Below are 144,179 nucleotides of genomic sequence, written 5' to 3'. Positions count from 1 at the left end.
ACTGCACCTGTGTTAGAGCAGTGAGAGAGCCCATATACGTGTACCTATGTTAAAGAGGTGAGAAAGCCCAGACAGTATACCTGTGTAAGAGCAGTGTGAGAGCACAGATATCTGTACCTGTGTTAGAGCAGTGAAAGAGCATAGATACCTGTACCTGTGATAGACCAGTGAGAGAGCCCAGATAACGGTACCTGTGTGAGAGCAGTGAGAGAGCCCAGATACCTGTACCTGTGTTAGAGCAGTGAAAGAGCACAGATACCTGTACCTGTGATAGACCAGTGAGAGAACCCAGATACCTGTACCTGTGTTGGACCAGTGAGAGTGCCCAGACAGAAAACCTGTTTTAGAGCAGTGAGAGAGCCCAGATACCTGTACCTGTGTTAGAGCAGGGAGGGAGCCCAGATACCTGCATCTGTGTCAGAGCAGTAAAAGAGCCCAGATACCTGAAACTGTGTGAGAGCAGTAAGTGAGCACAGATATCTGTAGATGTGTTAGAGCAGTGAGAGAGCCCAGATTACTGCACCTGTGTTAGAGCAGTGAGAGAGCCCAGATACGTGTACCTATGTTCGAGCAATGAGGGAGCCCAGACTGTGTACCTGTGTTCAGGCAAAGAGAATGTCCAGATTACTGTACCTGTGTTAGAACAGTGAGAGAGCCCAGATAACTGGACCTGTGTTAGAGCATTGAGAGAGCACAGACAGTGCACCTGCATTAGTGCAGTGAGAGAGCCCAGACAGTGCACCTGTGTTGGAGCAGTAAAAGGGCCCAGATACCTGTACCTGTGTGAAAGCAGTGAGAGAGCCCAGATACCTGTACCTGTGCTGGAGAATAGAGAGCGCCCAGATACCTGTACCCGTGTTAGAGCAGTGAGAGAGCCAAGATACCTGCAGCTCTGTTAGAGCAGTGAGAGAACCCAGATACCTGTACCTGTGTGAGAGCAGTGGGAGAGCCTAGCTACCTGTACCTGTGTTGGAACAGTGAGAGAGTCCAGACAGAAAACCTGTTTTAGAGCAGTGAGAGAGCCCTGATACCTGTAACTGTGTTGGAGTAGTGAGAGACCCCAGATAAGTGTACCTGTGTTAGAGCAGTGAGAGAGCCCAGATACCTGTGCCTGTGTTGGAGTAGTGAGAGACCCCAGATACCTGTATCTGTGTTAAAGCAGTGAGAGAGCCCAGATATCTGTACCTGTGTTAGAGCAGGGAGAGAGCCCAGATACTGTACCTGTGTTAGAGCAATGAGAGAGTCCAGATATCTGTGCCTGTGTTAGAACACTGAGAGATCCCAGATACCTGTACCTGTGTTAGAGCAGTGAGAGAGCCCAGATGCCTGTAGCTGTGTTCGAGCAGTGAGAGAGCCCAGATACCTGTACCTGTGTTGGAGCAGTGAGAGAGCCCAGACAGTGTACCTGTGTTAGAACAGTGAGAGAGCCCAGATACCTGGACCTGAGTTGGAGCAGTGAGAAAGCCCAGACAGTGGACCTGTGTTAGAGCAGTGAGAAAGCCCAGATACTTGTACCTGTGTTTGAGCATTGAGAGAACCTAGATACCTGTCAATGTGTTAGAGCAGTGAGAGAGCGCAGATACCTGTACCTGCATTGGAGCAGTGAGAGAGCCCACAGACCTGTACCTGTGTTCGAACAGTGAGAGAGCCCAGATACCTGGACCTGTGTTCGAGCAGTGAGAGAGCCCAGACAGTGGATCTGCATTCCTGCAGTGAGAGAGCCCAGACAGTGCACCTGTGTTGGAGCAGTGACAGGGCCCAGATATCTGTACCTGCGTTGGAGCAGTGTGAGAGCCCAGATACCTGTAGCTGTGTTAGAGCATAGAGAGCCCAGATAACTGTACCTGTGTTAGCGCAATGAGAGAGCCCAGATACCTGTACCTGTGTTAGAGCAGTGTGAGAGCCATAATACCTGTACTTGTGTGATAGCAGTAAGTGAGCACAGATATCTGTAGATGTGTTAGAGCAGTGAGAGAGTGCAGATACCTGTACCTGTGTTCGAGCAGTAAGAGAGCCCAGATACCTGCACCTGTGTTAGAGCAGTGAGAGAGCCCAGATACCTGTACCTATGTTAAAGAGGTGAGAGAGCCCAGACAGTATACCTGTGTAAGAGCAGTGTGAGAGCACAGATATCTGTACCTGTGTTAGAGCACTGAGAGAGACCAAATACCTGTACCTGTGTGAGAGTAGTGAGAAAGCCCAGATAACTGTAGCTGTGTTAGAGCACAGAGAGCCCAGATAACGGTACCTGTGTTAGAGCAATGAGAGAGCCCAGATACCTGTACCTGTATGAGAGTAGTGAGAAAGCCCAGATAACTGTAGCTGTGTTAGAGCACAGAGAGCCCAGTTAACGGTACCTGTGTTAGAGCAATGAGAGAGCCCAGATACCTGTACCTGTGTTAGAGCAGTGGGAGAGCCCAGATACCTGTACCTGTGTCAGAGCAGTGAGAGAGCACAGATACGTGGACCTATGTTAGAGCAGTGAGAGAGCCCAGACAGTGTACCTGCATTAGTGCAGTGAGAGAGCCCAGACAGTGCACCTGTGTTAGAGCAGTGACAGGGCCAAGATACCTGTACCTGTGTTGGAGCAGTAAGATGGCCTAGGCACCTGTACCTGTGTTAAAGCAGTGAGAGAGCCCAGATACCTGTACCTGTGCTGGAGAATAGAGAGAGCCCAGATACCTGTACACGTGTTGGAGCAGTGAGAGAGCTCAGATACCTGTACTTGTGTTTGAGCGGTGAAAGAGCACAGACAGTGTACCTGTGTTAGAGCAGTGAGAGAGCCCAGATACCTGTACCTGAGTTGGAGCAGTGAGAGAGTCCAGATACCTGTACCTGTGTTAGAGCAGTGGGAGAGCCCAGATACCTGTACCTGTGTTGGAGCAGTGAGAGAGCCCAGACAGTAGACCTGTGTTAGAGCAGTGAGAAAGCCCAGATACGTGTACCTGCGTTAGAACAGTGAGAAAGCCCAGATACTTGTACCTGTGTTTGAGCAGTGAGAGAGCCCAGATACCTGTACCTGTGTTGGAGCAGAAAGAGGGCCCGGATATCTGTACCTGTGTTAAAGCGGTGAGAGAGCTCAGATACTTGTACCTGTGTTATAGCACTGAGAGAGACCAGACACCTGTACCTGTGTGAGAGTAGTGAGAGAGCCCAGATAACTGTAGCTGTGTTAGAGCAGAGAGAGCCCAGATAAGGGCACCTGTGTTAGAGCAATGAGAGAGCCTAGATAACGGTACCTGTGTTAGAGCAATGAGAGAGCCCAGATACCTGTACCTGTGTTGGAGCAGTGAAAGAGCACAGATACCTGTACCTGTGTTACAGCAGTGGGAGAGCCCAGATACCTGTACCTGTGATAGACCAGTGAGAGAGCCCAGATACCTGTAACTGTGTGAGAGCATTAAGTGAGCCCAGATACCTGTTCCTGTGTTGGACCAGTGAGAGAGCCCAGACACCTGAACGTGTGTTGGAGAAGGGAAGGAGTCCAGATATCTGTACTTGTGTTAGAGCAGTAAGAGAGCCAAGATATCTGTACCTGTGTTATAGCAATGAGAGAGCCCAGATACCTGTACCTGTGTTAGAGCAGTGTGAGAGCCATGAAACCTGTACCTGTGTTATAGCAGTGAGAGAGCCCAGATACCTGTACCTATGTTAAAGAGGTGAGAGAGCCCAGACAGTATACCTGTGTCAGAGCAGTGTGAGAGCACAGATATCTGTACCTGTGTTAGAGCACTGAGAGTGCCCAGACAGTGTACCTGTTTTAGAGCAGTGAGAGAGCCCAGATACCTGTACCTGTGTTAGAGCAGTGAGGGAGCCCAGATACCTGTACCTGTGTTAGAGCAGTGAGAGAGCCCAGATGCCTGTAGCTGTGTTCGAGCAGTGAGAGAGCCCAGATACCTGTACCTGTGTTGGAGCAGTGAGAGAGCCCAGACAGTGTACCTGTGTTAGAACAGTGAGAGAGCCCAGATACCTGTAACTGAGTTGGAGCAGTGAGAAAGCCCAGACAGTGGACCTGTGTTAGAGCAGTGTGAAAGCCCAGATACGTGTACCTGTGTTACAACAGTGAGAAAGCCCAGATACTTGTACCTGTGTTTGAGCATTGAGAGAGCCTAGATACCTGTCAATGTGTTAGAGCAGTGAGAGAGCGCAGATACCTGTACCTGCATTGAAGCAGTGAGAGAGCCCACATAACTGGACCTGTGTTCGAGCAGTGAGAGAGCCCAGACAGTGTATCTGCATTCGTGCAGTGAGAGAGCCCAGACAGTGCACCTGTGTTGGAGCAGTGACAGGGCCCAGATATCTGTACCTGCGTTGGAGCAGTGTGAGAGCCCAGATACCTGTAGCTGTGTTAGAGCATAGAGAGCCCAGATAACTGTACCTGTGTTAGCGCAATGAGAGAGCCCAAATACCTGTACCTGTGTTAGAGCAGTGTGAGAGCCATGATACCTGAACCTGTGTGATAGCAGTAAGTGAGCACAGATATCTGTAGATGTGTTAGAGCAGTGAGAGAGTGCAGATACCTGTACCTGTGTTCGAGCAGTAAGAGAGCCCAGATACCTGCACCTGTGTTAGAGCAGTGAGAGAGCCCAGATACCTGTACCTATGTTAAAGAGGTGAGAGAGCCCAGACAGTATACCTGTGTCAGAGCAGTGTGAGAGCACAGATATCTGTACCTGTGTTAAAGCACTGAGAGTGCCCAGACAGTGTATCTGTTTTAGAGCAGTGAGAGAGCCCAGATACCTGTACCTGTGTTAGAGCAGTAAGAGAGCCCAGATGCCTGTACCTGTGTTAGAGCAGTGAGAGAGCCCAGATACCTGTACCTATGTTAAAGAGGTGAGAGAGCCCAGACAGTATACCTGTGTCAGAGCAGTGTGAGAGCACAGATAACTGTACCTGTGTTAGAGCACTGAGAGTGCCCAGATACGTGTACCTGTGTTCGAGCAATGAGTGAGCCCAGACTGTGTACCTGTGTTCAGGCAAAGAGAATGTCCAGATTACTGTACCTGTGTTAGAACAGTGAGAGAGCCCAGATAACTGGACCTGTGTTGGAGCATTGAGAGAGCACAGACAGTGTACCTGCATTAGTGCAGTGAGAGAGCCCAGACAGTGCACCTGTGTTAGAGCAGAAAGATGGCCCAGATACCTGTACCTGTGTGAAAGCAGTGAGAGAGCCCAGATACCTGTACCTGTGCTGGAGAATAGAGAGCGCCCAGATACCTGTACCCATGTTAGAGCAGTGAGAGAGCCAAGATACCTGTAGCTCTGTTAGAGCAGTGAGAGAACCCAGATACCTGTACCTGTGTGAGAGCAGTGGGAGAGCCCAGATACCGGTACCTGTGTTGGAACAGTGAGAGAGCCCAGACAGAAAACCTGTTTTAGAGCAGTGAGAGAGCCCAGATACCTGTAACTGTGTTGGAGTAGTGAGAGACCCCAGATAAGTGTACCTGTGTTAGAGCAATGAGAGAGCCCAGATACCTGTACCTGTGTTGGAGTAGTGAGAGACCCCAGATACCTGTATCTGTGTTAAAGCAGTGAGAGAGCCCAGATATCTGTACCTGTGTTAGAGCAGTGAGAGAGCCCAGATACTGTACCTGTGTTAGAGCAATGAGAGAGTCCAGATATCTGTGCCTGTGTTAGAACACTGAGAGATCCCAGATACCTGTACCTGTGTTAGAGCAGTGAGAGAGCCCAGATGCCTGTAGCTGTGTTCGAGCAGTGAGAGAGCCCAGATACCTGTACCTGTGTTGGAGCAGTGAGAGAGCCCAGACAGTGTACCTGTGTTAGAACAGTGAGAGAGCCCAGATACCTGTACCTGAGTTGGAGCAGTGAGAAAGCCCAGACAGTGGACCTGTGTTAGAGCAGTGAGAAAGCCCAGATACGTGTACCTGTGTTACAACAGTGAGAAAGCCCAGATACTTGTACCTGTGTTTGAGCATTGAGAGAGCCTAGATACCTGTCAATGTGTTAGAGCAATGAGAGAGCCCAGATACCTGTACCTGCATTGAAGCAGTGAGAGAGCCCACATACCTGGACCTGTGTTCAAGCAGTGAGAGAGCCCAGACAGTGTATCTGCATGAGTGCAGTGAGAGAGCCCAGACAGTGCACCTGTGTTGGAGCAGTGACAGGGCCCAGATATCTGTACCTGCGTTGGAGCAGTGTGAGAGCCCAGATACCTGTAGCTGTGTTAGAGCATAGAGAGCCCAGATAACTGTACCTGTGTTAGAGCAGTGTGAGAGCCATGATACCTGTACCTGTGTGATAGCAGTAAGTGAGCACAGATATCTGTAGATGTGTTAGAGCAGTGAGAGAGTGCAGATACCTGTACCTGTGTTCGAGCAGTAAGAGAGCCCAGATACCTGCACCTGTGTTGGAGCAGTGAGAGAGCCCAGATACCTGTACCTATGTTAAAGAGGTGAGAGAGCCCAGACAGTATACCTGTGTCAGAGCAGTGTGAGAGCACAGATATCTGTACCTGTGTTAAAGCACTGAGAGTGCCCAGACAGTGTATCTGTTTTAGAGCAGTGAGAGAGCCCAGATACCTGTACCTGTGTTAGAGCAGTGAGGGAGCCCAGATACCTGAACCTGTGTGAGAGCAGTAAGTGAGCACAGATATCTGTAGATGTGTTACAGCAGTGAGAGAGTCCAGATTACTGTACCTGTGTTAGCGCAATGAGAGAGCCCAGATACCTGTACCTGTGTTAGAGCAGTGGGAGAGCCCAGATACCTGTACCTGTGTCAGAGCAGTGAGAGAGCACAGATACGTGGACCTATGTTAGAGCAGTGAGAGAGCCCAGACAGTGTACCTGCATTAGTGCAGTGAGAGAGCCCAGACAGTTCACCTGTGTTAGAGCAGTGACAGGGCCCAGATACCTGTACCTGTGTTGGAGCAGTAAGACGGCCCAGGCACCTGTACCTGTGTTAAAGCAGTGAGAGAGCCCAGATACCTGTACCTGTGCTGGAGAATAGAGAGAGCCCAGATACCTGTACACGTGTTGGAGCAGTGAGAGAGCTCAGATACCTGTACCTGTGTTTGAGCGGTGAAAGAGCACAGACAGTGTACCTGTGTTAGAGCAGTGAGAGAGCCCAGATACCTGTACCTGAGTTGGAGCAGTGAGAGAGCCCAGATACCTGTACCTGTGTTAGAGCAGTGGGAGAGCCCAGATACCTGTACCTGTGTTGGAGCAGTGAGAGAGCCCAGACAGTGGACCTGTGTTAGAGCAGTGAGAAAGCCCAGATACGTGTACCTGTGTTACAACAGTGAGAAAGCCCAGATACTTGTACCTGTGTTTGAGCAGTGAGAGAGCGCAGATACCTGTACCTGCATTGGAGCAGTGAGAGAGCCCATATACCTGTACCTGTGTTCGAACAGTGAGAGAGCCCAGATACCTGGACCTGTGTTGGAGCAGCGAGAGAGTCCAGACAGTGTATCTGCATTAGTGCAGTGAGAGAGCCCAGACAGTGCACCTGTGTTGGAGCAGTGACAGGGCCCAGATATCTGTACCTGTGTTGGAGCAGAAAGAGGGCCCAGATACCTGTACCTGTGTTAAAGCGGTGAGAGAGCTCAGATACTTGTACCTGTGTTATAGCACTGAGAGAGACCAGACACCTGTACCTGTGTGAGAGTAGTGAGAGAGCCCAGATAACTGTAGCTGTGTGAGAGCAGAGAGAGCCCAGATAACGGTACCTGTGTTAGAGCAATGAGAGAGCCTAGATAACGGTACCTGTGTTAGAGCAGTGAGCGAGCCCAGATACCTGTACATGTGTTAGAGCCGTGGGAGAGCCCAGATACCTGTACCTGTGCTGGAGAATAGAGAGCGCCCAGATAGCTGTACCCGTGTTAGAGCAGTGAGAGAGCCCAGATACCTGTAGCTCTGTTAGAGCAGTGAGAGAACCCAGATACCTGTACCTGTGTGAGAGCAGTGAGAGAGCGCAGATACCTGTACCTGTGTTAGAGCAGTGAGAGAGCGCAGATACCTGCACCTGTGTTAGAGCAGTAAGAGAGCCCAGATACCTGCACCTGTGTTAGAACAGTGAGAGAGCCCAGATACCTGTACCTATGTTAAAGAGGTGAGAGAGCCCAGACAGTATTCCTGTGTAAGAGCAGTGTGAGAGCACAGATATCTATACCTGTGTTAGAGCACTGAGAGAGACAAGATACCTGTACCTGTGTGAGAGTAGTGAGAGAGCCCAGATAACTGTAGCTGTGTCAGAGCATAGAGAGCCCAGATAACGGTACCTGTGTTAGAGCAATGAGAGAGCCCAGATACCTGTTCCTGTGTTTGAGCAGTGAAAGAGCACAGATATCTGTACCTGTGATAGACCAGTGAGAGAGCCCAGATACCTGTAACTGTCTGAGAGCAGTAAGTGAGCCCAGATATCTGTTCCTGTGTTGGACCAGTGAGAGAGCCCAGACACCTGAACCTGTGTTGGAGCAGTGAAGGAGTCCAGATATCTGTACTTGTGTTAGAGCAGTAAGAGAGCCAAGATATCTGTACCTGTGTTATAGCAATGAGAGAGCCCAGATACCTGTACCTGTGTTAGAGCAGTGTGAGAGCCATGATACCTGTACCTGTGTTATAGCAGTGAGAGAGCCCAGATACCTCTACCTGTGTTAGAGCAGTGAGAGAGTGCAGATACCTGTACCTGTGTTAGAGCAGTAAGAGGGCCCAGATACCTGCACCTCTGTTAGAGCAGTGAGAGACCCCAGACTGTGTACCTGCATTAGTGCAGTGAGAGAGCTCAGATACCTGTACCTGTGTTTGAGCGGTGAAAGATCACAGACAGTGTACCTGTGTTAGAGCAGTGAAAGAGCCCAGATACCTGTACCTGATTGGAGCAGTGAGAGAGCCCAGATACCTGTACCAGTGTTAGAGCAGTGGGAGAGCCCAGATACCTGTACCTGTGTTGGAGCAGTGAGAGAGCCCAGACAGTGGACCTGTGTAGAGCAGTGAGAAAGCCCAGATACGTGTACCTGTGTTGGAGCAGTGAGAGAGCCCAGACAGTGGACCTGTGTAGAGCAGTGAGAAAGCCCAGATACGTGTACCTGTGTTACAACAGTGAGAGAGCCCAGATATCTGTACCTGTGTTTGAGCATTGAGAGAGCCTAGATATCTGTCAATGTGTTAGAGCAGTGAGAGAGCGCAGATACCTGTACCTGCATTGAGGCAGTGGGAGAGCCCACATACCTGTACCAGTGTTCGAACAGTGAGAGAGCTCAGATACCTGGACCTGTGTTCGAGCAGTGAGAGAGCCCAGACAGTGTATCTGCATTCGTGCAGTGAGAGAGCCCAGACAGCGCACCTGTGTTGGAGCAGTGACAGGGCCCAGATATCTGTACCTGCGTTGGAGCAGTGTGAGAGCCCAGATACCTGTAGCTGTGTTAGAGCAGAGAGAGCCCAGATAACTGTACCTGTGTTAGCGCAATGAGAGAGCCCAGATACCTGTACCTGTGTTAGAGCAGTGAGAGAGCGCAGATACCTGTACCTGTCTTAGAACAGTGAGAGAGCCCAGATAACTTGACCTGTGTTAGAGAATTGAGATAGCACAGACAGTGTACCTGCATTAGTGCAGTGAGAGAGCCCAGACAGTGCACCTGTGTTCGCGCAGTGACAGGGGCCAGATACCTGTACCTGTGTTGGAGCAGTAAGAGGGCCCAGATACCTGTACCTGTGTTGGAGTAGTGAGAGACCCCAGATAAGTGTTCCTGTGTGAGAGCAGTAAGTGAGACCAGATATCTGTACCTGTGTGACAGCAGTGAGAGAGCCCAGATATCTTTACCTGTGTTAGAGCAGTGAGAGAGCCCAGATACCTGTATCTGTGTTAGAGCAGTGAGACAGCACAGATATCTGTAGATGTGTTAGAGCAGCGAGAGAGCCCAGATTACTGTACCTGTGTTAGAGCAGTGAGAGAGCCCAGATACCTGTACCTGTGTTAGAGCAATGAGGGAGCCCAGACATTGTACCTGTGTTCGGGCAGAGAGAAAGTCCAGATTACTGTACCTGTGTTAGAACAGTGAGAGAGCCCAGATACCTGGACCTGTGATAGGGCATTGAGAGAGCACAGACAGTGTACCTGCATTAGTGCAGTGAGAGAGCCCAGACAGTGCACCTGTGTTAGAGCAGTGACAGGGGCCAGATACCTGTACCTGTGTTGGAGCAGTGAGAGAGCCCAGATACCTGTAGCTCTGTTAGAGCAGTGAGAGAACCCAGATACCTGTACCTGTGTTAGAGCAGTGAGTGAGACCAGATACCTGTCCCTGTGTTAGAGCAGTGAGAAAGCCCAGATCCCTGTACCTGTGTTGGAGCAGTGAGAGAGCCCAGATAACTGTATCTGTGTTAGAGCAGTGAGTGAGACCAGATACCTGTCCCTGTGTTAGAGCAGTGAGAGAGCCCAGACAGTGTACCTGCATTAGAGCAGTGAGTGAGCCCATATACCTGTACCTGTGTTGGAGTAGTGAGAGACCCTAGATAAGTGTACCTGTGTTCGAGCAGTGAGTGAGCCGAGATACCTGTACCTGTGTGAGAGCAGTAATTGAGCCCAGATATCTGTACCTGTGTGAGAGCAGTGAGAGAGCTCAGAGAAGTGGACCTGTGTTGGAGCAGTGAGAGTTCCCAGATACCTGTACCTGTGTTGGAGAAGTCAGAGACCCCAGATAAGTGTACCTGTGTGAGAGCAGTAAGTGAGCCCAGATACCTGTACCTGTGTTAGAGCAGTGAGAGAGCGCAGATATCTGTACCTGTGTTAGAGCAGGGAGAGAGCCCAGATACCTGTACCTGTGTTATAGCTGAGATAAAGCCCAGATACCTGTACCTATGTTCGAACACTGAGAGAGCCCAGATACCTGCACCTGTGTTAGAGCAGTGAGAGAGCCCAGATCCCTGTACCTGTGTTCGAGCAGTGAGAGAGCCCAGACAGTGTACCTGCATTAGTGCAGTGAGAGAGACCAGACAGAGTACCTGTGTTAGAGCAGTGATAGGGCCCAGATACCTGTACCTGTGTTGGAGCAGTGAGAGAGCCCAGATACCTGCACCTGTGTTGGAGAGGTCAGAGACCCCAGATAAGTGTACCTGTGTGAGAGCAGTAAGTGAGCCCAGATACCTGTACCTGTGTTAGAGCAGTGAGAGAGCCCAGATATCTGTACCTGTGTTCGAGCAGTGAGAGAGCCCAAATACCTGTACCTGTGTTATAGCTGAGATAAAGCCAAGATACCTGTACCTATGTTAGAACACTGAGAGAGCCCAGATACCTGCACCTGTGTTAGAGCAGTGAGAGAGCCCAGATCCCTGTACCTGTGTTCGAGCAGTGAGAGAGCCCAGACAGTGTACCTGCATTAGTGCAGTGAGAGAGACCAGACAGAGTACCTGTCTTAGAGCAGTGAAAGGGCCCAGATACCTGTACCTGTGTTAGAGCAGTGAGAGAGCTCAGATACCTGTAACTGTGTTTGAGCTGTGAAAGATCCCAGATACCTGTACCTGTGCTGCAGAATAGAGAGAGCCCAGATACCTGTACCCGTGTTAGAGCAGTGAGAGAGCTTAGATACCTGTAACTGTGTTTGAGCGGTGAAAGAGCACAGACAGTGTACCTGCGTGAGAGCAGTGAGAGAGCCCAGATACCTGTACCTGAGTTGGAGTAGTGAGTGATTCCAGATACCTGTTCTGTGTTAGAGCAGTGGGAGAGCCCAGATACCTGTACCTGTGTTAGGACTGTGAGAGAGCCAAGATACCTGCAGCTCTGTTCGAGCAGTGTGAGAACCCAGATACCTGTTCTTCTGTTAGAACAGTGAGAGAGCCCAGATACCTGTACCTGTGTTAGAGCAGTGAAAGAGCACAGATACCTGTACCTGTGATAGACCAGTGAGAGAGCCCAGATACCTGTCACTGTGTGAGAGCAGTAAGTGAGCCAAGATACCTGTACCTGTGTTGGACCAGTGAGAGTGCCCAGAGATTATACCTGTTTTAGAGCAGTGAGAGAGCCCAGATACCTGTACCTGTGTTAGAGCAGTGAGGGAGCCCAGATACCTGCATCTGTGTCAGAGCAGTGAGAGAGCTCAGATACCTGTACCTGTGTGAGAGCAGTAATTGAGCCCAGATATCTGTAGATGTGCTAGAGCAGTGAGAGAGCCCAGATTACTGTACCTGTGTCAGAGAAGTGAGAGAGCCCAGATACCTGTACCTGTGTTAGAGCAATGAGGGAGCCCAGACAGTGTAACTGTGTTCGGGCAGAGAGAAAGTCCAGATTACTGTACCTGTGTTAGAACAGTGAGAGAGCCCAGATATCTGGACCTGTGATAGAGCATTGAGAGAGCACAAACAGTGTACCTGCATTAGTGCAGTGAGAGAGCCCAGACAGTGCACCTGTGTTAGAGCAGTGACAGGGGCCAGATACCTGTACCTGTGTTGGAGCAGTAAGAGGGCCCAGATACCTGTATCTGTGTGAAAGCAGTGAGAGAGCCTAGATACCTGTACCTGTGCTGGAGAATAGAGAGCGCCCAGAAACCTGTACCCGTGTTAGAGCAGTGAGAGAGCCAAGATACCTGTAGCTCTGTTAGAGCAGTGAGAGAGCCCAGATACCTGTACCTGTGTTGGAGCAGTGAGAGAGCCCGGATACCTATACCTGTGTTAGAGCCGTGAGTGAGCCCAGACAGTGTACCTGCATTAGAGCAGTGAGTTAGCTCAGATACCTGTACCTGTGTTGGAGTAGTGAGAGACCCCAGATAAGTGTACCTGTGTGAGAGCAGTAAGTGAGCCCAGATATCTGTCCCTGTGTTAGAGCAGTGAGAGAGCCCAGATATCTGTACCTGTGTTAGAGCAGTGAGAGAGCCCAGATACCTGTACCTGTGTTATAGCTGAGATAAAGCCCAGATACCTGTAGCTGTGTTAGAACACTGAGAGAGCCCAGATACCTGTTCCTGTCTTAGAGCAGTGAGAGAGCCAAGATATCTGTACCTGTGTTATAGCTGAGATAAAGCCCAGATCCCTGTACCTGTGCTAGAGCAGTGAGAGAGCCCAGACAGTGTACCTGTGTTAGAGCAGTGATAGGGCTCAGATACCTGTACCTGTTTTGGAGCAGTAAGAGAGCCCCGATACCTGTACCTGTGCTGCAGAATAGAGAGAGCCCAGATACCTGTACGCGTGTTAGAGCAGTGAGACAGCTCAGATACCTGTACCTGTGTTTGAGCAGTGAAAGAGCACAGACAGTGTACCTGCGTTAGAGCAGTGAGAGAGCCTAGATAACTGTACCTGTGTTAGAGCATTGGGAGAGCCCAGATACCTGTGCCTGCCTTAGGGCTGTGAGAGAGCCAAGATACCTGTGCTCTGTGTTAGAGCAGTGAGAGAGTCCAGACAGTGTACCTGTGTTAGAGCAGTGAGAAAGCCCAGATACCTGTACCTGTGTTTGAGCAGTGAGAGAGCCCAGATATCTGTACCTGTGTTAGAGCAGTGAGAGAGCCCAGACAGTGTACCTGCATTTGTGCAGTGAGAGAGCCCAGACAGTGCACCTGTGTTAGAGCAGTGACAGGGCCCAGATACCTGTACCTGTGTTGGAGCAGTAAGAGGGTGCAGACACCTGTACCTGTGTTAAAGCAGTGAGAGAGCCCAGATAAGTGGACCTGTGTTAGTGCAGTGAGAGAGCTCAGATACCTGTACCTGTGTTAGAGCAGTGAGAGAGCCCAGATACCTGTACCTGTGTTGGAGTAGTGAGACACCCCAGATAAGTGTATCTATGTTGGAGTAGTGAGAGAGCCGAGATACCTGTACCTGTGTGAGAGCAGTAAGTGAGCCCAGATAACTGTACCTCTGTTAGAGCAGTGAGAGAGCCGAGATACCTGTACCTGTGTTGGAGTAGTGAGAGATCCCAGATAAGTGTACCTGTGTTAGAGCAGTGAGAGAACCCAGATACCTGTTCCTGTGTTAGTGCAGTGAAAGAGTCCAGATAAGTTTACCTGTGTTAGAGCAGCGAGACAGCCCAGATACCTGTAACTGTGTTAGAACAGTGAGAAAGCCCGGATACCTGTACCTGTGTTACAGCAGGGAGAAAGCCCAGATACCAGTAACTGTGTTAGAACAGTGAGAAAGCCCAGATACCTGTACCTGTGTTAGAGCAGTGAGAGAGCGCAGATACCTGTACATGCGTTGGAGCAGTGAGAGAGCCCACATACCTCTACCTGTGTGAGAACAGTGAGAGAGCACAGATACCTGGACCTATGTTAGATCAGTGAGAGAGCCCAGACAGTGCACTTGCATTTGTGCAGTGAGAGAGCCCAGACAGTGCACCTGTGTTAGAGCAGTGACAGGGCCCAGATACCTGTCCCTGTGTTAAAGCGTGAGAGAGCCCAGATACCTGTACCTGTGCTGGAGAATAGAGACAGCCCAGATACCTGTACCCGTGTTAGAGCAGTGAGAGAGCTCAGATACCTGTACCTGTGTTTGAGCGGTGAAAGAGCACAGACAGTGTACCTGTGTTAGAGCGGGGAGAAAGCCCAGATACATCTCCTGTGTTAGAGCAGTGAGAGAGCCCAGACAATGTACCTGTGTTTGAGCAGTGAGAGAGCCCAGATATGTCTACCTGTGTTAGAGCAGTGAGAAAGCGCACAAACCTGTACCTGTGTTAGAGCAGTGAGAGAGCCCAGACAGTGTACCTGTGTTGGAGCAGTGACAGCGCCCAGATATCTGTACCTGTGTTGGAGCAGTAAGAGGGCCCAGATACCTGTACCTGTGTTTGAGCGGTGAAAGGGCACAGAAAACTGTCCCTGTCTTAAGGCAGTGAGAGAGCCCAGACAGTGCAACTGCGTTAGGGCTGTGAGAGAGCCAAGATACCTGAAGCTCTGTTAGAGCAGTGAAAGAACCCAGATACCTGTACCTGTGTTAGAGCAGTGAGAGAGCCAAGATACCTGTACCTGTGTTAGATCAGTGAGAGAGCCCAGATACCTGCACCTGTGTTAGAGCAGTGAGAGAGCCCAGATATCTGTACCTGTGTTGGAGCAGTGTGAGAGCGCAGATACCTGTACCTGTGTTAGAGCAGTAAGAGAGCCCAGATACCTGAACCTGTGTTAGAGAAGTAAGAGAGCCCAGATACCTGTACCTGTGTTGGAGCAGTGAGAGATCCCAGATACCTGTATCTGTGATAGAGCAGAGAGAGAGCTCAGATACCTGTAACTGTTTGAGAGCAGTAAGTGAGCCCAGATAACTGTACCTGTGCTAGAGCAGTGGGAGAGCCAAGATACCTGTACCTGTGTTATTGCAGGGAGAAAGCCCAGATATCTGTAACTGTGTTCGAACAGTGAGAAAGCCCAGATACCTGTACCTGTGTTTGAGCAGTGAGAGAGCCCAGATACCTGTACCTTTGTTAGAGCAGTGAGAGAGCCCAGACAGTGCACCTGTGTTGGAGCAGTAAGAGGGCCCAGACACCTGTAACTGTCTTAAAGCAGTGAGAGAGCCCAGATACCTGTACCCGTGTTAGAGCAGTGAGAGAGGTCAGATATCTGTACCTGTGTTTGAGCGGTGAAAGAGCACAGACAGTGTACCTGTGTTAGAGCAGGGAGAAAGCCCAGATATGTGTACCTGTGTTACAACAGTGAGAAAGCCCAGATACCTGTACCTGTGTTGGAGCAGTGAGAGTGCCCAGATACATGTACCCGTGATAGAGCAGTGAGAGAACCCAGATACCTGTACCCGTGATAGAGCAGTGAGAGAGCCCAGACAGTGTGCCTGTGATAAAACAGTGAGAGAGCCCAGATACCTGTACCTGTGTTTGAGCGGTGAAAGGGCACAGAAAACTGTCCCTGTCTTAAGGCAGTGAGAGAGCCCAGACAGTGCAACTGCGTTAGGGCTGTGAGAGAGCCAAGATACCTGAAGCTCTGTTAGAGCAGTGAAAGAACCCAGATACCTGTACCTGTGTTAGAGCAGTGAGAGAGCCAAGATACCTGTACCTGTGTTAGAGCAGTGAGAGAGCCCAGATACCTGCACCTGTGTTAGAGCAGTGAGAGAGCCCAGATATCTGTACCTGTGTTGGAGCAGTGTGAGAGCGCAGATACCTGTACCTGTGTTAGAGCAGTAAGAGAGCCCAGATACCTGTACCTTTGTTAGAGAAGTAAGAGAGCCCAGATACCTGTACCTGTGTTGGAGCAGTGAGAGATCCCAGATACCTGTATCTGTGATAGAGCAGAGAGAGAGCTCAGATACCTGTAACTGTTTGAGAGCAGTAAGTGAGCCCAGATAACTGTACCTGTGCTAGAGCAGTGGGAGAGCCAAGATACCTGTACCTGTGTTATTGCAGGGAGAAAGCCCAGATATCTGTAACTGTGTTCGAACAGTGAGAAAGCCCAGATACCTGTACCTGTGTTTGAGCAGTGAGAGAGCCCAGATACCTGTACCTTTGTTAGAGCAGTGAGAGAGCCCAGACAGTGCACCTGTGTTGGAGCAGTAAGAGGGCCCAGACACCTGTAACTGTCTTAAAGCAGTGAGAGAGCCCAGATACCTGTACCCGTGTTAGAGCAGTGAGAGAGGTCAGATATCTGTACCTGTGTTTGAGCGGTGAAAGAGCACAGACAGTGTACCTGTGTTAGAGCAGGGAGAAAGCCCAGATATGTGTACCTGTGTTACAACAGTGAGAAAGCCCAGATACCTGTACCTGTGTTGGAGCAGTGAGAGTGCCCAGATACATGTACCCGTGATAGAGCAGTGAGAGAACCCAGATACCTGTACCCGTGATAGAGCAGTGAGAGAGCCCAGACAGTGTGCCTGTGATAAAACAGTGAGAGAGCCCAGATACCTGTACCTGTGTTTGAGCAGTGAAAGAGCCCAGGTACCTGCACTTGTAATAGAGCAGTGAGAGAGCCCAGATAGCTGTACCGTTGTTAGAGCAGTGAGAGAGCCCAGATACCTGTACCTGTGTTGGAGCAGTGAGAGAAACCAGATACCTGTACCTGTGTTTGAGCAGTAAGAGAGCCCGATACCTGTACCTGTGTCAGAGCAGTGAGAGAGCCCAGATACCTGTATTGTGTTAAAGCAGTGAGAGAGCCCAGATACCTGTACCTGTTGTCGAGCAGTGAGAGAGCCAAGATACCTGTACCTGTGTTAGAGCAGTGAGAGAGCCCAGACAGTGTACCTGTATTAGACCAGTGAGAGAGCCCAGATACCTGTACCTGTGTTCAAGCAGTGAGAGAGCCCAGATAGCAGTCCTGTGTTAAAGCAGTGAGAGAGCCCAGGTACCTGTGCTTGTATTGCAGCAGTGAGAGAGCCCAGATAGCTGTACCGTTGTTAGAGCAGTGAGAGAGCCCAGATACCTGTACCTGTGTTAGAGCAGTGAGAAAGCCCAGATAACTGTACCTGTGTTGGAGCAGTGAGAGAGCCCAGACAGTATACCTCTGTTAGAGCAGTGAGAGAGCGCAGATACCTGTTCCTCTGTTAGAGCAGTGAGAGAGCCCAGATACCTGTACCTGTGTTCGAGAAGTGAGAGAGCCCAGATACCTGTTCCTCTGTTCGAGCAGTGAGAGAGCCCAGATACCTGTAGCTGTGTTAAAACAGTGAGAGAGAACCCAGACAGTGTACCTGTGTTAGAGCAGAGAGAGCCCAGATACCTGTTCCTGTGTTAAAGCAGTGAGAGAGCCCAGATACCTGTACCTGTGTTAGAGAAGTGAGGGAGCCCAGATACATGTACCTGTGTTAGAGCAGTGAGGGAGCCCAGATACCTGTACCTTCTATTGTGGGAGTCCAGCGAATGTTCACCAGACTGATTCCTTGGATAGCAGGACTGACATATGAGGAGAGACTGGATCGACTGGGTCTGTATTCACTGGAGTTTAGAACGATGAGAGGGGATCTCATATAACATATAAAATTCTGACGTGTCTGGACAAGTTAGATGCAGGAAGAATGTTCCTGATGTTGGGGATGTCCAGAACCAGGGGACATAGTCTTAGGATCAGGGGTAAGCCATTTAGGACTGAGATAAGGAGTAACTTCTTCACTCAGAGAGTTGTTAATCTGTGGAATTCCCCACCACAGAGAGTTGTTGATGCCAGTTCATTGGATATAATCAAGAGGGAGTTAGATATGGCCCTTGCGGCTCAAGGGATCAAGGGGATGGAGAGAAAACAGGAACGGGGTACTGAAGGAATGATCAGCCATGATCTTATTGAATGGTGCTGCAGACTCGAAGGGCCGGATGGCCTACTCCTGCACCTATTTTCTATGTTTCTATGTTTCTTTGTGCTATCATTCATCGTCGTCCTTCAAATGAGCCTGCTGCCTGCGCTGTGTGAGCCTACTCACCCTGCCCCCTCCTCTGCTGCTAACTATTTGTCTGTTCTGTTATATTTTGCAGAACTTGAGGCCAACCCTGACGATACAGAAGAAGATTCAGATGCAGACGAGCCTGAAAAGGAGAACATCGTCCAATCCCACCCTCCAGACCAAGAACATGGGGGTGAAGGGGAGGGTGAGGGAGAGTGGATGGAGATGGATGAAGCCCCCACTGTTTTATTGACTTAGGTGGAAGTGTAGGTGCCGCCCTTTGAGGTGCCAGCCCCTTCTGTGACTAATGATTTGAGTGTTGGTGGGACATTCCATAGTTTCCTAACATCCAAGGCTGTGGGTCCCAGTGGGGTGCAGTGAAGCACACCCAGGGCCCCACTGCCCCAGGCTGCGGGTCCCAGTGGGATGCAGTGAAGCAGACCCAGGGCCCCACTGCCCCAGGCTGTGGGTCCCAGTGGGATGCAGTGAAGCACACCCAGGGCCCATCGTCCCAGGCTGCGGGTCCCAGTGGGATGCAGTGAAGCACACCCAGGGCCCCACCACCCCAGGCTGCAGGTGCTAGTGGTGGGATGCAGCGAGGCACATCCAGGGCCCACCGTCCCAGGCTGCGGGTCCCAGTGGGATGCAGTGAAGCACACCCAGGGCCCCACCGTCCCAGGCTGCAGGTCCCAGTGGGATGCAGTGAGGCACACCCAGGGCCCCTCTGTCCCAGGCTGCGGGTCCCATTGGTGGGGCGCAAGACCACACCCCTGGGGAGGAAGGCAAGGAGAGCTCGATCGCGCTCACCTGAGGTGCAGGATCTAACAGATGTGGTTCAGATGATGGCGATGAGTGGGGAGAGCATTGACCTTATCCGATCACTGGGGTGGGGTGGGTGATGAGGTAGCAGGACTGTCGGGAGAAGTACAGGTGCAGCGCCCCGAATCCGGAACCCTCGGGACCGAGGCTGTTCTAGACTTTGCGTTTTGGTGGACTTTGGTATGTCTTTCTGGCATCACAAATCCAGAAACACCCAAGCCCAGGTTCAGGTATTTCCGGATGTCGAATATAAGAAGCTGGGAGAACCGGGGGGCGGGGGTGCGGGGGGGGGGTGCGGAGGGGTGGGGCAGGAGGGGTGGTTTCCCGCTGGGCGATGAGATCGTCGGGAGTGATGTTCGCCGGGCAATGAGGTCGTCGGGAGTGATGCTCGCCGGGCGATGAGGTTGTCGGGAGTGATGCTCGCCGGGCAATGAGGTCGTCGGGAGTGATGCTCGCCGGGCAATGAGGTTGTCGGCAGTGATGCTCGCCGGGCGATGAGGTTGTCGGGAGTGATGCTCGCCGGGCAATGAGGTTGTCGGGAGTGATGCTCGCCGGGCAATGAGGTTGTCGGGAGTGATGCTCGGCAGGCAATGAGGTTGTCGGGAGTGATGCTCGGCGGGCGATGAGGTCGTCGGGAGTGATGCTCGCCGGGCGATGTGATCGTCAGGAGTGATGCTCGGCGGGCGATGCGGTCGTCGGGAGTGATGCTCGGCGGGCGATGAGGTCGTCGGGAGTGATGCTCGCCGGGCGATGTGATCGTCAGGAGTGATGCTCGGCGGGCGATGCGGTCGTCGGGAGTGATGCTCGCCGGGCAATGAGGTTGTCGGCAGTGATGCTCGGCGGGCGATGAGGTCGTCGGGAGTGATGCTCGCCGGGCGATGAGGTTGTCGGGAGTGATGCTCGGCGGGCGATGAGGTCATCGGGAGTGATGCTCGCCGGGCGATGTGATCGTCAGGAGTGATGCTCGCCGGGCGATGAGGTCGTCGGGAGTGATGCTCGCCGGGCGATGAGGTTGTCGGCAGTGATGCTCGCCGGGCGATGAGGTCGTCGGGAGTGATGCTCGCCGGGCGATGAGGTCGTCGGGAGTGATGCTCGCCGGGCGATGCGGTCGTCGGCAGTGATGCTCGCCGGGCGATGAGGTCGTCGGGAGTGATGCTTGCCGGGCGATGTGATCGTCAGGAGTGATGCTCGCCGGGCGATGAGGTAGTCGGCAGTGATGCTCGCCGGGCGATGAGGTTGTCGGCAGTGATGCTCGCCGGGCGATGCGGTCGTCGGCAGTGATGCTCGCCGGGTGATGAGGTCGTCGGCAGTGATGCTCGCCGGGCGATGCGGTCGTCGGCAGTGATGCTCGCCGGGCGATGAGGTTGTCGGGAGTGATGCTCGCCGGGCGATGCGGTCGTCGGGAGTGATGCTCGCCGGGCGATGAGGTTGTCGGCAGTGATGCTCGCCAGGCGATGAGGTAGTCGGGAGTGATGCTCACCGGGCGATGAGGTCGTCGGGAGTGATACTCGCCGGGCGATGAGGTCGTCGGGAGTGATGCTCGCCGGGCGATGAGGTCGTCGGGAGTGATGCTCGCCGGGCGATGCGGTCGTCGGCAGTGATGCTCGCCGGGCGATGAGGTCGTCGGCAGTGATGCTCGGCGGGCGATGAGGTTGTCGGCAGTGATGCTCGCCGGGCGATGAGGTTGTCGGCAGTGATGCTCGGCGGGCGATGAGGTTGTCGGGAGTGATGCTCGCCGGGCGATGAGGTTGTCGGCAGTGATGCTCGGCGGGCGATGAGGTTGTCGGCAGTGATGCTCGCCGGGCGATGAGGTTGTCGGCAGTGATGCTCGCCGGGCGATGAGGTTGTCGGCAGTGATGCTCGCCGGGCGATGAGGTTGTCGGCAGTGATGCTCGGCGGGCGATGAGGTTGTCGGGAGTGATGCTCGCCGGGCGATGAGGTTGTCGGCAGTGATGCTCGCCGGGCGATGAGGTCGTCGGGAGTGATGCTCGGCGGGCGATGCGGTCGTCGGGAGTGATGCTCGCCGGGCGATGAGGTTGTCGGCAGTGATGCTCGCCGGGCGATGAGGTGGTCGGGAGTGATGCTCGCCGGGCGATGAGGTCGTCGGGAGTGATGCTCGCCGGGCGATGAGGTGGTCGGGAGTGATGCTCGCCGGGCGATGAGGTCGTCGGGAGTGATGCTCGCCGGGCGATGAGGTCGTCGGGAGTGATGCTCGCCGGGCGATGCGGTCGTCGGGAGTGATGCTCGCCGGGCGATGAGGTTGTCGGGAGTGATGCTCGCCGGGCGATGCGGTCGTCGGGAGTGATGCTCGCCGGGCGATGAGGTTGTCGGGAGTGATGCTCGCCGGGCGATGAGGTTGTCGGCAGTGATGCTCGCCGGGCGATGAGGTTGTCGGCAGTGATGCTCGCCGGGCGATGTGATCGTCGGGAGTGATGCTCGCCGGGCGATGAGGTCGTCGGGAGTGATGCTCGCCGGGCGATGCGGTCGTCGGCAGTGATGCTCGCCGGGCGATGAGGTTGTCGGCAGTGATGCTCGCCGGGCGATGAGGTTGTCGGCAGTGATGCTCGGCGGGCGATGAGGTTGTCGGCAGTGATGCTCGGCGGGCAATGAGGTTGTCGGGAGTGATGCTCGCCGGGCGATGAGGTTGTCGGCAGTGATGCTCGCCGGGCGATGTGATCGTCGGGAGTGATGCTCGCCGGGCGATGAGGTCGTCGGGAGTGATGCTCGCCGGGCGATGAGGTTGTCGGCAGTGATGCTCGCCGGGCGATGTGGTTGTCGGCAGTGATGCTCGCCGGGCGATGAGGTTGTCGGCAGTGATGCTCGGCGGGCGATGAGGTTGTCGGGAGTGATGCTCGCCGGGCGATGAGGTCGTCGGGAGTGATGCTCGCCGGGCGATGAGGTCGTCGGGAGTGATGCTCGCCGGGCGATGCGGTCGTCGGCAGTGATGCTCGCCGGGCGATGTGATCGTCGGGAGTGATGCTCGCCGGGCGATGAGTTTGTCGGGAGTGATGCTCGCCGGGCGATGAGGTTGTCGGGAGTGATGCTCGCCGGGCGATGAGTTTGTCGGGAGTGATGCTCGCCGGGCGATGAGGTTGTCGGGAGTGATGCTCGCCGGGCGATGAGTTTGTCGGCAGTGATGCTCGGCGGGCAATGAGGTTGTCGGGAGTGATGCTCGCCGGGCGATGAGTTTGTCGGCAGTGATGCTCGCCGGGCGATGTGATCGTCGGGAGTGATGCTCGCCGGGCGATGAGGTTGTCGGGAGTGATGCTCGCCGGGCGATGAGTTTGTCGGCAGTGATGCTCGCCGGGCGATGTGATCGTCGGGAGTGATGCTCGCCGGGCGATGAGTTTGTCGGGAGTGATGCTCGCCGGGCGATGAGGTTGTCGGGAGTGATGCTCGCCGGGCGATGAGTTTGTCGGGAGTGATGCTCGCCGGGCGATGAGGTTGTCGGCAGTGATGCTCGCCGGGCGATGTGATCGTCGGGAGTGATGCTCGCCGGGCGATGAGTTTGTCGGGAGTGATGCTCGCCGGGCGATGAGGTTGTCGGCAGTGATGCTCGCCGGGCGATGTGATCGTCGGGAGTGATGCTCGCCGGGCGATGTGATCGTCGGGAGTGATGCTCGCCGGGCGATGTGATCGTCGGGAGTGATGCTCGCCCGGCGAGCATCATCGGGAGTGATGCTCGCCGGGCGATGTGATCGTCGGGAGTGATGCTCGCCGGGCGATGAGTTTGTTGGGAGTGATGCTCGCCGGGCGATGAGGTTGTCGGGAGTGATGCTCGCCGGGCGATGTGATCGTCGGGAGTGATGCTCGCCGGGCGATGAGTTTGTTGGGAGTGATGCTCGCCGGGCGATGAGTTTGTCGGGAGTGATGCTCGCCGGGCGATGAGGTTGTCGGGAGTGATGCTCGCCGGGCGATGTGATCGTCGGGAGTGATGCTCGCCGGGCGATGAGTTTGTTGGGAGTGATGCTCGCCGGGCGATGAGTTTGTCGGGAGTGATGCTCGGCGGGCGATGAGGTTGTCGGCAGTGATGCTCGGCGGGCGATGAGGTTGTCGGGAGTGATGCTCGCCGGGCGATGAGGTTGTCGGCAGTGATGCTCGCCGGGCGATGAGGTTGTCGGGAGTGATGCTCGCCGGGCGATGAGGTTGTCGGGAGTGATGCTCGCCGGGCGATGAGGTTGTCGGGAGTGATGCTCGCCGGGCAATGAGGTTGTCGGGAGTGATGCTCGCCGGGCGATGAGGTTGTCGGGAGTGATGCTCGCCGGGCGATGAGGTCGTCGGGAGTGATGCTCGCCTGGCCGATGAGGTTGTCGGCAGTGATGCTCGCCGGGCGATGAGGTTGTCGGCAGTGATGCTCGCCGGGCAATGAGGTTGCCGGCAGTGATGCTCGGCGGGCGATCCGGTCGTCGGGAGTGATGCTCGCCGGGCGATGAGGTTGTCGGCAGTGATGCTCGCCGGGCGATGAGGTTGTCGGGAGTGATGCTCGCCGGGCGATGCGGTTGTCGGCAGTGATGCTCGCCGGGCGATGAGGTTGTCGGGAGTGATGCTCGCCGGGCGATGCGGTCGTCGGGAGTGATGCTCGCCGGGCGATGCGGTTGTCGGCAGTGATGCTCGCCGGGCGATGAGGTTGTCGGGAGTGATGCTCGCCGGGCGATGAGGTTGTCGGGAGTGATGCTCGCCGGGCGATGAGGTTGTCGGGAGTGATGCTCGGCGGGCGATGAGGTTGTCGGTAGTGATGCTCGGCGGGCGATGAGGTTGTCGGGAGTGATGCTCGCCGGGCGATGAGGTCGTCGGGAGTGATGCTCGGCGGGCGATGAGGTTGTCGGGAGTGATGCTCGGCGGGCGATGAGGTCGTCGGGAGTGATGCTCGCCGGGCGATGAGGTTGTCGGCAGTGATGCTCGGCGGGCGATGAGGTTGTCGGCAGTGATGCTCGCCGGGCGATGTGATCGTCAGGAGTGATGCTCGCCGGGCGATGAGGTTGTCGGGAGTGATGCTCGCCGGGCGATGTGATCGTCGGGAGTGATGCTCGCCGGGCGATGTGATCGTCGGGAGTGATGCTCGCCGGGCGATGTGATCGTCGGGAGTGATGCTCGCCGGGCGATGAGGTTGTCGGGAGTGATGCTCGCCGGGCGATGTGATCGTCGGGAGTGATGCTCGCCGGGCGATGTGATCGTCGGGAGTGTTGCTCGCCGGGTGATGTGATCATCGGGCGGGGCCCTGCTGCTGAAGAGGAGCTGGTCGGGTTGGCCCCGTCGCGGAGGAGATGTTCGGACGGGCCGGCGAGGGGAGCCTGAGGTCGGGCAGAGGCGAGGGGTAGCCCGAGGTTTGGCAGCGGCGGCACCTCGAGGTTGGCAGTGTCCGGATTCCGGAACTCCGGATTTTGGACACTGCACCTGTAACAGCAATCTCACAAGAAATGGGAACGATGTCAGTGACGATGAGGGAGGGAATGTCACAGGTAGTTCAGACAGTTTTGCTTAACATGAGGGAGGCAATGTTGCAGGTCGTTGAGACACTGTCAGGGCACATGAGGGAGGGAACATTGGAGTTAGCTGCTGCAATAAGGGAACACGCCCAGACCCCGCGCCCATCGACAGAATTAACTGCCACTCCCACTGCAATCCCAAGACCAGCCTCTGAAGAGCCCCAAGCCGGGCCTTCCACATTACTGTCTGACACCCACCCACCCCCCCACAAATTACCCCCCCCCCAAACAGGTGCGCACTACCTGAGATCTTAGAAAGAATAAGCTTGGTACCAACCCCAGAAACACTGTGCACTGCCTGCGGGCGAGGGTGGAGTTAACAAGGCCAAGCGCAGCGGGTGGTCTTAGAATAAGGTGGAGGAGAGATGGGTGCAGCCTTTCTTTGCTGCTGCTGCTGTTGTTGTTATTATTGTTCATGTTGTCACTGTTGTTCTCAAATTAAAAGATTTTTGTAAGTTATGCAAATTTAAAAGTTTAAAAGTTAGTCAGTGAACTTGAAGTTTTTAAGTGACCTTAGAGTTTGTAAGTGATCATAACTGAAAACTTTAAAGTTTGATACAAGAATAGTTTTATTAAATTAAGTTAAGTACAAAGAACTGTTTGTTAAACTTTTGAATAAAATATATTTTACATTAAATCTGAATCATTTTCATTATTTGTTCGATTATTAACACAGCAGGCAGCAGGTTCTTTGTTCTCTCTTCCCAAGGTCTGGATGAATGGATTTCTTTTCCCCACTTCACCCCCCCAACTCAGTGCAGTCTTGTGCCTAGTGCACCAGGCTTCCGATTGCCCCCTCCCCGGGCTCAGTGTGGATCCCTACCGATCGCCCCCTCCCCGGGCTCAGTGTAGATCCCTAACGATCACCCCCTCCCCGGGCTCAGTGTAGATCCCTTCTGATCACCCCCTCCCTCCCCGGGCTCAGTGTCGATCCCTTCTGATCGCCCCCTCCCTTCCCGGGCTCATTGTAGATCCCTTCTGATCGCCCCCTCCCTCCCCAGGCTCAATGTAGATCCCTTCTGATCTCCCCCCTCCCTCCCCGGGCTCAGTGTAAATCTCTTCCGATCATCCCACTCCCTCCCCAGGCTCAGTGTAGATCCCTTCTGATCGCCCCCTCCCTCCCCGGTCTAAGTGTAGATCCCTTCCGATCACCACCTCCCTCCCCGGGCTCAATGTAGATCCCTTCTGATCACCCCCTCCCTCCCCGGGCTCAGTGTAGATCCCTTCTGATCGCCCCCTCCATCCCCTGTCTAATTGTAGATCCCTTCCAATCACCCCCTCCCCGGGCTCAGTGTAGATCCCTACCGATCGCCCCCTTCCCGGGCTCAGTGTAGATCCCTAATGATCACCCCCTCCCCGGGCTCAGTGTAGATCCCTTCCAATCACCCCCTCCCTCCCCGGGCTCAGTGTAGATCCCTTCTGATCGCCCCCTCCCTCCCCGGGCTCAGTGTATGTCAATTCCTATCGCCCCCTCCCTTCCCGGGCTCAGTGTATGTCAATTCCTATCGCCCCCTCCCTTCCCGGGCTCAGTGTAGATCCCTTCTGATCGCCCCCTCCCTCCCCGGGCTCAGTGTAAATCTCTTCTGATCACCCCCCTCCCTCCCGAGGCTCAGTGTAGATCCCTTCTGATCGCCCCCTCCATCCCCGGTCTAATTGTAGATCCCTTCCGATCACCACCTCCCTCCTTGGGCTCAGTGTAAATCCCTTCCGATCACCCCCTCCCCGGGCTCAGTGTAGATCCCTACCGATCGCCCCCTCCCCGGGCTCAGTGTAGATCCCTAACGATCACCCCCTCCCCGAGCTCAGTGTAGATCCCTTCCGATCACCCCCTCCCCGGGCTCAGTGTAGATCCCTTCCGATCACCTCCTCCCTCCCCGGGCTCAGTGTAGATCCCTTCTGATCGCCCCCTCCCTCCCCGGGCTCAGTGTATGTCAATTCCTATCGCCCCCTCCCTTCCCGGGCTCAGTGTAGATCCCTTCTGATCGCCTCCTCACTCCCTAGGCTCAATGTAGATCCCTTCTGATCTTCCCCCTCCCTCCCCGGGCTCAGTGTAAATCTCTTCTGATCACCCCCCTCCCTCCCCAGGCTCAGTGTAGATCCCTTTTGATCGCCCCCTCCCTCCCCGGTCTAAGTGTAGATCCCTTCCGATCACCACCTCCCTCCCCGGGCTCAATGTTGATTCCTTCTGATCACCCCCCCTCCCTCCCCGGGCTCAGTGTAGATCCCTTCTGATCGCCCCCTCCATCCCCTGTCTAATTGTAGATCCCTTCCAATCACCACCTCCCTCCTCGGGCTAAGTGTAGATCCCTTACGATCACCACCTCCCTCCCCAGGCTCAGTGCAGATCCCTTCCGATCACCCCCTCCCTCCCCAGCCTCAGTGTAGATCCCTTACGATCGCCCCCTCCCTCTCCGGGCTCAGTCTAGATCCCTTCCGATCGCCCCCTCCCTCCTCGGGCTCAGTGTAGATCCCTTCCAATCACCACCCTCCCTCCCCAGGCTCAGTGTAGATCCCTTCTGATCGCCCCCTCCCTCCCCAGGCTCAGTGTAGATACCTTACGATCACCACCTCCCTCTCCGGGCTCAGTGCAGATCCCTTCCGATCAACCCCTCCCTCACCAGGCTCAGTGTAGATCCCTTACGACCGCCCCCTCCCTCCCCGGGCTCAGTGTAGATCCCTTCTGATCGCGCCCACTGAGCTTGTTTTTCCAGCCGAGCCCGTGTGTCCGGGCACGGGGCCGAGGGGCCGATTCTGACGGCCGATGCTACGACCCTCCAGCCCTGCTTGAAGGTGGTGGCGTGTGAGTAAAAAAAAATGAAAACTTCAGAAATTCACAAAACTTCCATGTGCTCCATTGAAAGGTAAAAAAAGTTGAACTTTATTATGGATATTTCAAGTGCTCGAGCATCCCTCCAAAAACTTTGATGAAAAATAATGGTGTCTTTCAGCGCCGATTTCTCAATGTGTGCTGCTTTCTGTTAACTCACCAGAAAGTTTTTCGGGAGTGGCCAGATACGCCGACCTAGGATAAACCATTTGGGGACAAACTGCGAAAAATGCTGAAAACTGGCGCAGACATGACGTCAAAAAAACCTAACCTAGAAAAATTGTAACGAAAGCAGTTACACCGCCGCAGATTCCAGGAGGAAACTTTGAATTAAATAATTACGCCAGAAAAACCGGTGCAAATGACCTGGAAAAATTGGATAAGTCCCCTGGACCTGATAGCCTGCATCCTAGGGTCTGAAAGAAGTGGCTGCAGAGATAGTGGATACATTGGTTATAATCTACCAAAATTCCCTGGATTCTGGGGAGGTCCCAGTGAATTGGAAAACTGCAAATGTAATGCTCCTATTCAAGAAAGGAGGGAGACAGAAAGCAGGAAACTATAGACCAGTTAACTTAACATCCGTCATTGGGAAAATGCTGGAGTCCATTATTAAGGAAGCAGTAGCAGGATATTTAGAAAAGGATTGGCTAACTAACAGGGAACAGAGAGTCGGGATAAATGGGTCATTCTCCAGTTGACAATCAGTAACTAGTGGGGTACCACAGGGATCAGTGCTGGGACCCCAACTATTTACAATCTATATTAACGACTTGGAAGAAGGGACTGAGTGTAATGTAGCCAAGTTTGCTGACGATACAAAGATGGGAGAAAAAGAGGACACAAAAAATCTGCAAAAGGACATAGGCAGGCTAAGTGAGTGGGCAAAAATTTGTCAGATGGAGCTCAGACATGAATGGTGCCCATCATCTTGGTGCTAATTAAAGTTTACGTTGATTGATGTTAAGTTGTATTTAACCCTTTCATGGTAAGGAATCACCAGTGTGTAACGGTCCAGCTATCTGAGACAATGTGCAACAAGGTTATGTTCAATAACAAAAGTTTAATACCAACATTGGTTTGAAATCATAAGTATCATAGCCAATAACACCCATCCCTGCCCACACCCCACTTTTTCCACCATTGACATAAATCACATGTTCCTGTCCAGCAACAGAGAATACAAAGGCAAAGCAGGAGCGTGGTCCCCAGCCCCCATACATTGCAACAAATTGCATGCACCCAGATGGAGATATAACACAGCCATCATGTGCACACATGCACCTCACTTTCCTTCCCCCCTCTCCTTCTTCTCCCCACCTCTACCCCTTACCCTCCTTGCTCCACGGCGCCTGGCCGAGGAGCTCCTGAGTTGGTGCCTCATTGGGGGGGATGAAGGCAGATGCGGTCGTTACACGGGTAGGGGAGTGGGGGGTGCCGAGCAGGATCAGGATCAGAAGCAGGATCTTGGTCCTTGCTCTCATCTGTCATTCGCAGTGGTGGTGTGGAACCTAGAGGTGGAGTGCCACGCTCGGGGACCACTGGGAGCCCTCTGCCATCAGTGTTCCTGGCTACCAGCTCCAGGGCCTCCTCCATCCCTTCCATGATATATCTTATTTATTGGTCAAAAACTCAGTGCAAACTACGTTCTTGGTGCTTAGTAGGCTTTTTGCTATTGATTAATCTCCATCATGCCTCCCACAACAGCCAGACCAGTACACACCACAGCCACACACGTTTTCAGTGCCTCTGAGATCCCTCTCTCTCTGTCTCCTCTTCTTCGCATGTCATGATGACCCTTGATCTCCAGAATCACGGGAATCGAGCATTGCCATGACGTTGTTAAGGACAGCCACACTTTACGGCAGAAAGTCAAAAAATTTAATGCTAATGTCCATTTGATATCGCTCACGGTAACACCCATTTTAAAAAATGTAAACTAGGTATTTTGAGAATGGGCGAGAAGCTGGCGATCTGAAAACCGCTTTTTACCGCCCACGCTGGAAATAATGCACATTTTTGGCGATAAGCACAAAAGTGAAGGTTGTAGCCCTTGGTCTCCTTATTTAAGGAAGGACATAGAAACATAGAAACATAGAAAATAGGTGCAGGAGCAGGCCATTCAGCCCTTCTAGCCTGCACCGCCATTCAACGAGTTCATGGCTGAACATGAAACTTCAGTACCCCATTCCTGCTTTCTCGCCATACCCCTTGATCCCCCGAGTAGTAAGGACTTCATCTAACTCCCTTTTGAATATATTTAGTGAATTGGCCTCAACTACTTCCTGTGGTAGAGAATTCCACAGGTTCACCACTCTCTGGGTGAAGAAGTTTCTCCTTATCTCGGTCCTAAATGGCTTACCCCTTATCCTTAGACTGTGACCCCTGGTTCTGGACTTCCCCAACATTGGGAACATTCTTCCTGCATCTAACCTGTCCAAACCCGTCAGAATTTTAAACGTTTCTATGAGGTCCCCTCTCACTCTTCTGAACTCCAGTGAATACAAGCCCAGTTGATTCAGTCTTTCTTGATAGGTCAGTCCCACCATCCCGGGAATCAGTCTGGTGAATCTTCGCTGCACTCCCTCAACAGCAAGTATGTCCTTCCTCAAGTTAGGAGACCAAAACTGTACACAATACTCCAGGTGTGGCCTCACCAAGGCCCTGTACAACTGTAGCAACACCTCCCTGCCCCTGTACTCAAATCCCCTCGCTATGAAGGCCAACATGCCATTTGCTTTCTTAACCGCCTGCTGTACCTGCATGCCAACTTTCAATGACTGATGTACCATGACACCCAGGTCTCGTTGCACCTTCCCTTTTCCTAATCTGTCACCATTCAGATAATAGTCTGTCTCTCTGTTTTTACCACCAAAGTGGATAACCTCACATTTATCCACATTATACTTCATCTGCCACGCATTTGCCCACTCACCTAACCTATCCAAGTCACTCTGTAGCCTCATAGCATCCTCCTCGCAGCTCACACTGCCACCCAACTTAGTGTCATCCGCAAATTTGGAGATACTACATTTAATCCCTTCGTCTAAATCATTAATGTATAATGTAAACAGCTGGGGCCCCAGCACAGAACCCTGCGGTACCCCACTAGTCACTGCCTGCCATTCCGAAAAGTACCCATTTACTCCTACTCTTTGCTTCCTGTCTGACAACCAGTTCTCAATCCACGTCAGCACACTACCCCCAATCCCATGTGCTTTAACTTTGCACATTAATCTCCTGTGTGGGACCTTGTCGAAAGCCTTCTGAAAGTCCAAATATACCACATCAACTGGTACTCCTTTGTCCACTTTATTGGAAACATCCTCAAAAAATTCCAGAAGATTTGTCAAGCATGATCTCCCTTTTACAAATCCATGCTGACTTGGACCTATCATGTCACCATTTTCCAAATGCGCTGCTATGACATCCTTAATAATTGATTCCATCATTTTACCCACTACTGAGGTCAGGCTGACCGGTCTATAATTCCCTGCTTTCTCTCTCCCTCCTTTTTTAAAAAGTGGGGTTACATTGGCTACCCTCCACTCGATAGGAACTGATCCAGAGTCAATGGAATGTTGGAAAATGACTGTCAATGCATCCGCTATTTCCAAGGCCACCTCCTTAAGTACTCTGGGATGCAGTCCATCAGGCCCTGGGGATTTATCGGCCTTCAATCCCATCAATTTCCCCAACACAATTTCCCGACTAATAAAGATTTCCCTCAGTTCCTCCTCTTTAATAGACCCTCTGACCACTTTTATATCCGGAAGGTTGTTTGTGTCCTCCTTAGTGAATACTGAACCAAAGTACTTGTTCAATTGGTCTGCCATTTCTTTGTTCCCCGTTATGACTTCCCCTGATTCTGACTGCAGGGGACCTACGTTTGTCTTTACTAACCTCTTTCTCTTTACATACCTATAGAAACTTTTGCAATCCGCCTTAATGTTCCCTGCAAGCTTCTTCTCGTACTCCATTTTCCCTGCCCTAATCAAACCCTTTGTCCTCCTCTGCTGAGTTCTAAATTTCTCCCAGTCCTCAGGTTCGCTGCTATTTCTGGCCAATTTGTATGCCACTTCCTTGGCTTTAATACTATCCCTGATTTCCCTAGATAGCCACGGTTGAGCCACCTTCCCTTTTTTATTTTTACGCCAGACAGGAATGTACAATTGTTGTAATTCATCCATGCGTTCTCTAAATGTCTGCCATTGCCCATCCACAGTCAACCCCTTAAGTATCATTAGCCAATCTATCTTAGCCAATTCATGCCTCATACCTTCAAAGTTACCCTTCTTTAAGTTCTGGACCATGGTCTCTGAATTAACTGTTTCATTCTCCATCCTAATGCAGAATTCCACCATATTATGGTCACTCTTCCCCAAGGGGCCTCGCACAATGAGATTGCTAATTAATCCTCTCTCATTACACAACACCCAGTCTAAGATGGCCTCCCCCCTAGTTGGTTCCTCGACATATTGGTCTAGAAAACCATCCCTTATGCATTCCAGGAAATCCTCCTCCACCGTATTGCTTCCAGTTTGGCTAGCCCAATCTATGTGCATATTAAAGTCACCCATTATAACTGCTGCACCTTTATTGCATGCACTCCTAATTTCCTGTTTGATGCCCTCCCCAACATCACTACTACTGTTTGGAGGTCTGTACACAACTCCCACTAACGATTTTTGCCCTTTAGTGTTCTGCAGCTCCACCCATATAGATTCCACATCATCCAAGCTAATGTCTTTCCTAACTATTGCATTAATCTCCTCTTTAACCAGTAATGCTACCCCACCTCCTTTTCCTTTTATTCTATCCTTCCTGAATGTTGAATACCCCTGGATGTTGAGTTCCCAGCCCTGATCATCCTGGAGCCACGTCTCCGTAATCCCAATCACATCATATTTGTTAACATCTATTTGCACAATTAATTCATCCACCTTATTGCGGATACTCCTTGCATTAAGACACAAAGCCTTCAGGCTTGTTTTTTTAACACCCTTTGTCCTTTTAGAATTTTGTTGTACAGTGGCCCTTTTTGTTCTTTGCCTTGGGTTTCTCTGCCCTCCACTTTTCCTCATCTCCTTTCTGTCTTTTGCTTTTGCCTCCTTTTTGTCTCCCTCTGTCTCCCTGTATAGGTTCCCATCCCCCTGCAATATTAGTTTAACTCCTCCCCAACAGCACTAGCAAACACTCCCCCTAGGACATTGGTTCCGGACCTGCCCAGGTGCAGACCGTCCGGTTTGTACTGGTCCCACCTCCCCCAGAACCGGTTCCAATGCCCCAAGAATTTGAATCCCTCCCTGCTGCACCACTGCTCAAGCCATGTATTCATCTGCGCTATCCTGCGATTCCTACTCTGACTAGCACGTGGCACTGGTAGCAATCCCGAGATTACTACTTTTGAGGTCCTACTTTTTAATTTAGCTCCTAGCTCCTTAAATTCTTTTCGTAGGACCTCATCCCTTTTTTTACCTATGTCGTTGGTACCAATGTGCACCACGACAACTGGCTGTTCTCCCTCCCATTTCAGAATGTCCTGCACCCGCTCCGAGACATCCTTGACCCTTGCACCAGGGAGGCAACATACCATCCTGGAGTCTCGGTTGCGTCCGCAGAAACGCCTATCTATTCCCCTCACCATCGAATCCCCTATCACTATCGCGCTCCCACTCTTTTTCCTGCCCTCCTTTGCATCTCGAACTAGGGAGCATAATTTCAGAATACGGCGTTGCCCATTTAAAATGGAGATGCGGGGGAATTTCCTCTCTCAGATGGTCGTGAATCTTTGGAATTCTCGACCCCAGAGAGCTGTTGACATGGGGTCATTGAATATATTTAATGCAGATTTTTGAACAATTGGGAACTCAAGGATTGGCTAACTAACAGAAAACAGAGAGTCAGGATAAATGGTTCATTCTCGGGTTGGCAATCAGTAACTAGTGGGGTGCCACAGGGATCAGTGCTGGGACCCCAACTATTTACAATCGATGGAAGAAGGGACCGAGTGTAATGTAGCCAAGTTTGCTGACGATACAAAGATGGGAGGAAGGACGCAAAAAATCTGCAAAAGGACATCGACAGGCTAAGTGAGTCGTCAAAAATTTGACAGATGGAGTATAATGTTGCAAAGCGTGAGGTCATGCACTTTGGCAGAAAAAAATCAAAGAGCAAGTTATTATTTAAATAGAGCAAGATTGCAAAGTGCTGCAGTACAACGGAACCTGGGATTACTTGTGCATGAAACACAAAAGGTTAGCATGCAGGTACAGCAAGTGATCAGGAAGGCCAATGGAATCTTGGCCTTTATTGCAAAGGAGATGGAATATAAAAGCAGGGAAGTCTTGCTACAGCTATATAAGGTATTGGTGAGGTCACACCTGGAATACTGCGTACAGTTTTGGTTTCCATATTTACAAAAGGATATACTTGCTTTGGAGGCAGTTCAGAGAAGGTTCACTAGGTTGATTCCATGGATGAGGGGGTTGACTTATGAGGAGAGGTTGAGTAGGTTGGGCCTCTACTCATTGGAATTCAGAAGAATGAAAGGTGATCTTATCGAAACGTATAAGATTATGAGGGGGGCTTGACAAGGTGGATGCAGAGAGGATGTTTCCACTGATAGGAGAGACTAGAACTAGAGGGCATGATCTTAGAATAAAGGGCTGCCCATTTAAAACTGAGATGAGGAGAAATTTCTTCTCTCAGAGGGTTGTGGATCTGTGGAATTCGCTGCCTCAGAGAGCTGTGGAAGCTGGGACATTGAATAAATTTAAGACAGAAATAGACAGTTTCTTAAACGATAAGGGGTTATGGGGAGTGGGCGGGGAAGTGGACCTGAGTCATGATCAGATCAGCCATGATCGTATTAAATAGCGGAGCAGGCTCGAGGGGCCGCATGACCTACTCCTGCTCCTATTTCTTATGTTGTTGTAAGGTAGAGTGTACATGAACTGTGAAAGAAGATTAAATGGGTGGGTGGAGTCCATGACAGGAGAGAGTGCATGTGGAATGAAAAGCAGAGTTGAGGTCCTAAACGGCTTCTTGTCATTCGAGCCTTACTTTAGCTCTTAGGTTGCCACAGATGATGGTGCGATTCAGTAATGTTTTTATTAATTGGGAGGGTTTTCACCTGTTGATCTATATATACAACATGAAAGTTCAGAAAAGTTTACTGACATTATGTACAGTCTAGAGGGAAGACAAGCTACAGCACATCACTAAGGACTATCAGTGAAACATTTTAAAACTGTTATGTGTTGTACAAAATTGCAGACAGTAAAACATTCTACAGATATCCTGGTACTTTCGAATGACATTCAGTGTTTTAACTATATACAGCTCAAATCTTTCCTCATAAGCCATTGCGTTATTGTTAAATGGTTAATGTATGTATGACTATGCTCCACTGGCATTCTGCAAGACACATGTACAAGGGATGTTCATGTTCTTTCAGTATTCGTAGTCACCAGAGATGTCATAATTGTCATCTTCATCATAGTCCTCCTCATCCTCCTCAACTTCCTCTTCATCTGTGATGTATTTTCTATCATTGCTGTGCAAACTCATTTTCACTGCTAATGGTGAATCTGTAGATTAAAATAGCATGTGCATTAATCCCATATGTCAGACTATAAACAAATAAATTATATTTATAAAGGTCTCGATATTAACTTAAGGTGTGATCGGTGCGCATGAGGGGCTGGGTCGAGAGACAGACCCGAATGCCAAGGCCCAGTGAGATTTAAACTCCTGGGCTCATCACTGCTTGGCCGACGGACGGAAGCGGGAATTCATGGGGCAGGAGACTGCAATGGTGCATCTGGCAGTCAGATAAGTCTCAGGGAGTCGAATCTCATCGGGTGAGGTTTGGGGACAGAGCAGGCCCAAGGTTTCCTTGTGGGACCCAAAAGAGCACTCCTGTCCCTACTGGACCACAAAGAAACTACTTACAATAAATAAAAACTCACCTTGCTGGGCCTCCTCAGGCCCTCGATGAGGTACCTAGCAGTTTTGAGCTGATGCCGAAGCACGCTCAGGCCTCAGGTTAAAATGGCTGATGATAAATGGCCCCAATTACATCACCGTAGCCTGATTTTCATATTTAAAGAGGACCCGCTGGCTTGGTGTAAGTCAAGGAGTCCTTGGCGCCTGCAATTTGAAATTGCAGTCAGTCAGATTGGGGCTGGAAAGGTTTGGGTAACCCCCCCCCCCCCCCACTCCATTGCAACTGATGGAAATCAGGCGGAGGGAGTTAAAATCGAGGCTAGAATGGTTGATATTCTCCACAGGATGTTTGTAAAGCCCTTTACGAGATACTTCTGGGGGTAGATGTACAACTTGCTGCCCAGGAATAAAACTGCCGATGTTGATCAGACACCCGTTATAGAAATTGCACGATTTCACTTTCCATTTTGGAAATTAAAACGGTGTGGTTTATATAACAGGAAGCTGATTTGCAATGTCAGTCTTACATCCAGGCGGCAAGTTAAAAATCTACCTCCTGCAGTGCAGACACTGCTGTTGTGTGTGTCCAGGATATAATCGATGTATTCACCGAGGCATATGAAAGCATGGGCCTTACGCTTAACAACCGCAAGACAAAGGTCCTCCACCAGCCTGTCCCCGCCACACAGCACTGCCCCCCAGTCATCAAGATTCATGGCGCGGCCCTCAACAACGTGGATCTTTTCCCATATCTCGGGAGCCTCTTATTAACAAAGACATACATTGATCCGGAGATGCAACATCGCCTTCAGTGCGCTAGTGCAGCCTTCGGCTGTCTGAGGAAAAGAGTGTTTGAAGACCAGGCCCTCAAATCTACCACCAAGCTCATGGTCTACAGGGATGTAGTAATAACCGCCCTCCTGTATGGATCAGATGCATGGACGATGCATAGAAGGCACCTCAAGTCGCTGGAGATATATCACCAACAATGTCTCCGCAAGTCCTGCAAATCTCCTGGGAGAACAGGCGCACCAACATCAGTGTCCTCGTCCAGGCTAACATCCCTTGTATTGAAGCACTGACCAAACTCGATCAGCTTCGCTGGGCAGGCCATGTAGTTCGCATGCCAGATATGAGACTCCCTAAGCAAATGCTTTATGCGGAGCTCCTTCATGGAAAACGAGCCAAAGATGAGCAGCGGAAACGTTACAAGGACACCCTCAAAGCCTCCCTGGTAAAGTGCGACATCACCACTGACACCTGGGAGACCCTGGCCGAAGACCAGCCGAGGTGGAGAAATGTCTCAACGCAAAGGGTGTGAAGAGGTCAAGCGCAGGCAGCAGAAGGAGCGCGCGGCAAACCAGCCCCACCGACCCCCCGTTCCCTCGACGAATGTCTGTCCCACCTGTAACAGGGTCTGTGGCTCTCGTATTGGATTGTTCAGCCACGAAAGAACTCACTTTGGGAGTGGAAGCAAGTCTTCCTCGATTCCGAGGGACTGCCTATGAGGTATGTAATGTGGCAACCAAATTGTGCATAGCAAGATTCTCCAAATTGCAAGTGAATGATGGCTTTCACACAGACCTAAACCAGCAGATAGGGACTGAGTTTGACATGTGACAGCACCTCTGACAATATAGCACTCTCTCAGAACTAGCACTGAAGTGCCAGCCTGGGTATGTGCTTAAGTTAATAGTGGGGCTTGAACCCATGACCTTTGGACTCAGAAGCAAGCATGCTACCAGCTGAGCCGAGCTAACACAATGTGCAATGTGCAGCAAAAACCTTCCACACCAAATTGCCTTCAGAGTTTGGCCAGCATGTCTGATAACAAGGTGCCCAAGATAAAAGAGGCACTCTTTCCCATGGAGGGCAGTTCACTTGTAGGAGAGTCCAAAACTAAGGGTCATAAATATAAGATAATCACTGATAAATCCAAAAAGGAATTCAGCAGAAACCTTTACTCAGACAATGGTGAGAATGTGGAACACGCTACTGGAGTTTAGAAGAATGAGAGGGGATCTCATAGAAACATATAAAATTCTGACGGGATTGGACAGGTTAGATGCAGGAAGAATGTTCCCGATGTTGGGGAAGTCCAGAACCAGGGGTCACAGTCTAAGGATAAGGGGTAAGCCATTTAGGACCAAGATGAGGAGAGACTTCTTCACTCAGAGAATTGTGAACCTGTGGAATTCTCTACCACAGAAAGTTGTTGAGGTCAGTTCATTAGATATATTCAAAAGGGAGTTAGATATAGCCCTTACGGCTAAAGGAATCAAGGGGTATGGAAAGAAGCAGGAATGGGGTACCGAAGTTGTATGATCAGCCATGATTATATTGAATGGTGGTGCAGGTTCGAAGGGCCAAATGGCCTAATCCTGCACCTATTTTCTATGTTTCTATGGTTCTATGGAGTAGTTGAGGCAAATAGTATCAATGTATTTAAAAATAAGTACATGGGGGAGAAACGAATAGAAGGTTATGCTGATAGAGTTAGATGCAGTACAGTGGATGGAATTTTGTGTGGAGTGTAAACACAGACATGGAGCTGTTGAGCTGAAAGGCCTGTTTTTGTGTGTAAATTCTATGTTGGGACTAATTGAAAAGGAACGTGAAGAAGTGAGGATCAGTGTGACATCAGACAATTAGGCAGCAGGATTTCACTCACCACATTAGATGTCACTATGAGAGACAATATGCTGAAGGCATAGACAAACCAATTCTGAGCTCACCTGCACATCTACCTCTTGCATATTGGACCAATGAAGCTACATGAGATGTCTTGTGAGGAGGCACCTAGCCTAATGTTATGACCTGATTAAGAAGTGTGTTCAGTTCTGGGCACTGCACCCCAGGAAGATATATTGGCCTTGGAGGAGGTGCAGCTCAGATTCACCAGAATGATACTGGGGCTCGAAGGGTTAAACTATGAGGATAGGTTGCATAGACAAGGTTTATATTCCCTTGAGTATAGAAGATAAAGGAGCAATCTAATTGAGGCGTTTAAGATGATTAAAGGAGTTGATGGATAGGGTACAGAGAGAGAAATTATTTCCTCTGGTGGGGAAGTCCAAAACAAGGCGGCATAACCTTGAAATTAGAGCTAGTCTGTTCAGGGGTGATCAGGACACATGTCCTCACACAAAGGTCAGGGCAAATCTGGAACTCTCACCCCCAAAATGCTGTTGAGGCTGTCAATTGAAAATATTGGCATAGCTTCCTGGCTTAATAAATGTAATGAGTCATATGGGATCCCTTGGCTTTATAAATAGAGGCATAGAGTACAAAAGCCTGGAGGTGATGGTAAGGTTATATAAAACACTAGTTCGGCCCCATCTGGAGTAGTGTGTCCAATTCTGGGCACCACACTTTAGGAAGGATGTGAAGGCTTTGGAGAGGGTACAGGAGAGATTTACTAGCATGGTTCCCGGGATGAGGGATTATAGTTACGTGGATAGACTGGAGAAGCTGAGATTGTTCTCCTTGGAGCAGAGAAGGTTAAGAGGAGATTTTACACAGGTGTTTAAAATCACGAAGGGTTTAGATAGAGTAAATAAAGAGAAACCGTTTCCAATGACTGAAGGGTTGCTAACCAGAGGGCAGAGATTTAAGGTGTTTGGCAAAAGAACCTGAGGCGATATGAAGAAACACCTTTTTATGAAACGTATGGTTTGCATTGCCTGATAGGGTGTGGATACAGATTGAAAAGTAGCCTTCAAAAGGGAATTGGTTAAATACTTGAAGGAGAATAATTGCAGGGATATGGGGAAAGAGCGGGGGAGTGGGTCTAACCGGATTGCCCTTCGAAAGGGCTGGTGCAGACTCGATGGGCCGAATGGTCTCCTTCTGTGCTGTACTATTCTATAATTCTAGGATTCTGTGATATATGAAAGAATACTAGGTTTACTAAAAATTACTAATCAAAGGGCAGAGATCAATGCTCGTGCTAAAGTTTTCAATAGGGTAGCAGTGATGTAGAGAGAAACCTTGGCATCAGATTGAGCGCAGACAATATTTTGTCAAGGATGTTTAAAATTTTAGTGACTGGATAAAAAACAATTTTGTTGGACTGAATTGGGTTCCATTCCTTCGTCTTACCAGGATCGTAGACACTTAAACTGGCTGATGCGAATGCTTCTCCGTACTTGTTCCTTGTGTAACAGGTATAGATTCCCTCATCAGACTTCTTCAGCCCCTGGATCTGCAACCACCCTGTGATACCATGGCGCTCTGGCCCACCCCGAGCCTGGAGAAAGAAATGAAAGATCGAACGTAGCACATGTTGACCTGTGTGTGGTGACGCCTCCTTCTCCTGCACCCACCGCTAAACTACCTCTTCCCTTTGCCATGGTTCCTTCTTCACTCTCGTTTAACCAGTCCGGATACAAACTTTGCTGCTCTTGATCCGGATATTGCTCTGCGATCTTCCTATAGGGAGTGCATTCTACATGGCAGTATGTACTGCTACAGAATATTCAAGATATTATTATTTATATTATAACATTGAGAGTAACACAAGGTCAGCACACCTGAGTTATACTCACTCACTCGCGAGGGAAAACAGAGCTCGTGACCATCTGAGTGCATGTTACAACCCCCAAGAACTCTGCTCTCTTGCGCCTCTCCCATTCCCTTCACCCCACCATCGGCGGCCGTGCATTTACCTGTCAAAGGCCCAAAGCTCTGGAATTCCTTCCCTAAACCTCTCTGCCTCTCTCTCCTCCTTTAAGACACTTCTTAAAACCTATCTCTGTGACCAAGCTTTTGGATATTTCCTTCTTTGGCTCAGTGACAATTTCTGTCTGACTATGCTCCTGTGCAGTACCTGGGGACATTTTACTATGTTAAAGGAGCTATATAAATACAAATTGTTGCTGCTGTTCCAATTTATTATGGTGTCAGCCTTTGCTCAGTGCTAGCCCTCATCTTTAAGTCAGTAGGTCATGAGTTCAAATCCCATTCTAGAGACTTGAACACATAATCCAGGCCGACACTCCCAAGTGCAGCACTGAGGGAGTGCTGCACTGTTGAAGATGCCAGGTTTCAGATGAGATGTTAAACCAAGGCCTTATCTTCCCTCTTAGATAAAAGATCCAATAGCACTATTTGAAGAAGAGCAGGGGTGTTTTCCTCGTCTCCCGGCCAGCATTTATCCCTCAACTCATCATCATAGGCAGTCCCTCGGAATCGAGGAAGACTTGCTTCCACTCTTAATATGAGTCCTTAGGTGGCTGTACAGTCCAATACGAGAACCACAGTCTCTGTCATAGGTGGGACAGATAGTCATTGAGGGAAGGGGTGGGTGGGACTGGTTTGCCGCACGCTCTTTCTGCTGCCTGCTCTGGATTTCTGCATGATGTAGGCGACGAGACTTGAGGTGCTCAGTGCCCTCCCAGATGCACTTCCTCTACTTAGGGCAGTCTTTGGCCAAGGACTCGCAAGTGTCAGTGGGGATATTGCACTTTATCAGAGACTTTGTAACGTTTCCTCTGTCCATCTTTGGCTCGTTTGCCGTGAAGGAGTTCCGAGTAGAGTGCTTGCTTTGGGAGTCTCGTGTCTGGCATGCAAACTATGTGGCCTGCCCAGTGGAGCTGATGAAATGTGGTCAGTGCTTCAATGCTGGGGATGTTGGCCTGGTCGAGAACGCGAATGTTGGTGCGTCTGTCCTCCCAGGGGATTTGTAGGATCTTGCGGAGACATCATTGGTGGTATTTCTCCAGCGTCTTGAGGTGTCCACTGTCCATGGTCCATGACTCTGAGCCATACAGGTGGGCGGGTATTACTACAGCCCTGAGCTGTAGACCATGAGCTTGGTGGCAGTTTTGAGGGCCTAGTCTTCAAACACTCTGTTCCTTTGGTGATCGAAGGCTGCACTGGCGCATTGGAGGCGGTGTTGAATCTCGTCGTCAATCAACTAAGATCACTGGAACAGATTATCTGGCCATTCATCTCATTGCTGTTTGTGGGATCTTGCCCTGTGCAAATCAGAGTTTGCTACATGCAGTGCACAGAGGAACTCCCTCCACAATTTGTTAATTTTCCTTTCCCCTTAAGACTCCTACTATTAATCTATCACCCAATCCAACTCTGGCAGTTAGCTTGAGCACCAAACCTCATGAAAGATCTCTTGGCAACATATAAAATTCTGACGGGACTGGACAGGTTAGATACAGGAAAAATGTTCCCGATATTGGGGAAGTCCAGAACCAGGGGTCGTCTAAGGATAAGGGGTAAGCCATTTAGGACCAAGATGAGGAGAAACTTCTTCACCCAGAGAGTGGTGAACCTGTGGAATTCTCTACCACAGAAAGTTGTTGAGTCCAGTTCATTAGATATATTCAAAAGGTAGTTAGATATGGCCCTTAAGGCTAAAGGGATCAAGGGGTATGGAGGGAAGTCACGGGTGGGGTACTGAAGTTGCATGATCAGCCATGATCATATTGAATGGTGATGCAGGCTCGAAGGGCCAAATGACTGCTCCTGCACCTATTTTCTATATTTCTACATTTCTATTCAAGAGGGTAGAGTGTAGATTTACCAGAATAATACCGGGGCTTAAAGGCTTCAATTATCTGGACTGGTTCCATAAACATGGCTTGTATTCCCTTGAGTTTAGAGGGTTCAAGGTGATCTGATTGAGGTCCTTAAAAATGTTGAAGAGAAACTGTTTCCTCTGGTGGGGGAATCCAGAACAAGAGAGCATAATGTTAAAATTAGAGCTTGGCTATTCAGACGTGATGTCAGGAAGCACCTTTTCACCCGAAGGATGATGCAAATCTGGAACATCTCTTCCCAAAAGGCTGTGGATGCTGGGTCAATTGAAAATTTCAAAAAACAAAAAGGCAAAAACAAAAAGGGCCACTGACTATAAAGGGGCTGCAAGAGGGGTCAAAACTAAAAATTATGGTTTAAAAACGAGTATTAAAACACTCTACCTAAATGCACGCAGCATTCGAAATAAAGTAAATGAGTTGACGGCACAAATCATTACAAATGGGTATGATTTGGTGGCCATTACAGAAACGTGGTTGCAGGGTGGCCAAGACTGGGAATTAAACATACAGGGGTATCTGACGATTTGGAAAGATAGACAAGAAGGGAAAGGAGGTGGGGTAGCTCTGTTAATAACGGATGATATCAGGGCAGTTGTGAGAGATGATATTGGCTCGAATGAACAAAATGTTGAATCATTGTGGGTGGAGATTAGAGATAGTAAGGGGAAAAAGTCACTGGTGGGTGTAGTTTATAGGCCCCCAAATAATAACTTCACGGTGGGGCGGGCAATAATCAAGGGAATGATGGTGGCATGTGAAAAAGGAACGGCAGTAATCATGGGGGATTTTAACCTACATATCGATTGGTGAAATCAAATCGCACGGGGTAGCCTGGAGGAGGAATTCATAGAATGCATACGGGATTGTTTCTTAGAACAGTATGTTACAGAACCTACAAGTTAGCAAGCTATCTTAGATCTGGTCCTGTGTAATGAGACAGGAATAATAAACGATCTCCTAGTAAAAGATCCTCTCGAAATGAGTGATCACAGTATGGTTGAATTTGTAATACAGATTGAGGGTGAGGAAGTAGTGTCTCGAACGAGCGTACTATGCTTAAACAGAGGGCAGTTATGAGAGAGGGATGAGGGCAGAGTTGGCTAAAGTAGACTGGAAACACAGACTAAACGGTGGCACAATTGAGGAACAGTGGAGGACTTTTAAGGAGCTCTTTCATAGTGCTCAACAAAAATATATTCCAGTGAAAAAGAAGGGCAGTAAGAGAAGGGATAACCAGCCATGGATAACCAAGGAAATAAAGGAGAGTATCAAATTAAAATTCCAATGCGTATAAGGTGGCCAAGGTTAGTGGGAAAATAGAAGATTGGGAAAATGTTAAACGACAGCAAAGAATGACTAAGAAAGCAATAAAGAAAGGAAAGATAGATTACAAAGGTAAACTTGCGCAAAACATAAAAACGGATAGTAAAAGCTTTTACCGATATATAAAATGTAAAAAGTGAATAAAGTAAATGTTGGTCCCTTAGAAGATGAGAAGGGGGATTTAATAATGGGAAATGTGGAAATGGCTGAGACCTTAAACAATTATTTTGCTTCAGTCTTCACAGTGGGAGACACAAAAACCATGCCAAAAATTGCTGGTCACAGGAATGTGGGAAGGGAGGACCTTGAGACAATCACTATCACTAGGGGGGTAGTGCTGGACAGGCTAATGGGATTCAAGGTAGACAAGTCCCCTGGTCCTGATGAAATGCATCCTCGGGTATTAAAAGAGATGGCGGAAATTATAGCAGCTGCATTCGTTATAATCTACCAAAATTCTCTGGACTCTGGGAGGTACCAGCGGATTGGAAAGCAGTTAATGTAACGCCTCTGTTTAAGAAAGGGGGCAGACCAAAGGCAGGTAACTATAGGCCGGTTAGTTTAACATCTGTAGTGGGGAAAATGCTTGAAACTATCATTAAGGAAGAAATAGCGGGACATCTAGATAGGAATAGTGCAATCAAGCAGACGCAGCATGGATTTATGAAGGGGAAATCATGTTTAACTAATTTTCTGGAATTCTTTGAGGATATAATGAGCATGGTGGATAGAGGTGTACTGATGGATGTGGTGTATTTAGATTTTCAAAAGGCATTCGATAAGGCGCCACACAAAAGGTTACTGCAGAAGATGAAGGTACGCGGAGTCAGAGAAAATGTATTAGCATGGATAGAGAATTGGCTGGCTAACAGAAAGCAGAGAGTCGGGATAAATGGGTCCTTTTCAGGTTGGAAATCGGTGGTTAGTGGTGTGCCACAGAGATCGGTGCTGGGACCACAACTGTTTACAATATACATAGATGACCTGGAAGAGGGGACCGAGTGTAGTGTAACAAAATTTGTAGATGACACAAAGATTAGTGGGAAAGCAGGTTGTGTGGAGGACACAGAAAGGCTGCAAAGAGATTTAGATAGGTTAAGCGAATGGGCTAAGGTTTGGCAGATGGAATACAATGTCGGAAAGTGTGAGGTCATCCATCTTGGGAAAAAAAACAGTAAAAGGGAATATTATTTGAATGGGGAGAAATTACAACATGCTGCGTTGCAGAGGGACCTGGGGGTCCTTGTGCATGACTCCCAAAAAGTTAGTTTGCAGGTGCAGCAGGTAATCAGGAAGGCAAATGGAATGTTGGCCTTCATTGCGAGAGGGATGGAGTACAAAAGTAGGGAGGTCCTGCTGCAACTGTATAGGGTATTGGTGAGGCCGCACCTGGAGTACTGCATGCAGTTTTGGTCACCTTACTTAAGGAAGGATATTCTAGCTTTGGAGGGGGTACAGAGACGATTCACTAGGCTGATTCCGGAGATGAGGGGGTTACCTTATGATGATAGATTAAGTAGACTGGATCTTTACTCGTTGGAGTTCAGAAGGATGAGGGGTGATCTTATAGAAACATTTAAAATAGTGAAAGGGATAGACAAGATAGAGGCAGAGAGGTTGTTTCCACTGGTCGGGGAGACTAGAACTAGGGGGCACAGCCTCAAAATACGGGGGAGCCAATTTAAAACCGAGTTGAGAAGGAATTTCTTCTCCCAGAGGGTTGTGAATCTGTGGAATTCTCTGCCCAAGGAAGCAGTTGAGGCTAGCTCATTGAATGTATTCAAATCACAGATAGATAGATTTTTAACCAATAAGGGAATTAAGGGTTACGGGGAGCGGGCGGGTAAGTGGAGCTGAGTCCACGGCCAGATCAGCCATGGTCTTGTTGAATGGCGGAGCAGGCTCGAGGGGCTAGATGGCCTACTCCTGTTTCTAATTCTTATGTTCTTATGTTCTTATGATATTGATAGATTTTTATTGGGTAAGAGTATCGAGGGATATGGAGCAAAGGCAGGTAAATGAAGTTGAGGTACAGATCGAGGGGCTGAATAACTTACTCCTGTTCCTCTGTTCCTGTGTTTCACAATTTGATCTGCTTTTAAATAAATTTTGCTATCGAGTTAGATAACTGTAGATTAAGAAATTGCTCCAAGTTTATTCATTTTTATTCCCACAAAAACATGTGCTGAAAATTCCCAAGCCACTTTATAGCAGCAGAGTGGTTACCTGGATAGAGATATGTGCATCATCCCCTGGCAGGAAATTATCGTTCCCTTTCTTCCTCCATTCCAGCAGCGCCATGGGATATGCCGAAACCTCACAGCCAAAGATGATATCGTTGCCTGTAACATTGTGCACGTCACGAGGTGGGGTGGCGATCCATGGAGCTGTGTGAACGTGAATCAATGTTACTAACACTACAATACGTACAGGGTATTCAACACGCGTTACATTCTCTGAAATAAATGTCCTTCATGCAGTTGTCAGCCTTAGCTCAGCTGGTAGGGCTCTTGTCTCTAAGTCAGCTCTGCTCCAGATCGCATAATCTCGTCTGCCGCTTTCAGTGCTGCACTGTCGGAGGTGCCACCTTTCGGATGAGACGTTAAACTGAGGCCCTGTCCGCCCCCTCAGATGGATGCAAACGATCCAATGGCACTATTCGAAGAAGAGTAGGGGAGTTCTCCCCAGTGTCGTGGCCAACATTTATCGTGCAAGGAATACCTAAAACAGAGTATCTCATTGCTGTTTGTGGGACCTTGCTGTGTGTAAATTGGCTGCCACGTCTGCCTACATAATAAAGGCGACTACACTTCAAAACAAATTAATTGGCTGTGAAGCACTTTGGGATGCAATAGGTGCTATATAAATGCAAATTCATTCTATCTTTGTCAACAGAGATCCATTGTAACCCAGTCATTCCTCACGCATTCCCTTGGAGAATGATGTGAAGTAGTGGAAACATTCACATGTTGATTAACAGTCTGATAGGCTGTGACGTGAGCACCCTTTCCATGTCCGTAACCATCTTCATATCGGCCGATAGGGTGGTTAGACTTATATGGAGGGTAGGTTTTTTGGGCAAGCACAAATCATGCAATGGTTGGTGGGTGGGGGGGGCACCCACCCAAACCCACCAGACGCGAGTATCCCGCTCAATGTCAACTCAGAATTCAGAGCCGGAACTCTGGTCTCCATTCCCCAGGACTGATTAGAGTGGGGTTACCTACAAATACATCGAATTTATACAGGCCATTTGGCCCAATGGGTCTATGTTGGTGTTTATGCTCCACACGAGCCTACCTTATCTGACCCTATCTGCCTATCCTGCTATTCCTTTCTCCCTCTAGTTATCTAACTTCCCTTAAAAGCATCTCGGCTATGCTCCTCAACCACTCCGTGTGGTAGCAAACTCCATATTCTAACCGTTCTGGGTAAAGAGCTTTCTCTTGAATACTTTATTGGATTTATCAGTGACTATCTTATATTTATGTCCTCCCATTTTGGACTCTCCCACAAGTGGAAACATCTTCTTTATCACCACCCTATCAAGCCCCTTCATAATTTTAAAGACCTGTATCAGGTCACCTCTCAGCCTTCTCTTTTCTGGAGAAAGTGCCCCTACCTGTTCAGTCTTTCCTGAAAGTTCTCACCTCGCAGTTCTGGTGTCATCCTTGTAACTCCTTTTTGCACATTGTGGAAGAAAGAATCTATGAACACCTGGCTTAATTTAGAGGGAAGGGTTAAATTCTGTTTTTTGCTATGCTTAAAGAAATAATAAGACTCGAAAAATAGCCACGCTTTTTAGCCTTGAAACTTAGAGATGCAATTAGGTGACCATCTGGTATTAAAAGGGAGTCTCCTTTTGACTTTGCTTATCAGACTGTGAACAGAGAGAAACTATGCAAGGACAGATAGAGAGTGTACCTCCCGAGACGACCTTTGTACTCGCGGGACAAATGAATAAGATTCTTTTTCTATTTCTGTATTCAATTTCTGTATAAAGATAAGTGCAATTTGCTTGTACGACAGAGTTTTGCCTTGATACGGTCCAAGCAGGCTCTCCGAGATATATCTTGCTTTTTAAAAAAAAATCATCTCGAAGTGCACTTCTGAAAGTCTCCGCCTGAGTTAATTTAAGCTAAATATTTCCTCGACACACATTCTCCAGTGCCTCTATATATATTATTTATAATATTGAGACAAGAATTGTGTGCAGTCCAAGTGTGATCGATCCAAGGTTCTATACAAGTTTAGCATAACTTCCCTGCTTTTCAATTCTATTCCTCCAGAATTGAACCCCAAGTGCTTGGTTTGTATTTTTTTTATTGCTTTGTTAACTTCCGTTGCTACTATTAATGATTTGTGAATGTGTACCCCTAGATTCCTTTACTCTTCTACACCATTTTAGACTCTTTGGGGCCGATTTTCACCAAGGCCTTCGCCCGCCCGACTGCCGCCCAAAGTGCCGCGGATGGCCGGTGAGGCACCGGATGGTACTTTGGGCGGGATATTCATAGCCGAGGTCCCTCGAAGGTCAGCAAAAGCACGACGTATGCCGTCAACCTGGGCGGCAGCGGGTGGGAGGTCTCATTCTCAGTGGCACAGGCACTTGCCGCCCAAGTGCCACTGAGGATGGAGTTGGCCCAAGGAGGGTCGAAGACCTGAAAAAAAATCAACACGAAAAAAATAAAAAAACTTTCTGAAGACCTTCAGCGGACCCTATCCAGGTAAGTCGTGCTGAAAATTAAAAAAAAAATGTTCCCTTTTTTTCAGGTTCTTCCTACTTACTGTCAGGGACAGACCAGCCTCCTCGTAGCGGTCCACCCCCGTTCTGCCGCCGAGTCCTACCGACTCCCCCTTCAGGAATCTGGGAGCTCAGTGGGCGAGAGCTCAGTTGCGCCACTCGGCCGTAAGCTGACATCAGCGCGGTTCCCGGTGGTTCTCCTCTCCCTCCCGCTCCAGGCCACCTCCAAAGTGGCACTGGGCGGAGCTTCAGGAGGAATGTCGGCACCAGTAGGCAGCAGTCGGCGGCAGCGGGTGGTGAGGTGATGAATTTCGGCCCCTTTGTACTTCCGATTCCTGACTCCAAATTGTAATAGATCGTCATCCATTGTAATAGATCATCATCGATTGCAATAGATCGTCATCCATTGTAATAGATCGTCATCCATTGTAATAGATCGTCATCGATTGTGATAGATCGTCATTGATTGTAATAGATCATCATCCATTGTAATAGATCATCATCGATTGTAATAGATCGACATCGATTGTACTAGATCGTCATTGATTTTAATAGATCATAAGAGCATCGATTGTAATACATCGTAGGGTCATCCATTGTAATAGATCATAGGATCATCGATTGTAATGGATCATCATCGATTGTAATAGATCATCATCGATTGTAATAGATCGACATTGATTGTAATAGATCATCATAAATTGTAATAGATCGTCATCCATTATAATAGATCATCGATCGTAATAGATCGACATCGATTGTAATAGATCGCCATTGATTGTAATAGATCATCATCGATTGTAATGGATCATCATTCATTGGAATAGATCATCATTAATTGTAATCCATTGTCATCGATTGTAATGGATCATCATCCATTGCAATAGATCATCATCGATTGTAATAGATCATCGATTATAATTGATCGTCATCCACTATAATAGATCGGCATCGATTGTAATAGATTGTCATCGTTTATAATAGATCATCATCAATTGTAATAGATCATCATCCATTGTAATAGATTATCATCCATTGTAATAGATTATCATCCATTGTAATAGATCGTCATTGGTTGTATTAGATCACCATTGATTGTAATAGATTGTCATAGATTGTAATAGATTGCCATCCATTGTAATAGATCATCATCGATTGTAATAGATCGTCATCCATTGTAATACGTCGTCACCGATTGTAATAGATCGACATCGATTGTAATAGATCATCATCGATTGTAATGGATTGGCATCCATTTTAATAGATCATCTTCCATTGTTATGTCTCAAATAAAGCAATGTGACTGAGTACTGTAGACTTGCGAAAGTGTGACCTTAGTCTCTTTATTCTGACTCCAGAGTCCTGGCACAGCATGGGAGGCCTGCTTATATGCAGTGCTCCCAAGGGATGCTGGGATCCCTTGGGACTCCAACAGATGCGCCCTCTGGTGATGGTAGAATGCTGGTTACAAGTGTTGCATACACAACATCACTCTCCCCCCCCGCAAAGTCAATAGTATACTTATTTAGAGGGTGAGACGATCTGGGCTTTCTGCTCTCTAGTCGATCGTCTTGGTACAAACACAGATGCAGGTGAGTTGGTTGGGCCTTTGCTGGGCTGCTGCGCAGTTGGCCTTGTTGGGCTGCTGGGGATGATGAGTTCAGCTTCATGGTCAACCGTGATGTGGGTTGCCAATTGTGTATATCGGAGGGTCGAAGTTGGTGGTGTCCTCTTCAGGTTGCTCGAGCCTGTCTGTGAATCGCAGTTTGGTTTGGTCCAAATGCTTTCTGCAAGTTAATCCATTTGCAAGTTTGACCTCAAACACCCTACTCCCTTCTTTGGCTACAACAGTGCCAGCACGTCACTGGGACCATGCCCATAGTTGAGTACAAATACAGAGCCATTGACTTCAATATCGCGTGACAAATTTGCGCAATCATGGTACATGCTTTGTTGATGCCACCTGCCCTCGACATGATGATGGAGATCAGGGTGGACTAGAGAGAGCCTTGTTTTGAGTGCTCTTTTCATGAGAAGTTCGACAGGGGAAACCCCGGTGAGCGAGTGGAGTTTTGTGCGGTAGCTGAGCAGGACTTGGGGCAGGTGGGTCTGCAGGGAGCTTTCAGACATGCGTTTCAAGCTTTGCTTGATGCTTTGGACTGCCCATTCTGCCTGGCCATTAGATGTGGCTTGAACGGGGCAGATGTGAAGTGCTTGATCCCATTGCGGATCATGAATTCCTTGAATTCAGCGCTGGTAAAGCACGGCCCATTGTCGCTGACAAGGACATCAGGCAGGCCGTGCGTGGCAAACATGGTTCGTAGGCTTTCAATGGTGGCAGTGGACATGCTTACAGACATTATTACACACTCAATCCATTTTGAATAAGCATGCACAACAACCAAAAACATGTAGAGAACATAAGAGAACATAAGAATTAGGAACAGGAGTAGGCTATCTAGCCCCTCGAGCCTGCTCCGCCATTCAAAAAGATCATGGCTGATCTGGCCGTGGATTCAGCTCCACTTACCCGCCCGCTCCCCGTAACCCTTAATTCCCTGATTGGTTAAAAATCTATCTATCTGTAACTTGAATACATTCAATGAGCTAGCCTCAACTGCTTCCTTGGGCAGAGAATTCCACAGATTCACAACCCTCTGGGAGAAGAAATTCCTTCTCAACTCGGTTTTAAATTGGCTCCCCCGTATTTTGAGGCTGTGCCCCCTAGTTCTAGTCTCCCCGACCAGTGGAAACAACCTCTCTGCCTCTATCTTGTCTATCCCTTTCATTATTTTAAATGTTTCTATAAGATCACCCCTCATCCTTCTGAACTCCAACGAGTAAAGACCCATCCTACTCAATCTATCATCATAAGGTAACCCCCTCATCTCCGGAATCAGCCTAGTGAATTGTCTCTGTACCCTCTCCAAAGCTAGTATATCCTTCCTTAAGTAAGGTGACCAAAACTGCACGCAGTACTCCAGGTACGGCCTCACCAATACCCTATACAGTTGCAGCAGGACCTCCCTGCTTTTGTACTCCATCCCTCTCGCAATGAAGGCCAACATCCCATTCGCCTTCCTGATTACCTGCTGCACCTGCAAACTAACTTTTTGGGATTCATGCACAAGGACCCCCAGGTCCCTCTGCACCTCAGCATGTTGTAATTTCTCCCCATTCAAATAATATTCCCTTTTACTGTTTTTTTTCCCCAAGGTGGATGACCTCACACTTTCCGACATTGTATTCCATCTGCCAAACCTTAGCCCATTCGCTTAACCTATCCAAATCTCTTTGCAGCCTCTCTGAGTCCTTTACACAACCCGCTTTCCCACTAATCTTTGTGTCATCTGCAAAAATTGTTACACTACACTCTGTCCCCTCTTCCAGGTCATCGATGTATATTGTAAACAGTTGTGGTCCCAGCACCGATCCCTGCGCACACCACTAACCACCGATTTCCAACCCGAAAAGGACAGACAGAGAGAGAGAGAGAGAGACAGAGAGAGACAGAGTGGGAGAGAAAGAGAGAGACAGAGAGAGAAAGAGAGAGACAGAGGGAGACAGAGGGAGAGGGAGAGAGAGAGAGAGAGACAATTTCAACAGTGCAAAAATACAGCTCCCTAAAATGCCTTTTGTTGTTCAATCTCCTCCTGTTCCTCACCCCCTCCGTCTCCAGGTCCCGCATCCGTCCGCAAACAAACCCGACAGAGAGAGAGAGAGAGAGAAAAACGGGGATCGGTCGGGGGCTAGGCGATGGAGTCCCAGTCAAATTCATCCTGGATATCGCTCCCGGTACTGTACATCCTCTGTGTGGGGAGAACACGGGGCCCTCTGTGTAGCAGGGGACCCCGGGCAGGTCCAGGGTCTGGTCCGGGGGTTCCCCCTGGGGGTAAGGGCAGGTGCCCAGCTGGTTGTATGGGTTCCCGTATCCGGACCGATCGCCCACAAACGGGGACAGCTCTGTGTAGCAGGGGACCACGGGCAGGTCCAGGGTCTGGTCCGGGGGTTCCCCCTGGGGGTAAGGGCAGGTGCCCAGCTGGTCGTATGTGTTACCGTATCCGGACCCATCGCCCACAAACGGGGACAGCTGTCGGGGGCGAAGGGATTAAAGTTAACACAGGACACACACACTCTCACACACACAGACACACACACACACTCTCACACACACACACACTCACACACACACTCACACACACACACACTCACACACACACACTACTCACACAAACTTGTATTTATATAGTGACTATAACATATAACATAGAAAACGTCCTATGGCCCTTCACAGGGGTATTATTAGACAAAATCAATAAAATTAACACCGAGCCCCATAAGGAGAAATTAGGGCAGGTGACCAAAAGCTGGGACAAAGAGGTCGGTTCTAAGGAGTGTCTTGAAGGAGGAGAGAGAGGTCAAGAGGCGGAGAGGTTTAGGGAGGGAGTTCCAGAGCTTGGGGCCCAGGCAACAGAAGGCACGGCCACCGATGGTGGAGCGATAATAATCAGGGATGGTCAGGGGGGCAGAATTAGAGGAGCGCAGACATCTCGGGGGGGTTGTGGGGCTGGAGAGGTTACAGAGATAGGGAGGGGTGTAGGGACTGTAGGGGGTTACACAGATAGGGAGGGGTGTAGGGTAGGAGGAGGTTACACAGATAGGGAGGGGTGTCGGGGCTGGAGGGGGTTACAGAGATAGGGAGGGGTGTAGGGGCTGGAGGAGGTTACAGAGATAGGGAGGGGTGTAGAGGCTGGAGGTAGTTACAGAGATAGGGAGTGGTGTCGGGACTGGAGGGGGTCACAGAGATAGGGAGGGGTGTAGGGGCTGGAGGAGGTTACACAGATAGGGAGGGGTGTCGGGCTGGAGGAGGTTACAGAGATAGGGAGGGGTTTAGGGCTGGAGGAGGTGACAGAGATAGGGAGTGGTGTAGGGGCTGGAGGAGGTTACAGAGATGGGGAGGGGTGTAGGGCTGGAGGAGGTTACAGGGATAGGGAGGGGTGTAGGGGCTTGAGGGGGTTACAGAGATAGGGAGGGGTGTAGGGACTGGAGGAGGTTACAGGGATAGGGAGGGGTTGAGGGACTGGAGGGGGTTACAGAGATAGGGGGGGGGTTAGGGACTGGAGGGGGTTACAGAGATAGGGAGGGGTTGAGGGACTGGAGGGGGTTACAGAGATAGGGATGGGTGTAGGGACTGGAGAAGGTTACAGAGATAGGGAGGTGTATAGGGGCTGGAGGGGGTTACAGAGATAGGGAAAGGTGTAGAGACTCGAGGAGTTACAGAGATAGGGAGGGATGGAGGGATGGAGGGCGCTACAGAGATAAGGAGGGGTGTCGGGGCTGGTGGGGGTTACAGAGATAGGGAGGGGTGTCGGGGCTGGAGGACGTTACAGAGATAGGGAGGGGTGTAGGGACTGGAGGAGGTTACAGAGATAGGGAGGGGTGTAGGGACTGTAGGGGGTTACAGTGATAGGGAGGGGTTTAGGGCTGGAGGAGGTTACAGAGATAGGGATGTGTAGGGCTGGAGGAGGTTACAGGGATAGGGAGGAGTGTAGGGCTGGAGGAGGTTACAGGGATAGGGAGGAGTGTAGGGACTGGAGGAGGTTACAGAGATAGGGAGGGGTGTCGGGACTGGAGGAGGTTACAGAGATAGGGAGGGGTGTCGGGACTGGAGGAGGTTACAGAGATAGGGAGGGGTGTAGGGGCTGGAGGTGGTTACAGAGATAGGGAGGGGTTTAGGGCTGGAGGAGGTTACAAAGATAGGGAGGTGTGTAGGGCTGGAGGAGGTTACAGAGAAATGGAGGGGTGTAGGGCTGGAGGAGGTTACTGAGATAGGGAGTGGTGTAGGGCTGGAGGAGATTACAAAGATAGGGAGTGGTGTAGGGCTAGATGAGGTTACAGAGATAGCGGGGGATGTAGGAGCTGGAGTGGGTTACAGAGATACAGAGGGGTGTAGGGGCTGGAGGAGGTTACAGAGATAGGGAGGATTGTAGGGACTGGAGGAGGTTAAAGTGATAGGGAGGGGTGTAGGGCAGGAGGAGTTTACAGAGATAGGGAGGGGGTTTTGACTGTATGGGGTTACAGAGAAAGGGAGGTGTATAGGGGCTGGAGAGGGTTACAGAGATAGGGAAATGTGTAGAGACTCGAGGAGGTTACAGAGATAGGGAGAGGTGTAGGGCTGGAGGAGGTTACAGAGATAGGGAGGAGTGTAGGGGCCGGAGGAGCTTACAGAGCTAGGGAGATGTGTAGGGCTGGAGGAGGTTACAAAGATAGGGAGTGGTGTAGGGCTATAGGAGGTTACAGAGATAGGGAGTGGTGTAGGGCTATAGGAGGTTACAGAGATAGGGAGTGGTGTAGGGCTGGATGAGGTGACAGAGATAGGGAGTGGTGTAGGGCTGGATGAGGTGACAGAGATAGGGAGGGATGTAGGGGCTGGAGGAGGTTACAGAGATAGGGAGGGGTGTAGGGGCTGGAGGAGGTTAAAGTGATCGGGAGGGGTGTAGGGCAGGAGGAGTTTACAGAGCTAGGGAGATGTGTAGGGCTGGAGGAGGTTACAGAGATAGGGAGAGGTGTAGAGACTCGAGGAGGTTACAGAGATAGGGAGGGATGTAGGGGCTGGAGGAGGTTACAGAGATACGGAGGGGTGTAGGGGCTGGAGGAGGTTAAAGTGATCGGGAGGGGTGTAGGGCAGGAGGAGTTTACAGAGATAGGGAGCAGGTGCGGACTGTAGGGGGTTACAGAGATAGGGAGGTGTGTAGGGGCTGGAGGAGGTTAAAGTGATCGGGAGGGGTGTAGGGCAGGAGGAGTTTACAGAGATAGGGAGCGGGTGGGGACTGTAGGGGGTTACAGAGATAGGGAGCAGGTGGGGACTGTAGGGGGTTACAGAGATAGGGAGCGGGTGGGGACTGTAGGGGGTTACAGAGATAGGGAGCGGGTGGGGACTGTAGGGGGTTACAGAGATAGAGAGCGGGTGGGGACTGTAGGGGGTTACAGAGATAGAGAGCGGGTGGGGACTGTAGGGGGTTACAGAGATAGGGAGCGGGTGGGGACTGTAGGGGGTTACAGAGATAGGGAGATGCTTAACCCGGGTAGGAAATTACCAAAAAAACTGAGGTGTGCCAGGAACGACCGCAGCTCCGTCATGTTCTGTGGTCTCGGCGCGTTCTTAATGGCCTCCGTCTTGGCGTCGGTGGGTCTGAAGCCCTCTGCCGCGATTCTTGTCCCTAAGAACTCAACCTCTAGTGCCAGGAAAACACACTTCGAGCATTTCAACCCGAGTCCCACACGATCTAGCCGACTTAAAACCTCTTCCAGGTTCTGCAAGTGTTCGATGGTGTCCGGACCTGTGATCAATATGTCGTCCTGGAAAACCACGGTATGCGGAATCGACTTTAGCAGACTTTCCATGTTCCTTTGAAAAATAGCCGCGGCCGATCGAATCCCAAACGGGCATCTATTGTAAATGAACAGACCTTTGTGCGTGTTGATGCAGGTGAGGCCTTTCGAAGATTCTGCCAGCTCCTGCGTCATGTAGGCCGAGGTCAGGTCCAACTTGGTGACCGTCTTCCCTCCTGCCAGCGTCGCAAATAGGTCATCTGCCTTGGGTAGTGGGTACTGGTCCTACAGCAAAAAACGGTTAATCGTTACTTTATAGTCCCCACAAATTCTGACCGTGCCATCGCCCTTGAAAACCAGAACAATCGGACTGGCCCACTTGTTGAACTCAACCGACGTGCTGATGCCCTCTCGTTGCAGCTTGTCCAGCTCGATCTCCACTTTCTCCTGCATCATGTATGACACCGCACGTGCCTTATGGTGGATGGGTCGTGTACCGGGAATCAAGTGGATCTGCACCTTCGCCCCAGAGAATTTTCCGATGCCTGGCTCAAACAACGACGGGAACTTGCTCAAATCCTGGGAACACGAGGCGTCGTTGACGGACTAAAGTGCTCGGATGTGTCCCAGATCCAGCGGATTTTTCCCAGCTAGCTTTTGCCGAACAGTGTGGGGCCATTTCCTGGTACAATCCTTAGTGGTAGTTCGTACACCGCTCCATCATAGGAGACTTTTACTGCTGCACTGCCAATTACAGGGATCAGCTCTTTAGTGTCAGTTCTCAGCTTGGTATGAATAGGGCTCAGCTTGGGCCTTTGTGCCTTGTTGCACCACAGCCTCTCGAAGGCCTTTTTGCTCATGATAGACTGACTCGCACCCGTGTCCAATTCCATGGATACTGGAATTCCGTTCAGTTCAACTTTTAACATGATCGGTGACATTTCGTGGTGAAGGTCTGCACCCCGTACACTTCTGCCTCCTTGGTTTGAGTCTCTAATTCAGTTTGATCCGCCATGGATCGGTCTTCCTCTGCAATGTGGTGGTTTGCAGGATATGCAGCTCGTCTGCACATTCGCTGGAGGTGTCCCATTGTTCCACAGCCTTTGCACGCATAGTGTTTGAAGCGGCATTGATGGGCTCGATGATCACCTCCGCAGCGCCAACAAGGTGTTAATTGCCTTGCATTCACACTTGATGGCGGACACTGAGTCATCTGAGGTCGTGCAGCTGTAGGCTGTGTACAGTACTTGTCGATGCATCTTTATGCTGCAAAATTTGTTTGGTGTTATCACTGGTGGACATAAATGCCTGGGCTATCGTTATGGCTTTGCTCAGGTTCGGTGTTTCAACAGTCAAAAGTTTGCGAAGGATATCCTCATGGCCAATGTCAAGCACGAAAGAGTCTCTTAGCATTTGCTCCAGGAATCCACCAAATTCGCAATGTCCTGCAAGGCGCCTTAGTTCGGCAACGTGGCTCGCCACTTCCTGGTCTTCAGACCGTTGACATGTATAAAATCAATACCAAATCAGATCATACATTCGGATTTAGGTGCTCCCGGACCAGCGTACATAGTTCTTCATACGATTTGATTGTTGGTTTCATCGGAGCAAGAAGATTCTTCATCAGGCCGTAGGTTGTTGCCCCACAGACGGTTAGGAGGATCGCCCTTCATTTGGCAGCGTTCTCATACCCTTCCAGTTCGTTGGCCACGAAGTATTGGTCGAGTCGCTCCACGAAGGGTTTTCAATCGTCACCTTCTGAGAATTTCTCCAGGATACCAACAGTTCTCTGCTTTTTCACATAGTGGTTCGTTATCTATTACTCATCACCAGTTGTTATACCTCAAATAAAGCAATGTGACTGAGTACTGTAGACTTGAGTAAATGTGACTTTAGTCTCTTTATTCTGACTCCAGAGTGCTGGTACAGCATGGGAGGCCTGGTTATATATAGTGCTCCCAAGGGATGCTGGGATCCCTTGGGACTCCAATAGATGCGCCCTCTGGTGGCGGTAGAATGCTGGTTACAAGATGTTGCATACATAACAGTAATAGATCGTCATTGATTCTAATAGATTTTCATCGATTATAATAGATCGTCATCCATTGTAATAGAGCGACCTCTATTGTAATAGATCATCATCCATTGTAATATATTGTCATCGATTGTAATAGATCATCGATTGTAATAGATCGTCATCCGTTGTAATAGATCATCATCCACTATAATAGATCATGATCAATTGTAATAGATCGTCATCGATTGTAATAGATCATAGGAACATCGATTGTAATAGATCGTAGGATCATCGTTTGTAATAGATCATCATCGATTATAATAATCGTCATCCATTGTAATAGATCATCAATTGTAATAGATCATCATCGATTGTAATAGTTTGCCATCGTTTCTAATAGATCTTCATCAATTGTAATAGATCGTAGGAACATCAATTGTAATACATCGTAGGGTTATCCATTGTAATAGATCGTACGTTCATCGATTGTAATAGATCGTCATCGATTGTAATAGATCATCATCGATTGTAATAGAACCTGAGGACTGGGAGAAATTTAGAATTCAGCAGAGGAAGACTAAGGGTTTAATTAGGAAGGAGAAAATAGAGTATGAGAGTAAGCTTGCAGGGACCATAAAAACTGACTGCAAAAGCTTCTATAGATATGTGAAGAGAAAAAGATTAGTGAAGACTAATGTAGGTCCCTTGCAGTCAGAATCAGGTGAATTCATAATGGTGAACATGGAAATGGCAGACCAATTGAACAAATACTTTGGTTCTGTCTTCACTTAGGAAGACACGAATAATCTCTCGAAAATACTAGGGGGCCGAGGGTCTAGCGAGAAGGGGGACTGAGGGAAATCCTTTTTAGTCAGGAAATGGTGTTAGGGAAATTGAAGGGACTGAAGGGCGATAAATCCACAGGGCCTGATAGTCTGCATCCCAGAGTACTCAAGGAAGTGGCCCTAGAAATAGTAGATGCATTGATGGTCATTTTCCAACATTCCATGGACTCTGGATCAGCTCCTATGGATTGGAGGGTAGCTAATGTAACCCCACATTTTAAAAAAGGAGGGATAGAGAAATGAGGGAATTATAGACTGGTTAGCCTGATATCGGTGGTGGGGAAAATGCTGGAATCAATTATTAAAGATGTAATAGCAGTGCATTTGGAAAGCAGTGACAGGGTCGGTCCAAGTCAGCATGGATTTATGACAGGAATATCATGCTTTACAAATCTTCTAGAGTTTTTTGAGGATGTAACTAGCAGAGGGAGAATAAGGGAGAACTAGTAGATGTGGTGTATTTGGACTTTCAAAAGGCTTTTGACAAGGTATAGGAGCAGGGAGGTCTTACTGCAGTTGTACAGGACCTTGGTGAGGCCTCACCTGGAATATTGTGTTCAGTTTTGGTCTCCTAATCTGAGGAAGGACATTCTTGCTATTGAGGGAGTGCAGCGAAGGTTCACCATACTGATTACCGGGATGGCAGGACTGACATATGAGGAGAGACGGGATCGACTGGGGTTCACTGGAGTTTAGCAGAATGATAGGGGATCTCATAGAAACATATCAAATTCTGACGGGACTGGACAGGTTAGATGCAGGAAGAATGTTTCCGATGTTGGGGAAGTCCAGAACCAGGGGACATAGTCTAAGGATAAGGGGTAAGCCATTTAGGACCGAGATGAGGAGAAACTTTTTCACTCAGCGAATTGTGAACCTGTGGAATTCTCTACCGCAGAGAGTTGTTGATGCCAGTTCATTGGATATATTCAAGAGAGAGTTAGATATAGCCCTTATGGCTAAAGGGATCAAGGGGTATGGAGAGAAAGCAGGAAAGGGGTACTGAGGTGAATGATCAGCCATGATCTTATTGAATGGTGATGCAGGCTCGAAGGGCCGAATGGCCTACTCTTGCACCTATTGGACAGGTTAGATGCAGGAAGAATGTTCCCAATGTTGGGGAAGTCCAGAACCAGGGGACACAGTCTAAGGATAAGGGGTAAGCCATTTAGGACCGAGATGAGGAGAAACCTTTCTCACCCAGAGAGTTGTGAACCTGTGGAATTCTCTGCCACAGAAAGTTGTTGAGTCCAGTTCATTGGACATATTCAAAAGGGAGTTAGATGTGGCCCTTAAAGGGATCAGGGGGTGTGGAGAGAAGGCTGGGGTGGGGTACTGAGGTTGAATGATCAGCCATGGTGCAGGCTCGAAGAGCCAAATGGCCTGCTCCTGCACCTATTTTCTATGTTTCTATGTAATAGATCGTCATCAATTGTAATAGATCATAGGAACATCGATTGTAATAGATCGTCATCCATTGTAATATATCATCATCCATTGTAATAGATCATCGATTATAATAGATTGTCAACATTTGTAATAGATCGTCATCATTTGTAATAGATCGTAGGAACATCAATTGTAATAGATTGCCATCGATTGTAATAGATCATCATTGATTGTATTAGATCATCATAGATTGTAATAGATCATCATTGATTTTATTAGATCATCATTGATTGTATTAGATCATCATCGATTGTAATAGATCATCATCGATTGTAATAGATCATAGGAATATCCATTGTAATAGCTCGTCATCGATTGCAATAGAGTGGAGGATCATCCATTGTAATAGATGGTCATTCATTTTAATAGATCATCATCCATTGTAATAGATCATCATTCATTGTAGATCATCATCGATTGTAATAGCATAGGAACATCCATTGTAATAGATCATTATTGATTAAAATAGATCATCATCCATTGTAATAGATCGTCATCGATTGTAATAGATTGTCATTCATTGTAATAGATCATCATTGATTGTAATATATCGTAGGGCCATCGATCGGAGTAGATCGCAAGGCCATCCAATGACATTTTGTTACATCTCTAACCTTTGCCAGTTGACAATTGGTCATCAATCTGAAATGTTAACTCTGTTTCTCTGTCCATTGATGCTGCGTGACCTGCTGAGTATTTCCATAAGTTTCTGATTTTATTTCAGATTTCCACCTGCAGTATTTTGCTGTTGCATTAGCTGGCAGTACCTCACTGACACAGAAGCTTCTGACTGACCTTAGCAATCAAAGAAAGGGAAAGAAAGCCAAGCATTTCATCCTGGCTTCTGACCTGTATCCCAAAATTTGGACTCACCCTGTGTTTACTTTACAACAATTGCACTTTTGACCTTAAACATCCCCAACTTCACCGTAACAAAATAATACCTTGTGCATTATGTAGTATCACTCTCCTGTCCTTATACATAGCATTGGGTATTGTGATACACAGTCACAAGATGGCTGTATGGGACAAGCTCCCTATATCAGCTGCTCTTTTCCTAGCCATCATTGTTGTATGTTCTATCCCACAGAGCATTGCCTAACCCACTATGATCAACACCATGAGAGGTCTGCTAATAAATACATTTTTGAAACTATATATATATAAATAAAAGTCCTGCCTTTAGCACATGCCCACCACAAACCAGACATCACACTTCAAGAAGAATATAAGCAGAAATACTTGTCATTGATCTGGGACCCGAAACTCATAAATACTGCCCATCGATTAACCTTAGCAGACTACAGTGATCTCTTCTTTGTCCATTGAGCGAAATGGCCTTAAAGGCACAGGCCAGTTTAGTATCTGAACATCACAACCATGCCCCAGACCCCAGTCTATGGGTGAGCAATGCCACGAGACGATCTACTAGTTTTATGTAAAATTCATAACAGGCTACATTTTGTGCCTCTCAGTATTTTTAGGAGCATTTCGGGGGGTCAGTTAATAAATCTAAAATCTATTTGGCTCACCATTAGCTGGTTTCCTTTCCATTCATGGAGCCATGTTTGACACAGTCCTTTATCTTCCCAACGCCTGAATAAGGTGATCTTTATATCGTATAAGGCAGTCTGCACTTCCAGCATTTAATAATCTATTCGCGACCAGCTCCCACTTGGAGAAAGGAATTAGCACACGTGGGTCGTAAGAATAAACGTTCTAGTTGGGAGCTGCTGGCAAGACCGGGAGCTCACACACAATGACTGTGTTGGAGGCAACACACTGTCATTATGCTAAGTCCCTCTTGTCTTTGTGACCCGCGTGTCCAAACCATTTGGAAAAGTCATGCACACAATGGTCTGACAACTCTGATAAGTCACAATACAATTTTGGTTATTGTCACCAGAGCTTGCCGTAAATTCTTGGGATTAATTTTGACCTACGAACACATTTTACGAATTGTTGCATTCATGCCCTCTGTTTCTTTCTTTACATCAGAAAAGTCCGTTTTTCCCCAAGTTTTGCAAGGTTTTATCGGGAACAGTAAGATATCACACTTATCCCAATCGCAAAGTCTGGAGCCAATTCTGATTTTTAAAATCCATGAGTGGGATTAGCTATTATTTGTTAATGTGTTTTTGGATCAACTCAACACATTTGTGAGCCCATCCCATGACTCGTGGAGTGAGAATGTGCCAAGCGATACAGTGCAATGTCAGGATTACACAATGAGATAAAATTGTGTGTTTTATAGCATCCTTGAATACTCAGAGGGCAGAAAGTTAACCCACTGCTTGGGTCCATGGCCACTGTCACTTGCACTCTGAACACATTTCAGATTTAGTGACCAGACTTCTGCAGAGCTGTATCCTGGCAATGACAAATCAATTGGGAACCACGGAGTAATATCAAAGTACTGAAAACAATTCTGTACTTACTGGCCTCAAACTGGCAGCTAAAATATAAACACACACATTAATTGCATTGAACTTGTTCAGAAGTAATTCAGTTAAAGCATGTTGATGTTATTCGGATATTAACAACTTTTATTTAAATAGCGCCTTTAACGTAGTCCCAAGGCACGTCACATCAGTGTTATAAGACAAAATAGATAAATTTGACACCGAGTCACATAAGAAGAAATTACGACAGATGACCAAAAAGATGGGTTTTCATCATCATCATAGGCAGTCCCTCAGAATTGAGGAAGACTTGCTTCCACTCCAATAATAAGTCCTTAGGTAGCTGTACAGTCCAATATGAGAACCACAGTCTCTGTCACAGATGGGACAGACAGTGGTTGAGGGAAAGGGTTTGCCACATGCTCTTTCCGCTGCCTACGCTTGATTTCTGCATGCTCTTGGCGATGAGACTCGAGCTGCTCAGCGCCCTCTCGGATGCACTTCCTCCACTTAGGGCGGTCTTTGGCCAGGGTCTCCCAGGTGTTAGTGGGGATGTTGCACTTTATCAGGGAGGCTTCGAGGATGTCCTTGTAACGTTTCCTCTGCCCACCTTTGGCTAGTTTGCCGTGAAGAAGTTCCGAGTAGAGCGCTTGCTTTGGGAACCTCTTGTCTGGCATGCGAACGACGTAGCCTGCCCAGTGGAGCTGATCAAATGTGGTCAGTGCTTCAATGTTGGGGATGTTGGCCTGGTCAAGGACGCTAATGTTGGTGCGTCTGTCCTCCCAGGGGATTTATAGGATCATGCGAAGACATCATTGGTGGTATTTCTCCAGTAACTTGAGGTGTCTACTGTACATGGTCCATGTCTCTGAGCCATTCAGGAGTGTGTTTTAACAGTAGGTTTTAAGGAGCGTCTTAAAGAAGGAAAGATAGGTGGAGAGGCGGAGAGGTTTATGGAGGGAGTTCCAGAGCTTAGGGCCCAAGCAGCTGAAGACACATCCACTGATGGTTGAGCGATTATAATTAGGGATGGTCAAGATAGCAGAATTTGAGGAGTGCAACGATCTCGGGTGGCAGTTGTTGTGAGGCTGATCGAGATTACAGAGATAGGGAGGGGTGAGGCCATGGAGGGATTTGTAAACAAGGATGAGAATTTTGAAATCGAGGCATTGCTTAACCGGGAGCCAAACTAGATCAATGAGCACATGGGTGATGGGTGATCAGGACTTGGTACAAGTTAGAACATGGGCTGCCAAGTTTTGGATGACGTCATGTTTATGTAGGGTAGAATGTGGGAGGCCAGCCAGGAGTGTGTTGGAGTAGTCAAGTCTAGAGGTAACAAAGGCATGGATGAGGGTTTCAGCAGCTGATGAACTGAGGCAGATTAGGCGGGCAATGTTACGGAAGTGGAAATAGGCGGTTTTAGTTACGCTGCGGATGTGTGGCCAGAAGCTCATTTCAGGGTCAAATAAGACAGCTAGGTTGCGAACAGTCTGGTTTAGCCTCAGACAGATGCTAGGGAGAGGGGTGGAGTCAGTTAGGGAATGCAATTTATGGCAGGGACCAAAGACAATGACTTCGGTCTTCCCAATATTTAATTGGCAAACATTTCTGCTCATCCAGTACTGGATGTCGGACAAGCAGTCTGACAATTTAGAGACCATGGAGGTGTTGAGAGAAGTGGTGGAGAGGTAGAGCTGGGTGTCGACAGTGTACACGTGGAAACTGACGCCGTGTTTTTGGATGATGTCACCAAGGGGCAGCATGTAGATGAGAAATTGGGGGGGGGGGAGCAAGGATAGATCCTTGGGGGACACCAGGGGTAACGATGCGGGAGTGGGAAGAGAAGCCATTGCAGGAGATTTTCTGGCTATGATTAGATAGATAAGAATGGAACCAGGAGAGTGCAGTCCCACCCAGCTGGACGATGGTGGAGAGGCGTTGGAGGAGGATGGAGTGGTCAACCGTGTCAAATGCTGCAGACAGGTCCAGGAGGATGAGGAGGGATAGTTTACCTTTGTCACAGTCACAAAGGATGTCATTGACGAGAGCCATTTCAGTACTGTGGCAGGGACGGAAGCCTGATTGAAGGGATTCAAACATGGAGTTCTGGGAAAGATGATCACGAATTTGGGAGGCAACAACACATTCAAGGACTTTGGAGAGGAAAGGAAGGTTGGAGATGGGGCTGTAGCTAGCAAGCATAGTGGGGTCAAGGGTTGTTTTTTTGAGGAGAGGCGTGATGACGGAAGATTTGAAGGAGGGGTGACAATACCCGAAGAGAGCGAACTGTTAACAATGTCAGCTAAAATGGGAGCCAGAAAAGGAAGTTGGGTAGTCATCAGTTTAGTGGGAATAGGGTCGAGTGAGCAGGAAGTGGGTCTCATGGACAAGATGAACATGGTTAGTGTTATGTTCAGAATAAATCCACAGGACTATATCGCAAGCTCAAACTGTTATGACCTTGATCTCTCTATTCAGACTCTAGAGTGAGGAAGCAGCATGGTAAATCACCTTTTATACCTGCTTGGCCCTGGGTGCACAGGTGATCCTTCGGTCTCCCACAGGTGTGCCCCCTGGTGGCAAGTCTAACATTTGGGTAAGGTCTACATACGTACATAACATCACTCCCCTGCCCCCCCCCCCACCCCCTCCAAAGTCTTATTGTGCAAGTTATTTGTAAGTTGAGGCGTCTCCAGGTCGATCGCCTGGGTTGAAGGCCCAACGTGGTGGGTTCATCCTTGTGGTTGATGGCGAAGTTGATTGTGTTAGTGGGTCGCTGGGGGCCAGGTCCTTTCAGTGTGGGTCCTGATTATCTGTAGTTCGCAGTTTGGTCTTGTCCCACTGCTTTGCTCGTTAGCCTGGTACATGGTTTCATAATCAAACACTCCGTATTCATCACAAACACTCCATTCCCCCCTTGGCTAATGCGGTGCTAGCGGCCCGACTGGGGCTCTGAACACGGTCTACATCACTTATTCTGATGTCGCGTGGAGGGGCCGTGCACTTATGGTGCATTCTCTGCTGATGGCATTAGGAAGGCTCGGTTCTGAGTGATTCTGTCTGGTGATTGTGTAACACCCAGGATAGCTGGGTCTGTAGGGAGTCTACCGTGGCACACGTGGTGCTAGGTTTAGTGATTTGGGCGCTGACCCTGAGGTCTGGCAAGCCCAGGATGGCCGCAATGGCCTTGAGACTTTCGGTAGTGGCGGGAGGCCTAGTGGTCCCCGTGGACATTGAGCCGTAGTATGGGAGCCCCAGACCACCGACTGCGTGTAGCCGCTCTGCCTTACTTTGCAATGTTGGGATGGGTCTATTGTTTCTGCGACAGATAGGTTGCCACATCCCGTCTAGCGGTTCACCTTTGGCAGGCGGTAACGTGGGATCATGGCTGGTCCAGGTCCTAAGCTGGGGGGCCGTTATGGTTAACCCCTCGCTTTCTAGCACTTCCACGATCGCGAATGGGTCTGCAGGCTGCGCCGTTTCCACCCCGCTGGTGGGCAACACCAGCCAACTGAGGGCATTAGTGCCGCTCTCAGTGTCTGGCCTGTGTCGGATCATGTTACAGTGCACAGACAATGTTAGACATGCTCGAAACAACGCATCGATAGTGGTGCCTCTGCTCTCCCAAACTTGTGGGATGGGCGGCTTGTCTGACTCGAGCACATATTGGGACACTCTTTGGTACGTCTCTTTAGTCCCGTGAACACAGGCTGCTGCTTTCTTTAACTTGTTCAATCGTTTGGGGCTTGCCCGCTACTTTTGCTTGCTGCACAACACTCCCGACCCCGTGCGGCAACATCTCACTTGCTGCGAATACTTTGTTAGATATATATACAACTGGTTGGGGTTCGCCCGCTACTTTGGCTTACTGTACAACACACCCGACCCCGTGTGATAACACATCACTTGTTACAAGTACTTTGTCAGATACATATTCGACTGGTTGGTGTTCGCCTGCTACTTTAGCTTGTTGTAACGTACTCCCAACCCCATACAATGGTACATCATTGGCCGCGAAAGACCGCTCGCAAGGGTTACATGGTGCACACAATTTATTTGAGCATGGTGGGTTCCTGGTCTTCACCGTGGCCGCCCCTTAACCTTTGCCCCAAACCCAGTCATCTTTCTTGCTGGGCGACACATTCCTCCGTTCCGTTGCGGCGACCTTCCGTGGTATGGACGCTCTCTCGTCCCGTGGGCTGGACGCTGTCTCTTCCCGTGGTCTGGACGCTGACTCGTCCCGTGGTCTGGATGCTCTCTTGTCCCGTGGCGTGGACGCACTCTTGTCCCATGGTCTAGACGCACCTTCGTCCCGTGGTCTGGATGCTCTCTCGTCCCGTGGTCTGGATGCACTCTCGTCCCGTGGTCTGGACGCTCTCTTGTCCCGTGGTATGGACGCACTCTTGTCCCATGGTCTGGACGCACCTTCGTCCCGTGGTCTGGATGCTCTCTCGTCCCGTGGTCTGGATGCACTCTCGTCCCGTGTCTGGACGCTCTCTTGTCCCATGGCGTGGACGCACTCTTGTCCCATGGTCTGGACGCACCTTCGACCCGTGGTCTGGATGCTCTCTCATCCTGTGGTCTGGATGCACTCTCGTCCCGTGGTCTGGACGCTCTCTCGTCCGCGTCCGTGATGCTGACTGCCGTGATCTTCCTCCCCAGGGATTTTGCCTCTGGCGTCGGGAAGACGCATTTTGACTGGAATCCCACTCCGCATGGTCAACCTGGAGCCTCTTCCATCGTCGTGAAGGGGCTGTCGGCTTCGGGTGGTGGGTACTGCACCTGTACCGCTACTCAGTTGAACTTTACCTCCTCGTGGTAATGATGAGCGGTCTGCCTCTGGAAATGGATCTGCACCTCGATGCATGGTTCAGCTGAAGGTGGGGGTTTACCCGGCCTTTGGGAAAGGGAGACATCGTTGGCCGGAGAAGGTACGCAGAGGTCTTCCCAGTTCCATCGAATCTTCCCCATCCACCTTCTACCAAGCACCATTGGCCCATCACCTACAGTGGTAAATCGTGCACTGCTCCCTCATGGAATACTTTTATGTCCGCATTACCAATAGCTGGTATCAGTTCCTTGGTGTAGGTGCGCAGCTTTGCCTGAATCGGGATCAGCTCGAGTCGCTTGGCTTCGTCGCTCCACAGCCTCCCAAAAGCCTTCTGGCTCATGCCTCGCCCCGTGTCTAGTGCCATGGAGAATGGAGTGCCGTTGAGTTCAACTTTTAACATTATTGGAGGGCTTTTGGTGGTGAAGGTGTGTACCACATATACTTCCTCTTCATTCTCAGGTTCAGTTGCCTCTCCTGCTCGTTCATCGTGATCTTCGCTGGATCGGTCGTCCTCTCCTGACTCTGCCACGTGGTGAGTCAGAGATCGTTTGCACATTCACTGGAGGTGCCCCATTGGTTCACAGCCCTTACACATAGGGCTTGAATCGATATTGATGAGCTATATGGCTGCCCCTGCAGCGCCAATATGGTGCTAATTGATATGCAGTCACGCCCCACGGTGTACGCTGAGTTACTCTAGGCCAAGGTCTGGCCTCTGCAATTGGGTGGGCCCTGCCTGTGCCGTTCTGCCTGTTGCAAACATTATATTGTGCATGGTGCTCGCCGGTGAGCTTCAATTCTGTGAAGATATCTGTTTCGTGTTATCGCTCATGGATATAAAGGTTTGGGCTTGCGTGATGACCTTGCTGAGATCTAGCGATTCGGCAGACAGCAGTTTGTGAAGGATGACATCGTGGCCAATTCCAAGCACGAAAAAGTCCCAAAACATTTCCCCCAAGGATCCTGCAAAGTTGCACTGTCCCGCAAGGTGTCTTAGGTCAGCGACAAAACTCGCCACGTTCTGGCCCTCGGAGTGACGGTGCGTGTAAAAGCGGTACCTGGCCATCAGGATGCTCTCCTTTGGCTTGAGATGTTCCTGAGCCAGCGTACACAGCTCTGTGTAAGATTTGTCCGTTATTTTGACCAGTGCCAGCAAATTTTTAAGGACGCCATATACAGTGAGGAGAATCACCTTGCAATTGTCACCGTCTCATTTTGTCCAATTCGTTGGCCACAAAGTATTGGTCGAGGCGCTCAACGAATGCTTCCCAATCATCATCCTCAACAAATCTCTCAAGAATACCAACGGCAGCCATTACCGCGTGAAAGTTCGTGATCCGTTACTCATCGCCAATTTGTTATGTTCAGAACAAATCCACAGGACTGTATTGCAAGCTCAAACTGTTGTGACCTTGGTCTCTTTATTCAGACTCCAGAGTGAGGAAGCAGCATGATGAGTCACCTTTTATACCTGCTTGCCCCATGGTGCACAGGTGACCCTTAGGTCTCCCACAGGTGTGCCCCCTGGTGGCAAGTCTTACATTTGGGTAAGGTCTACATACATATATAACAGTTAGGTCAAGAGGGGCGATCAGAGAGAACTGGAGAAAGATATGAGTTTAGGACTGGGGCAGGTGGGAGCCTCAGAGGAAGTTTGGCCTTGTGGGCTAGGGGAAGGAAAGGAACTCGAAGAGGCAGCTGATCGGATGGTCTCAATCTTTGAGACAAAGAAGTCCATGAGCTCCTCACACTTGTTGTTGGAGGTGAGTGTGGTGGGGACAGGGGCGAGGGGTTTAAGAAGATGATTAGCAGTAGAGAATAGTAGCCGGGTATTATCTTTGCATTCCAGAATGATCCTGGAATAGTGAGCAGTTTTGGCAGACAAGAGTAGGACCCAATAATGCTTTATGTGATCCGGCCAGATCTGGCGGTGAATGGCTAAACCGGTTGTCCGCTGTATCCATTCAAGTCTGCATCCCTTGGACTTGAGGGAGCGAAGATGAGGACTGCATCAGGGGGAACAGCTAGGGTGAGAGAGAGTAATGGTTTTAATAGGGACTAGGGCATCAAAGATGAGGATGTGGCTGAGCAGATCGGCGGCTGCACAAATGCCGTGGTGAATGGAGGCCCAAAGGCTGGACAATTGGGAGTTGATGAGTGCAGTTGTAAGAGAATTGGAACAGTTGTTGTAGAATCCAAGGAATTATTTTCTGGAGTGGTACTTGTCATATCTGATGTGTCGCTCCACTCCCAGTTCATAGCTCTTGATTGTCACCTATGTGGTTCTGAATTGCAGCTGAGGTGCTGGGTGCGAAGCAGCTGTTTGTCCGTGGACAGAGAGGGAGGGAAAGTCACTCCTGAGTAGCCATTTAAAGAATGACATTGAGTTCGGCCTCGGAGCAGGACTCTAGCCTGCCTTCTCTCCCAAGCAAGGCAGGGAGTGCGGAGCACCACTACAGGAAGAATGAACTTGCATTTATATAGTCCCATTCATGACATCGGGACATCCGAAAGCGCTTCACAGCCAATGAAGTACTTTTTGAAGTGTAGTCACGAGTTTAGTTAGGAAACGCAGCTGCCAATTTGCACACGTTCAGGGCGCTATAGAAATGCAAGTCTTTTTTATTTTCTTTAGTGTCTAACAGTAATGTTGAGCAAAATAAGCCTTATGTGCAAACCAAAATGTGTTTTTTTTTCATGCTAGGATGTCAGGAAGGATAGTCCCAACAAGTAAATTGCCAACATTATATCATGTACATTGACAAGCAGTGATAGTGAGATTTGTTTTATTGTCTTGTACAGGGGAATATAGCTTCGATATATATTTAAAATGAAAATTTATTGGACACATATAAGTATAAACAAAGACCTGCCAAGCATGACTCATTAGGAGCGACAGTCACTCGATCTGGCTTGGAGATGTAACCTATTTTACAGCAAGCCATTCGCAAACATAAACACAGTTCCATATGTTTAAATGGAAATGCAGTTTGTCTTCCAGTTACTGATCATAAATGTCGCTCTTAATATTTGGCTGATTTTAACAGCGACATTTCAGAAGGCTGAAACACTGATCGAAGAATCAGTGTGTGTGTTACACAAGATGTGACGATAATGAATCACTGTCTTACCAAATCCATTTGTGTTGGAATCTCCACAGCCCTTTAACAAACTGCACCCATTATGGTTGGTGAAAGACAAAGGAGGTTTCTGATTCTGAGAATGCACTCTTTATATATGTTGTGAAGTCAAGAGATTGCAGGGGGCTCTAACCTAATCACATGTGGAGTGACATTGGGGAGGGGAGAGTGAGGAAGGAGAGAGTGAGGGAGGGGAGACTGACGGAGAGGAGAGTGAGGGAGAGGAGGCTGAGGGAGGGGGGAATGTGGGAGGGGAGGGTGAGGGAGGGGAGACTGAACGAGGGGAGAGTGAGGGAGGGGAGACTGTGGGAGGAGAGTGAGGGAGGGGAGAGTGAGGGATGGGAGACTGAAGTAGGGGAGACTGAGGGAAGGGAGACTGAGGGAAGGGAGACTGAGGGAGGGGAGACTGAGGGAGGGAAGAGTGAGGGAGGGAAGAGTGAGGGAGGGAAGAGTGAGGGAGGGGAGACTGTGGGAGGGGAGTGAGGGAGGGGAGTGAGGGAGGGGAGAGTGAGGGATGGGAGACTGAAGTAGGGGAGACTGAGGGAAGGGAGACTGAGGGAAGGGAGACTGAGGGAAGGGAGACTGAGGAAGGGGAGACTGAGGGAGGGAAGAGTGAGGGAGGGGAGACAGTGGGAGGAGAGTGAGTGAGGCGAGAGTGAGGGATGGGAGACTGAAGTAGGGGAGACTGAGGGAAGGGAGACTGAGGGGGGAGACTGAGCGAGGGGAGACTGAAGGAGGGGAGACTGAGGGGGGGAGACTGAGGGGGGGGAGGGGAGAGTGAGGGAAGGAAGAATAAAGGAAGGGAGACTGAGGGAAGGGAGACTGAGGGAGGGGCGAGTGAGGGAGGGAAGATTGAGGGAGGGAAGACTGAGAGAGGGAAGACTGAGGGAGGGGAGAGTAAGGGAGGGGAGAGTAAGGGAGGGGAGAGTAAGGGAGGGGAGAGTAAGGGAGGGGAGAGTAAGGGAGGGGAGAGTAAGGGAGGGGAGAGTGTGGCTGGGGAGAGTGAGGGACAGGAGGCTGAGGGAGGGGAGACTGAGGGAGGGGAGAGTGTGAGAGGGGGGAGTGAGAGAGGGGAGAGTGAGGGAGGGGCGAGTGAGGGAGGGGAGACTGAGGGAGGGTAGAGTAAGGGAGGGGAGAGTAAGGGAGGGAAGAGTGAGAGAGGGAAGAGTGTGGCTGGGGGGAGTGAGGGAGAGGAGACTGAGGGAGGGGAAAGTGAGGGAGGGGAGAGTGAGGGAGTGGAGAGTGAGGGAGGGGAGAGTGATGGCAGAGAGACTGAGGGAAGGGAGAGCGAGGGAGGGGAGTGAGCGAGGGGAGACTGAGGGAGGGGAGAGTGAGGGAGGGGAGAGTTTGGGTGGGGAGACTGAGGGAGGGGAGATTGAGGGAGGGGGAAGGACATCGTGGGAGGGGAGAGTGAGGGAGGGGAGAGTGAGGGAGGGGAAAGTGAGCGAGGGGAGATTGAGCGAGGGGAGAGTGAGCGAGGGGAGAGTGGGGGAGGGGAGAGTGGGGGAGGGGAGAGTGGGGGAGGGGAGAGTGGGGGAGGGGAGAGTGGGGGAGGGGAAAGTTTGGGTGGGGAGTGAGCGAGGGGAGACTGAGGGAGGGAAGAGTGGGAGAGGGGAGAGTTTGGGTGGGGAGACTGAGGGAGGGGAGATTGAGGGAGGGGTGTGTGAGAGAGAGGGAGGGGAGACTGAGGGAGGGGAGACTTAGTGAGGGGAGACTGAGGGCGGGGAGAGTGAGGAAGGGGTGTGTGAGGGAGGGATGTCTGAGGGAGGGGAGAGTAAGGGAGGGGAGACTGAGGGCGGGGAGAGTGAAGGAGGGGTGTCTGAGGGAGCGGAGACTGAGGGAGGGGAGAGTGAGGGAGGGGAGACTGAGGGCGGGGAGAGTGAAGGAGGGGTGTCTGAGGGAGGGGGAGGGGAGACTGAGAGAAGGGAGACTTAGTGAAGGGAGCGTGAGGGAGGGATGTCTGAGGGAGGGATGTCCGAGGGAGTAGAGAGTGAGGGAGTAGAGAGTGAGGGAGTGGCGTGTGAGGGAAGGGCGTCTGAGGGAGGGGCGTCTGAGGGAGCGGAGTCTGGGAGAAGGGACTGGTACAAAACGTAATCCAAAAGGTTAATGGAATGTTGTCCTTTATCTCCAGGGGCCGGAACACAACGGGCTGGAGGTTATGGTGCAGCTGTACTGAGCTCTGGTCAGACCCCATCGAGAGCACTGCGTCCAGTCCTGAGCCCTGCACCTCGGGAAACATATACAGGCATTGGCTTTGGAGAAGGTGCAGCACAGGTTCACCATGATGATACGGGGCTTTAAAGGAGTACGTTATGAGTACAGACTGCATAAACTCCCTTGAGATTAGAAGGCTGAGGGATGATCTACTTGCGATATTTTAGGATGATTAAAGGATTTTATAGGGTAGGCATAGAGAAACAATTTCATCTGGTGAAGTAATCCAGAACAAAGGGACATAATCTTAAAATTAGAGCTCGGCCATGTCGGAATGAAATCAGGAAGCACTTTGTCAGGAACTCTCTCCGCCAGAGGGCTAACAATGCTGGGATAATTGAAATTTTCAAGACTGAGATCGATAGATTTTTACTCAAAGAAGAGTAGAAGCATTCTCCCCAGCGTCCTGACCATTATTTATCCCTAAGCCATAGTCTCTCAAATTAAGTTCCTGTGAGCCACGAGGGTTTGTAGCAGGGAGGCCGATAGACAAATGGTGCATTCACCCACTGAGCCACTAGGATTTGACGTGGGGAGGCTGCTAGACCAAGTACGAAATTGAAAATAGTAGTTTTTTGAGACCCACACTTTTTCAGACGAGAGTTGACAAAAGTTAACAAAAGAAGGGTGAGTGTGCGAGTCAGGCCGGACTTTAAATGGTGCTGAAAAAATTCATTTCAGATTATGTAATGACTTGGACTGGTACCTCGGAATCTCGGAGCACTCGGGGGAGCCTAAAGGGTTTTATTAAGAGTGGTGTTTTAGAATTCATTATAAATTGCAGATGCGATGTGTTTGGAGCAACGGGAGTGGGGGGAGGACAGCGCTTCGGACAAACGTTGCTCAGTGTACGCGGGTCACCTGACACCTGACAGGCAGCTGGCACCTCGTGGCAGCACGAATCTTGTGCGCTTTCGAGGGAATAGTACAAAAGTAGAGCAGGGCACGGCAGAGTGAATCATGGCCAGGAGGGGAACGGGTGAGGTTAGAAGTCTGCTTGACTTGCAAAGCTCCTTTGAATGGAAAATGTTCCATTCAAGTCTTCAATCTGACCCCAGCAGTGGGATGTTTGGGCGTTGTTTCCCAAATTCACACGCAGTGGGATTGTTTTTCTGAATTGTTGCTGTACTGGGAGGTCCCTCGCCGGAAGCCACTGATTCAACGTGTGCCCTCAGCAGCTAGACGGAGCATGCCTTGCTTATAGTGCACGGGGCTGCCCTCTGCCAATTCCCCTCTCCCATCCTCTCGACAAAAGGGCCTCTCAGCCATTTCCCGTTCCCAGCTTGCAATGCACAGCCGGCAGCTGAGTCATTGCACCCAAGGACCGCTCAAATACAGCTCCTCACACAAACAACCCAGGGACCCTAAATAGTCGGGCACACCCTCAAGCCCACTGGGACTACAGAGCACATACACAATGTAGAGCAACCGACTGTCAGCAACTACAACCTCTCAAGGGTACAGAACCTACAGAGCATTAGTATTACTGCAAGTACCATGATTTCACCTATAATTACACCGTGAGTAATACACAGTGCACTCTATTACACAGTGAGTAGTACACAGTGCAATCTATTACACCGCGAGTAATACACAGTGCACTCTATTACACAGCGAGTAATACACAGTGCACTCTATTACACAGCGAGTAATACACAGTGCACTCTATTACACAGCGAGTAATACACAGTGCACTCTATTACACAGCGAGTAATACACAGTGCACTCTATTACACAGCGAGTAATACACAGTGCACTCTATTACACAGCGAGTAATACACAGTGCACTCTATTACACAGCGAGTAATACACAGTGCACTCTATTACACAGCGAGTAATACACAGTGCACTCTATTACACAGCGAGTAATACACAGTGCACTCTATTACACAGCGAGTAATACACAGTGCACTCTATTACACAGCGAGTAATACACAGTGCACTCTATTACACAGCGAGTAATACACAGTGCACTCTATTACACAGCGAGTAATACACAGTGCACTCTATTACACAGCGAGTAATACACAGTGCACTCTATTACACAGCGAGTAATACACAGTGCACTCTATTACACAGCGAGTAATACACAGTGCACTCTATTACACAGCGAGTAATACACAGTGCACTCTATTACACAGCGAGTAATACACAGTGCACTCTATTACACAGCGAGTAATACACAGTGCACTCTATTACACAGCGAGTAATACACAGTGCACTCTATTACACAGCGAGTAATACACAGTGCACTCTATTACACAGCGAGTAATACACAGTGCACTCTATTACACAGCGAGTAATACACAGTGCACTCTATTACACAGCGAGTAATACACAGTGCACTCTATTACACAGCGAGTAATACACAGTGCACTCTATTACACAGCGAGTAATACACAGTGCACTCTATTACACAGCGAGTAATACACAGTGCACTCTATTACACAGCGAGTAATACACAGTGCACTCTATTACACAGCGAGTAATACACAGTGCACTCTATTACACAGCGAGTAATACACAGTGCACTCTATTACACAGCGAGTAATACACAGTGCACTCTATTACACAGCGAGTAATACACAGTGCACTCTATTACACAGCGAGTAATACACAGTGCACTCTATTACACAGCGAGTAATACACAGTGCACTCTATTACACAGCGAGTAATACACAGTGCACTCTATTACACAGCGAGTAATACACAGTGCACTCTATTACACAGCGAGTAATACACAGTGCACTCTATTACACAGCGAGTAATACACAGTGCACTCTATTACACAGCGAGTAATACACAGTGCACTCTATTACACAGCGAGTAATACACAGTGCACTCTATTACACAGCGAGTAATACACAGTGCACTCTATTACACAGCGAGTAATACACAGTGCACTCTATTACACAGCGAGTAATACACAGTGCACTCTATTACACAGCGAGTAATACACAGTGCACTCTATTACACAGCGAGTAATACACAGTGCACTCTATTACACAGCGAGTAATACACAGTGCACTCTATTACACAGCGAGTAATACACAGTGCACTCTATTACACAGCGAGTAATACACAGTGCACTCTATTACACAGCGAGTAATACACAGTGCACTCTATTACACAGCGAGTAATACACAGTGCACTCTATTACACAGCGAGTAATACACAGTGCACTCTATTACACAGCGAGTAATACACAGTGCACTCTATTACACAGCGAGTAATACACAGTGCACTCTATTACACAGCGAGTAATACACAGTGCACTCTATTACACAGCGAGTAATACACAGTGCACTCTATTACACAGCGAGTAATACACAGTGCACTCTATTACACAGCGAGTAATACACAGTGCACTCTATTACACAGCGAGTAATACACAGTGCACTCTATTACACAGCGAGTAATACACAGTGCACTCTATTACACAGCGAGTAATACACAGTGCACTCTATTACACAGCGAGTAATACACAGTGCACTCTATTACACAGCGAGTAATACACAGTGCACTCTATTACACAGCGAGTAATACACAGTGCACTCTATTACACAGCGAGTAATACACAGTGCACTCTATTACACAGCGAGTAATACACAGTGCACTCTATTACACAGCGAGTAATACACAGTGCACTCTATTACACAGCGAGTAATACACAGTGCACTCTATTACACAGCGAGTAATACACAGTGCACTCTATTACACAGCGAGTAATACACAGTGCACTCTATTACACAGCGAGTAATACACAGTGCACTCTATTACACAGCGAGTAATACACAGTGCACTCTATTACACAGCGAGTAATACACAGTGCACTCTATTACACAGCGAGTAATACACAGTGCACTCTATTACACAGCGAGTAATACACAGTGCACTCTATTACACAGCGAGTAATACACAGTGCACTCTATTACACAGCGAGTAATACACAGTGCACTCTATTACACAGCGAGTAATACACAGTGCACTCTATTACACAGCGAGTAATACACAGTGCACTCTATTACACAGCGAGTAATACACAGTGCACTCTATTACACAGCGAGTAATACACAGTGCACTCTATTACACAGCGAGTAATACACAGTGCACTCTATTACACAGCGAGTAATACACAGTGCACTCTATTACACAGCGAGTAATACACAGTGCACTCTATTACACAGCGAGTAATACACAGTGCACTCTATTACACAGCGAGTAATACACAGTGCACTCTATTACACAGCGAGTAATACACAGTGCACTCTATTACACAGCGAGTAATACACAGTGCACTCTATTACACAGCGAGTAATACACAGTGCACTCTATTACACAGCGAGTAATACACAGTGCACTCTATTACACAGCGAGTAATACACAGTGCACTCTATTACACAGCGAGTAATACACAGTGCACTCTATTACACAGCGAGTAATACACAGTGCACTCTATTACACAGCGAGTAATACACAGTGCACTCTATTACACAGCGAGTAATACACAGTGCACTCTATTACACAGCGAGTAATACACAGTGCACTCTATTACACAGTGAGTAATACACAGTGCACTCTATTACACAGTGAGTAATACACAGTGCACTCTATTACACAGTGAGTAATACACAGTGCACTCTATTACACAGTGAGTAATACACAGTGCACTCTATTACACAGTGAGTAATACACAGTGCACTCTATTACACAGTGAGTAATACACAGTGCACTCTATTACACAGTGAGTAATACACAGTGCACTCTATTACACAGTGAGTAATACACAGTGCACTCTATTACACAGTGAGTAATACACAGTGCACTCTATTACACAGTGAGTAATACACAGTGCACTCTATTACACAGTGAGTAATACACAGTGCACTCTATTACACAGTGAGTAATACACAGTGCACTCTATTACACAGTGAGTAATACACAGTGCACTCTATTACACAGTGAGTAATACACAGTGCACTCTATTACACAGTGAGTAATACACAGTGCACTCTATTACACAGTGAGTAATACACAGTGCACTCTATTACACAGTGAGTAATACACAGTGCACTCTATTACACAGTGAGTAATACACAGTGCACTCTATTACACAGTGAGTAATACACAGTGCACTCTATTACACAGTGAGTAATACACAGTGCACTCTATTACACAGTGAGTAATACACAGTGCACTCTATTACACAGTGAGTAATACACAGTGCACTCTATTACACAGTGAGTAATACACAGTGCACTCTATTACACAGTGAGTAATACACAGTGCACTCTATTACACAGTGAGTAATACACAGTGCACTCTATTACACAGTGAGTAATACACAGTGCACTCTATTACACAGTGAGTAATACACAGTGCACTCTATTACACAGTGAGTAATACACAGTGCACTCTATTACACAGTGAGTAATACACAGTGCACTCTATTACACAGTGAGTAATACACAGTGCACTCTATTACACAGTGAGTAATACACAGTGCACTCTATTACACAGTGAGTAATACACAGTGCACTCTATTACACAGTGAGTAATACACAGTGCACTCTATTACACAGTGAGTAATACACAGTGCACTCTATTACACAGTGAGTAATACACAGTGCACTCTATTACACAGTGAGTAATACACAGTGCACTCTATTACACAGTGAGTAATACACAGTGCACTCTATTACACAGTGAGTAATACACAGTGCACTCTATTACACAGTGAGTAATACACAGTGCACTCTATTACACAGTGAGTAATACACAGTGCACTCTATTACACAGTGAGTAATACACAGTGCACTCTATTACACAGTGAGTAATACACAGTGCACTCTATTACACAGTGAGTAATACACAGTGCACTCTATTACACAGTGAGTAATACACAGTGCACTCTATTACACAGTGAGTAATACACAGTGCACTCTATTACACAGTGAGTAATACACAGTGCACTCTATTACACAGTGAGTAATACACAGTGCACTCTATTACACAGTGAGTAATACACAGTGCACTCTATTACACAGTGAGTAATACACAGTGCACTCTATTACACAGTGAGTAATACACAGTGCACTCTATTACACAGTGAGTAATACACAGTGCACTCTATTACACAGTGAGTAATACACAGTGCACTCTATTACACAGTGAGTAATACACAGTGCACTCTATTACACAGTGAGTAATACACAGTGCACTCTATTACACAGTGAGTAATACACAGTGCACTCTATTACACAGTGAGTAATACACAGTGCACTCTATTACACAGTGAGTAATACACAGTGCACTCTATTACACAGTGAGTAATACACAGTGCACTCTATTACACAGTGAGTAATACACAGTGCACTCTATTACACAGTGAGTAATACACAGTGCACTCTATTACACAGTGAGTAATACACAGTGCACTCTATTACACAGTGAGTAATACACAGTGCACTCTATTACACAGTGAGTAATACACAGTGCACTCTATTACACATTGAGTAATACACAGTGCACTCTATTACACAGTGAGTAATGCGCAGTGCACTCTATTACACCGTGAGTAATACACAGTGTACTGTATTAAAATGTGAATAATACACAGTGCACTCTATTACACCATGAGTAATACAATGTGCACTATTACACTGTGAGTAATACATAGTGCACTCTATTACACCATGAGTAATATACAGTGCACCGTATTACTCAGGGAGTAGTACACAGTGCATTCTATTACACAGTGAGTAATGCACAGTGCATTCTATTACACTGTGAGTAGTTCAGTGTGCACTCTATTACACTGTGAGTAATACTCAGTGCACTCTGTTACACAGTGAATAATACACAGTACATTCTATTACACAGTGAGTAATGCACAGTGCACTCTATTACACATTGAATAGGACATAGTGCACTCTATTACACAGTGAGTAATACACAGTGCAGTATTACACTGTGAATAATACACAGTGCACTCTATTACACATTGAATAGGACATAGTGCACTCTATTACACAGTGAGTAATACACAGTGCAGTATTACACTGTGAATAATACACAGTGAACTCTATTACACCGTGAGTAATATACATTGCACTGTATTACACCGTTAGTAATACACAGTGCACTCTATTACACTGTGAGCAATTCACAGTGCACTCTATTACACAGTGAGCAATTCACAGTGCACTCTATTACACAGTGAGCAATTCACAGTGTACTATATTGCTCAGTGAGAAGTACACAGTGCTCTCTATTACACAGTGAGTAATACATAGTGCACTCTATTAAACAGTGAGTAATGCTCAGTGAAATCTATTGCACAGTAAGTAATACAGAATGCACTATATGACACAGTGAGTAATGCACAGTGCACTCTATTACACCGTGAGTAATACACAGTGAGTATTACTGCACAGTGAGTAATACACAATGCACACTATTACACCCTGAGCAATGCATGGTGCAATCTATTACATGATGAATAATACACAGTGCACTCTATTACACTGTGAATAAAGCACAGTGCACTCTCTTACACAGTGAGTGAAACACAGATCACTCTATTACACCGTGAGTAATACACAGTGCACTCGATTACACTGTGACACTGTGAGTAATATACAGTGCATTCTATTACATTGTGAGTTATCCACAGTACACTCTATTACACCATGAGTAATACACAGTGCACTCTATTACAGCGTGAGTAATATACAGTGCACTATTACACTGTGAGCAATACACCGTGCACTCTGTTACACAGTGAGTAATAAACAATGCAATCCATTACACAGTGAGTAATACACAGTGCACTCTCTTACACCATGTGTAATACACAGTGCACTCTATTACACTGTGAGTAATGCACAGTGCACTGTATTACACTGTGAGTGATGCTCAGTGCACTCTATTACACTGTGAGTAATACACAGTGCACTCTGTTACACTGTGAGTATACACAGGGTGCTCTATTACACAGTGAGTAATACATAATGAACTCTATTACACAGTGAGCAATACACAGTGCACTCTATTACACAGTGAGTAATGCACAGTGCACTCTATTACACAGTGGGTAATGCACAGTGCACTCTCTTACACCATGTGTAATTCACAGTGCATTCTATTACACTGTGAGTAATGCACTGTGCACTGTATTACACTGTGAGTAATGCTCAGTTCACTGTATTACACTGTGAGTAATACACAGTGCACTCTATTACACTGTGAGTATACACAGGGTGCTCTATTACACAGTGAGCAATACACAGTGCACTCTATTACACAGTGAGTAATACATGATGCACTCTATTACACAGTGAGTAATTCACAGTGCTCTCTGTTCCACAGTGAGTAATACACAGTGCACTCCATTACCCCGTAAGTAATACATAGTGCATTCTATTACACAGTGAGTAATACACAATGCCCTCTATTACACAGTGAGTAATACACAGTGCAGTATTACACTGTGAATAATACAGTGCACTCTATTACACATTGAATAGGACATAGTGCACTCTATTACACAGTGAGTAATACACAGTGCAGTATTACACTGTGAATAATACAGTGAACTCTATTACACCGTGAGTAATATACATTGCACTGTATTACACCGTTAGTAATACACAGTGCAGTCTATTACACTGTGAGCAATTCACAGTGTACTATATTGCTCAGTGAGAAGTACACAGTGCACTCTATTACACAGTGAGTAATGCTCAGTGAAATCTATTGCACAGTAAGTAATACAGAATGCACTATATGACACAGTGAGTAATGCACAGTGCACTCTATTACACAGTGGGTAATGCACAGTGCACTCTCTTACACCATGTGTAATTCACAGTGCATTCTATTACACTGTGAGTAATGCACTGTGCACTGTATTACACTGTGAGTAATGCTCAGTTCACTGTATTACACTGTGAGTAATACACAGTGCACTCTATTACACTGTGAGTATACACAGGGTGCTCTATTACACAGTGAGCAATACACAGTGCACTCTATTACACAGTGAGTAATACATGATGCACTCTATTACACAGTGAGTAATTCACAGTGCTCTCTGTTCCACAGTGAGTAATACACAGTGCACTCCATTACCCCGTAAGTAATACATAGTGCATTCTATTACACAGTGAGTAATACACAATGCCCTCTATTACACAGTGAGTAATACACAGTGCAGTATTACACTGTGAATAATACAGTGCACTCTATTACACATTGAATAGGACATAGTGCACTCTATTACACAGTGAGTAATACACAGTGCAGTATTACACTGTGAATAATACAGTGAACTCTATTACACCGTGAGTAATATACATTGCACTGTATTACACCGTTAGTAATACACAGTGCAGTCTATTACACTGTGAGCAATTCACAGTGTACTATATTGCTCAGTGAGAAGTACACAGTGCACTCTATTACACAGTGAGTAATGCTCAGTGAAATCTATTGCACAGTAAGTAATACAGAATGCACTATATGACACAGTGAGTAATGCACAGTGCACTCTATTACACAGTGGGTAATGCACAGTGCACTCTCTTACACCATGTGTAATTCACAGTGCATTCTATTACACTGTGAGTAATGCACTGTGCACTGTATTACACTGTGAGTAATGCTCAGTTCACTGTATTACACTGTGAGTAATACACAGTGCACTCTATTACACTGTGAGTATACACAGGGTGCTCTATTACACAGTGAGCAATACACAGTGCACTCTATTACACAGTGAGTAATACATGATGCACTCTATTACACAGTGAGTAATTCACAGTGCTCTCTGTTCCACAGTGAGTAATACACAGTGCACTCCATTACCCCGTAAGTAATACATAGTGCATTCTATTACACAGTGAGTAATACACAATGCCCTCTATTACACAGTGAGTAATACACAGTGCAGTATTACACTGTGAATAATACAGTGCACTCTATTACACATTGAATAGGACATAGTGCACTCTATTACACAGTGAGTAATACACAGTGCAGTATTACACTGTGAATAATACAGTGAACTCTATTACACCGTGAGTAATATACATTGCACTGTATTACACCGTTAGTAATACACAGTGCAGTCTATTACACTGTGAGCAATTCACAGTGTACTATATTGCTCAGTGAGAAGTACACAGTGCACTCTATTACACAGTGAGTAATGCTCAGTGAAATCTATTGCACAGTAAGTAATACAGAATGCACTATATGACACAGTGAGTAATGCACAGTGCACTCTATTACACAGTGGGTAATGCACAGTGCACTCTCTTACACCATGTGTAATTCACAGTGCCTTCTATTACACTGTGAGTAATGCACTGTGCACTGTATTACACTGTGAGTAATGCTCAGTTCACTCTATTACACCATGAGTAATACACAGTGCTGTCAATTACACCATGAGTAATACACAGTGCACTCTATTACTCCGTGAGTAATACATAGTGCATTCTATTACACTGTGAGTAATGCTCAATGCACGCTATTATAGTGAGTAATACACAGTGCACTCTATTACACTGTGAGTAATACACAGTGCACTCTATTACACTGTGAGTATACACAGGGTGCTCTATTACACAGTGAGCAATACACAGTGCACTCTATTACACAGTGAGTAATACATGATGCACTCTATTACACAGTGAGTAATTCACAGTGCACTCTATTACACAGTGAGTAATACACAGTGCCTCTACTGCACTGTGAGTAACACATAATTCACTCTATTACACAATGAGTAATGCACAGTGCACTCTGTTACACTGTGGGTAATGCTCAGTGCACTCTATTACACTGTGAGTAATACACAGTACACTCTATTGCGCTGGTTCTCAAACTTTCTTGATTGAAGGATCCTTTTTCAAATGAATTAGAAATCATTTACCCACTCCCATCTAAATTATAATACTATATAATGCTCATAATATAAAAATGCTGCATGTAAATAGTGTTTTAATAATGCTTTTGAGAACTCCGGTATTTACTTACCGATATCCGTGAGGTGGATGTGCCTGCCTCTCACTGAGGAGTCTGCCCATACTCGGTGTGCTGTTTGACAATGACACACAAATCATTCTCCACTTTCAGGAGGGTCCTGTACTTTGTTTTCATTGCTGCCTTGGCAGAACATGAGGTTTCACAATTGTTTGTTGTTGGGAAAAGTAACAACATTTTCACTGCTTCTTTTACCAATTCTGGGACCTCCACAGCAACAGAACGTGAAACGTAATTTTCTGCGAGCGGTCACAGGACAGTTCCACCAGCTTCTTGTCTGCTATCCCACTTACTCTTAGGTAGCAAACGTTGAACATGGATCCCAAGCCCATACTTATCTGTGTTTATATTTACAAAATAAAAACTAAAGTAGTCTGCCAGCGTTGCAAAGTAAACAAGGATCCTTTCTTTCGCACACTGAACTGTCATGTAATTGCACCCTAGGCTCAGGCAATAGCGGGGACATATCTGAAACTTCATTGCTCAGGCTAGCGTGGAGGCATACTACTCCAGGGAACAGTGCAAGCTGGTGCAGGAGGGTGACGGCAACGAAGAGTAACGTCATCAAGGTCCAGAAGGGTGATTGGAGCGGGGCAGGTGCAGCAGGAGTGGCGGGGTCGGGGCAAAGGAGCTGTGAGAGACTGTGGACGGATGTGATCGGGGCCCAGGAGAGACGTGAGTTTGGGGCCAGGGGCCCAGGGGCAGCACGGGCCAGCCCACACTGTGATTTGTGTGCGCACTAGGTCCCTGCAGCAGAGCAGATCTCCAGTCGTCTTGGATAATCCTTGCCACTGGATCAAGACCTCGCTCTATCAAGCCTGTGTGGTGGCTGGTGTGCAATGGCCACCACACGTTAAAAAAAATCCACGCACAGATATCTTCCAGAAACCTTCAGGATGTAGTTCGGGTTCTTCATTGAAACACCTGTGGACTCATCCTTTTTTGGCGTGGAAGCAAGTCATCCTCATTTCGAGGGACCGCCTACGATATGATGATAAGGGACCATGGCCACATTGGTTTTGACATTGATGCTGTCAGTGTTCTACCGCATTAAGTTGCTGCAAACAATGACAAGTGCTGCACAGAGGTGCACGCTGCACCTGGGCTCTCCCATGACTCCTCCAGATGCTTATGGCTGGAGTCATGGCACACAGGGAGGTTCTCTTCCCTTCCAATGGGCAGAAGAGACCTTCCCAGGAGACCAACGCAGAATGGTTGCACATTGCACAGGAGGGCACAGCAGGGATGTTCTCAGGAAGACCAGGCTGCAGTGGCGCAAACCTTTCAATGGTCTCACTAGATCACGAAATGTTACTGCAAAGCCACACTCAACCTCATCCTGCTGTGCCTCTTATCACACCCCCATCACACTGCCTTCCCTACCCTACTCCTGCACATCCTTACTCACACCAACTTACCTTGCACCTCCACCCATCCCTCTCTATCTATTTACATTATCACTTCCCCATCTCACTAGCCACCCTTCACGCTTACCTTCATCCTAGTCCAGTCATAACAACTAACAACACACAAGGGTAGGTACTTAAATGTTTTATGCAATGTTCATGTAAAGTTTTTGTTAATGTGCTTTCAAATATTGAAACCTTTATTTTCAACACTTTGTATTCTTGGACCTTTGGAAGTGGCTTAGTGAGTTGCAGTGAATGGTGAGATAACGGTACTCACAACCCCTCCCCCGCCCACTCCGCAATGCTGATGAGTGTGAAAGGAATGGTTGGGGCCTTGTAGGTGTGCTTTATGGCGTTAGTGTGGGGTGGTGCTAACTTGCCGCATCATGTGGCAGCCAGGGTGTACAGCATCAAGTGAAGTAAATGTGGCCATGGTGAGGCCATCCCGGGCAGCAATGTGGTCGGGTGCTGGTGTCCTGTGTCCTGTGCAGCATCAGGTGATTGCAGGGAAGGTTGGTGCTGCTGGTGTTGGGGCTGATCGTGGTGTGATTCTGAGGACCAAGATGAGATAGTTTCAAGGCACCGATGCTGATGTAATAGACGGCAGGTGAACTTGAGATGACAGAAGCGATCTGTCAATGGTGAGAGAGATTGTTCTAATGAGGTGACACTGGATAGAGAGTTTACTCCAAACACTTGCAACTTGAATAAAGCTCAATCTGTCTCCCAAAGTCAGTAAGCAACAGCTTTTGACCTTGGAAAGTGACCAGCTGTGAGATGGGAGCTTTTATAAAAGGTTACTGCATAAGATAAGACCTCATGGGGTCGGAGGTAATATATTAGCATGGATAGAGGATTGGCTAACTAACAGAAAACAGAGAGTTGGGATAAATGGGTCATTTTTAGATTGGCAAACTGTAACTAGTGGGTTGCCACAGAGATCAGTGCTGGGGCCTCAGCTATTTACAATCTATATTAGTGACTTGGATGAAGGGACAGAGTGTAATGTAGCCAAATTTGCTGATGATACAAAGATAGGTGGCAAAGCAAGTTGTGAGGAGGACGCAAAGAATCTGCAAAGGGATATAAGAGAGTGGGCAAACATTTGGCAGATGGAGTATAATGTGGGAACATGTGAGTTCATGCACTTTGGTCGGAAGAATAAAAAAGCAAATTATTATTTCAATGGAGAGAGATTACAAAATGCTGTGGGACAGAGGGATCTGGGGTTCCTTGTAATTGAAACACAAAAAGTTAGTATGCAGGTACAGCAAGTAATTAGGAAGATAACTGAAATGTTGGCCTTTATTGCAAGGGGGCTGGAGTATAAAAGTAGGAAAGTCTTGCTACAGCTGTACAGAGTATTGGTGAGACCACACCTAGAGTACTGCGTACAGTTTGGTTTCTGTATTTAAGGAAGGATATACTTGCATTGGAGGCTGTTCAAAGAAGATTCACTAGGTTGCTTCCTGAGATGAAGGGGTTATGAAGAAAGGTTGAGCGGGTTGGGCCTATACTCATTGGAGTTTAGAAGAATGAGAGGTCATCTGATTGAAACGTATAAGATTCTGAGGGGGCTTGAAAGGTGAGATGCAGAGAGGATGTTTCCCCTTGTGGGGGAATCTAGAACTAGGGGCATAGTTTCAGAATAAGGGGTCACCCATTTAAAACGGAGATGAAGAGGAATTTCTTCTCTCAGGGGGTCGCGAATCTTTGAAATTCTCTACCCCAGAGAGCTGTGGAGGCTGGGTCATTGAATATATATAAGGTGGAGATAGACAGATTTTTGAACTATAGGGGAGTCAAGGGTTATGGGGAGCAGGCAGGGAAGTGGAGTTGAGGCCTGGACTATATAGCTCTACCTAGTGGACTAATGTGGTAATGCAGTCATTGCTGGAGATACAATAAAAGCATCAGGTGACAGGTTACCAGATATATTCCTGAGTTGAAGCCATCTTGTAAGCGTGTGTTAGTGATGTCGTAAGGAAGATACCACATTGGCGATGAAGGATCAGGTTCCTGGATACCCTAGCTGAAATTTTTGTTGGTGGAAGATTCCAGCCAAACAACAGAGAGACTAGAGAGGTCCTTTGCGTTGCAGCACAGCTAAAAATCCAAGGTAAATTACAAGCACACATGGCTGGACTGCCAGAGCCCAGATGGCCATGCCTATGGGAATAATAGCGTGCTTGGGTGAATTCCATCATGACTAAGAGACTTTGTGGAACGGCTAGAAATGTTTCTCATCACAAATAGTATCATCGAAGTCACCGATGATGAAAACCGTAATCAGGTGGTGTTAGAAAGAAAACAGGATATTCCCCTGACTGAAGCAGGCCCTGAGGTGTATGAAACCCTGAAAAAGTTGCTTTTTTCCGTCAGGCCAAAGGACACACCACTGAAAGAGATTCTAAGCTAGTTAGAATAGCACTACAATCCTGAGCCCATGGAAATTGCTGAAAGTTATCGTTTCGGAATATGAGATCAGTTAACTGCCCAGAATATCAGTGAGTACATTGTGGCTTTAAAAAAGCTATCCATTAACTGTCATTTCGGAAGTTTTCAGGACCGAGCTTTGTTGGTGGGATGAAAAATGAAGAAATCAGAAGAGAGTTGTTGACAACTCCTAACTTGACTTTAGATTTAGCCTGTCAGACAGCTGTGTCGATGGATATGGCCGACCAATATTTCTGAGAATTTCGTAGCATTTCCAGTTGTTAGACAACCGAGGTGAATCGCCTGCAGGTTAAAAGTAAAAGACGGTTGGGCCCCAAGGCCTCAGCAACTGCCCAAGGTAACAGCACATTGAAGTTTGGCTATCAGTGTCTGGGACAACACATTGCTCAAAGTTGCCCATATATGAAAGCAGAGTGTTTCTTCTGCAAGAAAACTGGGCATCTTGCAAAAGCAAGCCGACTGAAGAGTAAACCAACTTTCAAGGCTAGAGCTAGAAATCCCCAGAGACTACATAGCATGGAAGAAAAGCAACAGGACGAGGAGATACACATCATCAGGGGCACGAGGGTACCTAACAGCGATTTGTGAAGTATTGTCATCCAAGTAGATGTTGCAGGAACCAGGATACCCATGGAAATTGACACTGGTGCATCCGTGAGCGTAGTACCAGAATCGCTATATCTCGACCAGTTGAGTGATTTTCCACTGGAAAAGTCAAAGATAGAGCTGCGAAGCTACTCAGGAGAGAACATTCCTGTGGTTGGATCAATTTCAGAGCTTGCTTCTCTTAGTCGTGGCAGGAGACAAGCCTGCCTTACTAGATAGAATAAAAACAGAAAATGCTGGAAATCTCAGCGGTCAGGCAGTATCTGTGGAGAGAAAGCAGAGTCAACGTTTCAGGTGGATAACAGATTCCAGCATCTGCAGTATTTTGCATTTGTATTACTAGATAGAAATTGGTTGGGATCACTGCATCTGGATTGGAATGAGATTTTTCTTGTTGAAACAAGAATTGTATCAAAGAGTGATGTTGTCAAGAAGTATCCGAAGGTGTTCTGAGAAACGGGCAGTCCGATCCAAGGCTTCAAGGCGAGTGTCAGGGTACAGAAGGACGCTAGATCAGTTTACTGCAAGCCACGTCCTGTACCATATGCACTCAAGGAGAAAGTTGAGCAAGAACTCAAAACACAAGAGACTGAGAACATTATCTTTACGATAGATCTATGTAATTGGGCTACACCCATTGTTGTTGTACCTACCAGGTTCGAGAAGGTAATCTACCCAATACATTGCCAAATGTAGAAGATTTGTTCACAATGCTGACAGGTGGTCAGATCTTCTCAAAGTTAGATCTTACAAATGTCTACTTACAACTGGAGCTAGATGAGGAGTCTAAGTCATGCTTGTCTATAAACGCTCATCTAGGCCTATATCAAATAGGCTAAAATTTGGAGTGTCTTCCGCCCCCACCATACTCCAAAGGGTAATGAACCAGATTTTGCAAGGCATTGAAGGGGTAGTATGTTATTTAGATGACATACTAATTTCAGCACCAAACAGGTAAATCCATAATAACGTATTGAATTAAGTGCTCAGAAGCACAGAGTATGAGTGACTGCTTGCAAGTGTAAGTTATTTCAAAACTCAGTGGAGTACTTAGAGCACAGAGTGGACAAAGATGGTTTACATCCAACCGTGGGAAAGCTGGATGCAATTATAAATGCAACCACTCCCAAGAGTGTCACTGAACTTCGATCATTTGGGGTCTTTTGAACTATAATGGGAAGTTCCTACCAAATTTAGCGACAGTGTTACATCCACTGAATGAGCTATTGAAAAACAGGTCCACCCAGTTTAGTGTCATCTGCAAACTTGGAGATATTATGCTCAATTCCTTCATCTAAATATTGTAAAGAGCTGGGGTCCCAGCACTGAGCCCTGCGGCACTCCACTAGTCACTGCCTGTCATTCTGAAAAAAAAAGTTTCTCCCGACTCTCTGCTTCCTGTCTGCCAACCAGTTCTCTATCCACGTCAATACATTACCCCCAATACCAGGTGCTTTGATTTTGCACACCAATCTCTTGTGCGGGACCTTGTCAAAAGCCTTTTGAAAGTCCAAATACACCACATCCACTGGTTCTCCCTTGTCCACTCTGCTAGTTACATCCTCAAAAAACTCCAGAAGATTCGTCAAGCGTGATTTCCCTTTCGTAAATCCATGCTGACTTGGACCGATCCTGTCACTGCTTTCCGAATGCGCTGCTATTTCATCCTTAATGATTGATTCCAACATTTTCCCCATGACTGATGTCAGGCTAACCGGTCTATAATTACCCGTTTTCTTTCTCCCTCCTTTTTTAAAAAGTGGTGTTACATTAGCTATCCTCCAGTCCATAGGAACTGATACAGAGTCGATAGACTGTTGGAAAATGATCACCGATGCATCCACGATTTCTAGGGCCACTTCCTTAAGTACTCTGGGATGCAGACTTTCAGGCCCAGGGGATTTATCGGCCTTCAATCCCATCAATTTCCCTAACACAATTTCCCACCTAATGAGGATATCCTTCAGTTTCTCCTTCTCACTAGATCCTCGGTCCCCGAGTACATTCGAAAGGTTATTTGTGTCTTCATTCATAAAGACAGAACCAAAATATTTGTTCAATTGATCTGCCATTTCTTTGTTCCCCATTATAAATTCAGCTGAATCTGACTGCAAGGGATCTACGTTTGTCTTCACTAATCTTTTTCTCTTCACATATCTTTTGAAGCTTTTGCAGTCAGTTTTTATGTTCCCTGCAAGCTTCCTCTCATACTCTATTTTTCCTCTCTTAATTAAACCCTTAAGTCCTCCTCTGTTGAATTCTAAATTTCTCCCAGTCCTCAGGTTTGTTGCTTTTTCTAGCCAATTTATATGTCTCTTCCTTGGTTTTAACACTATCCTTAATTTTCCTTATCAGCCGCGGTTGAGCCACCTTCCCCATTTTATTTTTACTCCAGACAGGGATGTACAATTGCTGAAGTTCATCCATGTGATCTTTAAATGTTTGCCATTGCTTATCCACCGTCAAACCTTTAAGTGTTCTTTGCCAGTCTATTCTAACCAATTTACGCTTCATACCATCGAAGTTACCTTTCCTTAAGTTCAGGACACTAGTTTCCGAATTAACTGTGTCACTCTCCTTAATAAAGAATTCTACCATATTATGGTCACTCTTCCCCAAGGGGCCTCGCACAACAAGATTGCTAATTAGTCCCTTCTCATTACACATCACCCAGTCTAGGATGGCCAGCTCTCTAGTTGGTTCCTCGACATATTGGTCCAGAAAACCATCCCTAATACACTCCAGAAAATCCTCCTCCACCGCATTGCTACCAGTTTGGTTAGCCCAATCAATATGTAGATTAAAGTCGCCCATGATAACTGCTGTACCTTTATTGCACACATCCCTTATTTCTTGTTTGATGCTGTCCCCAACCTCACTATTACTGTTTGGTGGTCTGTACACAACTCCCACTTGCGTTTTCTGCCCTTTGGTATTCCGCAGCTCCACCCATACTGATTCCACATCATCCAGGCTAATGCCCCTCCTTACTATTGCATTAATTTCCTCTTTAACCAGCAACGCCACTCCGCCTCCTTTTCCTCTCTGCCTATCCTTCCTAAATGTTGAATACCCTTGGATGTTGAGTTCCCAGCCTTGGTCACCCTGGAGCCATGTCTCTATGATGCCAATACATCATATCCATTAACTGCTATCTGCGCAGTTAATTCGTCCATCTTATTCCGAATACTTCTCGCATTGAGGCACAGAGCCTTCAAGCTTGTCTTTTTAACATACTTTGCCCCTTTAGAATTTTGCTGTAATGTGGCCCTTTTTGTTTTTTGCCTTGGGTTTCCCTGCCCTTCACTTTTACTATTCTCCTTTCTATCTTTTGCTTCTGCCTCCATTTTATTTCCCTCTGTCTCCCTGCATAGGTTCCCATCCCCCTGCCATATTAGTTTAACTCCTGCCCAACAGCCCTAGCAAACACTCCCCCTAGGACATTGGTTCCGGTCCTGCCCAGGTGCAGACCGTCCGGTTTGTACTGGTCCCACCTCCCCCAGAACCGGTTCCAATGTCCCAGGAATTTGAATCCCTCCCCTCTGCACCACTCCTCAAGCCACGTATTCATCTGAGCTATCCTGCGATTCCTACTCTGACTAGCACGTGGCACTGGTAGCAATCCTGAGATTACTACTTTTGAGGTCCTACTTTTTAATTTAGCTCCTAGCTCCCTAAATTCGTCTCGTAGGACCTCATCCTGTTTTTTACCTATATCGTTGGTACCGATATGCACCACGACAACTGGTTGTTCGACCTTGTAAGGGGTGGTTTGCAGGGGGTCAGCTTTCCCTTCTGACCTTATATGAGTGGTTCCGAATCGCTCCCACACCCTTGGTTCTAGACACTGGAATTATGAAGGGACTGTGACAGACTTGGACAGACAATCGGTTTCAAGGTAGGAAGCTTTATCGTGTTTACAAAGAAGTAAAAGGCACACCTTTAATAACACACACAGACCAATACACACTGAGGGGTACAACACATTGAATAAATTGTCCAATTACAGTCTGTGGGGAAAAGGATACAGCTTAAACTCTAAATGGGGTAAAAAGGCGAATGCAGATACATTTACACAAGTTATCCCAGCCTCCCTCCTCCCAATTCCCCTAACTAACGAAGTTACAGCTATAGCGAAGTTATGGTTCAGGGGCTATGTTCACCAATCCCTTTTGACAGTTGCCGGTGAATCGTAGTTTCGGGGTTCGCTGCACTTGGCCTTCTAGGTGAGCCGTACCCCGGTCGGAGGAGAGGACTTTGGACTGCGTAGTCTTCGGTTGGGGTGCGTCCGTTGATGTGGTAAGTTGCGTTTTGGATGTATGGGGTAAGTACCCACTTTCTTTGGTTAGGAATAATTTAGTTAGTCCCTTTTGGTAATTTCTCACCCGTTGGTCGTTCCGAAGTAGATTGTAGAGTGGAAATAAATGTCGATTCTTCGGTTTTTGCTGAGTTGGTTTTGGTTGGTCGTTTCGATTCGGGTGTGAGAATGTGCTATCAGTGGTTTTGCATTGTTTTAGAATTGTCCAGTTTCTTGACCATGATTTCCATTGTGCTTGATTGGGTAATTCGATTATCTCTTAGAGGGTGAATAGTTCCCCCAGACAGTCTGGGGTCTTTAATACACGAATTTGGCCCCACCTCCTGTATTTGGTAAATTTTTTTTGCAGCCAAAATGTTGTAGAATCTTAAAATTGATATGCTCCTTCCCATAGATGTTTAGGGGATCTCAAGCTTCTGTAATTTAGGTCCATTTTGAATTCCCTTTCCTATGTGTCCAAACACTGGGGGGGGGGGGAGGGTCTCCATGACTGCATCCCCTGTTATCCCCCGCAGGCTTCGTCTGCCCCTTTAAACTCATTTTAAAAGCCCAGAAAGGGATTCTTCTCCTCTGCAGGGGAAAGGTACCTGGAATCTTTGCGAGAAATTGGTAAATTCTACATTCCTCCCTGTGATACCATATCACTTATGGTATCATTCTTTGAGGTGAGCAAAGTTCCTGACTCCCAAGAGATAACCTTCCCCATAAATTAGCTAAACTAATACCCAAAATGCATTACACTTATGCAACATCACCATCGATGCACACTTTTCCCTTTACAGGTACAAACTTTTTACATTTATACCCTCCCAGCTTAGAGGGGGTTCAATCACTACAATTGCATTTCAGCACAGTTACATTTCATTTCAGTTACATTATATGCACCAGCATATAGGCAAGGTACAACCACATTACAGAAGGAAAAAAAAACTAGATTAAAATTAAACAACAGCAATTGGTCTCCTGGTAATGTCTGGATCCTGCCCTTGAGAACTGCTCTCAGGCTGGCTGACACAAAAGACAAACTCAAAATAATCACCTAAACATTACTGCAATATTACCCTCAATTCTAAACTAAACCTTAAAATATCCTTAAACTAAAATTAGAGCTATGTACAACCGCCACCCGTCTCCGGGTGGCCTGGTTAGTCCCTGTCAGGCCCATGCCTTGTGCGGCCTGATAGCCGCCTGGATGCTAGGGTTTCCCCGCAGCTGGTGAGCTGGAGACCCTTGTCTCTGGGACAGCTTGTTGCTACTGCTCCTGTGAGTTCCTCACCACTGGAGGCGGCTGGCTGGTGGTCCCTACTCTGAGCGGCCTCTGTACTTCTGACCTTCGGCCTTTCCTGTCGGGCTGCCCTTCTCCTAGGGTAGAATCGCTGAGGTTCAGATGCCGGTGACCACGGTATCTTTGGCCGTGGTGTACGGAGGGTCCTTCTCAGGGCTTGGGTTACTGGGGGTGCGTCCGAATCCCAAACGATGGGTGAGATAGCCCCTCCAGTACTGCAATTCACCGCCCCTATAGGCACGGTTTCTGAGCCTGCCACATTCCCTGTGGGCCCTCCACCGTCGGGGGCGGCCAATGGAGGGTCCCTGTCCTGAGGACGGTTCACCCCTCCCGGCTGCCCCCTGTGGTTGGCTGACCCTGGGTTGTACAGCTTGCACTGGTTGATGTGGAACCACTTAGTACGGCGGGGCAGCTTTATGGCATAGACCATCGGGCTTGCCTTGTCCACAATGCTGTATGGCCCCATATATAATGCTTCAAAAACCCCGACCCGAGCATAGTTCCTCACCATGACCTGGTCCCCTATCTCCCATTCGTGGTGTTTGCTGGGTTCTAGCAGCAATCGGTTACTCTGATGCTGTCTGCCCATGTTACTAGCAGCCTGCCAGTGAAGCTGTTTGAGGGTTCAAACAGGTTCCTGACAAACCGGTCCCGGTTCACCTCTCTGAGCTGATCTTCTGTGAGCACCGGGGCCAGGACATGGGTAGGGGTCCGCATGATCCGGCCAGTCATGAGCTCATATGGGGAATACCCGGTGCTCTTTGACTGGCTAGCTCGGATCCCCATTAGGACCAACGGTAAGACCTCCACCCACTTTTGGGGTGAGTCTCCCGTTTCCTTCCGCAGCCTTTCTTTAATGGTGCGGTTTAAACGCTCCACAATACCCGATGACTGTGGATTGTGGGCAACGTGCCATTTCCCCTCAATGCCGAGCACCTTAAGGGTTGCCTGCATTACCTGCCCAGTGAAATGGCTCCCTTGGTCCGACTCCACATACTGTGGGAGTCCCCACCGGGAGAACACTTCCCTCACTAGAATCTTAGCTGTCCCTAGTGTGGTGGCTGTTCGGCAGGGGAAGGCTTCAACCCATTTTGAGAACACGTCCACCAGGACTAGGCAGTATTTGTAGCCTCCCTGGTCGGTGGGTAGGGGCCCGATGTAGTCAATTTGGATTGACTGCCATGGTCCCTCTACCCTCCTGACGTGACCTGGGGACACCTTCCCTTTCTGGGGGTCAGGGTTGTTCGCAGCACACACCAGGCAGTTCGCACAGAACTCGCGGACGTCCTCCCTGAGTCCCGGCCACCATCCTGCCTGTTCCACCCGTTGCCAGGTGGTCTCAGGCCCGGGGTGTCCCGCTCCTGGACCCTCATGGGCCAGTTTTAGGAATTCCCTCTGGTGCTGCTGTGGCACGACCCATTGTCCCTTTTTTAAACAGCATGCCTTCCTTAACGGTAATGGCTGCTGTGCCGTACGGACCTTCTACTCTCTCTCCTCTAGCTAGCGCGTTCAGGACAGCTTTCAGGACTGGGTCCTGTGCCTGAACTGTTTTTAAGTCCGGGGCCAAAGCTATCCCTGTACTCTCTGCTGCCCTGTTCTTATTCTTGACCGCTGCTATGCGGCCGGTGTCATAGGGGTCCCAGAACTTTCCCGTGCGGGCACCTTCTTTGGCCAGTTTGTCAGCCTGTTGGTTTCCCTCTGCAAGGGGGTTCGGTTTTTGAATGGGCCTTCACCTTATGTATGTAGACCTTTCCTTCTTCTCCCACCACTGTCATGATTTTCTCCAGCAGGGGCTTGATTGCCAGGGGTCTCCCGTCAGCGGACGTGTATCCGCGACGGGACCAGATAGCCAGGTACTCCGTACATGAATTGCAGGTGAACATACTGTCCGAGCAAATCGTGTACGGGGTAGAGAATTCCTCGGGAAGGGTCACCACGTACATTATGGCGGACAGTTCAGCATGCTGGGCGCTCATGGTGCTGGGGAGCTTGATTGCCAGGGCAATACCTGCCCTTGGGTCATAGACTCCGCACCCAGTGAGTCGTTCGCCAGCAGATACCGTGCTGGACCCGTCCACGTAGATGTCCCGGCCTGTAGGGTGTAACCCAGCCCGAAGGCCAATGTTCACCTCCCATACCCCTTCTATGGAGCACCTGTGGGCTTTCCCTGGATAGATTAGGTTGGCTGCGAGCCTTGGCTCGCGGGGGCTTTCTACTCTGAGGTCCATCTGGGAGAGGAGCAGGGTCCAGTGAGCAATGCGGGCACTGCTCACCGTCCCGTCGTTAATCCTCCCATCTAGAAGCATCTGAGTAGGTGTGTGGTGGGTTAGGAGTGTTAGAGGAGACCCTCCCGTGAAGATCAAGGATCTTTTCACTGCCCAATGTGTGGCTAGGAGGTGTCTCTCGCAGTTGGAGTACCCCTTCTCCACATCTGTGAGGATCCTGGAGGAGTAAACTACCGGTCTCGGCTGGCCGTGCCGCTCTTGAAGCAGCACTGAGCTCAAACTGTCCCCGCTGGCTGCCACCTCCAGGAAAAACTCCTTTCCTACATCTATCGCTCCCAAGGCTGGCGCGGTCTGCAAGTCCTTCTTGAGCTGATTAAATGCTGCCTCGCAACCCTCATCCCAGTCCCACTCGACACCCTTGTGTAGGAGCCTGAGCAGAGGGGCTGCGGTGGCTGCATAATCCTCAATGAAGTCTCTGCAGTACCCGGTGAGCCCTAGAAAGGATCTTACCCCTGTCACTGTGTTGGGGGCTGGTAACTCCTGTACTGCCTCCCTTCTAGCCTTGTCTATGGCCCTTTCCCCAGCGCGCACAGTCAGCCCCAGGAATTTGACTTCCTTCTGACCGATCTGTGCCTTCTTGGGGTTTACTTTAAACCCTTCTTCTTTTAGCAGCTCCAGCAGCTCAGCCAGCAGTGGGCCATGCTCCTCCCCCTGATCGGTAAACAGGAGCAGGTCATCCACATACTGCACCAACTGCTGGGGTCTGCTAAAGCCCTTTAAACAGTTGGCCAAACATTGGTGAAAAATGCTGGGATTATTGTGGAAGCCTTGGGGAAGACAGTTCCACGTGTATTGTTGGCCCTTAAAGGTAAAGGCGAACTTGTACTGGTCCTCCCGTTTTAAAGGAATGGACCAGAACCCATTTGAAATGTCCAGCACTGTGAAAGTGGTCGCAGATGCTGGAACACTCCCTATGAGATCCGCTACGGCTGCTACAGTGGGTGCACAGGCAGGGATATTCTTTTTTAGTATTCGATAGTCCACGGTGGCCCTCCATGAGTTGTCCGGTTTCTTAACGGGCCACAGTGGAGAGTTCACATGGGTTGCTATCGGTCTTAACACCCCTTGCTCTACCAGTGATCCCAGCGCCGTTGTCAGGTCTGCCTCTGCCTCCCTGGGGAAGTTATATTGCTTTTAATTCGTCCACCTTATTCCGAATACTTCTCGCATTGAGGCACAGAGCCTTCAAGCTTGCCTTTTTAACATATTTTGCCTCTTTAGAATTTTGCTGTAATGTGGCCCTTTTTGTTTTTTGCCTTGGGTTTCTCTGCCCTCCACTTTTACTGTTCTCCTTTCTATCTTTTGCTTCTGCCTCTATTTTATTTCCCTCTGTCTCCCTGCATAGGTTCCCATCTTCCTGCCATATTAGTTTAACTCCTGACCAACAGCCCTAGCAAACACTCCCCCGAGGACATTGGTTCCGGTCCTGCCCAGTTGCAGACCGTCCGGTTTGTACTGGTCCCACCTCTCCCAGAACCGGCTCCAATGTCCCAGGAATTTGAATCCCTCCCCTCTGCACCACTCCTCAAGCCACGTATTCATCTGAGCTATCCTGCGATTCCTACTCTGACTAGCACGTGGCACTGGTAGCAATCCTGAGATTACTACTTTTGAGGTCCTACTTTTTAATTTAGCTCCTAGCTCCCTAAATTCGTCTCGTAGGACCTCATCCTGTTTTTTACCTATATCGTTGGTACCGATATGCACCACGACAACTGGTTGTTCGCCCTCACTTTTCAGAATGTCCTGCACTCGCTCCGAGACATCCTTGACCCTTGCACCAGGGAGGGAACATACCATCCTGGAGTCTCAATTGCAGCTGCAGAAACGCCTATCTATTCCCCTTACAATCGAATCCTCTACCACTATAGCTCTCCCACTCTTTTTCCTGCCCTCCTGTGCAGCAGAGCCACCCACGGTGCCATGAACTTGGCTGCTGCTGCTCTCCCCTGATGAGTCATCTTCCTCAACAGCACCCAAAGCAGTGTATCTGTTTTGCAGGGGAATGATCGCAGGGGATACCTGCACTACCTTCCTTGCACTGCTCTTCCTGTTGGTCACCCATTGCCTATCTGGCTGTGTACCTTTAACCTGCGGTAAGAGCAACTCACTAAACGTGTTATTCACGTAATTCTCAGAATCGTGGATGCGCCAGAGTGAATCCACCTGCAGCTCCAGTGCTACAATGCGATCCGTCAGGAGCTGGAGGCGGATACACTTCCCACATAGTACAGGAGGAGCACATGTCTGAGCTCTCCTGCCATGTCTTAACCCTTAGATTACCTTAATTTGGCAACAACAATGCTAAAGGTTACTTACTGATAAAGAAAAGAAAAAGAAAAGCTACTTACCAATCACCAGCCAATCACTTACCCCCTTGGCTGTGACGTCACCTTTTGATTTCTTTCTTCTTATTTTTGTCTTCTCTCTCTGCTGCAGCTGCACCAGCTGGCCTTTTATAGGTCACTGCCGCTCCGACTCCTGCCTCTCTGATTCACCACGCTGGTCCCCGAACTGCTGGGCCTTTTGTCGGCCACTGCCGCTCCGACTCCCACCTCTCCGACTCACCACGCTGGTCCCCGAACTGCTGGGCCTTTTGTAGGCCACTGCCGCTCCAACTCCCGCCTCTCCAACTCACCACGCTGGTCCCCGAACTGCTGGGCCTTCACTCACTTCAGCCAGTGAGTATAATTATGCACTAATGGAAAGGGAAGCATTGGCATTCATTTATGGGGTCAAGAAGTTTGACAAATACTTGTATGGTCATAAGTTTATCATCGTTACGGACCATAAGCCCCGAACAGCAATCCTCCATCCCAAAGTCTCCACTTCCAACATTAGCTGCAGCCCGAATGCAGAGATGGGCTTTGATTTTGTCAGCATATACATATGACATTGCGTGCAGATGATCAGTCGATCACTGTAATGCTGATGTCATGTCCAGGTTGCCATCCCCATCACAAGTTACACCCAACAGGGAAGAAGTGTTTTATTTTTCGTACATTGATAAACTGCCAGTCACAGCTGAAGAGATTGGTAGAGCAACCAAACATGACCCAGTTATGTCAAAGGTCTATGACTACATACCAAATGGCTGGCCAAACCAGGTAACAGAGAAAGGTTTCATTAATACTTTGTTCGTTGGAATGAATTGTCCATGGATAAAGATTGTATCATGGGGAGTGCAAGAGAGGTTAGCCCAAATAAATTCAAATTATTAGGAGATCTTCATGACCAACCCCTGGGAATGTGCTTGACCAAGAGCTTAGCACGCAGTTATTTATGATGGCCAGATCTTGATAAAGATATAGAATACATCGTAAGTCAGTGCACAACATGTCAATTGGTAAGCGAGAAACCACCATCAGTACCATTGCAGCTATGGAAATGGCCTCCCAGGGTGTGGCAAGGGTTACATATCAAGTTTGCTGAGTTAGAAGGACAGCAATTGTTCATTGTGATTAGTAGCCATTCGAAGTGGGAAGGGAGATGTTTCTGATGTGGAAAATAACAACAATAAAACGCTTGACAATTTGCGAAGATTATTTTCTTCATATAGCCTTCCAGAAGCAATTGTGTCTGATAATGGGCCACAATTTTGTTCAGAAGAACAGTGCATGAGCAAAAATGGTGTGAAATATACTAAGGTTCCACTGTACCATCCTGCTTCAAATGGTGCAGCAGAGCGCACAGTACAAATTGTAAAACATGTTCTCATCAAGCAAATATTGGATACAAATCCAAAGAAACAACGGTTCTCATTGGACCGCAAATTGGCTTATTTTCTGATTAATTATCATAATATTGGTAGAACACCAGCAGAGTTGTTTCTCAAACAACAGCCACGAACCAGGTTCTCGTTGTTAAAGCCATACTTGGCATAGTCAGTAGAAGAGAGACAATTAAGACAGAAAGAGAATCATGATAGAGGTAGGGTAAGAGAGAGAAGTGTAAAATTGAATCAGAAGGTGAGAGTGAAGAACCATCAGCATAAATGGTTAAAGTGGGTACCAGGAAGAATAGTGAAGATATGTGGTCCTCGCACATATTTGGTCAAGATGTTTGATCATGGCTAAGTTAAGTTTGTTCACATTGATCATATTTTGATTGTTGTTGGAACATTGAAAGTTGGAATGATTCGATTATTTCTGGTGAGTCAGATAGTCTTGTTACAAGTAGAGTACCAGTAGCAAATCCGATATCAGATATTCTAGAAACAAGTTCAAGAGAAAGTCAGAATTTAAGTCTGAAACCGAGTCAGGCAGAAAACAGTCTGAAATTGTAAAGAGTTCAAGTGCAAATCAAGGGCATTCCTTGGAGGAAAACTTTCCTCAGGATCAGCCTCGAATGAGTCTAAGTTCGACACCATGTTTGGAAGATTCTGTTCGAGAGTGAAGGTATCCTCTTCAAAACAGAAAACCAGTGGTTAAGTTTGATTTGTTAATATGGCAAAATAAGTCCATATCTTTTGTTGTGTATAACCATGCAAGTTATGTATGATGGTTATTTTGTTATGATTACTTATTCAATAAGGAGGGAGAAGTGTAATATATAGCTCCATCTAGTGGACTACTGCTCCACCTAGTGGACTTCTGTGGTAAAGCAGCCATTGCTGGAAATGCAATAAAAGCATCAGGTGACAGGTCACCTGACAAGTTCCTGAGTTGACACCATCTTGTAAGTGTGTGCTTGTGGTGTTGTAGAGAAGATACCACAAGGCCAAGATCAGATCATCTATGATCTTATTGAATGGCGGAGCAGGCTTGAGGGGCCAACTGGCCTACTCCTGCTCATGTTTCTTATGTTCTTATGTCCTTATAACAGACACATTACACCACACTCACTGACAGACATCCCTTTTGCTTGGAGGAAAAGATGGCGCATAACCAGCAGAACCTAACCAGTGGGGGGACAGGCCTACGTCGCATCAACCCCTTGGAGGAGACGGTGCTGACCATTCTTGGGCGGGGCACAGCAGAGCCTGTGGCCAGCAGCGGAACTGAAAGAGTACAAGATGCTAGCATCCTCATACATTATCCACCTTCTCATACTCCGCTTCCTCCTCATCCCACACTCTCTTCTAATTTACAAGTTACACATGGTGTAAGCCTGCACCTCCTGCTTTTCCTGCTCCCCTCAACACAACCCTACCCTTGTGCTTTATCTTTTCAGAGACCCAAGAAATCCAAGCTGCCATTCCAGTGATTGTAAAAGAAGAGGGAGAGAGGAGTGAAGAAGAAGAAACACCATCACTCGATCTGACACTCGCAGCCACCGGCTCAGACACCGGCACTGCGCTGAGATTAGAGGGTAGCTTAGAGGCGGGATACGCACGTGGTGAGTCACCGGACACGAGGGAGCAATAGCCAGGGAATGGGAAAAGGGTAGTGCAGGTGCCAGCTGCCCAGAGAACACACGTGTTCTGTTGCAGAGAGATCAGACCAGAACTTTGATGGGGCGGCCAACCGAAGAAGGCTGATGGGTATTCACAATGAAATGCCTGGTGCATTGGCAGGCCTGCCAGAAAAACTGTGCTCAATATCAAGGAGCATGGAGGAGTCCGGCACCAACCTTCCACAGGGCTTTGTGCAGAGCTCAGAGCCCATCCTTTCCAGCGTGGAAGTGGTGGGCTGATCCATTGTAGATCAGCCCACCACTTGTGGAGCCAACAATCAGGCAGCGTCTGATGGCCGATGTCTCAGCTTCCACGAAAGCACATGCAGCATCCAGCCAACGTCTGAGTGCTGCAGTGGAAGCTCAGATTTCTGTCATGTAGACTATGCTTGCTGCCACGCAAACTCAGACTGCTGCATCAAATACCAGCTCGTAGGGTGTCACGGCACTCCAACAATCTGTCCTCCAACCCGGTGGCCAGGATCGCTGGAACACCGCCCCGGGAGAGTGGCGGTGGCTCGATGGAGGATAGACCTGCCGTCCTCTCTCAGGATAACAGCATTCGTCCTTCCACCACTGCCACTCCACCTGCCCAGACTGCTGCCGCCCAGGCCAAGCTGGTGCAGTCCGCAGCCGGGACTTCTAGGCCCAAAGCTGCTCGAGGTCATCCGACAGTGTCCCCAATATAAGTCACCAGCCTTCCACCAGCCATGCTGCAGCCACTGGGGTAGCACTTCGTAGGAGCACTGGGACAGGCAAAGCCACACAGAAGATAGGTGATGAGTTGACTTTGCTCAGTTAAATTTGGTGGATTGATGCATAAATTTGGATTGGAATGCTTCTTTTGTGGTGGCTTCCATTTCAGCATGTTGGCCTAACCCAAACCCTAACCTTAACCCTAACCATAATCCTAACCCTAATCCTAAACCTAACCCTAACCCTAACCCTAATCCTAACCCTAATCCTAACCCTAATCCTAAACCTAACCCTAACCCTAATTATAACCCTAATCCTAAACCTAACCCTAACCCTAACCCTAATCCTAACCCTAATCCTAATCCTAACCCTAACCCTAATCCTAATCCTAACCCTAACCCTAATCTTAACCCTAACCCTAACCCTAATCCTAATCCTAATCCTAACCCTAACCCTAATCCTAACCCTAACCCTAACCCTAACCCTAACCCTAACACTAACACTAACCCTAAATGCAGTGTTCAGTACCAGAGGGAAGGTACAATGTGGGACAGTTGACGAATGGGGAATTGGGGTTGCATTCACTCGTACCTAGTTGGGTGAGTCGATCACAGACAGCCCGGCCAGGAAGGGGCTGTCTGGTTTGCCTCCTTCCCTTCCACTTCCTCCTCTTCTGCTTCCTCCTCTTCTGCATCCTCTTCCTGCTCCCCCTCTTCTACTTCCTCTTCCTCTTCAGTGTCACCGTCTGCCCGGCAGCAAACATAGAAACATAGAAATTTACAGTGCAGAAGGAGGCCATTTTTGGCCCATTGTGTCCGCGCCGGCCGACAAAGAGCCGCACAGCCCTTGGTCAGCAGCCCTAAAGGTTACATATAGACCTATGAACAATGACAGAAAGGCAAAGAGCACCCAGCCCAACCAGTCCGCCTCACACAACTGTGACACCCCTTATACTGAAACATTCTACACTGCTCACCAGCAAGGGCTGTTAAATCATGATGGAGAGGTTGTGGAGCCCACACCAGACCAGGACGAATCTTGAGGCGTGTTCTGGTGAGTACTGCAGGGCTTGTCCAGAGCGGTCCAGGCAGTGGAAGGAAGCAATGTTTAAGGACACAATGGTCTGCTATATCAGGTTGCATGTGGCAGCATGGCAGTCATTGTTCGCATGCTGCCCACGTGTGGTTGGGTTGTGAAGTGGAGTCATGAGCCGAGTAGAGTGATGAGCCAGGTGGTCAATGGATAGCCCTTGTCGCCCAGTATCCACACTCCGATCAAAGACTGATGAAGCAGCAGATTGGCACAGAATGAAAGCATCATGATTGCTGCCAGGATATCGGGCATTCACTATCATTATGTGCTGAGCACGGCTGCACACTCAGCCAGTGGCACCCTTTCTGGTCGCTGTAAATCTCAGCATGTAGACACGGCACCAGCAAAGCCATGTGTGTGCAGTCGATGGAGCCCTGCACCATGGGCTATCCTGACAAAGCCACATGCACGTGCACGTGCTGGTCAGAGAGAAGACAATGAAGTGCCCTCTCGTGGCATACACAGCATCTGTCACCTCTCTTATGCAGCAATGGACGGTGCACTGAAAGATGTTACAGATGATGCCTGCTTCAGCCTGATCCCAATACGAAGAAATTCAGGGCCACAGTCACCTTCACAGCCACTAGCAGCGCTGTCCTTGCCCTGGTATGAGGCTGCAGGTCTTGTTGCAAGAGGTGGCAGGGTTCCGCGAGCATATCCTTCGGTAAAGCGCAGATGCCTCACACACTGCTCCTGTCTTAGACTGAGGTCAGAGAATTGCTCTCGGATGGCCCTAGGTGGCTAGGCCTCCTGCTGAGATATCTTCTCCCCTCCTCCTCCTCCCTCTGTGAGCAGCTTGTCCTCTTCTTCACTGCCTCTGCTCCATCTCCCTGTCATACTGCAGGCCAAGGTGGACAACAACTAGAGCACCCATGACTGGGAGCAAGCGATCTGACCAGAACCCTTGAAGTCAGGAGCCAATATCAATTAAACAACAACTGACCTGAGCGTGGTTGGTGATCCCTTTAAATATCACTGGTAGGAGGTCCTTGCAGTTGCTGAGAGCATGTTCAGCTGTGCAAGGTTAACCCAGGGCATTAGCTCCAGCATTGAGGATGAAAATGGCAGCGCTGGTGTCAAATCAGCATTGCACGCTGATTGATGTCACGATCTGCCTATTCTACATACTTCTGGTACATGCCCCCAGCATCGATGCAAATGCTCACCAAGATGGCGGCTGGTGCGACCTGCTCCAGAATTGTGCGCATGTGACTCGGATGCCATTTTCGACCTAAAACGACACCCATAGAACCCAAACAATGGCCACTACATAATCAAACTTTTATCCCAAAGTGTCACAATTAGCTGTGGGCTTACAGCTCTTATTCTTGCAACAACATCACTCCTGTTGCCTGTCATAGCGGCAGCACCATTGGTGCAAACAGCAGCACAGCTCTCCCCCTTAAATGATGCTGATTCCACAAAATTATCCAGTAACTTGAATATTTCCTCACCCGCTGTTCTAAAATTTCCCCCAGCCAAACATCACGAACGCAAGCTAATAATTGCACAGCATGACCAACACCAGTTGTCTCATCGAGCTGAACTGCAAATTGCTCTCATTCACAAAGCCTTCCTGCCAATTGGTATTTTATAATCTCTTGAAAGTTGCTCCATTCTTCGACTAACTGTGTCATTGGAAAGTGGCGTGACCTATAACTTGTGTGCTGGGTCTTCACGCACCATCACTCTGCACATTTCGACAGCAGCTCCTCTCCGACAGTATGGGCTTTCACGCCTTCAACAATCAGAAACGCTGTTAAAAATATGCTTTGAGGGCCTTTTCCTGAACCGATGTTATGTTTATCATTTGAGTTTTCTGGTCACTATATTGTATTTTTTTTGTTCAAAGAAATATTTCCATTTATCTTTATATTCCAGGTGCTTTGTGTGAGGTGTTGCTTTAGTTTTGCAGGTTTCATTGTTTGGTTGGATAAAATTTATGAGCAAACAACACATTGCGGCCATCACTGAGCTCCATAACTCCGAATTATATATAACTCTTCTCATACATTCTGCTCTTCATTTGTTTCTTGCTATTAGATTCAGCACTGTCCATGGCTTCAGCTGAAGTGCTAGCAATGGCAGTATGAGCTTGTTTCATAATACTTTTCTATTTTAAAGTAATTCACTCACAAACTATCATTGATTCACTTTTTTAAGGGTGTCTGTGTCTTGTACAGAAGCACATAGTTGCCAGAATGACAAAAGCACAAAATGTGTTTGAAAGGTAATGTATATGTACATTCGTATGTGTTTCTGTTTTACTCTGTAACTGCGAACAACCGCAGTGCACTGTTGCAGAATTTCCAGACTCTGTAAACAAGAATTTGTTTTTAAAGTTTTACCTGGTAACAGGGCTGGCCGTAGGGAAAATGGCACCCTGGGGGAATTTGTATCTTGGCGCCCTTTCTTTGAGTTTAAGTATGTAGTACTTAAATGGTTAAAAATGATTCCCCTCTCTTGAACAAGGCTGAGCTACCCTGGTGCACAGCACCAGCCTTGATAACTGTCAGTCTACCTGCGGATCTCCGTGCTGCTCTCAGCACTCCGTCCTGCACTGTTCTCAGCAGTCCTTCCTGCACTGCTCTCAACACTCCTTCCTGCACTGCTCTCAGCACTCCTTCCTGCACTGCTCTCAGCAGTCCTTCCTGCACTGTCCACAGCACTCCTTCCTGCACTGCTCTCAGCGCTCCTTCCTGCACTGCTCTCAGCAGTCCTTCCTGCACTGCCCACAGCACTCCTTCCTGCACTGCTCTCAGCACTCCTTCCTGCACTGCTCTCAACACTCCTTCCTGCACTGCTCTCAACACTCCTTCCTGCACTGCTCTCAGCACTCCTTCCTACACTGCTCTCAGCACTTCTTCCTGCACTGCTCTCAGCACTCCTTCCTGGTGCTCTCAGCGCTCCTTCCTGCTGCTCTCAGCACTCCTTCCTGCTGCTCTCAGCGCTCCCTCCTGCGCTGCTCTCAGCACTCTTTCCTGGTGCTCTCAGCACTCCTTCCTGCACTGTTCTCAGCACTCCTTCCTGCTGCTCTCAGCACTCCTTCCTGCACTGCTCTCAGCACTCCTTCCTGCACTGCTCTCAGCGCTCCTTCCTGCACTGCCCACAGCACTCCTTCCTGCACTGCTCTCAGCGCTCCTTCCTGCACTGCTCTCAGCGCTCCTTCCTGCACTGCTCTCAGCACTCCTTCCTGCACTGCTCTCAGCACTCCTTCCTGCTGCTCTCAGCGCTCCTTCCTGCACTGCTCTCAGCACTCCTTCCTGCACTGCTCTCAGCACTCCTTCCTGGTGCTCTCAGCACTCCTTCCTGCACTGCTCTCAGCACTCCTTCCTGCACTGCTCTCAGCACTCCTTCCTGCACTGCTCTCAACACTCCTTTCTCGTGCTCTCAGCACTCCTTCTTGCTGCTCTCAGCACTCCTTCCTGCACTGCTCTCAGCACTCCTTCCTGCTGCTCTCAGTGCTCCTTCCTGCACTGCTCACAGCACTCCTTCTTGCACTGCTCTCAGCACTCCTTCCTGGTGCTCTCAGCACTCCTTCTTGTACTGCTCTCAGCACTCCTTCCTGCACTGCTCTCAGCACTCCTTCCTGGTGCTCTCAGCACTCCTTCCTGCACTGCTCTCAGCACTCCCTCCTGGTGCTCTCAGCACTCCTTCCTGCACTGCTCTCAGCACTCCTTCCTGCACTGCTCTCAGTACTCCTTCCTGCACTGCTCTCAGCACTCTTAGAACATAAGAAATAGGAGCAGGAGTAGGCCATATGGCCCCTCGAGCCTGCTCCGTCATTTAATAAGATCATGGCTGATCTGATCATGGACTCAGCTCCACTTCCCCGCCCGCTCCCCATACCCCTTATCTTCTTATCGTTTCAGAAACTGTCCATTTCCGTCTTAAATTTATTCACTATCTCAGCTTCCACAGCTCTCTGAAGCAGCAAATGCCACAGATTTACAACTCTCTGAGAGAAGAAATTTCTCCTCATCTCAGTTTTAAATGGGCCCGCCACTTATTCTAAGATCATGCCCTCTAGTTCTAGTCTCCCCCATCAGTGGAAACATCCTCTCTGCATCCACCTTATCAAGCCCCCTCATAATCTTATACATTTTGAGAAGATCACCTCTCATTTTTCTGAATTTCAATGAGTAGAGGCCCAACCTCCTCAACCTTTCCTCATAAGTCAACCTCCTCATCCCCGGAATCAACCTAGTGAACCTTCTCTGAACTGCCTACAAAGCAAGTATATCCTTTCGTAAATATGGAAACCAAAACCGCATGCAGTATTCCAGGTGTGGCCTCACCAATACCCTGTATAACTGTAGTAAGACTTCCCTGCTTTTATACTCCATCCCCTTTGCAATAAAGGCTAAGATTCCATTGGTCTTACTGATCACTTGCTGTACCTGCATACTATCCTTTTATGTTTCATGCAAAGTACCCCCAGGTCCCGTTGTACTGCGGCACTTTGCAATCTTTCTCCATTTAAATAATAACTTGCTCTTTGATTTTTTTCTGCCAAAGTGCATGACCTCACACTTTTCAACATGATATTGCATCTGCCAAATTTTTGCCCACTCACTTAGCCTGTCTATGTCCTTTTGCAGATTTTTTGTGTCCTCCTCACACATTGCTTTTCCTCCCATCTTTGTATCGTAAACAAACTTGGCTACATTACACTCAGTACTTTCTTCCAAGTATTTAATATAGATTGCAAATAGTTGGGGTCCCAGCACTGATCCCTGTGGCTGATCACTGATCACTGATCACTGATCCACTAGTTACTGGTTGCCAACCAGAGAATGAACCATTTATCCCAACTCTCTGTTTTCTGTTAGTTAGCCAATCCTCTATCCATGCTAATATATTACCCCCAACCCCGTAAACTTTTATCTTGTGCCACAACCTTTTATGTGGCACCTTGTCAAATGCCTTCCGGCAGTTCAAATACACCACATCCACTGATTGCCCTTTATCCACCTTGTTCATTACATCTTCAAAGAACTCCTTCCTGCTACTCTCAGCACTCCTTCATGCTGCTCTCAGCACTCCTTCCTGCACTGCTCTCAGCGCTCCTTCCTGCACTGCTGTCAGCGCTTCTTCCTGCACTGCTCTCAGCGCTTCTTCCTGCACTGCTCTCAGCACTCCTTCCTGCTGCTCTCAGCACTCCTTCCTGCACTGCTCTCAGCACTTCTTCCTGCTGCTCTCAGCACTCCTTCCTGCACTGCTCTCAGCACTCCTTCCTGCACTGCTCTCAGCGCTCCTTCCTGCACTGCTCTCAGCACTCCTTCCTGCATTGCTCTCAGCGCTCCATCCTGCACTGCCCACAGCACTCCTTCCTGCACTGCTCTCAGCACTCCTTCCTGTACTGCTCTCAGCGCTCCTTCCTGCACTGCCCACAGCACTCCTTCCTGCACTGCTCTCAGCGCTCCTTCCTGCACTGCCCACAGCACTCCTTCCTGCACTGCTCTCAGCGCTCCTTCCTGCACTGCTCTCAGCACTCCTTCCTGCACTGCCCACAGCACACCTTCCTGCACTGCTCTCAGCAATCCTTCCTGCACTGCCCACAGCACTCCTTCCTGCTGCTCTCAGCACCCCTTCCTGCACCGCTCTCAGCACTCCTTCCTGCACTGCTCTCAGCACTCCTTCCTGCACTGCTCTCAACACTCCTTTCTCGTGCTCTCAGCACTCCTTCCTGCTGCTCTCAGCGCTCCTTCCTGCACTGCTCTCAGCACTCCTTCCTGCTGCTCTCAGCACTCCTTCCTGCTGCTCTCAGTGCTCCTTCCTGCACTGCTCACAGCACTCCTTCTTGCACTGCTCTCAGCACTCCTTCCTGGTGCTCTCAGCACTCCTTCATGCACTGATCTCAGCACTCCTTCCTGCACTGCTCTCAGCACTCCTTCCTGGTGCTCTCAGCACTCCTTCCTGCACTGCTCTCAGCACTCCTTCCTGCACTGCTCTCAGTACTCCTTCCTGCACTGCTCTCAGCACTCTTAGAACATAAGAAATAGGAGCAGGAGTAGGCCATATGGCCCCTCGAGCCTGCTCCGTCATTTAATAAGATCATGGCTGATCTGATCATGGACTCAGCTCCACTTCCCCGCCCGCTCCCCATACCCCTTATCTTCTTATCGTTTCAGAAACTGTCCATTTCCGTCTTAAATTTATTCACTATCTCAGCTTCCACAGCTCTCTGAAGCAGCAAATGCCACAGATTTACAACTCTCTGAGAGAAGAAATTTCTCCTCATCTCAGTTTTAAATGGGCCCGCCACTTATTCTAAGATCATGCCCTCTAGTTCTAGTCTCCCCCATCAGTGGAAACATCCTCTCTGCATCCACCTTATCAAGCCCCCTCATAATCTTATACGTTTCGAGAAGATCACCTCTCATTTTTCTGAATTTCAATGAGTAGAGGCCCAACCTCCTCAACCTTTCCTCATAAGTCAACCTCCTCATCCCCGGAATCAACCTAGTGAACCTTCTCTGAACTGCCTACAAAGCAAGTATATCCTTTCGTAAATATGGAAACCAAAACCGCATGCAGTATTCCAGGTGTGGCCTCACCAATACCCTGTATAACTGTAGTAAGACTTCCCTGCTTTTATACTCCATCCCCTTTGCAATAAAGGCCAAGATTCCATTGGTCTTACTGATCACTTGCTGTACCTGCATACTATCCTTTTATGTTTCATGCAAAGTACCCCCAGGTCCCGTTGTACTGCGGCACTTTGCAATCTTTCTCCATTTAAATAATAACTTGCTCTTTGATTTTTTTCTGCCAAAGTGCATGACCTCACACTTTTCAACATGATATTGCATCTGCCGAATTTTTGCCCACTCACTTAGCCTGTCTATGTCCTTTTGCAGATTTTTTGTGTCCTCCTCACACATTGCTTTTCCTCCCATCTTTGTATCGTAAACAAACTTGGCTACATTACACTCAGTACTTTCTTCCAAGTATTTAATATAGATTGTAAATAGTTGGGGTCCCAGCACTGATCCCTGTGGCTGATCACTGATCACTGATCCACTAGTTACTGGTTGCCAACCAGAGAATGAACCATTTATCCCAACTCTGTGTTTTCTGTTAGTTAGCCAATCCTCTATCCATGCTAATATATTACCCCCAACCCCGTAAACTTTTATCTTGTGCCACAACCTTTTATGTGGCACCTTGTCAAATGCCTTCCGGCAGTTCAAATACACCACATCCACTGATTGCCCTTTATCCACCTTGTTCATTACATCTTCAAAGAACTCCTTCCTGCTACTCTCAGCACTCCTTCCTGCTGCTCTCAGCACTCCTTCCTGCACTGCTCTCAGCGCTCCTTCCTGCACTGCTGTCAGCGCTTCTTCCTGCACTGCTCTCAGCGCTTCTTCCTGCACTGCTCTCAGCACTCCTTCCTGCACTGCTCTCAGCACTCCTTCCTGCACTGCTCTCAGCACTTCTTCCTGCTGCTCTCAGCACTCCTTCCTGCACTGCTCTCAGCACTTCTTCCTGCACTGCTCTCAGCGCTCCTTCCTGCACTGCTCTCAGCACTCCTTCCTGCATTGCTCTCAGCGCTCCATCCTGCACTGCTCTCAGCGCTTCTTCCTGCAATGTTCTCAGCACCCCTTCCTGCATTGCTCTCAGCACTCCTTCCTGTACTGCTCTCAGCGCTCCTTCCTGTACTGCTCTCAGCGCTCCTTGCTGCACTGCCCACAGCACTCCTTCCCGCACTGCTCTCAGCGCTCCTTCCTGCACTGCCCACAGCACTCCTTCCTGCACTGCTCTCAGCGCTCCTTCCTGCACTGCTCTCAGCACTCCTTCCTGCACTGCCCACAGCACACCTTCCTGCACTGCTCTCAGCACTCCTTCCTGCACTGCCCACAGCACTCCTTCCTGCTGCTCTCAGCACCCCTTCCTGCACTGCTCTCAGCACTCCTTCCTGCACTGCTCTCAGCACTCCTTCCTGCACTGCTCTCACCTTTTTTGCACTCTCCTCCGAGGTGAGACAGCCAGCATACTCCACGCTGCACATGTGGTGGCAGCACTCCGTTTCCGCTTCCTCCCGGCTCCCGGCTCCCACCTCGCATAAAATGCGCCTCCGGCAACCACTCTTTCGCTTATACTTGACCACCGCACACTGGCCCTGCTCGGTAAACACTTTCACATTATTTTGCAGACCCTCTGGAAAGTCTCTATGGACCACCAGGGGTTCGTGGACCCCCGTTTGAGAAGCACTGCTCTATTACACAAGGTAACCTGTGATACACCGTGTAACCTGTGATACGCAGTGTAACCTGTAATACAGTGTCACCTGTGACACACCGTGGTGCCTGTGATACACAGTGTAACCTGTACTGCACCATGTAATGCACTGTTTACTCTGAATTGCAATATGACCTGCAAAAGTGTGTTGATTGACCTCAGTTCGAATAATTTTTAAAATATAAATTTGCAATAAGTGGTTCATGTGCTGGTTCTTTATGTCCAGAATGATTGATACACTGAGGCCACTTGTAGTGGGAGCATCACTGTCTGTAATTAAATCCCGCAAACATTAATGCTATCAATCTGTGGAGGATTATTGTACAATAAATAGATGCAGATGTTGTGGGTTGCTGTAATCAGTCCTGAAGAAGAGCCAATGTAAGAACAGAGCAGGCAATACGGGTAATGAAATGAAGACATGGTTACCTGTCTCACAGGGCCCGCTGTGAGCAAGGCTGAGGTTGTGGTGTCTGTTGCTGTGAAACGCTTCCTTGAATCTGCAAATGTTACTGTACGTCTTTCCGTTGGATCCGCACACGCTCTCCTGGGATCGGCACGTGCACTGGGGTTCCGGGATCTCCCCGAAGAAGGCGGCGTCCGGGTCCAGCAGGCACTCCAAGTCCTCCCCGCAGCTCCCGTAGAAGTGGCTGGTGTGGTCGAGGTCGCAGATCTGGCCCTCGGCATTGCCGCACTCGGGGCAGCAGTCGCACCCGTCCAGCACCGTGCCGGCAGTGCAGCCCTGGGCTTCGGGGCACAGCTCCGGCCGACACTCCCCACAGCCGTCCCCTTCCTGGAGCAGCCGCAGCCAGCCCCTGTGGTAGATGCTAGGGAGGCCCGAGGTCACTTGAGCCAGGACCAGCATCACTGCGGCAGAGAGCACGGAATTCATCACCAGGCCGGATTCTGAGGCAGTCCACATCCAAAATGTGTCTTGAGGTCACGGCCAAGCCCCAGATATTTTCATTCTTTAAAAAAGATAAGATGGTTGAAACAAAACAAAAAAAACCCCAAATGATTTTCAAATGAAGTTCTTGCAGTCTGAATGATCACTGCCCCGGATACATTGAATGAGGGAGATCGAACTGATGGAAAAAGGACCTCTCAACACTGCTTAAATATAAGATCCGAGGCCGTTCTGACACCCACTTGACAGCTTTGTGAAGGAATCGTTAGCACTCGACACAATCCTGTGGGGAATTGGCACAGAAGAGACGGCAGTGCTCACGGACGGGCTGTGAGGAGCAGGGAGCTGTGACTGGCGGCTGAGTACGGAGGAGAGTCTGTGTATCTGCAGCACAACTTTCCCCTTTCTGCTTGTCTCAGTTAGAAAGCACTGTCTGCCTGCCAAATCCCTCTCTCACTCACACACGCGCAGCAAGCTCACACCCTGTCACAGCAAAATAGCTTGCAGCCAAGACAGAGCTGCCAGATGGAATTTGGTGAGATAAAAGCATCTAATTTCCTTTAGTTTGACACTGAAGGGTTTCCTGGGCCCTGGGTTTGGCAACAATGGAAATCATTATCCACTGACCTTTACAAGGGGCGCTGGTGTCGTGTTTGATAAAAAAAAATGGTGTGGATGACCTCACTGTGCCACCAACCGGGTCTGCACGGACAATTTATTTATTTTTTGCTCAATTTAGACAGATACATTTTTTCTCTCCATATTTTAAATGCTTTTATTGTGGTGAATGTTGTCCTCACTGAAGACTGAAGGGCTGTAAAAGCTCTCGCTCTTGTCAGGTGTCGGCATCCAGCACTTCCAGGTCAGCTGCTGACGCAATCCCAGAATGCACCTTCCCTCCTCACCAATCGCTTTGTGTGAAATTCCCAGCCCACTGGGAATGAGGGAGGAACTGCCCCAAACCCATTCCACGGAGGACGCTTCCAGCCCATACACTCATCCCATAATGTCCAGGCCGGATTACAGGCCAGGTCCTGAAGCTGAATGGCCCGCTGTGTCACCCAATCCCCCCCTCAATCCCCGCAACCTTCTTAGTATCGTCTTCAAACAGAATAACCAAACATATTGCACAAAAGCAGAAAACATGAGATCAAAGACTAACCGGTTAGTAAACAGCCTGAGATAGTTCAAGTCACACAGATAATAATGTAATCCCGCAATAGGAACGTAAAAAGGAAAAGCTTTAGAAAAAGATCAAATTAACAGCTGTCAGTGCCCTTGGGTTAGAGAGGGTTAAATCCATCAGGGCCCTCGCTCCTGATGACCTTTAACCCTCCCCCCCACCTCCCGCTGCGATGTCTTGTGTGTGTGTGTGGATATTGGATGAGGCCAGAATTGAGCTCAGCTCTAATTGGGTAGCCTGCAATGCTCAATGTGTAGGTGTTTAGCTAATTACATGGATTTTCCTTGCGCAGTAAGTCCAAAACCAGTCAATAGCAGGATGGGAGGTGATGGAGGAGTGCGGGGGGTGGGGGAGGGCGTGAGAGGGTGGACTCAGGACTCAAGTTCTGAGATTTGCATAGCTGCTCACCTCAGAAGCTCAGAATTCATAGAAACATAGAAACATAGAAAATAGGTGCAGGAGTAGGCCATTCGGCCCTTCTAGCCTGCACCGCCATTCAATGAGTTCATGGCTGAACATGAAACTTCAGTACCCCCTTCCTGCTTTCTCGCCATACCCCTTGATCCCCCGAGTAGTAAGGACTTCATCTAACTCCCTTTTGAATATATTTAGTGAATTGGCCTCAACAACTTTCTGTGGTAGAGAATTCCACAGGTTCACCACTCTCTGGGTGAAGAAATTCCTCCTCATCTCGGTCCTAAATGGCTTCCCCCTTATCCTTAGACTGTGTCCCCTGGTTCTGGACTTCCCCAACATTGGGAACATTCTTCCTGCATCTAACCTGTCTAACCCCGTCAGAATTTTAAACGTTTCTATGAGGTCCCCTCTCATTCTTCTGAACTCCAGTGAATACAAGCCCAGTTGATCCAGTCTTTCTTGATAGGTCAGTCCCGCCATCCCGGGAATCAGTCTGGTGAACCTTCGCTGCACTCCCTCAATAGCAAGAATATCCTTCCTCAGGTTAGGAGACCAAAACTGTACACAATACTCCAGGTGTGGCCTCACCAAGGCCCTATACAATTGTAGCAACACGTCCCTGCCCTTGTACTCAAATCCCCTCGCTATGAAGGCCAACATGCCATTTGCTTTCTTAACTGCCTGCTGTACCTGCATGCCAACCTTCAATGACTGATGTACCATGACATCCAGGTCTCTTTGCACCTCCCCTTTTCCTAATCTGTCACCATTCAGATAATAGTCTGTCTCTCTGTTTTTACCACCAAAGTGGATAACCTCACATTTATCCACATTATACTTCATCTGCCATGCATTTGCCCACTCACCTAACCTATCCAAGTCGCTCTGCAGCCTCATAGAATCCTCCTCGCAGCTCACACTGCCACCCAACTTAGTGTCATCCGCAAATTTGGAGATACTACATTTAATCCCCTCGTCTAAATCATTAATGTACAGTGTAAACAGCTGGGGCCCCAGCACAGAACCTTGCGGTATCCCACTAGTCACTGCCTGCCATTCTGAAAAGTCCCCATTTACTCCTACTCTTTGCTTCCTGTCGGACAACCAGTTCTCAATCCATGTCAGCACACTACCCCCAATCCCATGTGCTTTAACTTTGCACATTAATCTCTTGTGTGGGACCTTGTCGAAAGCCTTCTGAAAGTCCAAATATACCACATCAACTGGTTCTCCCTTGTCCACTCTACTGGAAACATCCTCAAAAAATTCCAGAAGATTTGTCAAGCATGATTTCCCTTTCACAAATCCATGCTGACTTGGACCTATCATATTACCTCTTTCCAAATGCACTGCTATGACATCCTTAATAATTGATTCCATCATTTTACCCACTACCGATGTCAGGCTGACCGGTCTATAATTCCCTGTTTTCTCTCTCCCTCCTTTTTAAAAAAGTGGGGTTACATTTGCTACCCTCCACTCCATAGGAACTGATCCAGAGTCAATGGAATGTTGGAAAATGACTGTCAATGCATCCACTATTTCCAAGGCCACCTCCTTAAGTACTCTGGGATGCAGTCCATCAGGCCCTGGGGATTTATCGGCCTTCAATCCCATCAATTTCCCCAACACAATTTCCCGACTAATAAGGATTTCCCTCAGTTCCTCCTCCTTACTAGACCCTCCGACCCCTTTTATATCCAGAAGGTTGTTTGTGTCCTCCTCAGTGAATACCGAACCAAAGTACTTGTTCAATTGGTCCGCCATTTCTTTGTTCCCCGTTATGACTTCCCCTGATTCTGACTGCAGGGGACCTACGTTTGTCTTTACTAACCTTTTTCTCTTTACATACCTATAGAAACTTTTGCAATCCGTCTTAATGTTCCCTGCAAGTTTCTTCTCGTACTCCATTTTCCCTGCCCGAATCAAACCCTTTGTCCTCCTCTGCTGAGTTCTAAATTTCTCCCAGTCCCCGGGTTCGCTGCTATTTCTGGCCAAATTTTATGCCACTTCCTTGGCTTTAATGCTATCCCTGATTTCCCTTGATAGCCACGGTTGAGCCACCTTCCCTTTTTTATTTTTACGACAGACAGGAATGTACAATTGTTGTAGTTCATCCATGCGGTCTCTAAATGTCTGCCATTGCCCATCCACAGTCAACCCCTTAAGTATCATTCGCCAATCTATCCTAGCCAATTCACGCCTCATACCTTCAAAGTTACCCTTCTTTAAGTTCTGGACCATGGTCTCTGAATTAACTATTTCATTCTCCATCCTAATGCAGAATTCCACCATATTATGGTCACTCTTCCCCAAGGGGCCTCGCACAACGAGATTGCTAATTAATCCTCTCTCATTACACAACACCCAGTCTAAGATGGCCTCCCCCCTAGTTGGTTCCTCGACATATTGGTCTAAAAAACCATCCCTTATGCACTCCATAAATCCTCCTCTACCGTATTGCTTCCAGTTTGGTTAGCCCAATCTATGTGCATATTAAAGTCACCCATTATAACTGCTGCACCTTTATTGCACGCACCCCTAATTTCATGTTTGATGCCCTCCCCAACATCACTACTACTGTTTGGAGGTCTGTACACAACTCCCACTAACGTTTTTTGTCCTTTGGTATTCTGCAGCTCTACCCATATAGATTCCACATCATCCAAGCTAATGTCCTTCCGAACTATTGCCTTAATTTGCTCCTTAACCAGCAATGCTACCCCACCTCCTTTTCCTTTTATTCTATCTTTCCTGAATGTTGAATACCCCTGGATGTTGAGTTCCCAGCCCTGATCATCCTGGAGCCACGTCTCCGTAATCCCAATCACATCATATTTGTTAACATCTATTTGCACAGTTAATTCATCCACTTTATTGCGGATACTCCTTGCATTAAGACACAAAGCCTTCAGGCTTGTTCTTTTAACACCCTTTGTCCTTTTAGAATTTTGCTGTACAGTGGCCCTTTTTGTTCTTTGCCTTGGGTTTCTCTGCCCTCCACTTTTCCTCATCTCCTTTCTGTCTTTTGCTTTTGCCTCCTTTTTGTCTCCCTGCATTGGTTCCCATCCCCCTGCCATATCAGTTTAAATCCTCCCCAACAGCACTAGCAAACACTCCCCCTAGGACATTGGTTCCGGTCCTGCCCAGGTGCAGACCGTCCGGTTTGTACTGGTCCCACCTCCCCCAGAACCGGTTCCAATGCCCCAGGAATTTGAATCCCTCCCTGTTGCACCACTGCTCAAGCCACGTATTCATCTGCGCTATCCTGCGATTCCTACTCTGACTATCACGTGGCACTGGTAGCAATCCCGAGATTACTACTTTTGAGGTCCTACTTTTTAATTTAGCTCCTAGCTCCTTAAATTCGTTTCGTAGGACCTCATCCCTTTTTTTACCTATGTCGTTGGTACCAATGTGCACCGCGACAACTGGCTGTTCTCCCTCCCTTTTTAGAATGTCCTGCACCCGCTCCGAGACATCCTTGACCCTTGCACCAGGGAGGCAACATACCATCCTGGAGTCTCGGTTGCGGCCGCAGAAACGCCTATCTATTCCCCTCACCATTGAATCCCCAATCACTATTGCTCTCCCACTCTTTTTCCTGCCCTCCTGTGCAGCAGAGCCAGCCATGGTGCCATGAACTTGGCTGCTGCTGCCCTCCCCTGATGAGTCATCCCCCTCAACAGTACCCAAAGCAGTGTATCTGTTTTGCAGGGGGATGACCACAGGGGACTCCTGCACTACCTTCCTTGCACTGCTCTTCCTGTTGGTCTTCCATTCCCTATCTGGCTGTGGACCCTTTCCCTGCGGTACGACCAACTCGCTACACGTGATACTCACGTCATTCTCAGCATCGTGGATGCTCCAGAGTGAATCCACCCTCAGCTCCAACTCCGCAACGCGGACCGTCAGGAGCTTGAGGTGGATACACTTCCCGCACATGTAGTCGTCAGGGACACTGGTGTCGTCCCCGAGTTCCCACATGGTACAGGAGGAGCATAACACCCGACCGAGCTCTCCTGCCATGACTTAACCCTTACACTTAAATTGGCAACAACAATGTTAAAAGTTACTCACTGATATAGAAGAGAAAAAAGAAAAACTACTCACCAATCACCAGCCAATCACTTACCCTCTTGGCTGTGACGTCACCTTTTGATTTCTTTCTACTTCTTTTTTGCCTTCTCCCTGTAGCTGCACAAGTCACGCCTTTTATAGGCCTGTCCACGCACCTCCTCGACGCTGGGCCCCGGGCTCCCTGCTGTGCCTTTTATAGGCCTCTCCACGCACCTCCTCGACGCTGCTCCCGACTGCCGCCGACGCTAGCCCCGGACTCCCTGCTGTGCCTTTTATAGGCCTCTCCACGCACCTCCTCGACGCTGCTCCCGACTGCCGCCGACGCTAGCCCCGGACTCCATGCTGTGCCTTTTATAGGCCTCTCCACGCACCTCCTCGACGCTGGGCCCCGGACTCCCTGCTGTGCCTTTTATAGGCCTCTCCACGCACCTCCTCGACGCTGCTCCCGACTGCCGCCGACGCTAGCCCCGGACTCCCTGCTGTGCCTTTTATAGGCCTCTCCACGCACCTCCTCGACGCTGGGCCCCGGACTCCCTGCTGTGCCTTTTATAGGCCTCTCCACGCACCTCCTCGACGCTGCTCCCGACTCTTATCATCAACCCTCTCCCACCCAGACCCTACTCCAGTTTCAGGCTCCATTCTCCACTGCAAGAAGCCTGGAGAAAGCATTCTAAAGAATTCATTCTCGGAGTGTGGTCGTCGCTGGCAAGGCCGGCATTTATTGCCCATCCCTAATTGCCCTGAGAAGGTGGAGGTGGGCCGCCTTCTTGAACTGCAGCAGTGGTGATATTCTTTGTAACAGTTTGCTCGGGAAATTAAAAGATAACCACGTTAACATGGGTCTGGAGTCACATATTGGCCAGACCAGGTCAGGACGGCAGGTTCCCTTCCCTTAAGGCCATTAGTGAACCAGTTGGGTTTTTACGACAATCCGACAGCTTCATGGTGTCACTTTTACTGAAACTATCTTTTTATTTCCAAGTGAATTCAAATTCTTAAAGTGCCCTGTTGAGATTTGAATTCACATTCTACTGGGTTATTGGTCCATGTCTCTGGATTATTCCTCCAGTAAAATAACTACTATCCAGCAGTACCCACTTTGTTGTGGCCCGTCCTTGCCACATCAAGCTATGCGGTCAAAGGAAAGGGGCAACATACAAAAGAAGAGAGAAATATACATCTTAAATACTCCACCATTAGAAATAAAGTTAATGGAGCTTTTACACTCTCTTGTGTAAATGCAATGTGACCAGACCACAATTGTATTGAGCTAAGTCTATGTCCGCTGCAGGGAATAATGCACTTACTTTTTGAAGTACAGTCTTTACATTGATCCCAGCGCTACCACTTCCTTGCTCCTTAACTGGACTTACTGTGGGAGGAAAATCCATTGAAAACATTGAATTAATTAACACCAAGGCAGGCTATGCAACCCTGGTGGGGGTGGGGGGGACGGTATCTCAGAGCCAGGCACAGTTCTATCCTCATCTAATGTCTGCACGCACATATGTCTCGGTGGAAGGGGGATCGGGAAAGCAGAAAAGAGAGAGACACGCACCTTTGACAATGCGGAGAGCAGTCACTTCAATCTCCGAACGGCATCCACAGGAATCCAACTGTATGGACACGGTGAGCTGCAGCTTGACTACGCAGGACTGGTCAGGAGAAAGATCCTAACAACCCTCCTAACAACCAGGCTTGCATGGACTGGCTGTGCAGGCACTCCATGTGCGAGTGGCAAATTGGGGCTTGGCAATGAGTTGCTCAGTTCAGGAATTTACTTAAACCAGCACTGAGCACAATCCCTGCACTTGGCTCCCCCTCTGATCGAACCAAGTGCTGATACAATCACTCATTCTACTGGCTTCCATGCTTCCTAATGCTTACAAACTGGTGGTCCTTTCACTCATGCCATCATCAGCAGCAAGAACGGCCTGCAAGGTCCAAAGGTCACGGAAGTCAGAAGGGGATAAGTGTTTTTGCAAAACATCTTCTACCAGCAACAGCTTTAAGTTATTTCAGTATATCCCCGTAAGGCAAATGCTCCACATGCTTTCGCTGGCTCATTGACTGCCTTAGTCGCCTGAATGAATGAGTCAACACAATTAATAATTTTCATGTGAATCTCATGCTTTAAACCCAGTCTCTTATCATAGCTTTAGGGCTACCCAAGAGCAGTGGGTCTACCTGTGATCAGTGGGTCAACTCGAGGGCGGTGGGTCTACTCGAGGGCGGTGGGTCTACTCGAGGGCGGTGGGTCTACCTGTGATCAGTGGGTCAACTCGAGGGCGGTGGGTCTACTCGAGAGCGGTGGGTCTACCTGTGATCAGTGGGTCTACCTGTGATCAGTGGGTCAACTCGAGGGCGGTGGGTCAATTCGAGGGCGGTGGGTCTACTTGAGAGCGGTGGGTCTACCTGTGATCAGTGGGTCAACTCGAGGGCGGTGGGTCAACTCGAGGGCGGTGGGTCTACTCGAGAGCGGTGGGTCTACCTGTGATCAGTGGGTCAACCTGTGATCAGTGGGTCAACTCGAGGGCGGTGGGTCTACTCGAGGGCGGTGGGTCTACCTGTGATCAGTGGGTCAACTCGAGGGCGGTGGGTCAACTCGAGGGCGGTGGGTCTACTCGAGGGCGGTGGGTCTACCTGTGAGCAGTGGGTCAACTCGAGGGCAGTGGGTCTACTCGAGGGCGGTGGGTCTACCTGTGAGCAGTGGGTCAACTCGAGGGCGGTGGGTCAACTCGAGGGCGGTGGGTCTACTTGAGAGCGGTGGGTCTACCTGTGATCAGTGGGTCTACCAGTGAGCGCGGGTCTACCTGTGATCAGTGGGTCTACCAGTGAGCGTGGGTCTACCTGCGAGCATTCAGTCTACCTTGAGCGTTCAGTCTACCTGTGAGCAGTGGGTCTACCAGTGAGCATGGGTCTACCTGCGAGCATTCAGTCTACCTTGAGCGTTCAGTCTACCTGTGAGCAGTGAGTCTACCTGTGATCAGTGAGAGTACCTGTGAATATTCAGTCTACCTGTGAGCAGTGGGTCTACCTGTGAGTGTTCAGTCTACCTGTGAGCAGTGGGTCTGACTGTGAGCATTCAGTCTACCTGTGAGCAGTGGGTCTACCTGTGAACGTTCAGTCTACCTGTGAGCAGTGGATCTACCTGTGAGCATTCAGTCTACCTGTGAGCAGTGGGTCTACCTGTCAGCGTTCAGTCTACCTGTGAGCTTTCGGTCTACCTGTGAGCGTCTGGGTCTACCTGTGAGCGTTCAGTCTACCTGTGAGCGGTGAGTCTACCTGTGAGCGTTCAGTCTACCTGTGAGCAGTGGGTCTACCTGTGAGCGTTCGGTCTACCTGTGAGCGGTGGGTCTAACTGTGAGCATTCAGTCTACCTGTGAGCAGTGGGTCTACCTGTGAGCGTTCAATCTACCTGTGAGCAGTGGGTCTACCTGTGAGCATTCAGTCGACCTGTGAGTGTTCAGTCTACCTATGAACAGTGGGTCTACCTGTGAGCGGTGAGTCTACCTGTGAGCAGTGGGTCTACCTGTGAGCGTTCAGTCTACCTGTGAGCAATGGGTCTACCTGTGAGCGGTGAGTCTACCTGTGAACAATGGGTCTACCTGTAAGCCTTCAGTCTACCTGTAAACAGTGGGTCTACCTGTGAGCATTCAGTCTACCTGTGAGCAGTGGGTCTACCTGTGAGCATTCAGTCTACCTGTGAGCAATGGGTCTACCTGTGAGTGGTGAGTCTACCTGTGAGCATTCAGTCTACCTGTGAACAGTGGGTCTACCTGTGAGCGTTCAGTCTACCTGTGAGCAGTGGGTCTACCTGTGAGCGGTGTGTCTACCTGTGAGCGTTCAGTCTACCTGTGAGCATTCAGTCTACCTGTGAGCAGTGGGTTTACCTGTGAGCGTTCAGTCTACCTGTGATCAATTCAGTCTACCTGTGAGCAGTGGGTGTACCTGTGAGCATTCAGTCTAATTGTGAGCAATGGGTCTACCTGTGAGCGGTGAGTCTACCTGTGAGCGTTCAGTCTACCTGTGAGCATTCAGTCTACCTGTAGGCAGTGGGTCTACCTGTGAGCAATCTGTCGACCTGCGAGTGGTGTGCCTACCTGTGAGCGTTCAGTCTACCTGTGAGCATTCAGTCTACCTGTGAGTGATGTGTCTACCTATGAACAGTGATCTACCTATGAGCAGTGGATCTACCTGTGATCAGTGGGTCTACTTGTGATCAGTGGGTCTACCTGTGATCAGTGGGTCTACTTGTGATCAGTGGGTCTACCTGTGATCAGTGGGTCTACTTGTGATCAGTGGGTCTACTTGTGATCAGTGGGTCTACCTGTGAGCAGTGGGTCTACCTGTGATCAGTGGGTCTACTTGTGATCAGTGGGTCTACTTGTGATCAGTGGGTCTACATGTGAGCAGTGGGTCTACTTGTGATCAGTGGGTCTACTTGTGATCAGTGGGTCTACTTGTGATCAGTGGGTCTACTTCTGATCAGTGGGTCTACCTGTGATCAGTGGGTCTACTTGTGATCAGTGGGTCTACTTGTGATCAGTGGGTCTACTTGTGATCAGTGGGTCTACATGTGAGCAGTGGGTCTACCTGTGATCAGTGGGTCTACCTGTGATTAATGGGTCTACTTGTGATCAGTGGGTCTACCTGTGATTAATGCGTCTACTTGTGATCAGTGGGTCTACCTGTGAACAGTTGGTGTACCTGTGATCAGTGGGTCTACCTGTGAGCAGTGGGTCTACCTGTGATCAGTGGGTCTACCTGTGATCAGTGGGTCTACCTGTGATCAGTGGGTCTACTTGTGATCAGTGGGTCTACTTGTGATCAGTGGGTCTACGTGTGAGCAGTGGGTCTACCTGTGATCAGTGGGTCTACCTGTGATTAATGGGTCTACTTGTGATCAGTGGGTCTACCTGTGATTAATGCATCTACTTGTGATCAGTGGGTCTACCTGTGAACAGTTGGTGTACCTGTGATCAGTGGGTCTACCTGTGAGCAGTGGGTCTACCTGTGAGCAGTGGGTCTACCTGTGATCAGGGTGTCTACCTGTGAGCAGTGGGTCTACCTGTGATTAATGGGTCTACCTGTGATCAGTGGGTTGACATGTGAACAGTGGGTCTACCTGTGATCAGTGGGTCTACCTGTGATCAGTGGGTCTACCTGTGAGCAGTGGGTCTACCTGTGATTAATGGGTCTACCTGTGATCAGTGTGTCTACATGTGAACAGTGGGTCTACCTGTGATCAGTGGGTCTACCTGTGTGTAGGAAGTCTACCTGTGATCGGTGGGTCTACCTGTGTGTAGGAAGTCTACCTGTGATCAGTGGGTCTACCTGTGTGTAGGAAGTCTACCTGTGATCAGTGGGTCTACCTGTGTGTAGGAAGTCTACCTGTGATCATTGGGTCAACCTGTGATCAGTGAGTCTACCTGTGTGTAGGAAGTCTACCTGTGATCAGTGGGTCGACCTGTGTGTAGGAAGTCTACCTGTGATCAGTGGGTCTACCTGTGTGTAGGAAGTCTACCTGTGATCAGTGGGTCTATCTGTGTGTAGGATGTCTACCTGTGATCGGTGGGTCTACCTGTGTGTAGGAAGTCTACCTGTGATCAGTGGGTCTACCTGTGTGTAGGAAGTCTACCTGTGATCAGTGGGTCTACCTGTGAGCGGTGGGTCTACCTGTGTGTAGGAAGTCTACCTGTGATCAGTGGGTCTACCTGTGATCAGTGGGTCTACCTGTTTGTAGGAAGTCTTCCTGTGATCAGTGGGTCTACCTGTGATCAGTGGGTCTGCCTGTGTTTAGGAAATCTACCTGTGATCAGTGGGTCTACCTGTGTGTAGGAAGTCTACCTGTGATCGGTGGATCTACCTGTGTGTAGGAAGTCTACCTGTGATCAGTGGGTCTACCTGTGTGTAGGAAGTCTAACCTGTGATCAGTGGGTCTACCTGTGATCAGTGGGTCTACCTGTGTGTAGGAAGTCTACCTGTGATCAGTGGGTCTACCTGTGTGTCGGAAGTCTACCTGTGATCAGTGGGTCTACCTGTGTGTAGGAAGTCTACCTGTGATCAGTGGGTCTACCTGTGATCAGTGGGTCTACCTGTGTGTAGGAAGTCTACCTATGATCAGTGGGTCTGCCTGTGTGTAGGAAGTCTACCTGTGATCAGTGGGTCTACCTGTGAGCGGTGGGTCTACCTGTGTGTAGGAAGTCTACCTGTGATCAGTGGGTCTACCTGTGTGTAGGAAGTCTACCTGTGATCAGTGGGTCTACCTGTGTGTAGGGAGTCTACCTGTGATCAGTGGGTCTACCTGTGTGTAGGAAGTCTACCTGTGAATACTGGGTCTACCTGCGAGCAGTGGGTCTACCTGTGATCAGTGGATCTACCTGTGTGTAGGAAGTCTACCTGTGATGAGTGGGTCTACCTGTGAGCAGTGGGTCTACCTGTGAGCGGTGGGTCTACCTGTGTGTAGGAAGTCTACCTGTGTGTAGGAAGTCTACCTGTGATCAGTGGGTCTACCTGTGATCAGTGGGTCTACCTGTGTGTAGGAAGTCTACCTGTGATGAGTGGGACTACCTGTGAGCAGTGGGTCTACCTGTGTGTAGGAAATCTACCTATGTGTAGGAAGTCTACCTGTGATCAGTGGGTCTACCTGTGATCAGTGGGTCTACCTGTGTGTAGGAAGTCTACCTGTGATCAGTGGGTCTACCTGTGAGCAGTTGGTCTACCTGTGTGTAGGAAGTCTACCTGTGAGCAGTGGGTCTACCTGTGTGTAGGAAGTCTACCTGTGAGTAGGAAGTCTACCTGTGTGTAGGAAGTCTACCTGTGATTAGTGTGTCTACCTGTGTGTAGGAAGTCTACCTGTGTGTAGGAAGTCTACTTGTGATCAGTGGGTCTACCTATGTGTAGGAAGTCTACCTGTGTGTAGGAAGTCTACCTGTGAGCAGTGGGTCTACCTGTGTGTAGGAAGTCTACCTGTGAGTAGGAAGTCTGCCTGTGTGTAGGAAGTCTACCTGTGATCAGTGTGTCTACCTGTGTGTAGGAAGTCTACCTGTGTGTAGGAAGTCTACCTGTGAGCAGTGGGTCTACTTGTGTGTAGGAAGTCTACCTGTGTGTAGGAAGTCTACCTGTGAGCAGTGGGTCTACCTGTGTGTAGGAAGTCTACCTGTGATCAGTGGGTCTACCTGTGTGTAGGAAGTCTACCTGTGATCAGTGGGTCTACCTGTGTGTAGGAAGTCTACCTGTGTGTAGGAAGTCTACCTTTGAGCAGTGGGTCTACCTGTGTGTAGGAAGTCTATCTGTGATCAGTGTGTCTACCTGTGTGTAGGAAGTCTACCTGTGATCAGTGGGTCTACCTGTGATCAGTGGGTCTACCTGTGTGTAGGAAGTCTACCTGTGATGAATAGTTCCACCTGCAAGCAGTAGCTGTACCTGTAACTTGTTCTGTTTTGGTTCACAGTCCATCATGTGCTTCACTACGCTGTGTTTCATTTGGGCTCTGGATTTGTTTTCCAATTATGTGGAATTCCTCTCATGGGTACCCAGCACTCTGTCTCTCCTTTGATGCATTTGATCTATAAGGATCTGAAGTTTAGACTCAGCAAATCTCCCTCTAGATTGTCACATTAAACATTCCCAGGGCAGGTACAGCATGGGGTTAGGTACAGAGTAACGCTCCCTCTACACTGTCCCATCAAACACTCCCAGGGCAGGTACAGCACGGGTTAGATACAGAGTAAAGCTCCCTCCCTCTCTTAGGCAGTCCCCTGGAGTCGAGGATGACTTGCTTCCACATTAAAATAAGTTCTCAGGTGACTGATGAGACCAATGCGGGATCTACAGTCTGTGTCACAGGTAGGGCAGACGGAGGTCAGAGGGACGGGTGGGTGGGATGCATAGTTTGTTGTACGCTCCTTCTGCTATTTGTACTTGGCTTCCCTGTGCTCCCGGCGCAGAGACACAATGTGCCAGACGCCTTCTCGGATGCTTCTCTTCCACTTCGAGCGGTCTTGAGCCAGGAATTCCCAAGAGTCGGTGGAGATGTTACATTTTTTCAGGGAGGCTTTGAGAGTGTCCTTGAAGTATTTTCTCTGCCCTCCTAGGACTTGCTTGCCCTGAGAGAGACACTAACGTTGGTGCGCCTATCCTGTCAATGTATTCACAGGATTTGGCAGAGACTCGGTCCTAGCCTGGCATGAGTTTGAAAAGGCCGTCCGACAACTGAAAAACAACGAGGCCTCAGGAGCAGATGGAATCCCTGCCGAAGTACTAAAGCATGGCGGAGAAGTACTCTTAGCGCAAATCCAGGACCTAATCTCTCTTATCTGGAAAGAGGACAGCATGTCAGGAGATCTTAGAGACCCTGTAATCGTGACCATCTTCAAGAAAGGAGACAAGTCTGATTGCGATAATTACAGATGAGTTTCCTTGCTGTCTGCCACAGAGAAAATTATCACAAGAATCCTCCTCAATCGTCTCCTCCCAGTGGCTGAAGAGCTCCTCCCAGAGTCACAATGCAGATTCCACCCATTAAGAGTAACAACGGACATGATCTTCACCCGTCGACAAATCCAAGAAAAATGTAGGGAGCAGCATCAACCTCTGTACATGGCCTTTTTTGACCTCACAAAAGCCTTCGACTCTTGTCAATAGAGAAGAATTATTGAGTGTCCTTCTCAAATTCGGCTGTCTTCAAAAATTTGTCACTGTCTCCGCCTGCAAGCTGTGATCCTTACCAACGGGTCCCCCACAAAGCCGATACAAGTGCAGACCGGGATCAAGCAAGGCTGTGTCATCACAGAATTCTCTTCTCAATCTTTCTTGTTGCAATACTTCATCTCACCTTTAACAACAGGCTGAGAGTCGGGCCCAGTGGGGGGCTGAGGGTCGGGCCCAGCGGGGGGCTGAGAGTCGGGCCCAGTGGGGGCCTGAGAACCAGGCCCAGTGGGGGGCTGAGGGTCGGGCCCAGCGGGGGGCTGAGAGTCGGGCCCAGTGGGGGCCTGAGAGCCAGGCCCAGTGGGGGGCTGAAGGTCGGGCCCAGCGGGGGGCTGAGAGTCGGGCCCAGTAGGGCGCTGAGAGCCAGGCCCAGTGGCGGGCTGAGGGTCGGGCCCATCAGGGGGCTGAGGGTTGGGCCAAGTGGGGGGCTGAGGTTTGGGCCCAGTGGGGGGCTGAGAGTCGGGCCCAGTGCGGGGTTGAGAGTCAGGCCCAGTGAGGGGCTGAGAGTCGGGCACAGCAGGCTGAGAGTCGGGCCCAGTGCGGGCTTAGGGGCTGAGGGTTGGGCCCAGCGGGGGTGTCTGAGGGTCGGGCGCAGTGGGGGGTGTGGGGGCTGAGGTTCGGGCCCAGCGGGGGGCTGAGAGTCGGCCACAGTGGGGGGGGGGGCTAAGGGTCGGGCACAGCGGGGGGCTGAGAGTTGGGCCCAGTGTGGGGGGGCTGAGGGTCGGGCCCAGCGAGGGTGGGGGTGCTGAGAGTTGGGCCCAGCGGGGGACTGAGAGTCGGGCCCAGTGCGGGGCTGAGAGTCGGGCCCAGAGGAGGGCTGAGAGGCAGGCTCAGTGGGGGGCTGAGAGTCAGGCCCAGTGTGGGGGGGGCTGAGAGTTGGGCCCAGTGGGGGGCTGAGAGTCGGGCCCAGTGGGGGGCTGAGGGTCGGGCCCAGCGGGTGGCTGAGAGTTGGGCTCAGCGGGGGGCTGAGAGTTGGGCCCAGTGCGGGGCTGAGAGTTGGGCCCAGCGGGAGCCTGAGAGCCAGGTCCAGTGGGGGGCTGAGGGTCGGGCCCAGCGGGGGGCTGAGAGTCGGGCCCAGTGGGGAGCTGAGTATCGGACCCAGCGGGGGGCTGAGAGCTGGGCCCAGTGGGGGCCTGAGAGCCAGGCCCAGTGAGGGGCTCAGGGTCGGGCCCAGAAGGGGGCTGAGAGTCGGGCCCAGTAGGGGGCTGAGGGTTGGGCCCAGTGGGGGCTGAGAGTTGGGCCCAGTGGGGTCTGAGAGCCAGGCCCAGTGGCGGGCTGAGGGTCGGGTCCATCAGGGGGCTGAGGGTTGGGCCCAGTGGGGGGCTGAGGTTTGGGCCCAGTGGGGGGCTGAGAGCAAGGCCCAGTGAGGGGCTGAGAGTCGGGCACAGCAGAAGGCTGAGAGTCGGGCCCAGTGCGGGGGGTAGGGGCTGAGGGTCAGGCCCAGTGGGGGGGCTGAGGGTCAGGCACAGTGTGAGGGTGGGGGCTGAGGGTCGGGCCCAGCGGGGGCTGAGAGTCGGCCACAGTGGGGGAGGGTGACTAAGGGTCGGGCACAGCGGGGGGCTGAGAGTTGGGCCCAGTGTGGGGGAGCTGAGGGTCGAGCACAGCGAGGGTGGGGGTGCTGAGAGTTGGGCCCAGCCGGGGGCTGAGAGTCGGGCCCAATGCGGGGCTGAGAGTCGGGCCTAGCGGGGGGCTGAGAGCCAAGCCCAGTGGGGGGCTGAGAGTCAGGCCCAGTGTGGGGGGGCTGAAAGTCGGGTCCAGCGGGGGCTGAGTGCCAGGCCCAGTGGGGGCTGAGAGTCGGGTCAAGTGTGGGGGGGCTGAGAGTCGGGCCCAGCGGGGGGCTGAGAATCGGGCCCAGTGGGGGGCTGAGGTTCGGGCCCAGCGGGGGGCTGAGTTGGTCTCAGCAGGGCGCTGAGAGTTGGACCCAGTGCGGGGCTGAGAGTCGGGCCCAGCGGGGGGCTGAGAGCCAGGCCCAGTGGGGGGCTGAGTCGAGCCCAGTGTGGGGGGGTGCTGAGAGTCGTGCCCAGTGGGAGGCTGAGAGCCAGGCCCAGTGAGGGGCTGAGGGTCAGGCCCAGCGGGGGCTGAGAGTTGGGCCCAGTGGGGGGCTGAGAGCCAGGCCCAGTGGTGGGGGCGTGGGGGCTGAGAGTCGGGCCCAGCGGGGGGCTGAGAGCCAGGCCCAGTGGGGGGCTGAGAGCCAGGCCAAGTGTGGGAGGGCTGAGGGTCGGGCCCAGCGGGGGGGGGGGGGGCTGAGAATCGGACCCAGTGGTGGGGCTGAGAGTCGGGTCCAGCGGGGGGCTGAGAGTTGGGCCCAGCGGGGGGCTGAGAGCCAGGCCCAGTGGGGGGCTGAGAGCCAGGCCCAGTGGTGGGGAGGTGGGGGCTGAGAGTCGGGCCCAGCGGGGAGCTGAGAGTCGGGCCCAGCGGGGGGCTGAGAGTCGGACCCAGCAGAGGGCTGAGAGTTGGGCCCAGTGCGGGGGATGGTGGCTGAGGGTTGGGCCCAGCGGGGAGGTCTGAGGGTCGGGTGCAGTGGGGGGGTTGGGGTCTGAGGGTCGGGCCCAGCGGGGGGCAGAGAGTCGGCCATAGTTGGGGGGGGTGCTAAGGGTCGGGCCCAGCGGGGGGTTGAGAGTCGGGCCCAGTGTGAAGGGGCTGAGAATCGGGCCCAGCGGGAGGCTGAGAGCCAGGCCCAGTGGTGGCTGAGAGTCGGGCCCAGCGGGGGGCTGAGAGCCAGGCCAAGTGTGGGAGGGCTAAGGGTCGGGCCCAGCGGGGGGGGGGGCTGAGAGTCGGGCCCAGTGGTGGGGCTGAGAGTCGGGTCCAGCGGGGGGCTGAGAGTTGGGCCCAGCGGGGGGCTGAGAGCCAGGCCCAGTGGGGGGCTGAGAGCCAGGCCCAGTGGTGGGGGGGTGGGGGCTGAGAGTCGGGCCCAGCGGGGGGCTGAGAATCGGGCCCAGCGGGGGGCTGAGAGCCAGGCCCAGTGGGGGAGGGGTGGAGACTGAGGGTCGGGCCCAGTGGGGAGGGGGGGGCGAAGGGTCGGGCTCAGTGGGGGGGCTGAGACTCAGGCCCAGCTGGGGGGTGGGGGCACTGAGAGTTGGGCCCAGCGGGGCAGCAGAGGGTCGGATCCAGTAGGGTGTGGGGCCCAGCGAGGGGTGATGTTTGAGCCCAGCGAGGGGTGGAGGTCGAGCCCAGTGAGGGGCGGAGATTGAGTCCAGCGAGGGGCGGTGTTCGAGCCCACCGGGGGGCGGTGTTGGACCCCAACGATGGGTGGGGTTCGAGCCCAGCGAGGGGCGGAGATTGAACCCAGCGAGAGGCAATGGCCGAGCCCAGCGAGGGGCGGAGATCGAGTCCAGCGAGGGGCAGAGGTCGAATCCAGCGATGGGCAGAGGTCGAGTCCAACGAGGGGCATTGGTCGAGTCCAGCGAGGGGCGGAGATCGAGTCCAGCGAGGGGCATTGGTCGAGTCCAGCGAGGGGCGGAGATCGAGTCCTGCAAGGGGCGGAGGTCGAGCCCAGCGAGGGGCATTGGTCGAGTCCAGCGAGGGGCGGAGGTCGAGCCCAGCGAGGGGCATTGGTCGAGTCCAGCGAGGGGCATTGGTCAAGTCCAGCGAGGGGCATTGGTCGAGCCCAGCGAGGGGTGTTGGTCGAGTCCAGCGAGGGGCATTGGTCGAATCCAGCGAGGGGCGGAGGTCGAGCCCAGCGAGGGGCGTTGGTCAAGTCCAGCGAGGGGCGGAGGTCGAGCCCAGCGAGGGGCATTGGTCGAGTCCAGCGAGGGGCATTGGTCGAGTCCAGCGAGGGGCATTGGTCAAGCCCAGCGAGGGGCGTTGGTCGAGTCCAGCGAGGGGCGGAGATCGAGTCCAGCGAGGGGCATTGGTCGAGCCCAGCGAGGAACGGAGATCGAGGCCATGAGGGGCGGGGTTCGAACCCAGCGAGGGGCGATGGATGAGCCCGGTGAGGGGCAGAGGTCGAGCCCAGCGAGGGGCGGAGATCGAGTCCAGCAAGGGGCGGAGGTCGAGCCCAGCGAGGGGCATTGGTCGAGTCCAGCGAGGGGCGGAGGTCGAGCCCAGCGAGGGGCATTGGTCGAGTCCAGCGAGGGGCATTGGTCAAGTCCAGCGAGGGGCGGAGGTCGAGCCCAGCGAGGGGCGTTGGTCGAGTCCAGCGAGGGGCATTGGTCGAGTCCAGCGAGGGGCGGAGGTCGAGCCCAGCGAGGGGCATTGGTCGAGCCCAGCGAGGAACGGAGATCGAGGCCATGAGGGGCGGGGTTCGAACCCAGCGAGGGGCGATGGATGAGCCCGGTGAGGGGCAGAGGTCGAGCCCAGCGAGGGGCGGAGATCGAGTCCAGCAAGGGGCGGAGGTCGAGCCCAGCGAGGGGCATTGGTCGAGTCCAGCGAGGGGCGGAGGTCGAGCCCAGCGAGGGGCATTGGTCGAGTCCAGCGAGGGGCATTGGTCAAGTCCAGCGAGGGGCGGAGGTCGAGCCCAGCGAGGGGCGTTGGTCGAGTCCAGCGAGGGGCATTGGTCGAGTCCAGCGAGGGGCGGAGGTCGAGCCCAGCGAGGGGCATTGGTCGAGCCCAGCGAGGGGCGGAGATCGAGCCCAGCGAGGGGCGTTGGTCAAGTCCAGCGAGGGGTGGAGGTCAAGTCCAGCGAGGGGTGGAGGTCGAGCCCAGCGAGGGGCGTTGGTCAAGTCCAGCGAGGGGTGGAGGTCGAGCCCAGCGAGGGGCGGAGGTCGAGCCCAGCAAGGGGCATTGGTCGAGTCCAGCGAGGGGCATTGGTCGAGTCCAGCGAGGGGCATTGGTCGAGTCCAGCGAGGGGCATTGGTCGAGCCCAGCGAGGGGCATTGGTCGAGCCCAGCGAGGGGCGGAGGTCGAGTCCAGCGAGGGGCATTGGTCGAGTCCAGCGAGGGGCATTGGTCGAGTCCAGCGAGGGGCATTGGTCGAGTCCAGCGAGGGGCAGAGATCGAGTCCAGCAAGGGGCGGCGTTCGAACCCAACGTGGTGCAGAGGTCGAGCCCAGCGAGCGGCAGACGTCAAGCCCAGCAAGGGGCGATGGTTTAGCACAGTGAGGGGCGGAGATCAGTCCCAGTGAAATCAAGAGTAATTACTGGCCTGACATATATTCTGCTTCTTGTCCAACATAGCTACATTGGTATTTTACAGAAGGGCGGGGTTCAAGCCCAGCGGGGGGCGGAGGTTGAGCCAAGCGAGGGGTGGAGGACGAGGCCGCGAGGGGTGATGGACGAGCCCAGCGAGGAACGGAGATCGAGGCCATGAGGGGCGGGGTTCGAACCCAGCGAGGGGCGATGGATGAGCCCGGTGAGGGGCAGAGGTCGAGCCCAGCGAGGGGCAAAGGTCGAGCCAGCAAGAGGCAGGGTTCGAGCCCAGTGAGGGGCAGAGGTCGAGCCCAGCGAGGGGCGGGGTTAGGGCCCAGCGAGGAGCAGAGATCGAGCCAAACGAGGAGCGGAGGTCGAGCCCAGCGAGGGGCAGAGGTCGAGCCCAGCGAGGGGCGGGGTTAGGGCCCAGCGAGGAGCAGAGATCGAGCCAAGCGAGGAGCTGAGGTTGAGCCCAGCGAGGGGCAGAGGTCGAGCCCAGCGAGGGGCAGAGGTCGAGCCCAGCGAGGGGTGGAGGTCGAGCCCAGTGAGGGGCAATGGTTGAGCCCAGCGATGGGTGGAGTTCGAGCCCAGTGAGGGGCAGAGGTTGAGCCCAGCAAGGGGCGGGGTTCTAGCCCAGCGAGGGTCGGAGGTCGAGCCCAGCGAGGGGCGATGGATGAGTCCAGCGAGGGGTGGAGTTCGAGCCCAGTGAGGGGCAGCGTTCGAGCCCAGCGAGGGGCAGAGATTGAGCCCAGCGAGGGGTGGAGTTCGAGCCCAGTGAGGGGCAGAGGTTGAGCCCAGCAAGGGGCGGGGTTCTAGCCCAGCGAGGGTCGGAGGTCGAGCCCAGCGAGGGGTGGAGGTCGAGCCCAGTGAGGGGCAATGGTTGAGCCCAGCGAGGGTGGAGTTCGAGCCCAGTGAGGGGCAGCGTTCGAGCCCAGCGAGGGGCAGAGATTGAGCCTAGCGAGGGGTGGAGTTCGAGCCCAGTGAGGGGCAGCGTTCGAGCCCAGCGAGGGGCAGAGGTTGAGCCCAGCAAGGGTCGGGGTTCTAGCCCAGCGAGGGTCGGAGGTCGAGCCCAGCGAGGGGCGATGGATGAGTCCAGCGAGGGGCGATGGTCGAGCCCAGAGACGGGAGGTGTTCGGTCCCAGCGAGGGGCAGCGTTCGAGCCCAGCGAGGGGCAGAGATTGAGCCTAGCGAGGGGTGGAGTTCGAGCCCAGTGAGGGGCAGCGTTCGAGCCCAGCGAGGGGCAGAGGTTGAGCCCAGCAAGGGTCGGGGTTCTAGCCCAGCGAGGGTCGGAGGTCGAGCCCAGCGAGGGGCGATGGATGAGTCCAGCGAGGGGCGATGGTCGAGCCCAGAGACGGGAGGTGTTCGGTCCCAGCGAGGGGCAGCGTTCGAGCCCAGTGAGGGGCAGAGGTCAAACCCAGTGAGGGGCAGCGTTCGAGCCCAGCGAGGGACGGAGGTCGATCCCAGCGAGGGGCGATGCTTGAGCCCAGCGAGGGATGGAGGTCGAACCTGTTGTGTATCTGTAAAGCATGCACTCCCATGTTCTGCCACCAGGGAGTGCATCCCCTGAAGTCCCAAGGTATCCCAGCATCCCTTGGAAGCACTGTATATAAGCCGGCCCTTGAGGCCTGTTCCTCACTCTGGAGTGTCTTAAAAAGACTGAGGTCACTGTTACTTTAATCTCCCTGTGTGCAGTCTCATCTGTGTTAGGAACACAATAACTGGCGATGATTATACGAATCCAACGCAAAGATGCAGCAAACTGTTGGCATCCTGGAGAAGTTCTCGGAGGGTGAGGACTGGGAAGCCTATGTTGAACGGCTAGATCAGTACTTTGTAGCCAACGAGCTGGATGGAGAAGGAAGCGCTGCAAAAGGGGGAGCGGTCCTCTTCACGGTCTGCGGGGCACCGACCTACAGCCTCATGAAGAATCTTTTGGCTCTGGTGAAACCCACAGATAAGTCATATGAGGAGCTGTGTACACTGTTCGGGAGCATCTTAACCCGAGGGAGAGCGTGCTGATGGCGAGGTATCGGTTCTACACGTGTCAGCGATCTGAAGGTCAGGAAGTGGCGAGCTACGTCGCCGAGCTAAGGCGACTTGCAGGACACTGTGAGTTTGATGGCTACCTGGAGCAAATGCTCAGAGACTTTTTTGCACTGGGTATTGGCCATGAGACCATCCTTCGAAAACTTTTGACTTTCGAGACACCGACACTCAGTAAGGCCATTGCGATAGCACTGATGTCCACCAGTGATAACACCAAACAAATCTCTCAGCACACAAGTGCTAGCAATGTTCATAAATTAACTGGAACTGTGTTTGCGAGCAGAAATGTACAGGTCAGAAACCACGAGTCTGCAACTGCCTGCAGGCCTCAGGTGACCCAGATGACTCAGAGTCCGCAACAAAGGATGAATGCAAGGCAATTCACACCTTGTTGGCATTGTGGAGGCTTCCATTCAGCCTATTCATGCCGCTTCAAAGGGTATGTTTGCAAGAGCTGTGGAACAATGGGGTACCTCCAACGAGCTTGCAGATGAGCTGCTAGCTCTGCAAAACCTGCTAACCACCATGTGGCAGAGGAAGATCGGTCCATGGTGGATCAAAGCAATTTCGAGCCTCAGAGAGAGGAGGCAGATGCTGAAGTACACGGGGTGCACACATTTTCGACGAAATGTCCACCTATCATGCTAAATGTAAAATTGAATGGCTTACCCCTAGCCATGGAACTGGACACTGGCATTAGCCAATCCATCATGAGTAAAAAGATGTTTGAGAGACTGTGGTGCAACAAGGCACTCAGACCAGCCCTGAGCCCCATCCACACGAAACTGAGAACGTACACTAAAGAGCTCATCACTGTCCTGGGCAGTGTCATGGTCAAGGTCACCTACGAAGGCACGGTGCATGAACTGCCACTCTGGATTGTCCCGGGCGATGGTCCCACACTGCTTGGAAGGAGCTGGCTGGACAAAATCCGCTGGAACAGGGATGACATCCAAGCGCTATCACATGTCAATGAGGCCTCATGTACCCAGGTTCCGAACAAATTTCCTTCCCTCTTTGAGCCAGGCATTGGAAACTTTTCCAGGGCGAAGGTATGGATCCACTTGGTCCCAGAGGCATGACCCATTCACCACAAGGCGCGAGCGGTACCTCACATGATGAGGGAGAGAGTGGAAATCGCGCTGGACAGGCTGCAACGCGAGGGCATCATCTCCCCAGTGGAATTCAGCGAGTGGGCCAGCCCGATTGTTCCAGTACTCAAAAGTAATGGCACGGTCAGGATTTGTGGCAATTATAAAGTAACTATTAATCATTTCTCGCAACAGGAGCAATACCCGCTACCTAAGGCAGACGACCTATTTGCGATGCTGGCAGGAGGCAAGACATTCACCAAGCTCGACCTGACTTCGGCCTACATGACGCAAGAGCTGGAGGAGTCTTCAAAGGGCCTCACCTGCATCAACATGCACAAGGGACTGTTCATCCACAACAGATGCCCGTTTGGAATTTGGTCGGCTGCAGCGATCTTCCAGAGAAACATGGAGAGCCTTCTCAAGTCGGTACCACACACTGTGGTTTTTCAGGACGATATATTGGTCATGGGTAGGGACACCGTCGAGCACCTACAAAACTTGGAGGAGGTCCTCCAGCGACTGGAACCCATAGGGCTGCGGCTGAAGAGGTCAAAATGCGTGTTCATGGCAACAGAAGTAGAGTTTTTGGGGAGAAAGATCGCAGCTGATGGCATTCGGCCCACAGACGTCAAGACAGACGCGCCCAGGCCACAGAAAGTCATGGAGCTGCCGTCGTTCCTGGGACTCCTCAACTATTTTGGTAACTTCCTACCGGGGCTAAGCACGCTCTTAGAGCCCATACATGTGTTATTACATAAAGGCGAGAACTGGGTATGGGGAAAAAAACCAAGTAATTGCGTTTGAGAAAGCCAGAAACATTTTATGCTCCAACAAGCTGCTTGTATTGTATAACCTGTGTAAAAGACTTGTGCTAGCATGTGATGCGTCGTCGTACAGAGTCGGGATTGTATTACAACAAGCAAACGTTACGGGGAAGTTGCAACCTGTCACCTATGCCTCCAGGAGCTTGTCTAAGGCCGAGAGGGCCTACAACATGATTGAGAAAGAGGCATTAGCCTGTGTGTTTGGGGTAAAGAAAATGCATCAGTACCTGTTTGGCCTCAAATTCGAGCTGGAAAGCAATCACAAGCCCCTCATATCCCTGTTCACCGAAAACAAGGTGACAAATACTAATGCCTCAGCCCGCATACAAAGGTGGGCACTCGCGCTATCAGCGTATAATTAGACCATCCGCCACAGGCCAGGCACCTAGAACTGTGTGGATGCTCTCAGTCGGCTACCATTGCCCACCACGGGGGTGGAAATGGCGCAGCCTTCAAACTTGTTGACGGTGGCGCAGCCCGCAGACTTGTTGATGGTCATGGAAGCGTTTGAAAATGATAAATCACCTGTCACGGCCCACCAGATTAGGACTTGGACCAGCCAAGATCCTCTGCTGTCCCTAGTAAAAAACTGTGTACTGCATGGGAGCTGGGCCAGCATCCCCATTGAAATGCAAGAGCTAATCAAGCCGTTCCAGCGGCAAAAAGACGAGCTGTCGATTCAGGCAGACTGCCTGTTGTGGGGTAACTGCGTAGTGCTACCCAAAAGGGCAGGGAGACGTTCATCTCGGATCTCCACAGCACACACCCAAAGGATCAACGACACCACCCCGGACCAGGAAATCGAACCCATCACGCCCAACAGCTTAGCAAGGCCAGGCTCACCCAACAGCACTGCAGGGCCAACAACACGCCAGCCCAGCGAGGGCACAGCCAACACACCAGAACAGCCATTTGTACTGAGGCGGTCCACCAGGGAAAGAAAGGCTCCCGACCGCCTCACCTTGTAAATAGTTTTCACTTTGACTTTCGGGGAGAGTGAGGTTGTGTATCTGTAAAACATGCGCTCCCATGTTCTGCCACCAGGGAGCGCATCCCCTGAAGTCCCAAGGGATCCCAGCATCTCTTGGGAGCACTGTATATAAGCCGGTCCCTAAGGCCTATTCCTCACTCTGGAGTGTCTTAATAAAGACTGAGGTCACTGTTACCTTAACCTCTCTGTGTGCAGTCTCATCTGTGTGAGGAACACAATAGAGCCCAGCGAGGGGCGGAGGTCGAGCCCAGTGAGGGGAGGTGGTCGAGCCCAGCGAGGGACAGAGTTCGAGCCTAGCGAGGAGCGGAGCAGCATTTAACATCGGCGGTGCCGTGGCCCGGGACCGGCCCAGCATTTAACAGCAGTGGAGTCGGGACTCAGTGGAGGCACAGCAGAGCTTGGTCTACAGTCATCTTGGATAACCCTTGCCACTGGACCAAGACCTAGCTCTGTCGAGCCCGTATGGTGGCTGGTGTGCAACGCACAGGCATCTTCCACCCTTCAGGATGTAACTCATTGTAACACCTCTGAGCCCATCTGTTTTTGGTGCGAAGAGCGTCATCCTCATTACAAGCGACTGCCTGGTTTTAGTAGGACCAGTAATCCAGAAACGTGAGCACATAGTATCAATAATGGTGACCATGAAACTATCAAATTGTCGTAAAAACCCCTCTGGTTCACTAATGTCCTTCAGGGAAGGAAATCTGCCATCCTTACCCAGTCTGACCTATCTGTCACTCCAGACCCACAGCAATGTGGTTGACTCTTAACTGCCTTACTCAGTTGTAACAAACCGCTACGAGAAACACTAATGAGCATCGACCTCGCTCCAGCTTCGGATGACAATGGCACACCCAGCCCAGTCGGCCCGGCAAAGTTCTCCTCACTAACATCTCAAGATGTACCAAAATTGGGAGAGCGGTCCCACAAACAAGTCACGCAACAGCCTGACATAGTCATACTCACAGAATCATACCTTTCATCCAACATCCCAGACTCCTCCTTCACCACCCTTGGGTATGTCCTGTCCCACCGGCAGGTAGCACAGTGGTATACAGTCCTGGGAGTACTCAACATTGACTCCGGACCCCATGAAGTCTCATCGCTCCAGGATAAGCATGGGCAAAGAAACCTCCTGCTGATTACCACCTACCACCCCCCCTCCGCTGATCAATCAGTACAACTCCATGTTAAACATCACTTGGAAGAAGCACTGAGGGTAGCAAGGGCACAGAATGTACTCTGGGTGGGGGACTTCAAAGTCTATCACCAAGAATGGCTCAGTAGCATCACTACTGACCGAGCTGGCCGAGTCCTGAAGGACATAGCTGCCAGACTGGACCTGCAACAGGTGGTGAGAGAACCAACATGACGGAAAAACCTTCTTGACCTTGTCCTCACCAATCTAACTGTCACTGATGTATCTGTCCATGACAGTATTGGCAACAGTGATCACCTCACGGCTCTTGTGGAGATAAAGTCTCGTCTTCACACTGAGGACACGCTCCATCGTGTTGTGTGGCACTACCACCGTGATAAATTGTGAGAGATTCAGAATAGATCGAACAGCTCAAAACTGGGCATCCATGAGGTACTGTAGGCCACAATACAGCACTGTATTCCACAATCTGTAGCCTCAGATAATGGAGCAGTTGAAGCCCACAGGCAGCAAAACCTGGACAATGTTCAGGCTTGGGCTGATAAGACAAAAGTAACATTTACGCCAGGCAATGACTATCTCCAACAAACAAGGGGGTGAAATTGGGTGCCTTTGCGTTTCCTGTTAGCACCCGTGGGGTGTGCTAATGGGGTGTAAAAGGCTTTACAACTGGGCACAGCGATACAGTCGAATCCCGCCACCTTATATATTCACTCCCTCCACCACCGGCAAACCGTGGCTGCAGTGCGTACCACCTACAAGATGCACTGCAGCAACTAACCAAGGCTTCTTCGGCAATACCTCCCAAACCCGCAACCTTTAGCACTTAGAAGGACAAGGGCAGCAGACGCAACACCATCTCCAAATTTCCCTCCAAGTCACACACCATCCTGACTTGGAAACATATCGCCATTCCTTCATTGTTGCTGGGTCAGAATCCTGGAACTCCCTCCCTAACAGCTCCATGGGAGTACCTTCACCACACGGGACTGCAGCGGTTCAAGAAGGCGGCTCACCACCACCTTCTCAATGGCAATTAGAGATGGGCAATAAATGCTGACCTTGCCAGCGACACCCATCCCCAGAACAAATTAAAATTATATATTTAGATAAAAATTGATTCGAAAACAGGATAGTGCCAGAGGACTAAAGGGCAACTAATGTATAGCACAGGTTAGACATAGAGTACTACTCTTGTCACTACTCAGGAATAATCAACATCATAACATCCAGTGCTGGTGAAGCAGGGAAATAATGTTGGGCACATTTCTACTAATGACTATTAAACCTAACATTTGCAGAAATGAATTCAAGCACAAGATGTTTCTCTCACTGGTATTCTTGGAATGAGTCAAAGCCTGTAGCTCCTTCACTCAGTTATGTTCTTAATAGAATTGTGGCAGAATCAGCTGAACTCTAACTATTAACAGACCTTTCTCTTTAATTGCACAACATTTATTTAATGACGTATTTCAGGGGGAGCAAGGGACACAGTTCATGGTGATCAAGGTGGGTATTGTTAACGCTGGGGAATGGGACAGACTGATTACTACCCAACTCTCAGACAGCAGACCTGGCAAGGTTGGACTGACATCGATAGAGTTTCAGAAGAAGTAAGCAAACTGAGTTGAGGCAGAGATCCGCAATGATGGACCAGTATAACAGAGTAGGCCCCGAATTACATACTCCTGTTCCTATCATCCTGGGATGCAGAGTAACGATGTAGTCTATGTGCAAAGAGTACACTATCCCGTCAAACACTAACAGGGAGGTTTTGGCATGGGCTAGACTGAGACCAAGATCTTTTTCTTCCGTAAGGACATGAAGAGAGCTTTACTCTGTATCTAACCCCGTGCTGTACCTGCCCTGGGAGTGTTTGATGGGACAGTGTAGAGGCAGCTTTACTCTGTATCTCACCCCGTGCTGTACCTACCCTGGGAATGTTTGATGGGACAGTGTAGAGGGAGCTTTACTCTGTTTGTAACCCCGTGCTGTACCTACCCTGGGAATGTTTGATGGGACAGTGTAGAGGGAGCTTTACTCTGTCTCTAACCCCGTGCTGTACTGCCCTGGGCGTGTTTGATGGGACAGTGCAGAGTGAGCTTTACTCTGTATCTAACCCGTCCTGTACCGTCCCTGGAAGTGAGTGATGGGACAGTGTAGAGGCAACTTTACTCTGTATCTAATCTGGTGCTGTACCTGCTCTGGGAGTGTTTGATGGGACAGTGTAGAGGGAGCTTTAATTTGGATGTAACTCATGCTGTACCTGACCTTGGAGTGTTTGATGAGACAATGTAGAGGGAGCTTTACTCTGTATCTCACCTGTGCATTACAGGCTCCAGCAAAGCTTTGTAACCAAAGACTGGTTAGGCGACGATAAGGCAGACAAGAGAAGAGCCCATCTCTTGACCAGCTGTGGCTCGAAAACATACGCTTCAATGAAGGATCTGTTGGCACCCGAGAAACCAGCAAGCAAGTCATTTGAAGAATTGAGCACACTGGTAAGAGACCACCTGAAGCCAGCAATCAGCCTACATATGGCCAGACACAGGTTCTACAACTACAGATGCTGTGTGGGCCAGAGCATACCCGACTTCGTGGCGGAACTTTGGAGGTTGGCTAGTTTATGTGAGTTCTCCGATGAACTGAGGAGAGAAATGCTGAGAAACTTTTTCATTGAAGGAATAGGCCATGCAGGCGTATTCCGAAAGCTCTTAGAGACCAAGAACCTGACCTTAGAGGCAGCAGCATTGGTTGCACAGACATTCTTGGTAGGGGAAGAAGAAACGAGGTTGATTTACAATGCACGTACGACAACTAACGAAATATTGGAACAAACAGTTCACAGCACTCAACAAGCTGCAACCCCCACACACAGACAAAACCGGGTGAACAGGCTCTCGACAGCAGGCAGAAGCCATCAAGGGCCACAGGAATGGCCGTTCACATCTCATCAACCCACAATGCGAGCAATGAACTACAAACTGAGAGAAGCTCAAGAGAGATCAGCCAGACGCAACTCATTCTTTGGGAACACTTTGAACAATGGAACAGGTCTGTGCTGGAGGTGTGGGGGTGGGCACTCGTCAAGGGGATGTCGATTTCAGCAGGCTGTTCGCAGAAATTGTGAATATACAGGGCATTTGGCCCGCATGTGCAAAAACGGCAGCTCGGTTGGTATACGAATCGGATGGGTCGGAAAGCGGACCAGAAGATGGTGGGGACAGTACCCGGGACACCGATGTACAGCGGGTCAACACGATCAATGGCCGCTGCTCCTACAACAGGACGCCTCCTATAATGATGAGGGTCCTACTCAATGGGATATCTGTCAACATGGAGCTGGATACGGGAGCGAGTCAATCTCTCATGGGCGCTCAACAATTTGAACAACTGTGGCCGCATAAAAGACCAAAACTCACAAGGGTCAACACCAAACTAAGGACCTAAGAAATCGTACCAGTCCTCGGCAGCACCATGCTCTCTGTCACACACACAAATGGAAGGTGAACCGACTTCCCCTGTGGATTGTCCCCGGAGACCCCCCAGCACTGCTGGGGAGAAGCTGGCTGGCAAAACTAAACTGGAAATGGGATGATGTCCATGCCATGTCATTGGAGGAACGGACCTCCTGCTCAACAGTTATAAAGCGATTTGAACATCTCTTTCAGCCAGGTGTGGGCACTTTCAAAGAGGCCAAAGTCAAAATCTACATCACACAGGATGCTAGACCGGTCCATCACAAGGCCAGAGCTGTACCCTATATGATGAGGGAAAAGATTGAACACAAACTAGACCGGCTTCTGCGGGAAGGCATTATATCACCTGTGGAATTTAGCGACTGGGCAAGTCCCATCGTCCCAGTCATGAAGCCTGATGGATCCGTACGAATTTGTGGGGACTACAAATCTACCATAAACAGAGTCTCCCTACAGGACCAGTACCCGCTGCCCAGAGCGGAGGACTTATTTGCCACATTGGCTGGAGGTAAACTTTTCTCAAAATTAGACCTCACATCTATGTATATGATGCAAGAATTGACCGAGGAATCCAAGCTATTCACCACCATCAACACACATTGAGGCCTTTTCATGTACATTCGATGCCCATTCGGCATCAGGTCGGCAGCTGCCATATTCCTGCGCAACATGGAGAGTCTGCTCAAGTCCATCCCGGGGACGGTTGTATTTCAAGACGACATACTTATCACGGGCAGGGACACCAACTCCCATCTCCGTAATTTGGAGGAAGTACTAATGCAGTTGGATCGGGTAGGCCTACGAGTCAAGAAATCCAAGTGCCTGTTTCTCGCACCCGAGGTTGAACTTTTGGGCAGAAGGATTGCCGCTGATGGAATCCGCCCAACAGAGTCCAAAACAGAAGCAATTCGCCTGGCACCCAGGCCCCGGAATGTCTCACAACTGCGCGCCTTTCTCGGGCTACTCAATTACTTTGGGAACTTTATGCAGAACTTAAGCACGCTGCTGGAGCTGCTCCACGTGCTACTCAGGAAGGTTTTAGGGGGATGCCCAGGAACGCGCCTTCAATAAGGCACGCAACCTTCTGTGTTCCAACAGTGTTTTGACTTTCTTTGACTCAGGTAAAAAGCTAGTTCTCACATGCGATGCGTCAGCGTATGGGGTCGGGTGCGTTTTGCAACATGTCAATAGTGCTGGCAAATTACAACCCATAGCTTATGCCTCCAGGTCACTTTTGCGGGCGGAGCGCGGGTATGGAATGGTAGAGAAGGAGGCGCTCGCGTGCGTGTACGGTGTCAAAAGATGCACCAATACCTTTTCGGGGCCAAGTTCACGTTAGAAACCGACCACAAGCCCCTCATGTCCCTCCTATCTGAGAGCAAAGCAATAAACGCCAACGCCTCGGCGCAAATTCAATGGTGGGCACTCATGCTGGCGTCCTACGGCTATACCATAAGGCACAGATCAGGCACAGACAACTGTGCCGACGCGCTCAGCAGGCTACCCCTGGCGGCCACGGAAGGGTTTGGCGAACAAGACTGTGAGATAGTCATGGCAATCAATGCCTTTGAGTCCACAGGTTCGCCCATGATGGCTCGCCAAATTAGAGCCTGGACGGCCAGCGACCCCACGTTATCCTTAGTAAAAAGATGTGTCCTAACCGGTCAGTGGGCAGAGGCTCGCGATGCTTGTCCCGAGGAATTAAAACCCTTTCACAAGCGCATGCATGAGCTATCACTACAAGCAGACTGCCTGATGTGGGGCAGCCGAGTAGTCATGCCTCTGCGAGGCAGAGAGGCATTTGTCTGGGAGCTCCACCGCGAGCACCTGGGGATCGTTCTCATGAAGGCCATAGCCAGATCCCACGTCTGGTGGCCTGGTATTGACGCGGACTTGGAGCTCTGCATCCGAAGGTGCACCATTTGTGCCCAACTCAGCAATGCCCCCAGGGAGGCTCCACTGAGCCCCTGGCCCTGGCCTCCCAAACCATGGTCGCGGGTGCACGTAGAATATGCGGGTCCATTCATGGGCAAAATGTTCCTCATAGTTGTAGATGCATTTTCAAAGTGGATCGAATGCACCATTTTAAACTCGAGCACAACCTCCACCACTGTGGAGAGCCTCGCAACTATGTTTGCAACGCACGGAATCCCTGACATATTGGTCAGTGTCAATGTTCCGTGCTTCACCAGCGCAGAATTCCAAGACTTTATAATTGACCACGGCATAAATCATGTCAAGACGGCACCGGAGCAGTGCAAATCATTAAACAAGGCATGCTTAAAATCCAAGGTCCCACACTGCAGGGTCGCCTGTCGCGACTGCTGCTGGCATACAGATCTTGTCCGCACTCATTGACTGGGAGCCCCCCGCGCAACTGTTGATGAAAAGGACTTTAAAAACAAGGCTCTCATTAATCCTCCCAGACATGCACGAAATTGTTGAGGCAAAGCGCCGTAAACTGACTGAGTACCATGACAGAAATTTGAGGGGGAGATGGAATGAGATAGGGTCAAAGTGTTTGTACTAAACTATGGCAGAGGTCCCAAATGGCTTGCAGAGACAGTAACGGGCAAGGAAGGAAACAGGCTACTGGTAGTACAAATGGACAATGGCAAAACCTGCCGGAGGCATGTAGACCAAGTCAAAAGCAGATTTTCCAACAACACTGCGGAACCAGAGGCAGACTACAATGTGGAACTCGCACCACACCTGGTGGACAGACAGAGGGAACAACCTGAGGAAAGGGCAATCCCAACAGACAGCCCAGGCGAGTCAACAACAATCACACCAATCGAAACAGACAGCCCAGGCGAGATACCAGCAACCACACCCAAAGAAAAACAGACACCAAGGCAAACAACTGAACCACAACTCAGACGCTCCACGCGAGAGCGTAGACCACCTGAGAGATTGAACCTATAAAGACAATAAGACCTTGGGGGAGGGTGATGTCATGTACCTTACATTATTATATATAACTGTATCCTAACATGCTATACATGACTGTAATAAAATATGACCTGTAACCACCAGCATACATACCACCGGGGGTGCACTTGCAAGAGACAGGCATATAAGGACAGGTCTCAGGCAAGTGCAGCATTCCAGAGCTGTGAAATAAAGGTGCAGGTCCAGAGTGACCTTGACTTCACTACATGCCTTGTGTGAATCTGTACTGAGGGGACAGGACTTTCCACTGGGAGTGTTTGATG

The 144,179-nt window shown here is 49.7% G+C and overlaps 1 protein-coding gene across 1 annotated transcript; it reads right to left on the bottom strand.

Moving 5' to 3' along the window:
* Positions 1 to 34,739: 34,739 nt before the first annotated feature.
* On the bottom strand, positions 34,740 to 111,899 carry LOC139262231 (kazal-type serine protease inhibitor domain-containing protein 1-like). The gene is made up of 4 exons (XM_070877374.1): positions 111,437 to 111,899; positions 45,419 to 45,579; positions 39,414 to 39,561; positions 34,740 to 34,954 (listed from the first exon to the last, which is right to left on the bottom strand). Exons 1-4 carry the CDS (start codon positions 111,897 to 111,899, stop codon positions 34,818 to 34,820), a joined length of 909 nt encoding a protein of 302 aa, XP_070733475.1. The 3' UTR covers positions 34,740 to 34,817.
* Positions 111,900 to 144,179: the final 32,280 nt, after the last annotated feature.

This window comes from Pristiophorus japonicus, chromosome 4 (assembly GCF_044704955.1).
Source record: "Pristiophorus japonicus isolate sPriJap1 chromosome 4, sPriJap1.hap1, whole genome shotgun sequence".
In the NCBI taxonomy this organism is placed as follows: Eukaryota; Metazoa; Chordata; class Chondrichthyes; family Pristiophoridae; genus Pristiophorus; species Pristiophorus japonicus.
The sequence above is the reverse complement of the archived record's forward strand: the minus strand, read 5'-3'. Positions and strand labels throughout refer to the sequence as shown.

Coding starts and splice junctions, on each gene's coding strand:
- LOC139262231 (XM_070877374.1), bottom strand. CDS start 111,899: ATGAATTCCGTGCTCTCTGCCGCAGTGATGCTGGTCCTGGCTCAAGTG. Junction 45,580..111,436: donor CAGCGGGCCCTGTGAGACAG/GTAACCATGTCT, acceptor ACGTTCACACAG/CTCCATGGATCGCCACCCCA. Junction 34,955..39,413: donor TTTAAGTGTCTACGATCCTG/GTAAGACGAAGG, acceptor TTTAATCTACAG/ATTCACCATTAGCAGTGAAA.